At 43.5% G+C, this 116,874-nt stretch overlaps 3 protein-coding genes and 1 long non-coding RNA gene across 8 annotated transcripts; 2 read left to right on the top strand and 2 right to left on the bottom strand.

Annotated features, from left to right (window-relative positions):
* The first annotated feature begins 6,570 nt into the window (after positions 1-6,570).
* Positions 6,571-37,183, top strand: LOC134630285 (receptor-type tyrosine-protein phosphatase beta-like). 3 transcript variants are annotated; one of them, XM_063477448.1, is made up of 33 exons: positions 6,571-6,833; positions 10,609-12,113; positions 13,919-14,198; positions 16,843-17,151; positions 17,482-17,745; positions 19,152-19,415; positions 19,573-19,836; positions 19,944-20,213; positions 20,311-20,577; positions 22,384-22,647; positions 22,876-23,139; positions 23,777-24,040; positions 24,786-25,049; positions 25,146-25,415; positions 27,941-28,204; positions 28,329-28,595; positions 28,852-29,142; positions 29,216-29,494; positions 29,574-29,723; positions 30,048-30,324; positions 30,555-30,667; positions 30,775-30,880; positions 30,965-31,042; positions 31,993-32,007; positions 32,095-32,176; positions 32,394-32,484; positions 32,565-32,641; positions 33,104-33,238; positions 33,330-33,452; positions 33,591-33,754; positions 34,018-34,153; positions 34,689-34,782; positions 35,949-37,183. In XM_063477448.1, exons 1-32 carry the CDS (start codon positions 6,782-6,784, stop codon positions 34,776-34,778), a joined length of 7,539 nt encoding a protein of 2,512 aa, XP_063333518.1. In that variant the 5' UTR covers positions 6,571-6,781; the 3' UTR covers positions 34,779-34,782; positions 35,949-37,183. The 3 variants fall into 3 exon arrangements, with proteins under 3 accessions (XP_063333518.1, XP_063333517.1, XP_063333519.1); XM_063477447.2 differs by having other exon boundaries at positions 6,586-6,833; positions 31,990-32,007; XM_063477449.1 differs by lacking the exons at positions 6,571-6,833; positions 10,609-12,113 and adding an exon at positions 13,215-13,455 and having other exon boundaries at positions 31,990-32,007; positions 35,949-37,179.
* Positions 37,184-38,389: 1,206 nt separating this feature from the next.
* On the top strand, positions 38,390-48,121 carry LOC134630284 (fibroblast growth factor receptor substrate 2-like). Of its 3 annotated transcripts, none has more exons than XM_063477444.1 (7): positions 38,390-39,684; positions 43,040-43,108; positions 43,191-43,282; positions 44,229-44,415; positions 45,367-45,501; positions 45,811-45,974; positions 46,824-48,121. In XM_063477444.1, exons 3-7 carry the CDS (start codon positions 43,217-43,219, stop codon positions 47,847-47,849), a joined length of 1,578 nt encoding a protein of 525 aa, XP_063333514.1. In that variant the 5' UTR covers positions 38,390-39,684; positions 43,040-43,108; positions 43,191-43,216; the 3' UTR covers positions 47,850-48,121. The 3 variants fall into 3 exon arrangements, with proteins under 3 accessions (XP_063333514.1, XP_063333516.1, XP_063333515.1); XM_063477446.1 differs by having other exon boundaries at positions 38,390-39,688; XM_063477445.1 differs by having other exon boundaries at positions 43,040-43,282.
* Positions 48,122-49,437: 1,316 nt separating this feature from the next.
* nup160 (nucleoporin 160) lies at positions 49,438-62,077 on the bottom strand. The gene is made up of 34 exons (XM_063477442.1): positions 61,934-62,077; positions 61,363-61,471; positions 61,078-61,288; positions 60,209-60,431; positions 59,942-60,132; positions 59,617-59,853; positions 59,433-59,530; positions 59,245-59,329; positions 59,098-59,166; positions 58,927-59,010; positions 58,660-58,830; positions 58,472-58,571; positions 58,230-58,395; positions 57,841-57,974; positions 57,605-57,765; positions 56,966-57,102; positions 56,799-56,869; positions 56,538-56,688; positions 56,358-56,427; positions 55,591-55,689; positions 55,369-55,497; positions 55,166-55,261; positions 54,997-55,091; positions 54,788-54,884; positions 51,702-51,807; positions 51,463-51,623; positions 51,301-51,361; positions 51,036-51,146; positions 50,550-50,673; positions 50,364-50,462; positions 50,104-50,245; positions 49,900-50,025; positions 49,725-49,820; positions 49,438-49,632 (listed from the first exon to the last, which is right to left on the bottom strand). The coding sequence occupies exons 1-34, from the start codon at positions 62,022-62,024 to the stop codon at positions 49,534-49,536; spliced, it is 4,200 nt and encodes a 1,399-aa protein (XP_063333512.1). The 5' UTR covers positions 62,025-62,077; the 3' UTR covers positions 49,438-49,533.
* A 6,773-nt stretch (positions 62,078-68,850) lies between these two features.
* LOC134631872 (uncharacterized) lies at positions 68,851-70,744 on the bottom strand. The gene is made up of 5 exons (XR_010094419.1): positions 70,674-70,744; positions 70,275-70,363; positions 70,011-70,162; positions 69,377-69,898; positions 68,851-68,905 (listed from the first exon to the last, which is right to left on the bottom strand). It is a non-coding gene; the product is annotated as an uncharacterized LOC134631872 (long non-coding RNA).
* Between the last annotated feature and the right edge of the window lie 46,130 nt (positions 70,745-116,874).

The following is a 116,874-nucleotide window of genomic DNA, read 5'->3' as shown; positions in this document are numbered from 1 at the left end:
CGCGCGCACACATCCTCCAACCACACACACCCATATTTTGCTCCATTGCGGTTTATTTCACACCTCAAACATTTAGTAAAAAATTAAGCAAATACAAGTAAACTGCAATAAATTACAGGTAGTAATAAAATAAACTACTAACTCTTTCACGCTACGTCCGCACCTACAAGGGGATTTTTGAAAGCGCAGCTGTTTCGTCCACACGTAAACAGTGTTTCGAATCACCGAAAACTGAGACTTTTTAAAACTCCTTTTTTGCGTTTACGTGTGGACGAGGAATACAGAGTTCGTCACTCATCGTCAAAGGTATGTGCCTTTTTTCACGTCACGCTGTGCGCCACGTTATTGTTTACATGAGATGAATTGCAGAATGGCAGATAGAGAGAAAATACTGTTAATCTGACTGTCTGCAGGTTTTACACGCTTACATACACACACGCAGTTACTGTCCCTCCATTTAGAAAGGCAGAGGCGTCACGGTGTGATTATTTTACATGTAGTTGTTTTTTTCCTGTGTAATAATATTCAACATTGCTATCAATACATTTTTCAAAAAATGTCTCTCTGTGCAAAATGGGTTCAAAAACATAAACAGCTGTGGGATACTGTTTGTCTGTGATTTGGAGAGCCCAGCGCTGCTCCCGATGCAGGGAAAACCAATTCTGCAGGGGAGACCTACCTCAGCACTTGTGCAGGTGAAACCAAAGGGAAGATATGCTTCACCATATTTTCTAGTCTTTGGCTTAGAATGAAGTCGGTTTGGAAACATATTCAGCGATGCTTCATCTCCTGCTTTGCGTTTCTGTGGCCGCCCCGTGCTAGCAGTGTCCAAGCGTTTTGTTCCCCCCCCCCTCTTTCATGCCGCGCCCCCCCTAGGGGGCGGGCCCCACACTTTGGGAAGGTCTGCCTTAAAGGATGTGACCAAAGAACTCAAGAAAAACCTATTGATCTCAAATCAGTGTGCATCTTTGCTTGAGTCAATCAATGAAGTTCCAAAACACATCTTGCATAAAATCCAAGAGGGGAAAAAGTCAGCTAAATATTCTGAGGAACTGAAACAGTTTGCCACCACACTTCATTTTCACTCCCCAAAAGCATATGAGTACGTGCGGGAGAATTTTAATAAAGCGTTGCCACACAGTCACACCATTCGCACTTGGTACAGTAGTGTCTCAGCTGATCCTGGATTTACTGTAGCATCTTTCAGAGCTCTAACAAATCACGTGGAGGCAAACAGAGAACAGGGAAAGGAGACAGTGTGTGCTCTAATGATGGATGAAATGTACATCCACAAGATGACTGAGTTTGCAGGGGACCAGTTCCATGGCTATGTAGATATAGGCACTGGTGAAATTGACAACACACTTGCCACCCAGGCCTTGGTCCTCATGGTTGTGGCTGTCAATGAGTCATGGAAAATTCCCATTGCGTACTTCCTCATCGATGGTATGGATGGATCCGAGAAGGCCAATGTCATTCGGGAAAGCCTTAGCAGGCTTCATGAAGTTGGTGTTAAAGTTGTCTCCCTTACGTGTGATGCCCCTACGAGTAACCTCGCCATGATAAGGGAACTTGGCGCAGAGTTAAATATCGACAGCATGAAGCCCTACTTCATTCATCCAGAGAATCCCACACAAAAAGTGCATGTGATCCTGGATGCATGCCATATGCTAAAGCTTCTTCGTAATGCCTTTGCATCTTCAATGGAATTTGAGGCAGAAGATGAGAGGAAGATTAAGTGGAAGTACTTTGAAGGCCTTAATAAACTCCAAGATGAAGAGGGTCTGCGACTAGGTAACAGGCTAAAAATGGCTCATTTACAGTGGAGAAAACAAAAAATGAAAGTCCACGTAGCAGCACAGCTCTTCAGCAGAAGTGTAGCGGATGCAATGGAGTTCTGTGAACAAGGCTTGAAATTGGAGGAGTTTAAAGGTTGTTCTGCAACTGTGGAGTTTGTGCACACTGTAGATGCAGCTTTTGATGTGCTCAACAGCCGTAACCCTCTTGCAAAAGGTTACAAAGCTCCAATTAAGCCATCAACTAAACTCAGGGCTGAGTCAATCTTGAAGGATGCAGAAACCTTGCTTTGTGGGTTGAAGGTCAAGCACTATGACAAGATGGTGCCACTTCACACAACAAAAAAGAAGACTGCCATTTATGGCTTCATTGCTAATAGCATAAGTGCACTTAACATTTATAATGAACTTGTTGAGAGGACCGATGCCCCGTGCAGGTATCTTCTGACCTACAAACTGAGTCAGGACCACTTAGAGCTCTTCTTCGCTGCCATAAGAGCAAGAGGTGGGCACAATGACAATCCTAATGCCAGACAGTACAGGGGAGCCTGCAAACGTTTACTTGTTAGGCACCAAGTTAAAACGGGTACAGGCAATTGTTTACTCCAAGACAACACATACATTCTTGATTCAACATCTGCAGCTGTAAATTTTGCTCGCAGAATGGAAGTGCACTTTGTGCAAGTAAATGACCCTGAAGATCACTCGATTCCTGACCTCCCAGATGTATGCAACCTGTCTGAATACAAGGAAGCAGTGATCAGCTACATCGCAGGATTTGTAGTAAAGAAGATCAAAGAGAAAACCACCTGCTTGCCTTGTTCACAGGCCTTGACAAACGGATCCATTTTTATGGAGAGTAATGTGCGATACCTGATGCCTTTTAGGGCTGAATGATTTATTGACATTATTTCAGATTGTTCTAACATATATTGTATTTTAGATTAGAATTGATATATATATCTATATATATATATATAGATATATATATACATATATATATATCTCAAACTAAACATATGGTCAAAGAATATAACTAAATTTTTATTTAAATTACAATAAATCACTAGCTGTTCAGTCCTAGCTGTCGTTATCAGTTACTGCCAGTTATTCCTCTGCTGCCCATGGTTTACAGTCCGCATAAACAGAACTGAATCATCAGCAGAAGAAACAGAAAACATGTCTCTTGCCACTGTTTGCTACTTTTGTAATTGCTGATATGAATTTGTGACAGGTAGGAGGCACGACACGACCACGACTCGGCATTCTGTGGCATTTCCCTTTTATTCTCGTTTGCTGTACACACACTCACAGCACAGCTTTCCAGCCAAACACATACCAACAACAACAACAAACACACAACAGGCCCTAGTTCATTTATATGGAGGGGAGAAGTGATGCACTGATTGACCTCAGGTGCGCCAGCATCCCCCACAGCCACGGCACGGATTACGCCCCACAGGAGGATAGTTTTATTGCACTTTTCTGTAAATAAAATATAACTTTTTTTTCAACACCACTGTGTTTTCAATTTGAGATTTCACATTGTTCCTTAGAAGTGTTATTGTTTATTTCCTTATGGGAATTAAAATTGAGAGTACGTTTTGCTCTAATGAGTTTGCATTCAGTATTTAAAATTCAAACTGTTAACATAAAATGTTATTGTTTACTTTTTTTTTTCTTGTATTGCTGATGTGTATGAAGTATATCTGTATGTTGTCCTGTCTTAGTTTGTCTTGTCCCATGTTCCCACTCATGGCCCGCACCTTGTCGTGGTGAGTGGGCTTTCAACTAAGATGGGCTGTCCTTCTGTTGTCATATGTTGAAAAGAAAGCAAAATGCTACTTTTTACTACTCAGATTAAATGTATTCATGTTTAAATACTGTATAATAATAATCTAGGAGAAAGCACAGATATCATCACACCATAACACAATAAAACACAGACAAGCAACATGGGAGAATATTCTAGTGTGTACTAAATAATAAAATGAATTAGATAAATATGAAATTATTTGAAATCAGTTGAAATAAATAAATATTTTTTAAATCAAATGAGATCGTGGCTCAAGAGTTGGCAGTTCGTCTTGTAATCAGAAGGTTGCCGGGTCGAGCCCCGGCTCCGACAGTCTCGGTCGTTGTGTCCTTGGGCAAGACACTTCACCCGTTGCCTACTGGTGGTGGTCAGAGGGCCCGGTGGCGCCAGTGTCCGGCAGCCTCGCCTCTGTCAGTGCGCCCCAGGGTGGCTGTGGCTACAATGTAGCTTGCCATCACCAGTGTGTGAATGGGTGGATGACTGAACGTGTAAAGCACTTTGGGGTCCTTAGGGACTAAGTAAAGCGCTATACAAATGCAGGCCATTTACCATAAATATGAAATAATTTGAAATACAATGAGATAAATATAAACTAAAATGAAAAAAATTAGAAAAATATGAAATAAAATGAAATAGAATTATATAAATCTGAAATAATTAAAAATACAATGAGTTAAATACAAAATAAAATGAGATAAATATGAAATGATTTGAAATTAAATGAAATAAAAATGAAATGAAATGAAATTAGATAAATATAAAATCAAATTAGATAAATATGAAATAATTCGACCTCCACCCAGGTGACGCCCGGCGGCTGCCAGTCTTCACACCTGCAGGGGGGAGGACAGGCGCTCCAAGCCCAGCTGCCTCCAGGAGGTGAGTGTCAGGTGGAGCAGGAGCTTCATTCCCACTGAGGAGAAGGAGGAGGACAAGGAGCTGCTGAGGAAGCCCGAGCTGCTTAATGCAACTCACAGAAGGAGGGAGGGGGCTTCAGTGTGAGCCATACCCCCTGCTGGGTGCTAGTTGGAGGGGCGGAGCTGAGAGGAGCTTGGAGATCTTTGTGGGTCAGGTTCTCATGTCTGAAACACATGCTCCTCCTCATCATCATCATCTTCATCTCCTGCAGGAAGTCTCCGGGCGGAGCTGAGCTGGGTGGAGCTGACCCACACCTGAGCAGGTTGTCTGTGAAGGTTCTCAGTCATCCAGGTCATCGTAGTCTAAGGAGCTTGGAAAGAAAAGCGTTTGGACTTCTTTAAGTTGCTTGAAGATGCCGCAGACACTCTCAGCTTCCTCTCATGTTCCCGTTTCATCAGTCGAGCAGTGCCCCCTGCTGGCAGACGTTTCAGTTACACCTGTGATCACAAAGTCAGGGTGGGTGGTGCTTCTGACTGCAGGTCTGACCTTTAACCTGTTCAGGTCCTCGGATAGATTTGATTCAGCCCTGCAGGGATCTGCAGAGGAAACCGAAGAGGAAGATTACAGACTGTATATCAGACGATGGTAGGATGACGGAGCTCTCTGAGCCTCACCTGGTCTCACCTGGACCTCCTCGACGAGCGTGTCCTTCCTGTTTCTCCACCTTCACAGCTCGCTGTCATAAATCTTGCCCTCTCCGTCCTTCACCGTGGGGCAAGTCTCTGTTCAGGAAACGCCGTTTTCCTCTGCAATCAGACACTTCCTCAGCCAATCAGAGAGGACCTTGGCTGCGGGCCCAGACCCTGACCTTTGACCTCTGTGAGGACAGATGGATGAGGACCTGTTAGCACTGTGCCAGCCCTGCAGGTTTAGATGTGGTCACGCAGGCACTGGATCCTGTTTTCATCGACTCACGGACGTCAGCAGGAAGCACAAAAGATTTCACGCCAGCACCACGCTTCAGACTTCCACGCCGGCATGCTCAGCGCCACGCTTCAGAAAGGCCAACCCTAACTCTTCTTTATGTAATCAGAGGATGGATGGATGTGGTCAGCAGCAACACTCAGACACGTTGTGGCCCTCATTCTGATGCTCAGTGGGAACTTCAGCAGCTCGTCTTCATCACGCCTCCAAGACTAAAGGCACCGAGCTGCTGCCAAGCGATTAGCTGATCAAGCGGGTGTACCTAATGAAGTGGCTGGTGAGTGTTTTTGATCCTTAAGCCTGGACTTGCTTCAGGTTACCTGTCAGACCCCTGCCCTGATTCCTGATTGGCCCTTACAGCTGACCAGGTGTTGTCAGCTGAGGCTCACGGCCCTCTGCAGATCATTAGGTACAGACAGGGTCTCAGGAAGACGGCATGTGACTGGCAAAATAAAACAGGAAGTGACACTGCCTCTGTCCTCTGTCACAGATGACAGAATGAGATGGTAAAAATGTAATCAGATTACTGTGTGAAGCAGAAGGCTCATCATCTCACTGTGACAGCAGCAGGCAGGCTGTTCATAAGGTCTACCCTCCCATCCAGGACAGGATGTGTGTGTGTGTGTGTGTGAGAGAGAGAGAGAGTGTGTGTGTGCGTGGGGGGGGGGGGCTAAGGGAGTCTGAGGATAAGAGCAGGAAGTAGAGGGTCAGAATGTAATGAGCATGCTCAGTTTCCACAGTCCAACAGCAAAGAGCAGAAATATTCCTAAAAACAGGAACACTGGGCACAAAACCAGCCGAAACACCGCAGTGATCGCCGAATCCATCAGACTGAAGAATGGAGCGTGAACAGCGGCGGCCTCCGAGGATGATGGGAAAAGTCTCAGTAAGAGGGGGAAGGACCACCTGAGCTGAGGCTGCTGACCTCAGTGAGGACACCTGCGCAGCCAGCTTGATGTGACCGTTCCCACCTCAGCACCTTCTTACAGGTCATGTCTGAGATGAGAGTCTGTGGGAGGGGCTACAGCCTAAACCTGAGCAGCGATTGGCTGCCAGTGAAGCGAGCCTTGGCACCACCTGAATAAAGCCTGTGCCGTTTCCTGTGAGCCTCAGTGAAGATGGTGTGTTATTCTGTAAGTGTGATCCTCTCCTCTGGCTTCACCCTGAACATCTGGGATGTCCTGTGGTATTTCCGACAGCAGCAGCTCCTTCGCTCAAACGATTGAATAGAAGGAAGCGCTGCTGGCTGACTTTTTCCTCCCTCAGAGACGCACTTCCTCCAGCCCTTCAGTCGAGCTCGAGCGAGGCCGGAGGACGCAGGAGGAACATGGAGGTCCCGCTCCTACTTTTCTTTCTGCTCTGGAGATCCAGCTGTGCATGTGAGTACCGAGTATCGGGTCGGGCTGAAGCTTCGGTGTCGGGAAACGAACGTTTGATTGTGAATTTTACAGATTTTATAGCAGGAACAAGTAGAGAAGCTACGACTGACTTTCTGATCACACCAGTGTGTTCAGACTCACTTTAATCAGAAAAAACTTTCTCAGTTTGTCTGTTTATTAAAAACTCTGGCTCCTACATTTCCCAGCACGCACTGCAGTGAAGTTCAGAAGAAAAAATGAGATAAAGTTGAAGGTGGATCTTTGATCACCTCCGAGCTGTCAATAACATTTCAGTAATCGATTGCAGAACGTTGACGTGAGACCTGAAGGTTGTGGACATCTTTGTGCCTTCACGGCGGCTTTGAGTCTTTCGGGTCTGGTTCTGTTCAGATTCTTAAAGATGTGACGGCAGAATCACAGACTGTACGTGAAAGATGGACATAGCCTCTGTGACATCACCCGTCTGCTTTGTCTGCTATGGTTCTCAGGCCAGAATAGCTGAAGCGTTAGGAGCAGTGGGTCCGATCTAAACCTTTTACGGCAGTCAAAGCTCGGCTTCATCTCCAGGAACACAAACTGACGCATGCCACGTCGGCGGAGGAAGACTGTAGAAAGGAAATAGTTGGTACAGGAAGTGAGATCTTTACAGCCCTTTAGGGTTAAGCCTTTACACACTGGGCGTGTAAAATCTGTGTCAATATTTTGACTTGCCTTTTCTTAATGCAGCCATTCACACCGATGTGCATTTTCACTGCACGAATTTGTGGCATTTTTTTGGATGTTTCGGATCTGACCAATCAGGTCACTGCATCTGGTAGCAAGTGCGCTCATAGCTCAAATCATGCACGGTGCTGAATATAGTATCTGGAAATAAGGGAAAAATTACTGATTGACCTCAGACATGGGGCTAGACCCTGCCTCGACTCACTCGCCGCCTGGTTCCTCGGCCTCCTCAGTGTGCTCCCATCTCGGCTTCCTCAGTGTGCTCCCATCTCGGCCTCCTCAGTATGCTCCCATCTCTGCTAACAGGATATCCAAAATGTCTGAACGCCATGCGTCCACCCTTAGATCGAACCATAACATCCTCCCTGCTGCTGCTTTGTCGTGAGAATTGGATGAACCCAGAATCTGCGATTCTTCCGTCTGTGGTTTAGTAACTTCTGGACGAGCTCTTCATGTCTACTTCATTTTTTTCCACAGTGTGTTTTTTGACTTTCGGGTAGTAAAACTAAAGTTTTGATTCTGAAAACTGAAAAAAAGAAGAGTAAATCTGTAGGTTCTTTGTCAGCTTGGTGAACGTGCTGTAACAGCCTGATGAAGCGTTGCACGTCACACTGAGTCAGATGATTTAAAAACTGCAGGTTTTACTGTAACGCCTCCAACGACACTCCGAGCTCTCAGCTCTGTGCAGAGCACTTCACAACTGTCAAACCAAGAAAACAAAAAGTCCAAATGAGGATTTATTCTTCAGGCAGGAGCAGGCGGCTCTGGCTGCCCGAAAGAGAAACTCCTCGTCCCCCGGGGTCCAGCTCTGGGACCGCTGCTGTTCATTTCACCTACAACAACAGCAGCATGGAGCCGTCAGGCGTCAGTTCAGAGTTTGTTTATCTCGGTTATAATAACAAGCACGCATGCTGTCTGTGCTGGGTGATCATGGCGCCTCAATGCTCTCCTCCCCTGCCACACGCTCAGGTCGGCATCATTTCTGCGTGCTGATATTCATATTCTTATCAGAACCAGAATCGCGTTTGTATATACAGTTCAGCTGTTTAGGAGGGAGATGGCGAGGGGAAAGAAACTGTTTCTTTCCTGGTCTGCAGGCTTCTGTACCATCTGCCAGAAGGCAGCAGGTCAAAGAGTGTGTCCAGGGTGTGAGGTGTGTGATGATTTTCTCTGCCCGTTTCCTGGTTACTTAGAAGTCCAGGTCCTGGATGGAGGGCGATTATTGATGAGGCTTTTCCAGTTCTCTGCTGTGCTGACTCACACTCAGGTGTAGAGCAGGTGTCTGTCCCAAACGTTCCCGATGAACCTGGAAAAACACTGAGATCAGCCAAACTTCCGACTGCAGATGTTGACGGTGTTCTTGTTCTCCACTTAATCTCTAATAACTGAAATCATTTACAGCCGTCACACGTACAAAGACGGCCTCTTAGTTTTCCTCCTTCGTTTATTAGAGCACCAAAGAACCACAGAGACGTTGGTATTTTAGAAGGAAATGAGGTCAGAGGTCAGAGTCCACCTTTCATAACTCGAAGCTGAGCTGCTGTCTCTGTGGTTCATGCTCAGCCGCTGCAGTCCAATGAGAAAGCAGAAGCTCTGCAAGTAACCGTTCACGGTCGGTGGATCAGAGCAGGATAAATTTGGTGGCCGGTCTCCAGGGAGAATGGTGATTTGCATTTATCAGTGATTTACATTCAGCAGACGGATGGAGCACAGGGTGAAACCCGTCTGCCATCTGAGTGAAGATAACAATCTGAGTGTGTGAGTGCAGCATGTATACGACAGCTGGGAACAAGCCGGTGCCAACACGGAAGACAAACTGCATTCAGACTGGGTCATGCCGAGTATTCAGGGTGTTTCGTGGGAATAACAGCATTACTAACACCGTTACTTTTTCAGTAACTAGTAATCTAACTAATTACTATTTCTATCGTTACAACGCCGTTACTGTTACTATCAAGAAAACAGACGTGTTACTGTTTGTCAACACACAGACGGGTGAAGCTGTCCTCAGCTTACTGGGAGCTGGGGGGGGGGTACTCATGGTAAACCAATCACACGACCATTTAACATTAAATAGGAACAAGACGCTATGTCAACCCAAGACAAGTGGTTATAAAAAAAATACACCTGAGGCCTTGGCTACATTTTTTTATGTAAATAGTTCATCGTAACTTTGTTGTTTAAAATTTGTGCACAAGTTTTCAAACTTTACAATTTATATTTGCATTTCAAGTTAATAATTTTTTCTACTGAGATTTTATTTATTTAGTGTGATTTTAGATCAAATGTGTGAATACAGTGTGTCAAAATGAAAAAGTAACTCTAAATTGTAACATGTGAGTTTGTGCTGCAAAGAATGATACCAAACAAGGCGAGGCAAATAGTTTTTAAAGGTGAAATGTAGCGCTAAAATGTAAAAGTAGTTGAAAACAGCCAATAATACCCTATAACACAATAGTTACTTTACCAAGTAATTAGTTACTTTTACAATATTGTAGCTGAGTTACTAACTCAATTACTTTTTTGAAGAAATAAGTAGTAACTATAACTAATTACTTTTTCAAAGTAACTTTGAAGGGACAGAATTAAAAAGGTCTCGCACTATCAAAGTAAAACAGGAAGTAAGACCACCCAAAACTCCAGGAATCAAAGACGAACAGCAGCGGCAGAACACGTTGAACACAGATCGCAGCGTTCACGAGAAGCTGAGAGTTTCACCCCCACCCACGCGTGCAGAGTAGGACGCACCTCCACCTGCGGGATCTGAAAACACTCACAGCCACATGTTCGGGCTCAGCTGGCTCAGACCGCAGAGCTTCAGGCACAGACATTAGTTTTGGAGTTGGTTTGTAGGTTGGAGTAACTGGGCCATAAGCTCTAAAAGAAGCGCAGGTCAGTCTTAAGTGTGTCTGTCATCAGTGGGCGGAGTCCAGGTTGGGCTGAACTTTAACTTAAGGTGTTTGCGTTCAGGATTAACGCATCATTTCACTAATCTGTGAATGTGACAAGTCAGAGCCGCTCTTTATATTCTCACCTTTCTTCTCACTTTCAGACACATCTCCAGCCACCTCCACCTTTTCTTCATCCACACCGCTGGACCTGTCTAACTCCGCCCAAACCATCAGGAGTCCTGGGAACGCTGTCACGGACAATCTGTCACCTCCAGATGTTTCCCCTGCAGTCACCCACCTATCCCCTTTAAATGGCACAGCTGCTTTTACCACAGACCAGTCAGTCGCCTCGGAGACCTCGTCAGGTGGAGGTGACTCCCTAGTCAGGACGGAGGTGGTCATGTCATCGTACGAGTCATCGTCCTCTATCGCTAGAAACCAGTCCGAGTCGAGCGGAGATGGGGGCGTGACGCTGGGTTCCTCACATGTGAGCACAGGTGGAGCAACAGACGTCATAACTGAGCTACAACCCGAGGATGGATCCACATACCAAACATCTGCAGCACCCTCAGACAGCACCGCCTCAGCTGCACCCACCACCACCACTCCTCCACCGTCTGCATCCAGCACCAGCACACATAGACCACCCAGGACTCACAGCCAGACCCCGCCCACAGACACAGACTCCACCCTTCATCCAAACATCTCAGAGAGTCTGACTCCAGGAGTATTATCAACAGCACCAACAGGTGATGCGGTCCCTGCAAGTAGCACCTCAGCTCCATCAGTCCCACAAACGAGTACAACAAACACCAGCACCACTGCTGCTGTAACCACACCCTCTACGAGCAGCATAACAGCGCCTGCTCCAACCACAGCCATCAAAACCACACCTCCTACAGCCACCAGTAGCACCACCCCTGTCACAACTACAGAGACTACAGTCGCACCATCAGTAACAACACCAGCAACTACACACACAACCATACCTCTGCCAGCTACAACAGCCAGCTTGACACACACCATCCAACCCTCCACTCGTGCCTCCACTGCCGCTACAACTGCAGCAACCACACCCACAGCCACGAACCCGTCTCTAACCGAAACCACACCTGCCACTGCCAGTACCACCACCCCCACCACAACCACAGAGACTGCAGCCACACTATCCATAACAACACCAGCAACTACACCTACATCCATGGCACCATCTCATACCACAGTCACCAAAACCACACCACCCATCACTCCCGGTGATAGTTTCCCAGCTACAACTGCAGATACTAGAACCACCAAGAGCATCATAACAACCTCCGCTACAACCACTCCACCTACGACTGCAACAGCATCTCCCGCTACAACCACTCCACCTACGACTGCAACAGCATCTCCCGCTACAACCACTCCACCTACGACTGCAACAGCATCTCCCGCTACAACCACTCCACCTACGACTGCAACAGCATCTCCCGCTACAACCACTCCACCTACGACTGCAACGGCATCTCCCGCTACAACCACTCCACCTACGACTGCAACGGCATCTCCTGCTACAACCCCCAAAACCACGGCAACCACCACTACCAGCCCCACAGCAACAAGCACCACCGCTCCAGCAACAAGCACGCTTCAAACTACTACGTCCAGAGTCACCTCCACCACACCTGTGAGTACCCCACCTCTGTTCGATGCTGTTATTTTAGAGGACTTCAACATGTGAGCACGCCTGTCTTCATACCTGTTTAAAATGGTGTTTAGACGTGTTCAGGATGTTGTGTTGTGTTCGGCGGTAGTTCACGCCGGTTAACTCCAGATCAGTTTTATTCTCCTTGATTTTGATCTTTGACTGTTTGCTGCTTGTATGAAGAAGCTCAGTGTGAAACCTGCCAGATGTTGGCAGAGGTTCAGTTTCCTGTGACTGGTGTGGTTCTGGTGCTCCGTGGGAGCGTTGCTTCCAGCTGAAGCAGATGGTTGGGTCTGTGGAGCTGGTGGAGAGCAAAGTGAGAGCTCAAAGCCAGGACATACTGAGTGTATGAACAGACGATCACACTCCTGTGTTACTATGGAAACACAGTATTAATAGTATTATTTTATTCTACCATGTTGACTGCTAAAGCTCTCCAGACTCTGTTTTATTCTCTTCTCTTGGACACAGAAAATCAAAGTCAAATGTAGTCAGGAGGTCGAGACTTCCATGTTGAAATGAAGATCATGGCTGCCCAAAGGCCTGACGATGAGTCAGCTCAGTGGTTGTAGAGTGACGGGCGGAGTCACTCAGTGAGCGGTAAACAGGAAACACACTTTGAGGTTTCTCCGCAGAAACTGACCAAGCAGTTCAGACAAATTTTATCAGAGGCAATGAAGAAGCGTAGACTAATGAATGACTTAACCAGTGGTGGAAATAAAGAGGAGGTGCAGCCTGGAGTGGAGGCAAACACACTGAGTTTTCCTGTGTGTGTGGTTGGAGGTGACTCTGGTTTAAGGTCTGATTTTGCAGTGATGAAGATGAAGAAACGGTGTGCGTGCAACATAAAGCAGACTTTGATGCTGCTCATACATAAATAGAGCGAGCCTCTGGTGTGAGGCTGTTTCCTGATTGGATAACTCAGCCCCAACAATAGCCCACTTTGATGGTAGCGATGGAGCTCAGTTTGATGCTAAAGGTTGTGGAGAAAGTCCGAGGCGGGCAGGAAGGAAAGCAGGGCGGGGTGTGCAGAACGCGCCTCTGCTCGCTGAGGGAAAGTCTAAAGATCGATGGACCCAGAGAGAAAAGAGTCACACGGGACCGGGATGCAGGAGAAAGAAGTTCCAGATCATTTCAGCCTCTGGAGCTGATGGAGGAAACCTCCAGCTCCTCTCCGGACCAAAGTCCTTTAGCTGAAAGATGTCTGTAACTGTCAGTGTGTCAGAGGAGGCGTGTTTCTTACCGAGCGGTCAGATTGAAATCAGGGATGCTCAGATGTGCTGCTACATGTTTGATTCTTGGATTCTTTTGGGGCGCAAAGACGGTGAGTTACCGGATCATTTATCTACATCCGCTTTCTGTTGTAAGCCAAAGACCAATCAGTAATACAGAGGCAACCTGACAATGGTCAGTGGTGACAGTGGGAAGGAAGAACTCCTTTTAGGCAGAATCAGGCTCAGGGGAAATACACAACAGAGTGCTTTGGGCCCTCACTCATACTCTTTTCATTTCTTACAGAGTGTAAGCACTACAGAAGCAATAAAGTGCCTTATTTTCTGAGAGTGCGATGTTAATAGGGGAACTTTTTACCTCTGTGCAGGCATGTAAACACTCACGTCACGAGTATGAGCCCTTTGGTTTGATCCCAGGAGGAGACAAACTCCTCTGCATTTGCATCACGAAGGCCATTTGTGTAAAAAAGACATCAGACACCAGCAAATCATTTTCTTTGAGTTTCACAAACACCATTTGACCCTGACCCTTCTCTCTGTGACCTCCTGATGCAGGTCCAGACCTCAGAGGGTCCCCGATGCTCCGCAGACCTGAAGGAGATCAGCTCCAGCTCGGACTCCGTCGCGGTGCAGGTAACGTCGGCCGGTCTGTCCTGTAACTTCAGTCTGTTCTGCGTTCTGGACTCAGGGTCCAGTCCTGCCCACTGCGACTCTGATGGAGAGACCAGGAGCGCCACCATCTGTAATATAACGGGACTGCAACCCGGGACAGTGTGTCAGCTGACAGCGGTTTCCAGGAAGGATGGCGAGATTAGCCACGGGACAGTTCAGACAGGTAGGAGCGCACCTGGAGAGTGAAGCTGCAGTTCAGAAGTTAGCACCTGAGTGCTCTGTGTAGCTATTTTAACTTTACCGTCACATTACTTAGAACAAGCTCCGCCCCTTTCTCATGACACCCATGCACTTGTGCTCCCCATCATGGATAAACCTCCTGACATTATTGATTATTGATCATATTATGTTTTAGAGCGCACCAGGTTTTTAAACTTCAAACAATAAAATCAACATTTCTAAAAATAAGTCAAAAATATTCAAACTTGTAACTTCCAAGATTCAATATCTCTGGACCCGCTTTACTAACACGTGCATGGAAACAAAATAATCACCATCAGATTTAGGGACAAATGTTAGTAAATCAGACTGTGCTCACTGCCTGCGTACGGCCAGGTGAAGTTGAAGAGAGCTGCAATGATGTAAGAGAGAAACCTGCACTGCACGGTTTCTGCAGCCAGCCCAACGTCTGGCTGCAGAAACCTTTAAAACAGTTTCCTAACTCCAAGGAGGAATCCAGATCAGGGACCGCTTTCCATGGGAGTGACGACTGTTTCAAATAACAGAGAGATAAATAAATCAGGCTGAAATAACGGGCTGCTGAATATTGTTTCCCCTCAGACAGTGACTGTGGCTCCACAATGTTTGGAGTGAAACGAGAAGCAGACAAGAAGAAAACGTGGAGACAAGGAGGACGTGATCTGTGAGAAGAAGAAGCATTTCGGTGCTTATAATGTTTGGGAAAACTTTAATTAGAGTCTAAAAGGCAATAATAATTATTAGCAGTCGTTTCAAAGACGTGTGCTTTCTTACGATGGACAGGCATCTGTTCGTACGCGTGGTCAGAGACACTTCTAAATGTCTTCACGAAGTAAAAACAAAAGTCCTGATGAACCACAGATTTGTGCACTGTTGGTAAATGAGACCGATTAATGCTTTGCTTTAATGATTACGAGTGTTTTCTAAAAACATGCCTAAACTAACCCAAACCCTGACCTCCCCCCATCGCTGAACTGATCCAGGACCTGCTGCAAACAAACGAAGGAAGTGGCTGAGAGCAGAGGAGGGTGAGGAGGGGGTGTTTCTGGAAACAAACACTCGAGATGAGATGAAGACCATTGTTAGAGAATGTTTATCAGGAACTTTCTGGAACGAGCAGCTGCAGCTGCCTCCGAGCTTTCTCTGGTTTTGTCTCAACATTGAAAAGTTCTTCCTGCTCTGTTCATTTTCGTCCCAATGAATACGTTCATATCAGGACGGTGACTGTCAGACTGAAGGCTGGCCGTGAATCACGTGGACATGTTTCCTCTGCTGCAGTTTGAAGACCACCATTCAGGGTAAGGTGCTGTGCTTCGCTCCACTCGTCTTGTAAATGTCACAGAGTCGTTTGGGATCTTTACAAGTCTGTTGACGTTTCTGGAGCTTTGGAGCTTGTGCTGTGTGGGTCGGACATTTTGTCCTTGGGGTGTTGCCAGCCTTCCAACAGCAAGCAGGGAAGTCTGCTCAGACAGGAAGCCATCACGAAGAACAGGCCAGAGTTCAGGACTGGGGGGGCTGTCCTCATCATCCTGCCCCACCCAGCCAATTTTTTTCAGTTTCCTGTGTGGACTCATGCCTCCGTGAAAACGCTCTCATTCTTTTAGCTGCTCAAACGAGCGTATGGGCCTCTGCAGCAGCACAGTGTAACAATCGCTGCGCCCACGACCACCAACCATACGGGGAATTCACCAAAGCCAGTAGAACTTCACAATTCTAGATGCCTAAACATAAAAATAAACCCGGTCATTAAAAAGGCGTGGTAAACCACTAACATGGTGGCAGGTCATGTTACATGTAGGGCGGTCACCAACAGACTGCAGACTATGGAACAAAACTGATGTGTCCGCAGCGGTGCTGACGACTAAACTGAAACTCGGACCCACAAACCTGGATGCAGATGTTTTAGCTGCTTCTCTAAATTGGAAGTCTTTCCTCCTCTGGTTTACAGGATAATAGTGTTGGCTTTGGGAAATCATTTACCATCTCTTGGTCATCCCTCTGAAACGTCTTCCCTAGCCAACTCTACCAGAGCTGTTGTGACAGCTGCACTAATCGCCAATTCACGTGTTGTTTTTGATGTTCTTGTGCTCCTTCTTCTTTTTCCTTTGCTTCTTTTTTCTGCAACTAATCCAAACCACAACCCCACCCATGATCCTCGACCACAACCTCCCAGTCCAACTCAAACCCCAAATCTGTCCCCAAACCCACCATAAACCTGTCCCCTTCCATGGTCTTGAACCCGCAATCCAAACTTGTACTCCTTTGAACTCAACCCAAATCTCAGTGCCCACCGCAGTCTGTACCAAAAACCCAACCCCAATCCAAACACTACCTTCAACCCCAACCTTAATCTCAGCCTGTCCCTAAACTCAGCCTAAACCTGTCTCCAAGCAGGAACCACAGCCTGATCCAGTCTAAAGTGTTTCTGAATGAACAGAACCAAACCTCCTGAAAGCTGCTAACTGCTACAGTTCAGTGTCTTAGTTTTAAAAAACTTTAATTACCCAAATATTAATTAATGGAAAACAAAAGCGCTGTAAAATGTCATTTCAAAATAAAACTTCCTGTTTTCAGTGTGGGTATACACTGAGGGTCCTCTCCTGTTTCAGACCCAGTTGGCCCAGCTCATCTGGACCTCCAGCTGGGCCCAGCTCAACCTCATCACAAAAGCCTGTTTACGGTTCCAAGCGGCTCGGCTCTGACGGTGTCCTGGACTCGGCCTACCGGTCATGTGGACTGGTACGATGTGACTCTGGAGGACACGAGCTCCGGATCCCGGCGCAGGACCAGAATCAAGGGCTCTGCAGCCTCCCAAGCCATGTTCACCTCCCTGATTCCCGGGACTCTGTACAAAGTCAGTGTGGTAGCTTCAGCTGGGAACAAGAGCGCCTCACCTGTCCACGCAATGACAGCTACAGGTGAGCTACAACACCTCCAGAATCTTCTCACGTTCAAGTTTTATTACAGGTAACAACAGCACATCACTACCAGCAATGAAATTCTTACACTCAGAGGGATATGTTGCTCTGGAACATGATCAGAATGCACCTGATTGGCTGAGAGCTTATCACATGATCAATAATAATAAAAACAAAGAGCTTTAAAAAGGAATAAAACTAAAACTGTTCAAGAGCAACTCATTCAGCGCAAAAGTGGTTTAAAAAGAAAAACAGTGACCATCAAAGTGGTGTCAATACCCTCTGATCTCTCCACCACCCCTCCGTAATGCTCCTCTCTCCCTGCCTCAGCTCCCTCCTCAGTGGACGGCCTGCAGGTGGCGTCCTCTTCCTCACACAGCCTCGGGGTGACTTGGCGGGTCGGCTCAGGCCGCACGGAGAACCTCAGGGTTCTGCTGAGGGATCGGGCTGGCGTTCTGCTGAAGAACATCACTCTGAAGAACAGCAGCACCTCGGCGGAGCTGGATGGTCTGCACCCAGGGACCCCGTACAGCATCACCGTGGTAACAGAAGCAGTCGGCCTTCAGAGATCCGCCTCGACAGCATCTGTCACAGGTAGCGAAAGCACTGACCCGTGTTTGAATCTGAGGTAATCTGAGTACACGCGTGTTTCTAAAATACCAAAACACTCGATGGACGTGTGAACTGTGAATTTAGAGATTACGCCCTCATGTGCAGGTCTCTGAACCTCCACCCACTTTCTTCCTGCATCTTAAAAAACCGTTTGATGCTGTAGACGATGAAACAAAGATATGGAGTTAGCAGATTTCAGGTCAGGGACTCATCTGCAGAACAGGTTCTACTTCACCATGCCATCTAAAAATACCCATAAACTGGGAAATACAAATAACCTGCATTAAAAACACTGAGCTCAAAGCTCACCTACATCTGAGTGTGGTTATCCCCAGAACACCTCCACAAACTCCTCTGATCATCAGCAGGGAGCAAAAGGCATTCACCTGGAGAGACCCGACAAGCACAAAAACAACAGCCGAAGACAGATGTGAGCTACGATGTCTTCAGAGCTCCAATCAGCAGGAAGCTGCAGCAGGGATACAGGAAGTCACGGCTAAAATGAGCTTGAGGAGACAACCTTTCATCTGTTTCTCAACTTTTCAACCACACATAGGCGTAAAATGAGGTCTTTTCAGATTTCACGACTGACCAATCAGATTTAACCGTCTGAGGTCATCATTGCTGACCCTAACCCCACCCGCACTTTGGGAGAGCAGTATAGGGTTTGAGTCCCAAATATCTGTGGAGGTCTACAATGTGAACATCGCTGCGTTTTGTTTCTTATTCCGCAGAGTTAAACAGCGTCGTTAAACATCTTTGTTGTTTACACAACGTGACCTCGGTCATTTTGATGCCATTGTTCTGTTTTTCTGGTTCAGACTTTAATGCGTTGAAGTGGCAGTGAATCCACTCAGCGAGGCTGCGTCCTGCTGCTGTGTCATCTTAAATGAGTCGTGTGTTTGTTGGACAGCCGACCAGCTGTGAGATTTGCAACTGATGGACTTTACCTCAGCATTGTTAGCCTGTAAAATAGTTTCAAATATTTCTGTCAGCATGAAGTTTATGAAGTTGTCTTCATTCCTCTGAGCGTTCGAGCTTCAGCGTGAAGATAAAAACTGGATCTTCGTCATCGTGTTTTTCTTTCCAGCAGCAGCAGCAGCGGCGTTTCCGGGATATTTCAGACCTTTCTCCCTCACGCCCTTTCTCTGTCTACAGCTGCTCACCTCACCCAGCCTCTTCATCGCTTCAGTAAATCTGTTCACACGTGGCAGACTCTCCACCCACACCACATTACATAAACGCCCATTAATCATTGTATTGCTTCTGAAACACTGCTGCTGTTTCCAGGTGAACACATGAGACAGTTGGTAAAGTTCAGGTGAAACAGGAAGAAGAGGTACAAACATGAGTCTAACGTGGGTCCTCCTCCTCCTCCTTTTCTTCAGCCCCAGCACCAGTGTCACGTCTCGTCCTCGAAAACAACGGCAGCTCAGACCGCCTGCGGGCCTCCTGGCTCCCACCTAAAGGAGGGGTGGAATCCTACCTGGTGACCCTGAGGGCTCCAGGATCCGACCCTCAGCTACGTCACCTTCTCCCCAACATCACCCAAGTGGAGTTTGAGGGTCTGACCCCCGGGCGTAGCTACGAGGTGTCAGTCAGCTCCTCAGCAGGCGGTCAGAGCACCGAGAGCAGGAGCACAGCGAGGACAGGTGAGTTCAGCTCAGAGAGCAGGTACAGAGTTACAGGTACATGCCATCGCGTCAGGTGGAGGTGAGAACGCTGGACCACAGACTCAGACGCCCTCGGCTGGCGGTCTGTGTTGTTTTTATTGCTTTTAATTTCCCCGTCTGTCTCGGGCTGTTTCAGTACCTGACCAGGTGTCAGCGCTCTCCATGTCGGCTGATGCTCGAACACTGTGGCTCAGCTGGCTGCCCCCCAGAGGCGACTGGGAGAACTACAGCGTCATCCTGAAGAACGGCTCGGTGGTTCTGGCAAATGAGACCGTCAGTAAGGCAAGCAGGCAGCACGCCTTCTCCATCCTCGGCCTGGTCCCCGGACGACTCTACAGCGCAGAGGTCACAGTTCACAGCGGCGTTCTGGGCAACACGGCGCGCTGCAGCAGTCAGCTGGGTCAGTTCACACTCCTGCTTCTGTTCTTTTGACCAACATGCTTGAAGTCTGAACTTCCAAAATTAGTCGGCATCAGTGTTGTTGACCCCACCCCTTCCTCTCTGCAGCGCCGTGGCCCGTGCAGCAGCTGCTCGTACGCCAGGCTGACGAAACCTCGCTAAGCGTCCGGTGGAGTCGGCCGCTCGGACAATGGGACGGCTTCACCGTGCTCCTCAGGTGGGCAACCGCCGCTGCCACCATCGTTGATCAGAGGGTCCTCGGCTGGGAGGCCAAAGAGTGCACTTTCAACAGCATCACGCCTGGGGGCCAGTACATCATTACCGTGACAACCAACAGCGGTAACCTGAGCAGTTCCGCCTCTGTGACGGCACGGACCAGTACGTCACAGCGACGATGACGATGCCACGATTGTAGTATTAATGAAGCGTTATTGTTGTTCCTGTTGTAATGCGTTTCCTTTCTCCACCCCCTCAGCTCCGGCTCAGGTCAGTGGGCTGCAGCTCTCCAACCTCGGCAGCACCGACAGCCTGCAGGCGCGGTGGGCACCGGCCTCCGGATATCTGGACTCCTACCAAGTCCTGCTGGTTCACGACAGCAGCGTCATCAAGAATGAGAGCGTGATGGCCAACATCAGCAGCCTCAGCTTCCAGGCCCTGAGACCGGGTGCCCTGTATCGCGTGGTGGTGACCACGGTCCGAGGGGGCCACGTCTCCAGACAGACGGTGTCCGAGGGACGCACAGGTAAGAAACGCCAGCAGTCGTTTCAGGAACAACACGAAGGTGGAGTTGAGCTGCAGTTGGGTTGCAGCTCGCCGCGGCAGCTTAAACAAAGTGCTCACGCTGTGGGAGATTTACCAGCATGATGTGTAGAAGGCTGTACCAGTGAGTCACACCTGACAGCAATGAGAACAGCACAGGCTCATTTATGTCTGGGTAACCCTGAACTAACCTGAGGAATTAAAACATGCAGCTAAACAAACTGTGCCAGCTGGTCAGTATTATCATTAACACTGCTAACTGTTAATAGCATTTATCAATCGTTTAACTGGACAGAAGTTAATGCGCATCAAGTCTTTCAGAAATAAAAATAGGTGTATATGTGACGTAGTAATAGTATTATTGATCATAATAAAATCAATAATACCATTGATTATGTATTGACTCTGTGTATTTCAGACACATTCTTACTTTGTGTGCTTGTTGAACTGAGAGCAGGATATTAGTGAAAAGCAGGAATTTGTGAGGAATTTTCAGGAAGCGCTGACGACAACAACAACACAAAAGAAGCTGAAGGTCACTTAGAGAGAGACTTCCCGTCAGGGCGGAGCTTCATTGTTCTTCACCAGCGCTGGCAGCCGTTGTATAACCTTCAGAGGACTTTATGAAGATCACATAACATAAAGAGCGTGCAGAGTAGCCACGATTTCATCTTTGAAACTGATCAAAATAAACAGACTTTGGCAGAAGCAGCCGAAAATATGCTCATCCGCTTTGATCCAGGTGGCTCGGAGAATGAATGTGTGTGAGTGGTTGTTACAAAACAGAGTGCTGGTGTGAATGAGGCGCCTTGTAAAAAGTACTTTGAGTGCTCTGGGAGAAGAGAGGCGCCGTATAAGAACGAGTCGCTTACTTTGATGATCTCAGGAGCGAGAGGTTGTCTGCATTTTAATTTTACTCTGAGATTTTCATGTTTTTCTAAAGCTTCTGGGTTTGGAGCTCACAGTGTGCAGACAGAGCTCAGCATTGCTACATTACAGCATCACGATTCAGTGCTCCCCCCGTGTGATCTCTACATGTTCTCTGTGCTCCTGTCAGAGCTCTCCACAGGTACAGGTTTGGTTGAATAGAACAGAATATCTTAACTGTCGTTGTAACAAGTACAAAAAATATAAAGTGCAGTCCCTGCGGTGTCAAAAAGTTTAAATATAATTAGAAGAAGAATAAAAATGAGGTAGAACACATCATTCAACAGGGCTCTCTGTCACTCCTGCAGCTGGTGCAGAACGCTGCAGCACCGGTTTTAACTGGTAAAAGAACATTTGGGCATATTACTCTGGTTCTGGCCTCCCTACACTGGCTTAAAATTGTACTGAGGATCTATTTCAAAAATTTTTTTACTGGTTTTTAAATCCTTAACTACTCTGGCGCCTGTTTATTTGCCCTATGTCCCCCCTCGTTCACTCAGCTGAGCAGCTGTTGCTCTCAGGCCCTAACTCTGAAACTTAGAGGAGATCGAGTGTCCTCTACTGTGGCCCTGAAGCTTTGGGATGATCTTCCTCTTCACATCAGGCAGTCTGCCTCAGTGGTGGTCTTTAAATCCAGGTTAAAAACTCATTTTTATTCACTGGCCTTTAACTGACACTGTTATTAGTCTTTGTTCTGATGCTCCAGCAGTGGGAACAGCCATCCCCACCAGTTTGAAGATGTTTTTGAGACTCAAAATGTGCTTTTAGTGTCACAGTTAGGTTATGGTTAGGGTAAGCTAAGGTACGAAAACGAGTGTGCTTGTGTGTTTACTCTGACTCCGCCCTCTTCCTACCCCTTCAGTGCCGGCGGCAGTGAGCGATGTCAGGGTCAGCAACAACGGGCGCACGGACTTCCTCAGCGTGTCTTGGAGTCAGGCTGTAGGTGAGGTGGACAGATACCTGGTGACCCTGAGTGACGGGGAGAGGACCATTCACACCCTCACCGTGCCCAAGTCGACCCCAACATGCGTTTTCGACTCGCTGGTGTCTGGACGCCTCTACAACATCTCCATCACTACCTGCAGCGATCTCTACAAAAACCACACTTTCATCCAGGAGAGGACACGTATGTACACCACTCACAGCATCGACCAGTCAGAATTTTAAACCACGTTCCAGTAAAGTCGGCACTTTAGAGCAATTAATTCAGTTTGTAAGTGTTAAACAGCAAAAATGTTACCAACATGTGCTTGTCCAGGTCTATACACACCTGGCTCTGTACCTGCTGTAGCTTTTCTACACAAAACACCGTAAACTCCGGTATCATCAGTCTTTTCTGATCATCCTCCATCAGAGCCGTCGAAGGTCCAGAGCCCCACAGCGACCCACAATGCTTCGGACAGCTACCTGAAGGTGTATTGGCGTCACGCTGCTGGAGACTTCGACCTGTACCAGGTGTTCATCAAGCACAACAACGTCTTCCTGCAAAACAAGACGGTTCCAAAGACGGAGCACAACTGCGTGTTCACCGGCCTGGTGCCCGGCAGACTCTACACAGTGCTAGTGACCACGTGGAGCGGAAAGTACGAAGCCATTGCCTCCACCCATGGCAGCACCTGTGAGTGACCTTTGACCTCAGTCAGGCTCATTAGGAACATGAATGCTGCATCGTTCAGCGAGTAAACTAGATGATACATGTCAGGATGCAGTCGAGCTCAGCAGGCGATAGATCTATCGATCGGTGAGAAGGAAAGAAAAACTGTATTTGTTGCCAGATCTGCTGCTGCTCCTCCTCTTTGAAGGAAGCTAGCTGAGATGTTTCGGTCCATCTGGGAGGAGACCCCGGACATGCTATGTCCCTCAGCTGGACTTGAAACACCTCTGTGTCCCACGAGAATAGCAGGGGACCGGGCATTTTTGATGATAGGTGGATGGATGATGGGTGGATGGATGGATACATGAATACTTGTTTATATCACGTTCATATGTTTTGCTTGTTACAACAAAATAAGATGTGGGAATAAAGCACCAAAGTCTCAGATCTGAACCAGGATGAACAGAGAAACATGACTTATCAGCAGATGTTCTTGTCTCTCAGTGTCTCTGCAGGAGTTTTGATGATGTGCTTAAACAGCAGCAACATCCTTGTTCATTTCAAATTCAAAACAAGTTCACACAGAAATTTCTTACAAAGCAAATCTGCTCTCTGAGGCTCCTGGAGACTAACTGTGGGTCATGTCACGTCCATCCTTCAGTCCCAGCGGCGGTGCGTTCCCTGACTCTGGCTGGGCGGGGCACCGAGGACCTGCGGGTGACGTGGATGGCAGCTCCGGGTGACGTGGATCACTACGAAGTGCAGCTGCTGTTCAGCGACATGAAGGTGTTTCCTCCCATCACTCTGGGCAGCGGCGTGAGGGATTGCATCCTGTCATCACTCACACCTGGGCGGCTTTACAAGATCATAGTTTCCACATACAGCGGCACCAATCAGAAGGCCCGGTACATAGAGGGTCGCACAGGTCAGAGGTCACAGAGGTCTGCTGCCTCTAAACATCACACCACATAATGCAGCACTCCATGTTCAAAAAGGAAAATCTTGGTAATTTACAGTTTACAAAACATCCTGAAAATCAGTTACGGCTTATTTGTAGAGTCCTGCACTGCAATGTCTGTGAAGATGTTGGTGGAGTTTCTCAGTCAGCCAGGTCATTGCAGTCTAAGGAGCTTGGAAAGAAAAGCATCGGGAATTCTTTAAGATTAGTGAAGATGTTTCATCCGAGAAGCTTCTCCAGTTCTAAGAGAGTCCCAGATTTTTAAGCCCTATCGGGAGTGTCCCTAAGAGGGTCATGATGTGGGTGACTCACACCTTGGGTCATTTGATCACATGATAGGGTGGGGCAAGGTCTCACAATGGGTTCACCCCAAACCCACACCCGTTTTCACGTCTTGGCTCATGTGGTTAGGCAGAGGAGGGGGTCCATGACCCTCGCTTTTCTTTCCAAGCTCCTTAGACTCACGGACACAACATATCAGGGAAGTCAGATCATTTTATAATGCCTCCTGGTGGAGCTGCAGTTTCTCAGCAGTTGCTCTGGGAACGGTATCTCTACATCTAAATCATCAGTAGCAGGCAGCTACAATTAACCAGATTACCACTGAGACTTATTATCACCTCTGCTTTTGCTTTTGTGGACATGATCATCATTAAACCTTGAAGTAAAGAGCAAAAATGCTGTAGATCAAAAGCTCTTTGTCATCTTTCAGTTCCCAGTAAAGTGAAGAACATCCACGTTAGCAACAGTGGAGACAGCAGCAGTCTGATGGTGAGCTGGACTCCTGGTCCGGGCGATGTAGACGGATTCTCCGTGTTTCTCTACAGAGAAAGTCGAAAGTTAAGTGTCCGAAGCGTCCTCAAGCACCAGAACGAGGTGACGTTCGGCTCCCTGCAGCCCGGCCAGGTGTACACCATCATGGTTCAGTCTGTGAGTGGAGACCTGGTGAACAACAACACGGTCACAGGGCGTACAGGTTAGAGGACACACCTCTGTACAGTGAATATACACCATGCTGTCGTACAGATTAGCTGGTCCTTACTGCGCTCTGCATCATCCCTGTGTTCCTCAGTCCCCTCTGCAGTGACAGGGCTCCAGGTGGACTCCCACCACACCACCTGTAGTATCCAGGTGAGCTGGCAGGAGGCTCTGGGTGTGGCTGATGGATATGTCCTCCAAGTTCTGGATGACAGAGGCAGCATGGTGAGAAACGTCTCTCAGCCCTTTGGACACACCTGGCAGCAGTTTGACGGCCTCACACCAGGAAAGAAGTATCGAGTCCTGGTCCAGACCACCAGCGGCGGGGTCCACAGTGTTGGGGTCAGCACTGAGGCTCGGACAAGTAAGACTTCCTGTTTCTCACTTTGAATGTGATGGAGGAAAACCTGATGTTTTATACAGTGGGATGCAAAAGTTTGGGCAACCTTGTTAATAGTCATTATTTTCCTGTATAAATCGTTGGTTGTTACAATTAAAAATGTCAGTTAAATATATCATATAGGAGACACACACAGTAATATTTGAGAAGTGAAATGAAGTTTATTGGATTTACAGAAAGTTTGCAATAATTGTTTAAACAAAATCAGGCAGGTGCATAAATTTGGGCACCACAAAAAAAGAAATGGAATCAATATTTAGTAGATCCGCCTTTTGCAGAACTTATAGCCTCTAAACGCTTCCTGTAGGTTCCAATGAGAGTCTGGATTGTGGTTGAAGGTATTTTGGACCATTCCTCTTTACAAAACATCTCTAATTCATTCAGGTTTGATGGCTTCCGAGCATGGACGGCTCTCTTTAACTCACACCACAGATTTTCAATAATATTCAGGTCTGGGATTGAGACGGCCATTCCAGAACGTTGTACTTGTTCCTCTGCATGAATGCCTTAGTGGATTTTCAGCAGTGTTTTGGGTCGTTGTCTTGTTGAAAGATCCAGCCCTGGCGCAGCTTCAGCTTTGTCACTGATTCCTGGACATTGGTCTCCAGAATCTGCTGATACTGAGTGGAATCCATGTGTCCCTCAACTTTGACAAGATTCCCAGTCCCTGCACTGGCCACACAGCCCCACAGCATGATGGAACCAGCACCATATTTTACTGTAGGTAGCAGGTGTTTTTCTTGGAATGCTGTGTTCTGTTTCCTCCATGCATAACGCCCCTTGTTATGCCCAAATAACTCAATTTTCGTTTCATCAGTCCACAGCACCTTATTCCAGAATGAAGCTGACATGTCCAAATGTGCTTTAGCGGCTCTATTTGTGCTGTGGGCGGAGAAAAGGCTTCCTCTGCATCACTCTCACATACGGCATCTCCTTGTGTAAAGTGCACCGAATGGTTGAACGATGCACAGCGACTCCATCTGCTGCAAGATGATGTTGTAGGTCTTTGGTGCTGGTCTGTGGGTCGACTCTGACTGTTCTCACCATTCGTCGCTTCTGTCTATCCGAGATTTTTCTTGGTCTGCCACTTCGAACCTTAACTTGAACTGAGCCTGTGGTCTTCCATTGTCTCAATATGTTCCTAACTGTGGAAACAGACGGCTTAAATCTCTGACACAGCTTTCTGTGTCCTTCCCCTAAACCATGATGGTGAACAATCTTTGTCTTCAGGTCATCTGAGAGTTGTTTTGAGACCCCCATGTTGCTGCTCTTCAGAGAAAATTAAAAGAGGAGGGAAACTTACAATTGACCCCCTTAAATACTCTTTCTCATTATTGGATTCACCTGTGTATGTAGGTCAGGGGTCACTGAGCTTACCGAGCCAATCTGAGTTCCAATAATTAGTTCTAAAGGTTTTGGAATCAATAAAATGCCAACAGTGCCCAAATTTATGCACCTGCCTGATTTTGTTTAAATAATTATTGCACACTTTCTGTAAATCCAATAAACTTCATTTCACTTCTCAAATATCACTGTGTGTGTCTCCTATATGATATATTTAACTGACATTTTTTATTGTAACAACCAACAATTTATACAGGAAAATAATGACTATTAACAAGGTTGCCCAAACTTTTGCATCCCACTGTACATTTCATAGACAAGTCAGAATATTTTGAGAAAGTATTTAGTTGACAAAACTCCAAAACACAAACTTAACAACGTGGTGTATGCTGTACAGTGTAACAAGGAATGCACAGACCTCTACATCGGAGAGACCAAACAGCCACTTCACAAGCGCATGGCACAACATAGAAGAGCCACCTCCACAGAGGATGGCAATGTTCACATTTTGGACAGAGAGGACAGATGGTTTGAAAGAGGAGTGAAAGAAGCCATCTATGTCCACTGTGAGCGACCATCTTTGAACAGAGGCAGTGGTTTACGACACCAACTGTCTGCCATCTATAATCCAGTTCTGAGATCCTTCCCAGACGCTTTAACGCCCACTCACATCCTGGGCCATCTGACCTCAGGAAATCACATGATAGGGTGGGGCCAGGTTTAACAATGAGCTCACCTGAAACCCTGGCTGATTGTGACCCACACCCGTTTTCATGCCTTGGCTCAGGTGATTAGAGGATCATCAGGGGGTCCTTTGTCCCTCTTTGGGGGGATACTCCCACTGGGTTTAAATCTGGGACTCTCCACTATTTGACCCTAGAACTGAAGAAGCTTCTCAGATGAGAGGTGAAACGTCTTCAAGCAGCTTAAAGACGTCCAGATGCTTTTCTTTCCAGGCTCCTTAGACTATTTAGTTGGAACAATACTGAGAAAGAAAATGAATAACTCACCAGGTTCTGGTGGTTTGACCTAAAATCGATTTACAGTGATGTGTGAGAAACTCTTGATTTCTCTCCTCAAATAAACAGTTTGATTGATGAAATTGAAGTGAACGTTAAAAGCTTCCCTCGTCCCTTCTCCTGTAGACCCAGCGGTGGTCACCAATCTGGCCGTCGCTGCAAACACCACCACCAGCCTGTCCTTCCACTGGTCACCACCAGAGGGAGACTTTCAGCTGTATGAAGTTTTTCTGTATGATCGTAATGACCAGCTGCACGAGAAAAAGCGCGTCCAGTCCAACAGTCAGCAGTGCTCTTTTCAGGGCCTCAGACCTGGTGCTCCTTACAAGATGTTGATCCAGATCCACAGTGGAGACCAGACCAACCAGACCTCCATCGACGCCAGAACAGGTGAGACCAGCTGGTCCTCCCGAGTACACGGTCCTTGACTGGAAATAAAATGTAAAGGATATTATGCCTTCTGTATCCGAAGAGTGGACTTGCAGATTGTATCGGTGATCGTGTTTCTCTTCAGTCCCGTCAGCCGCAGCGTTCCTGAAAGCTAAGAGTGGAAACCAGTCTGACAGTCTTTGGGTAAACTGGGAGCGTGGTGACGGTGATCTAAGTGGATACCAGCTGTATCTCTACAACCCCAACGGTTCTCAGCAGGCCATGCATCAGCTGGGCTCAGAGGCCACAGGGTTCATCTTCTCAGGCCTTGTAGCGGGTCGCCTGTATCGAGCCGAGGTGCTGAGCCAGAGCGGCGGGCTCAGCAACAGGGCAAGCACCCTGGGCCGGACGGGTAAGATGCAGCTTCTGTTAGAGCTCAGATCACCTCAGTATTCCTTGATATTCAGTCAGCAGTTTCAGTGGTTTAGCAAAATGCATTTTTCCAGTTTTATCAGTGCAGCACGCAGTCGCAACATAAAGTAACAAGAGACATTTTAAAACATAAAGTCTAGAAACATGAGGAGCAGAACAAATGAAATCCTAATTTTAAGCAGAGACACACGAATTGGAATAGTTTCTGATCAGCAACAAATCCTGCCCCTCCTCAGCTCCCAGACCACCTGCCTCCATCTTGTTCAGGGGGGTGACCAACACCTCCCTGGAGATCACATGGAGTGGCCCTGTGGACTCCGACTATGATGACTTTGACCTGCAGTGGACTCCTCGGGACCGGCTGTCCATCATCAATCCGTACCACACCCGGACGTCCAGCAACCGCATCCTGAGGGGGATGTTCCCTGGACGGCTCTACAACTTCAGCCTCCGCACCATCAGTGGGACCACAGAGCCTGGGGCCACACCTACCTATAGCACACCTATCCGCAAAAGCATCCGCACCAGTAGGTGGCAGCACTTTATGTCAATTCTGATTTGAATTGTCATGTGGTTTCACTCCATTACTTTCGTCTACAGAGCCAGAGAGAGTCCACAGCCTCCACTGTCGCCCTCAGAGTTCCACCTCCATCTCCTGCTCCTGGGTAACCCCGGACACCGATTACGACTCCTACACCATCGAGTGTCTCCGCAAGGATTCCCACACACTGATGTACTCCAGACTCGCTGAGCGGGACTCCAACAGCTACATCATCACTGAGCTGGAGCCTCACAAACACTACACGGTCTCTGTGAAGGTCATGTCTGGTGGGAAGCCCAGCGACGAGGCTCAGGACAACATGGTCACCATGCTTGACCGTAAGAGCGAGTGGAAGTTAACATGTCCTCAGTGTGACGGAGGGTGTTTAACATGCTGTCCTCCTCTTGACTCTTGAAGGTCCTCCGGTGCCCCCCTCCGGTACCCGGGTCAGTGAGCAGTCTGCTGTGGTCACCAAGTCCTCCATCTCCTTCCAGTTTAACTGCAGCTGGTTCAGTGACGTCAATGGAGCTGTTAAGTACTTCACTGTAGTAGTGACTGAGTCTGAAGGTGAGCAGCATCCACATAAGGCCAGTTTACTGGAATTCTTCTGATTGGTTGGTCCTCCTGAAAAGAATCTGTAGTAACTCCTCTTGGATCTCCTTCCTGTAGTTCTGGTCACCTGACTTCAATTGGTGGTATCGGTCTTAAATTGTGTGTGCTGTCATTTTTTTCACCATTCCCTCATACCTCTTCTTTTGGGATAAATAATGGATGATGGGATGGATTATGGAATTAATAGATGGATAACGGAAATAATAATGGATGGACAGACAGAAGGATGATAATAGGATGCAATAATCTAATCCTGAATCTTCTGGTTTGTTTTTGAAGATGTTAGCCTAATGCAGCTGGAGCAGAAGCACCCACTGCCCTCCTACCTGGACTACAGCTCCAACAGCTCCGTCAGGTCCTACCAGACCAGCTATTTCCCCAGCCGATGCACCGAGAGCCCTGACAGCACCACCCAGAGCTTTAACATCAGCTTGGGGACTGGGATGGACTTGCTAGGGGGCACCTGTGATGCCAGAGGCTCAGACCAGGACCCAGAGTCTAGCGGAGATCTGAACCACTTCTGTGATGGACCCCTGAAGCCAAAGACTGCCTACAGGTACTGAAAAATCCTCTGCATGAATGTCAGGTACTTGACTCCGTGTCCACTTCCTCCAAACTGCAGCACTCCAGGGCGGTAGACTGACCAGAAACCTGGAGCCTTAATGGTTTGTTAGAACCAGCTCATCATCTCTGAACCTTTCAGCCCCGTAGACTTTTTGCTCCAGTGTTACCTCTAAGGTCAGGCGTTGCGTGAATAACCTTAGGGGCGTCTGTGTTTGTCTCCAGGATCAGCGTCCGAGCTTTCACTCAGCTGTTTGATGATGATGCAAAGGACTTGAGTGTCTTGTCTCCACTGTTCTCTGACACCTGCCTATCGCAACCCATCATCACTGAGGCTGGTGAGAACAAACCTTAGCTCGATTAAAATACACCTGAGGTCAAGCTGGGATGAGCAGGTGCAGGTAAAAAATTCAGAAAAGTATCACAGTTGTGTTTCCTCCTGCAGAGCCTCTGAGCGGTGTCATCGAAGGTGTGAGTGCTGGACTCTTCCTCGCTGCTGTGATTGTGGGAATCACCGTTCTGTTTGTCTGCAGGCACAGAACTCGCAAAGTGTGAGTATCAGAGGACGCACCTGTCTGTAAGGTACACCTGCTTAGCTTTGTTTAGGTTAAACGGTGCTGCTGTGTTTCCACCAGTGAGGAAGAGAGGCTGGAGGTCAGGATAAATATGAGGAGAGAGAGAGCAGCAGCAGGGAACCAGCTGGGTGTCAGAGGGTAAGTAATCAATAATCAATAATGTTCAGGGATGTTTGCACAGTGACTCACCTTTCATAACACTCTATACAACACATTTGAAATGAAACAGTAAGAGTGCAAACTCTCGCCACCGTTAATATGAAATAAAATCATTAGTTTTTTACCCAGAAAGTTGATCCTGTTCATCTGGACGTCTTCAGTGGGAGAAACGTTTCATTATCATCAGGTGACTTCTTTAGTCTCAGCTGACTGCAGGTATCAACCTTATAAGCACCTGCACAATGACTGACACTAGCGCCACTGGTGACCAATGGGCTGTGAGGTCAGTTTATGATCATTAATATGGAAAATGTCACGATCACTGATCTGTGATCATTGATCGATGGCCATGAGTCCCATTCACAGAGAGTTGGGGAATGGCTGCAATCACAGCATTGTAAGATGGTGACCCTTAGGCCCCCTCCTCGATTCAGAGATGGTCTCCACAGGTCTTTTGGAAGGACGATAGTTTCAGTCACTGTGCAAATGTCCTGTTTATAAGGTTGAAACCTGCAGTCAGCTGAGATTGAAGAAGTCACCTGGACGATGACGAAACGTTTCTCCCACTGAAGATGTCCGGATAAACAGAATCAGCTTTCTGGAATTCCCTTACCTGCATGATACACTGATGGACATGCATGTCCTCTAAAATCCACCAGGGGGTGCTGCGGCACCTTCAGCTCCCTTACCTGCTGAAGGCAGCATCAGAACTGAACTGATACTACAGTCAGAGTACTGTTATGCCTTTGTTTCTGCGGACATGTGATTGCATTGTGACAGATTATTTTCCTTCAGAGGAGGGTCTGATTAATGCATGTAGTACTGCATGTAGTACTGCATGTAGTACTGCGTGTGTGTACAGATGAAAATGCATCATTAGGTTTAAACTCTGAGGTCTCTCTCTCTCTCTGCCTTTTGCTCCTCAGCAGCCGTCGAATCTCCAGGTCTGTAATTCCGTTCACACTGCTTCAGGTTCATCTTTGACCTTTTGTGAATTTTTCTAGTTTTAAATGTTTTCTTTTCTCCTGCAGTCCCATTAAGATTGTGAACTTTGAGTCTCACTACAGCAAACTACAGGCTGACTCCAACTACCTGATGTCAGAGGAGTATGAGGTCAGCGATCAATAAAACTAATTTGTTCCTCATTGAAAGACCCCAGCTTCAGCATATCACATCCCTCAAGAATAAACAAACTTGTGGCAACATTGAGGATGGTGCAGGATGTTAGATCCAGGGTTTATCCTGTCTGTTTTCACTATTTTGACGTTTAAGAGTGTTCAGAGTGGGCCTTTGTTTGTGTTGTGAATCGCTTTTATTTTCTCCCTATCAGGATCTGAAGGACGTCGGTCGTAACCAGCCTCTGGACTCGGCTCTGCTGCCGGAGAACCGGGGAAAGAACCGATACAATAACATCCTGCCCTGTGAGTCAAGAACCCACAGACACAATAAGAGATCACCGGGTTGTAGAAGGTCTGGGTCTAACTGCCTTTCTCATATTCAGACGACTCGACGAGGGTCAAGCTGTCCTACGTTGATGACGACCCCTGCTCTGACTACATCAATGCCAGTTACATCCCAGTAAGTCAGTACAGACTTGAGATGCACCACACTGGAGATCCATTTAAAGTGCAGTAAAGAGTGAAAACATAAAAACATGCAGTGCATCTTAGTTTTTACTCAGATGAGTAGGGCCACCTAATAGCTTCTTCATTTCGCAGCTTGCCAGTCGGTGTTTTTGGGTGACTGTACAATGATTGCAACACAAACACACCTGGCTTAGTTAGGACAGGGTTTAATTTTGGTTGGATGTGAAGAAGTCCATTGCAAAGACCGATCTCGATAAAGACTCATTTAGTAGTTAAGAGCAGGATGGGTGAAGACGAGATGATGAAGCTGGTCTCTGAAACCAGAGACAAAGACGATAAAGTGTTTACTGAGGTTAGAGATCATGTGAACAGTAGCATCATTTTCTCATAGACTCCTATGAGTCAGTCACAGCGGTTGTCCGAGTTTCGGGGCGTTCACACTCTCTGTTTTCAGGGTAACAACTTCCGGCGGGAGTACATCGCCACACAGGGTCCTCTGCCTGGAACTAAAGACGACTTCTGGAAGATGGTTTGGGAGCAGAATGTCCACAATGTGGTGATGGTCACTCAGTGTGTGGAGAAAGGAAGGGTGGGTAGCACAGAGGCAATGATTACAGAGACCATCTTCACAAACTCATCAGCCTGAAACAGTGAGGTTTTCCTCCTCTTCCTCCATCCAGGTGAAATGTGATCACTACTGGCCGTTCGATCAGGATCCTCTGTACTACGGAGACCTGATCGTCCAGATGCTGTCAGAATCGGTTCTACCTGAGTGGACCATCAGAGAGTTTAACATCTACAGCGTACGTTTCACCGACAGCTGTCGTCTTTGTTACCGAACCGGTTTGAGTGTGAAAGGCGGCTCGAACGCTTGTTTCATTTTATTCTTGAGGATCTGAGAAGCTGATCCCAGCTCAGTTTAATGTGCCTGTGCGTTGCAGGAGGAGCAGCTCGGCTTCAGCCGCCTGGTTCGTCAGTTTCACTACACGGTGTGGCCGGACCACGGTGTCCCAGAGACCACTCAGTCCCTCATCCAGTTTGTCCGTACTGTCCGAGACTACGTCAACAGGACTTCGGGATCTGGACCCACTGTAGTCCACTGCAGGTACCTCATTGTGCCCTTAAAATATCAGCCTCTTCAGAGGGACGAACCACTGATTTCCTAGAATCTCAAACGTGTGAAGCATCACATGGTCAGATGTGACGTAATTATAGCTAAACCAACAGAAACCTCACAGTGTGAGAACACTTATGTTTTTCACCAGCTTAACACGCTAATTTGTGTTTGTCATGATGTGGACTATCCTGCTCATTAACTGTAGTCAGTATACGACGTGTTTTTTGACTGGACTTTGGTCTTTTTGTCAGCGCCGGTGTGGGCCGGACGGGGACTTTCATTGTCCTGGATCGAGTGCTGCAGCAGCTGGACGCCAAAGACACGGTGGATATCTACGGCGCCGTGTTTGACCTGCGACTCCATCGATCCCACATGGTGCAGACTGAGGTAGGACCAATGCTTCATGGGGGCAAACGTTTGTATGCCGTTACGTGGCGATCTCTGCACTTTTAGCCGACTCTTCCTTTTCTGTGTGTCAGCCATATTTGTAGTTTGAAAATTGTTTAATCTGGTATGATGACTGAAGTTTCACATTTGGGATTTCAGCATTGAAACTGCTGCTGAGAACCTGAATGAGTTCAGACTTATTATTTACATACTTCGATTTGTTGTCTGATGCTATGAGATGGTCCAGCGATGTCCTCTGCTAGAGTTCAGAGAGCTTTCCTGAGCTGAGCAGATGTAAATATTCAATATATCAAAGGAACCCAAGATCTGCTGTTTACAAGACAGGTTTGTTTTTAGTTTTCCCTTACTGGCTAATCTGTGTTTCTAAACCCTGGTCCTGACAAACACCTGAAGGCACTCAGTCACAGGTGACTAAAATAATCCCCCAGGCTGAAATGATAGACTGCTGTAATAATCCTGTAATCTGTGCTGTCAGACTGAGCTCAGGTGTGACTCACCTGCCACCTCTCCACAGGTGCAGTATGCATACCTGCATCAGTGTGTCAGAGACGTCCTCAGAGCCAGGAAGCTACGCAGCGAGCAGGAGGGAATGTACAGGATGTGAGGCGGTGAGTCATCGATAACCTTCATATTATTGATCCTACATATCAGATTACCGCCCTCAGATTATGAACACATTATTGACAGATTATTGGTCCTTTTAACAGACGTGGAGCCTCAGATTAACATCAGGTTATTGACAGGTTCTTGATGGGTTATTGACAGGTTATTGACGGGTTATTGACAGATTATTGACAGGATATTGATGGGTTATTGATGGGTTATTGACAGATTATTGACAGGATATTGATGGGTTACTGACAGGTTATTGACAGGTTATTTACAGGATATTGATGGGTTATTGACAGGTTATTGACAGGTTATTGATGGGTTATTGACAGGATATTGACAGGTTATTGACAGGTTATTGATGGGTTATTGACAGGTTATTGATGGGTTATTGACAGGTTATTGACAGGATATTGATGGGTTATTGACAGGTTATTTGCAGGTTATTGATGGGTTATTGACAGGATATTGACAGGTTATTGACAGGTTATTGATGGGTTATTGACAGGTTATTTACAGGTTATTGACGGGTTATTGACAGGTTATTTGCAGGTTATTGATGGGTTATTGACAGGATATTGACAGGTTATTGACAGGTTATTGATGGGTTATTGACAGGTTATTGATGGGTTATTGATGGGTTATTTACAGGACATTGATGGGTTATTGACAGGTTATTGACAGGTTATTTACAGGTTATTGACAGGTTATTTACAGGTTATTGATGGGTTATTGACAAGTTATTTATGGGTTATTGACGGGTTACTGACAGATTATTGATGGGTTATTGACAGGTTATTGACAGGTTATTGATGGGTTATTGACGGGTTATTGACGGTTTATTGAGAAGTTATTGACAGGTTCGTGACAGATTATTGGTGGGTTATTGACGGCTTATTGAGAAGTTATTGACAGGTTAGTGACAGATTATTGATGGGTTATTGACAGCTTATTTATAGGTTATTGACGGGTTGTTGCCGGTTTTATGACACTTATTGACAGGTTATTGATGGGTTATTGATGGCTTATTGACAGATTATTAACAGGTTACTGACAGATTACTGACAGGTTATTGACGGGTTACTGACAGGTTATTGACGGCTCATTGACAGGTTATTGACAGGTTATTGACGGCTTATTGATGGGTTATTGGTCCTTTCCACAGACGCTGACCCTGACCGTAACGATTGTACTGACTGCTGAGCCATTGCTGAGCTCTTCAGAGAGACATGTCCATATATTTTTCTACAGTGTTCGTATGTCACAGAGAAATGTTTATAACTTTAATTTGTTTTAATTTATGTTCAGCTGTGTGACATCTGTCTGTATAGATTATCTATAGATTATTGGTTGTATCATCTCCTATGTGTTTGATTTGCTGGAATATTGGCTCCAGTTTCTCGGTTGAGTTTCTGTTGTCCTGTTTATATCTCTGTCACAGGTGCTCATACCTGTAAGTTTACCTGTGCTTGTACCTGTAAGTGTACCTGTGCTCGTCTGTATGTGAGCAGCTTATTAAACACACAACACAAAATTATCAGCTCTCTAATTATTCATCCAGAAACTCTATGATAATCTGAGCAGGATTATTTCAGTACGACTGAACTCTGAGCACAAGAAGAAAAGAACATAAAGCTTCTAAAACGAAAGAAGTTTTTCACTATGAATTATGGGACGTAATCGTCTCCTCTCCTGCTTCAGTGCTTCCTAAAGGAGATCCTATCCGGTCTTTAAGTGATGATCTGATGAATCCTGCTTCCGGGTCCAAACTACTCTGCGTTTAATAAGGCTGTTGTGTTTTTAACATGCTTTGTATCTTGTTTTATTTAATCTGAACAAGCCCCTAAAAACAGTCAGTGATCACTGTCGGCCTCTCTCGGTTTTTATTGCCGCTGTTCATTTTAAAGCTCAGTGTTTAAACCCTTAGATGTAACTCCAGCCCAGCCCATGCAGCAGTATATTAATGACTAACCTCGTATTGTGGCTGGATTATCTCAGTTGTTCTCCCGACTGAGGTTTGGTCCGTTTACAGCATCCTGCCATGCGATTGCATTTGTCTCTAACCATCGGGAACCCTCACGTTAACTTTTATCGAGTGGAAAAAAGTTAGCGTTCATCCTCCAGCTTCATTGTGTTTATGCTATGCTAACATAGCTGTGTCGCTAGCGATCACGTAGCACATCATTATATAGCAGCTAGCCCAACTTCAGTAACCCTACAAACGTCACTGCTGTTTAGTTTTCTGTCTTCATTTATGTTGGAAGTGATAGCAGAGCTGTACGTTTTAATCTCTCAGTCAGAACATGCTATATCATGTTTAGGTGGAAACTAGCGAGCTAACTTACTGCTAACTTCTAACTCTGTTAAATGTAATAAATTCTGTTTTCATGGATGTCTGGATGTTAAACTTTGTTACACCTGGTAAAGCAGCAACGCTGATCATTTTATTAAAGATGAAAGAATTTAGACAGTTTGTAACTCTGATAGCTCTGCTATCATAATCAATCTCTCATTCAGAACATGCTATATCATGTTTAGGTGTAAACTAGCGAGCTAACTTCCTGCTAACTTCTAAATCTGTTAAACTTCATAAATCCTTTTCCTTTTTCCTTTTTAATAGATGTCTGGATGTTAAACTTAATTGCTACACCTGGTAAAGCAGCCACACTGATCATTTTATTACAGATAAAAGAATTTAGACAGTTTGTAAGTCTCAGTGGTGCCGCAGTGTTCGTTCGACTTTGGGACCTGAAGCGAAGTTTGGACCCGGAAACGACTAATGATGTCAGACTTAAATACTGGAAAGGAAGCACTGAAGCTCCTTTCCTTGAGAGGACGCAAACAGCATTCATGTCCTAACTCAGTCACAGCTTTTACCTTCTGTATCATCAGCTCGTCACGGCCAAGGAGGTTTTTGCCTCTTCTCCACTGACACTGCGCTAAAGACGCCAGCGTCCTGCAACCACAAGGATCTAGTTCTAGACCCAGCACTGGTGGAGAACAGGGATCTGACAGGAGGGGCTGAGTAAATCCAGATTCCTCTGGAAGGAGATAAGCCCAGATTAAAACTCAGCTGAAGCTTCCAAAATAAGACTAAAATTTAAAAGTCCCTCTCCGAAGTCGTGCGATTCAAACAGATATCAGCTGAGGATTATTTGATCACCGCTGTTTGATCAATATAGGAAGGTTGATTAGTTATAATAATGTGAAAAAATTGATTCTTCCTGTCCCAGCTTTTCACAATAAAAGCCCGAAATAACGGCGAAGAACCTTGTAAAAAAATAACAGAAGGATGTTATCTGCTGCAGAGTGTAGACTGAAATAAAAATCTTATTCTACTCATTATAAAATAGAAGATTTATATCCATGAATATAAAATACAATATATATTTTTATTCATTAATCTAAAGATATTATGCCCATAAGAATATGATGCTAGTGAGACAGAAGATTATAGTTTCCTTATTAAATTAACATTTTAAAATCAGATCAGTTTAATAAAGTAACAGCGTGAAGAATGAAACTGGTTTAATGATTTATCAATAATATTTGAATCATTTCTGATCAGTGGTCTGATTTAGTGACTTTTACAAAATAACTAAATTACATGTAAATTATTCATATAAAAGCTTTATAGTAACTGTTACTGTCAGTGAGATCAGAGCAAGCGTGTGATGTTTGTAAAGAGCATGTGACCTTAATTCAAACCTGGACCTCAGAATGATCAGCAGGATATTGATTACTCTGGTCTGAAGCTCAGGTATGAGGAAGAAGAAACCTCATCTGTGCGAGCACTCTTCCTGTCTGTGAGATGTTCCCCCTCAGCGTCAGTGGGACTCAAACCCACCATCTCCTGTTTACCACCTGCAGCTCACACCTGAAGCAGGAGAAGAGGAGTCGCCCCTTGCTGGGCATTGGACAGAACGCAGGTTTAAGGAGCTCTGTGTGTCTGAAGAACGGTTTCGTTCCTGCTCGGTCTTGTTAATTGATCCGTGGTTGTGTCTCGAAGCAGCCGGCTGAATTCACTGTTGTCTACCAGGGTTTCAGCTCAACCCCCCACCCCCATTAAGCCCACGCTGAACTGCACGCGCTTTTACCTTTGTCCTTATCCAAAGGTCAAAGGTCAGACACTTTCTGTTACAGAGTTATTTCAGGACTTTATGAGAAATTTGTAGGACTTTTGATCACTTACACTGTTATCCTGACATGTGTTTGTGTGTCTGTGTGTGTGTGCCATGTTTAGATTGTTGTGAGGACCAGAAATTGGAACACTACTATGCTTGTGGGGACCAAGAGGCCTTATGGGGACAAAGTGCCCGTCCCCACAAGTTTGAAGACATTTTTGAGACTCAAAATGTGGTTTTAGCGTCACAGTTAGATTGTGGTTAGGTGTGTGTGTTTTGGTAGCTGTGTGTCTGTGTATGTTTAGTTGCAGTGTGTCTCGGCGTCTGGCGGGGAGAGGCCCCGGCTGTCCCAAGCTCCAGGGGCCGCGCATGCGCCGTGTGGCGGGCTTTCCACATCGAGGCTGTGAAGTGTCGGAAGTTTGTCGGAGAGAGGCCGAACAGAGGACGCTGTGAGTGAACCAAAGAGTGTTTTAAAGGCGAAAAAAGTGTGTGAGGACGCGCGGGGGAAGTCTGCAGAGCACCCCGAAGGCCCGTCGATGGGTTTGAGCCGCTTCCCGCTGGTTAATCGGCGCAGACAGCAGCGTTAGCGGCGGCTGGAAGAAGTTGTAATTGTTTTTTGGCGCTCAGCGGCGAAGAGGAAAGATGGAGGATCTGCGGCTGTAGCCGCGGCTAACGCTAGCTGCCCCAGCGTCTTCTCGGCCCCAATCCGAGCTGCCGAGCGGTCCCGAGGGCGTCCCGCGGTTTGGATGCTCCCATCGGACACGGCGAAGTAGCCTCGTAAGTATGTTTCTTTGTCCCGGGCTGTTTGTTGGATGTTTGTGGGAACGAACGGGCGGAGTGCGTCGGTGTGTAGCCCCGAGCTAATTAGCTGAAATCACGGTTAGCTTATTGAGCTTAGCTCCGTGCTGCTAGCTGCCATTACACCCACACACCGAAGTTTGTCAGCCCAACAAAGTTCACCGAGAGCGGGACGAGAGTGGCGCGGCCTCGCGGGGAGAGGCTGTGACCCAGAGAGAAAGAAACACGGGCCATTATCTCACACACACTGTGGTAAAGTAATAAGTCAGTGTTTTCAGCCCCCCCCCCACCGCACACACGCGCACACGCATTCTGAGTGAGTGATTCAAAACAAGGAAGGACAGAAACATAAAGATCAGGCTGCTTTCATTCAGTCAGTGATCGATTAATCAATCGGTGCCAGTTTCATCTTATCATCTGTCAGTTATTTTATTGATTAATCAGTCAGCTGCTCCAGAGATCTTCCTTCAAAAATCAGTGTGCTCTATAAGGGAACCGTTTAAACTCTTCTGACAGGAAATTATCTTAGTTATTTATTGATAAACAGGCTAATAATTATCTGAACAATTTAGTCAAAGGATCTGTGGTGGTTTGGAATATTGATTAGCTGATTATTATTGGTTATTGAGATTTCTTATATTGATCGATCAACTCTGGGATGTCGACATTTACAATCCTCGTTCCTCAGTTTATTTTAGTTTATCTTCCTCATCTAGAGCTTAATTTAACATCAAACCCATCAGACTGACACTGTTGGGTGAAATCAGTCAGATCAATATCAGCCAGTCTTAGTATTTTCTAATCAGTAAAAAAAATAGAAAAAGTTTTTTTTCATTTAAATTCAGACTTGATCCATTTATTGATTACCAATCATTTGTTAATTACCTGATTGGAAGAGAAACAGCTGGCTGATTAATCAGATTATTAATTGATTAAAGGTTTTTAATGTTTAAATGTTGGGACATTTGGTTGTAAAAAGCTTTGAAGATTGATTGTAGAGTGACAGATTAAAGGAAAAACAGTGTGAGGTCAGGAGACTGTCATCGTGGTTTCCTGCTGTTCACCCCGACTCTTCACCAGACACCATTCAGGAAAACAGGACTTTTACCTGAGAGAGCAGGTGAGCTCCGGGTCTGCCCCTGTCCCTATTGCTGTGACGCAGGGTCGGTTTGGATCACAGGTAACTCAGTGAAACATGAAAAAGTGGCCGACTTAGCAGAAACAGGTATAATCTGTTTTTGTGAATGGACTCTGGTGAGACGTTTCATGTCACTTCTACATAAACATGGACGTTATATTTAATCTCACATTGAGGAAAATTAACTGCAGCACAGGAGATGGGAAGAAAAGGTGAATTACAAAAATAAAATAAGAATAGAAAAAAAGTAGATCAGTAAATTGGTGCACGGAAAACACGCCAACATGAAGACGGTGTGAACCTCCAACCTTCTGCTTACCCGATGGATCAGTGCTGTGAGATGTTTTGGGTTCACGTGTTCCCGTCGTCATGTTTGGATTTATTGATAATAACTTGCATTAATGTCTGGATATTGATCAGTCCCCAAATCTGAACCCTGCTTTGGATAAAACTTCAAAACGCCGAAACTCGTTAAAGCACGTTTAACCCACAGAAACTAAACCGAGTCACTCGGACCTTCAAAATAAAAGCATAAAAATCAGCTGTAAAAGTTTGTGATGCGCTCAGATTAGTGTAGATGTTTTTAATCTTCATGTGTCAGATTTTAGATGAAGGCGGTGCGGTCATCGAATTTTGCTAAATGGAACAAATGCCGACCCATCGCCCGGTGGGCCAAGCCGTCGCCCGCTGGGTTGACCCAGTGTGACTGCACTGAGGTGGAGCTGATGATTTCAGACACACTTGACTGTTCTGCAGCTGAAAACAATGAAACTAAACCTGGTTATTGATTATTGATGACTGAAGCAGCTGCTGATTTGCTGTCATGGGTAAAGTTTTTTTTTTCTTTTCTGAAGCTGGTCAGAGGCTGTTTTAAGATCATTTTCCATTTTCTTGGACAGTGACACGTATGTGTCAGCTGTTCGGTCGCTGCTTCCACCTGTAAATAAAAACGACGGCTTTATAATCGTTTCCTGTTTGAGTCCAGCTCAAGCGAAGGCGCCGGCTCACGGGGCGGGTGGGGCTGTTTGTCGGGCAAATGATTAAAGTGAGTGAGTAAAGCCTTGAACGCCCTCACACGCTGAAGCTGTAAAATAATACGTTTATTTGTTAAACTGAGCTTCACTCGCGTAATCTGGATCTGGCACTGGTTTCCTGCAGCTCCCAGTGAGTCTGCAGAAAGCACCGTCTCAGGTTTAGAAAACTAAACAGGTGAATTCTGATTGTTTTTAATTTGACAGTTTTTCTCCATCCAATAAAATCATGAAAACGAATTAAAGAATTCATTTGAATGAAAAGAAGATGGAAACTTTTAAATCTAATCTCATTAAGAACAACGACCAAAGAGAGTGACGGACCAATGAGAGGCAGCCGTCAGACGTAAACAGTTCAGCCTGGATCATCAGAGCTGCTTCATTACAGCAGCAGCAAAAATGATTTCAGGAGTAATGATCGAGATTTCTGTGACCGATGCTGTGTTTGAGAGTGTCACAGGATGTGTGATGCACCCTCTGCCAGCACATCAATGACTGTGTGATGGCTCCGAAAACAGGAGACGCGCTGCGATCGGTGATTGAGCCGATCGGGGACATTGATCCGAGCATTGAACTACTGTTTTAGCCTCTTTAAACAGTTTTTTGTGGAAGGATGATTTTAGAGCATTTTTGTCTTTAAGAGTAATCCGGCAGCGTCAGCTTGAAGTGCAGCGCTGCAAGCTGGAGACTGCGTAACAATCCCAAAAGCCAGTTAATGTTTTTTATATTAAAAAATATTAATCATTTGTTTAATTAACAGGAGCACTGTTATGACGAAAGAGAAAAACGGCAGCAGAAAAACAGAAGGGTCAGAGGTCACGGCACCTCATCGTCAGACTGGACAGAAGAAATGAGGAAGCGTTGAGCAATGGTCACAGGGTCAGGGTGTCAAAGCGATCTACATCTGACGTCCTCATGAATGCCTGTCGTATTATTATTAAGGTGACAGTAACACGAGTGAAGTGTGGCGCAAAATGCCAAACTCGGTTTTATGATCAACTTCTTTAACACCAAATGTCACCTGAAAATCATCAGAAAAAATAATGCAAAAAACAAACAAACTGAGAGCTGTTGATGATGCAGAGTGATGTCAGAGGCCGGTGTGATGTTTTATTGACGTCTTTTATTTTGGTGCACTGAGCCTCACCTGCTGTTTCTTGTGCAGAGCTGCTGTTCCTGTTTGACCCCTGACGGCTCTGAGGATGGAAGCAGGGCTACCGGAGGCAGGATCTAGGTGAGTCCACCAATCGGGGAGCAGCGTGCGTGCGTCGTCTGGGTGCTGCCATGTTTCCTCACGTGCCTTCTCCTTGCTGCAGACATCAGATGGTGCTCTGAAGAAGCCATGGGTAGCTGCCTAAGCTGTCCAGAGAAAGAGTCGATTCCAGATAATCATCAGAGTAAATTCAAGGTGAGTCCTGCCCCGGCCTGTCTCACCTGTACTCCCACACGTCCCGTCACTCGCTCATTACTCACAGCCCTGCTGCACACCTGCCGACGTGTCTCCACGTGAGGGTGGCCGATTGGTGAGCAGGTTGGGCCGTGGGCGGAGCCTCGGCTCCCACAGCTGTAACAGCGATGGGCTGTAAGTCTAAACGGGTGTATGCTGGGAAATGAGTCAGAGATCAGCTGGTCTCAGAAAAGGGAGGAGAATTTTCAGGTCACGTGGTTAAAGTTCTCGTCCTCTGATCGCTCAAATCATCAATAAATTATGACCAGCAGGCAGGAGGTGAATCCGCCTCATTGAGAGGGCGCAGGTTCTCCGGGTCACAGTGGTCTCATCCAAATTTTTGAGTGTACTGTCCCTTTAAAGGGGACATGAAACGCTGCACATATAAAGGCTGATTCACGCCACTGAGCGCTGCTCTTACAAACTGACATAGGTGTAACGTCGTGTGGTTGGCTGCAGCTAACAGACTGAAATGTGGTGTCACAGAGTGACACCAGCAGTAACTGGGTGATCATGACAGGCTGTGTTTGCTGTCTTACTGCATAGTAAACAAAGATACGCCACGCGGCGCTTAAATAAAACTGTGTGTCGGCTCCTCAGGCGAACTTCGGTCTGTGGAGATGTTTGTGATGTAGAAGGTCCTCGGGCTTAAATGAGCAGCTGCAGGGTGCGGAGGCACGACCTCCGTCAGTTTTTAGGTGGCGTTAGATGTTTGTTCGCTTCTGAACACAAGACCGTGAGAAGTTCACGTCTTGCATTCAGCAGGAAGACAGAGCACGCTCCGTTAAACTCATCCTCAGGATTAAGATTCACTGATTTCTGCAGATGCCTGCTGATACTGGGTGTGGTGCCGGTAAAGGCGTGAAATGTCAGAGGTCATGACGCTCTCTCTCTCTCTGCCCGTCAGGTGATCAATGTGGACGACGATGGGAACGAACTGGGCTCAGGAGTGATGGAGCTGACCGATGCCGAGCTCGTCCTCCATACCCATCGCCGCGATGACGTCAGGTGGCCTTACCTGTGCCTGCGCCGCTATGGCTACGACTCTAACCTGTTCTCGTTCGAGAGCGGCCGCCGCTGCCAGACGGGCCAAGGTAAGAATCCGTGTGTGCCAACAGGAAATGAGGTCACCACAGGATCGTGTGTGTGTGTTGATTAAAGGTGTTTCTTGTTTCTGGTCTCTGCCTTGCTATGATTCGCTGTCAGGAGGGGGGTGTAGGAGGGGCCGTTAGGTCAGGTGGCCTAGTAAGTCTCAGCAGAATGTCCTTCGTCCTGCCCCGACCCTGATCAGTATTGATCAGCTGTCGGTGAAAGAGCGTGTGGATCAAAACCTGCCTGCAGTGTGTGTGGTGCGTGATCCACCTGGTTTTGGTTCCTGTGAGGAGTCAGCAGAACCACCAAAATGATCCAGATCAATAGAAAACCAATTGATCTGGATTATTCTGATAGTTGATCAGCAGCTCCTCCCACCGCTCAGCGACCATTGTAGGAACGTCTCTGAGATGTAGGAGGAGCTAAATGTTCACTTCAGTGATTGTAGATCATGTGCATTTTTCTGCAAATGCTCAGTCGCAGCATCACTCATCCAGAGCATGACTCTGGGTCCGCCCACCACAATAGCGTGCTAGTGACATGAGAAAAACCGTCCTCAGCTGTGATTGGCTTGTTTGTTTCCTGCCTGCTGATTGCCTCCTTGGGCAGGAAGCTGTTTGTGTCTTCAGAGATTAGACCGATCCCGTCTGACTCATCTCTCTTCCTGTTTCCTGTGGGTGAGGCTGCAGCCAACAGAGTGCAGCATAGTAACCACAGTAACCAGATTACCTGTTACTGATCTCACCTGTAAGTGTTCTTAATGTTGTTGCTGTTGGTGAACCCTTCACTGTGACTTCACCTGTAGGCTCCACCTCCTCCTGGACTCACCTGAGCTCAGTTTGATTGTCCTGAAATCAAACTCAGTGTTCTGTAGTTTAAACCTGGCTGTTTCTACCTGACCAGGTGTGAGTGCTCATTTTAACCTGTGTGTGTGTGTGTGTGTTCGTGTTCAGGTATCTTTGCCTTCAAGTGTGCTCGTGCTGAGGAGATCTTCAACATGCTGCAGGAGGTGATGCACAGCCACAGCATCAGCGTGGTGGAGGAGGCTGTGCTGGAACCCAGCCCCCAGGCGGCGCTCACGCCTGCAGGTAAAAACACCTGACAACCACGGACTGAAGTGAGGTGTGGGGAGGGAAAGAGAGCACCCTGACCAAATCTCTACGTGTTGTGTTGCCCTCTGGTGGCTGTTAGATGAAGTGAAGGTTCATGTCAATTCCTGTTGGAGACCAGGTCAGGTGCTGTCAGAAGGAGGGTGATCAGTGATTGGAGGCTTGAATATCTTAAAGCCTTCAACATGAAATTCAGGTGTTAGTGTATTTTTACCATGTGACGTTTACAGGTGCAGGTCACATGCTTACTCACTAAACTCCTCCCATCTCTTTCCCCTCTGGCTGCAGCTCTCGGCTACTCGGTGCCGTCTGTGCCAAACGGTGTCACGCGGATCCCATCTGTGGGCGAGGCACCATCTCACCCCTCCAGTCGTCACCCGTCTGTGGCGAGCACCCGGCTGCCGTCGGTGGGGGAGGAGTCCACGCACCCTCTGCTGGTGGCCGATGACGCGGTAAGTCTCACCTGCGATCCTCGCCGTCGGGGGCGGGACATCCTGTGCTCTGTCTGTACTTTCAGCAGCACTGCCCAGTCACGTTTGAGCATGGTTAAAATACACCTGCACAGGAAGTGTTTTGTTCTATGCACAAGCAGAGAACGGCTTCTTCCTGCATCTGCTTTTCACAATAAAAGCCCCAGACTGCTGGTAAACTAACTCTTTCTTGAAATCTGCCTACGCTACCAGTAGGTAGGGTAACCCATTAAACCTGACACAAGTACACCTCAAGCCCCTGAAGGTTTTATTACATACTGTGATGTTATCATGTTGACTAGCTCCCACCTACCAATAGGCTGAAATGACCCCTCATTAGAAAAGCATTGTGTCAGTTAGTTTCAACACAGTAATGTACAGAAATCGATCAGAAACCTGTCGACCACATCAATCTGTACCTCAGACCTTAGGTAACAGTAGCTCCTGCATTTTAATCAAACACCTGAAGAAAACGTTTCCTTTAACCTGCAGTGCTGACCTATCAGTTTTTAGATCAGGTAGACACAGGTCTGATCTTCACTAGCAGAACATAAAGTCCAGCTGAAGGAATCTGCTACCTGAAAACTCTCCTGAGAGATCACCTGGGGACCACTCTGATGATTGTACAGGTGTCTCACACCTCTCACCTGTTAGCTTTACCTGGAGGACTTGGACTGCTCGTCATCTAAATAAATGAGAGATGTGACACACCTGGACAGTCCGAGGGTTTAGGTGCTCCTGATGTCCCTGAAGCTTTCTGTCACTTTAAAGTTTGTCAGCAGTTGGGTGACCTGCAGGTAACTGGGTCTCACCTATCCTATCTGTTCACAGGTACACACCTACGTCAACACCACGGGGCTCCTGGAGGAGCAGCCGAGCCCGCTAACTGTCACCACCCCGCTGGAGAGCCCTACCTCTCCACAGTCTCAGTGTCCGCCGACGCCTCCGCCCCCTCCGAGGGTCCGCGGGGAGCCGCCGCCTCCGACGCCCGCCCCAGCAGAGCCACAGGTGTTGCTGGAGCCACAAGGCGTGCGTTTTGTGCTGGGCCCCACGCCTGTTCAGAGGCAGCTGATGGAGCGGCGGCAGAAGGAGCTGAAGGATGCCGCCGAGCACCAAGAGACTAACGGCCACGGCGAGAAGCCCACCGAGCCTGAACCTGCCGCCACACACTCCAACGGCTCGTCGGCTCCTCGCCGCCACCGCCCGCCCCCCCTCACACCCGACCTGCAGAATGTCAATAACTCGGCCCAGCGGCGCACGGCCCTGCTGGACTATGAGAACCTGCCGGTGCTGCCGCCCGTGTGGGAGGCGAGGAAGCCGAGCTCCGAGGACGAGGAGAAGAGCTGCGGCGGCTCCAAAACGCCGTCGCTCAATGGCTACAACCACCATGCCCACCACCACCTGCACCACTCCTATTCCCACCCGTTGTCCGCTGCGCTCGAATCCTCGCACAACTACGTCAACACAGAGAACGTCACGGCGCCGCTCAGCGCCCACCGGCCTGACACGGCCCGCCGCCGCGTTGATGGGCCCACCATCTTCAACTTTGACTTTCGCCGGCCGCTGGTGTCGGGCCACGGCGAGCCGCCCAAGACGCTCAACTACATCGAGGTGGAGATGGACGGCGGGGCCGGGAACAAAGGCGCCTCGGACGGGAGCAATCCCCACACGCCGCGCACCCCCTCCTCGCCGTTGCCCCCCACCACCCCCACCCGCCGCACCGAACTCTACGCCCTCATCGACATCGAGCGCACCGCTGCCATGTCCAACTTACAGAAGGCACGGCCGCGGGACGACGGCACGTCACGCAAGACGAGACACAACAGCACGGAGCTGCCCACCAAAAGCACGGCGTGACCCCCCCGTTTTTACTCTGGGCTCCACGCCGAGCCGCACACGGACTCCATGAGCCGGACACTTCCTGCAGACAGACTGATGATGACATACCTCTGCTGGAGGCGGCGTGCTGATGATGTAATAGACTTCCTTATATGGTACAAATCAGTATTACTGAACAAAGCATTCCATTTAGCCTTTTATACGAGTCACTACGTGCTGCTGTAAGTCACTTATGTTCTACATGTACAGTAGATGTGCCACAATAAAAGTCTGGTTTTATTTCTACTGCAGAGCCTGTTTGGGGAAGAGTCTGTTTAGCACATTTAAATGTCTGAACTCGGGTTTCTGGTGCAGCAGAGTTTGGCGGTGACTGATGAAGGCACCACATGTGACTGAAGTGCAGACTTTCAGCTTTTACTCAGCAGCTTTAAATAAAGATTTACTTTTTGCTGTCTGTGGGATCTTCAGTGTTAAAAGCAACTCTTACATTTAGACACATTAGTCTGTCCACTTACTTTTGATCCTGTGAGAACGCTGTAGTACTTTAATGAAACCCTGCCCTTCAGTCCCATCCTGGTTCTTACAGAGGAAGGACTATGAAACCTGTCCCCGTCCAGAATCTGGCCTTCATCAGCATCACTGCACCTGAGCACACAGGTGTTTTCCTGTATGACCTCAGTGCAGCAGGTTTAGGAGAGACTGCTGAAAACGTGTGCTGACAATACCTGTTCAATAACATCCATTCACTGGCTGTGGGACAGGAAGCTGTACAGAATTTGTGGAATCCAGATGTTTGTTACTGATCTGTGTCATTCACCTGGTTTTATTTTCCTGTAACCTACAGGTGTGTGTTACTCATCCACCCCACACGTCTGACCCTACACCCTAAACATGACCCCAGTAGCAAATACTCGAGTACATCTCACTGCTCATGCTCTGCACTTCAGATCTACACCTTTAGCCCTCCACAGGACTGTTAGCAACAGGTGATCAATATAATGTATAATGATGAATATTAGGGCTGTGCGATATGACCATAATCTCATATCCTGATATAAAACATCTATCGTCCCGATAACGATAGAAATCACAAAAATTTAACATTTTCTGTAAATCTCAGGTTGCTGAAGTGTTTCCAGCTGGGCATCGTGTACCTGGAGTCGAAGGTTTATTTTTTAGCACCTGACGGCTCTTTTTTGCTTCTCATCTGTAAATGCTCTGCATACTTTTTCACGTGATTGTTTATTTTGAAAAGTCTCAACAGGATCTTGAGCTTTATTGTGAAAGGTTTATGTGGAAAATAAACAAGCGGACATGCGATGGTTTTACCGTCGTTGTTGCTAACGACAACGCATAAAAACAGGCGCTTGTCCGTCCATAGTGTGGTTATATTAAATATAAGACAAAGAGAGAACTTTAAGAAATTAATATAGCCACTGCAGTGACCATCAAAACCATGAAAATGTTGCCGTAAACACTTTATTTTGCGACATCACGAAACAAACGATAGCGTAAAATGAAACGATGTTTTTATATCGAACAGCCCTAATGAATATTGATCGACCCCATTGGTCTGAAGGTCACATGATTGATGCGTGAGACCGACTCAAACTTAGAAAACACTTTAATTCATCACATTTACATCTGAAAAACACGACAGTACAAAACTGATGACAGATTATAAACTATTTACACGGCCGCCTCACTCAGAGTGCCGGCCCTGCGTGGCGAGTCTCCGCCTGCTCATCAGCTCCACGGTGCGATGGTACTCGTCTAATTTGTCTCGGACTTTGTTATAAAGCTGGAAAAACAAAACAGTAAATGCAGAGCGTCAGGTCACGTGCGCGTCTCAATTCACTCAGGTGCACTGACAGGAAATGGGAAGTGACTCACGGCGCCTTGGGTCTGCGTCTTGTTCAGCGCCTGCAGGAGCTGGTCGATGGACGTGTACGGCAGCCATGCCGGGGGAGACGTGGCAGAGAGCGGCCGCTGAAAAGGGCGAGTAAAAAGGAAAGGCGTTAAAACAGCACCGACACGTCACAGATACGCATGTCGGCGTGACTTTTACCTCAATTCCAAAGTACTGGTGACCCCGCCCCAGGACGGCATCCACATACTCCAACACGAGCTCTGCCGCCTCCTCCAGGAGGTCAAAATTCAGGAGGAGGCGCAGCAGAGACGGCGCGTCCATGCGCTGAAACAGAGAGGGGCATGGTGGGGAAAAAACAAACACTGCCTGTAACCCCGCCCACTCCACCAGCCGAGCTCTCACCTTGTAGCCTTTGACCAGCCAGTCGGGTAGAGGGACACCATGTGACAGCAGCTTGTGGATGACGTAGCGGTGATGCTGCCCATTGGTGGAAGGATACCTGTCCAGGTAGGAGGCGAGGAGACGCCACGCCTCGTCTGCGGTGCTGCGAATAGAAGGAGGTTGTTGTTAGTTATATGGAGGTCCACGGGCGTCTGGTTACCTTACACCTGTTTCTCGCAGATAAAGGTGTGTCAATCAGTCACTGATTGTTGGAAGCACACCTGGACTCTTTGGTGTTGACAACCGACAGCTGATTAACAGCCAACCAGCTCCAGGCTTCGTTCTGAGACTCCTCCCCTCCAAGCTGCAGCTTGATGCACCTGAAAACAGTGCGAGGTAAACAAATAGGTGAAAAAGGCAAAGCTGTAAACGGAGAGCACCGCTGAGGCGTGGGGCGGCGGACCTACTTGAAGGCGAGGCCCTCAAAGACGGGTGTCAGGCTCAGGTTGAAGGTGCGACTTAGAGCCAGCGCCGAGTCAAAGAGTCCCGTCTGAACCAGCAAGACCAGCAGCTCTGCCGCCGAAGCTCCGCCTACACACAGTTACATGGTCACCTGTTTACTGTAAAACTCCGCCTGTGTGTGTGTGTACGGGTATTAACATCTTCATGGGGACCAAAAATTGGTAGTTTACTATACTTGTGGGGACAAACAGCCCTTGTGGGGACCAAAATCCCGGTCCTCACGAGTTTGAAGGCATTTTTGAGACTCAAAATGTGGTTTTAGTGTCAGGGTCACAATTAGACTATGGTTAGGTTAAGGGTCAGGGTTAGGCATTCATTTTGATGGTTAGGGTTAGGGTAAGCAGCTAGGGAAAGCATTATGTCAATGAGATGTCCCCACAAGGATATAAATACACGTGTGTGTGTGATCCCGTGTGTGCGCATTAGCGTACCTGCGATAGCAGCGGAGGGCGGGTGGTGCTGGGCGAGGGTGAGCCGGCTGCGAGACAGGATGTACTCCTTCTCCAGGTCTCTGACCTCCAGGATATCCACCTGTCGCTTGACTGAACAGGAAGCAGAGCAAGGGTTACAGCAGCTCGCCACCAGGGGGCGTCGCCTGCCTGAACAGAAGCCTTATCTACTCTGAAAATGGCGTGACTTCAAGTCACGGCAGCAGTCTAAAGGCCCTGCTGTGTGTGTGTTTGATTTAAGAGTCACCTGGCTCAGCAGGAAACTCTCCGTCAGAGTTTCTCTTCGGAGACGCACCTGGACGCTCGTACTGCAGGGGAAAAAAAAAAAAAAAAAAAAAAAAAAAAATATCACAACACGGTTGGACAGGTCACACAGATTCAGTCAGATGGTGTGTGGGTGTGCGTGTACCGTTGCCCCGGAGACCGGCTGGACGATCCAGGCGTACTCCGGCCTGATGAGGCGTAGACAGTTGAGAGCAGCCAGGTAACAGTTCACCTGCTTCTGAAGGCCGAGGCGGGTCCGAACTTCCCGACCGAGACGCATCCCAAACTCGAACATCACCGTCCCCGCTGAGCGCACACACACACACATTACACATGGATAAATGAGACAGACACCTGTGTGTGTGCGTGCGTGCGTGCGCTGACCTTTGCGGTAGTTGTGGCGAGCGATGTGAAAGGCGTACAGCAGCTCATAGTAGTTGTGGGTGAGCAGGTCGAGTCCCCGGGCCCGAGACTCAATGATGCTGACAACCTGAGAGCAGAGGTCAAAGGTCAGCACGGAGTTAATTAAGGCCGTGTCCAAATTCAGGGGCTGCATCCTTCGGCGGCTGCATTTGTAGGCCGATTACGTCACAGCGAGGCGATGAACGCTCCTCCAAATGGTCCTTTTTGCCCAGATTTGAAGGACGGCTCGGGTGTATCCTTTGTGACCCACCATATCCCAGGATTCATTGCGAATCAAAGGTTGAAGAAATTTTTTGGGGAAAAATGGCTGACTGCTGAAGGCCCAGAAATAAATTCTTAAAGTAAGTTCTGGGCTTTTAACTCACTTCAAATATACCGCAGAACAAATGTTAGCATAATGAAAAGCCTTAAAAAGTCACATTTAGCGAACCTTCGGCTAAGTTACGTGACGTTGGTGAGATCGCCGTTTAACGCGGCTCTTTGGTCGGTTTGTTAGTTCAGGTTTCTGCTGAAGCTGGGTCTGTTTGTCGGTGTGAAGCCAAACGTACTTAAACGTTTCAGGAAACACCGAGCAGACGGTTGACCAAATATCTGTCCCGCGAACTGCGGTGAGGACGCAGACTCACTCATGCTGTGCTGCAGTTTGTCCATAAAGAGTGTCTTTGATAAGAGAAAACTGTTTTCATCCTGCAAGTTCACAGATATTTGATAAACTTTTGCTGCTTTTGTTGCTAACTGCCGTGGTTGATTTCTTTCTGCAAGTGTCCAGAGTCAGAAGAGAGGAGATGGAGGCTCTCCACCCCTGATGAGACACCAGGACAGATCCAGGACAGTGTGTGAGGAAGAGGAGGAGGAAGAGGAGCCAGCAGCAGCTGAGAGATGCAGAGGAGAACAGGGGGAGCAGAGAGCTCTTTGTAGTTGAGGAACTGGTAAAAACACTTTCTCGATATTTGCAGAAGTATCTCCAACACAAACTGTAACAGCTGCATACAGGGAACCACTCACTGCTGTTTAAGAAAGAAGGCAAAATAACCACAGACAACTTTGATGATGCTTTGATCCAGAATATATTTACTTTTCATCCCAGTGGGATTGTGCTGGTTTCAGTGGGAAAAGTATGCAGCTCATTTAAATACCAAGTTGTTTGTTCATAATGCGTGTCAGTATTTTATAAGGATGTCATGTTTCTGTAGCATCTCTCTCCTGTTAGAGCCTCTTACCCAAACATCAGCCTGTTTAATGCTCTCATATCTTCACCATCTTAAATTATACTGCACAGTTTTCTCATCAATATAAGAATATTCACTGCATCTGTTTGTCTTCCATTGTATCTGAAACGTACAAGGATCAAATCTTTATTTTTGGGATATTTTCCTTAAATATAACTATAGCTTTCACACAGGGGGCATCGTATATTAATATTTGTCTGTCAGACAGTCACAAGTTAGAAATGATACGAAATACAAATAAATACCTAAATATTTGAGACAACTGAGTTAAATCCCACTGAGTGTATACGTAGTAAAATATGTAAATGCTGTGCCTACTGTGCCTTTATTGCTTGTATTTGTATCTGTTATTGCTCTTAACTGGTTCTGAGAAGCACTCTGGCATACTTCTGATTTTTAAATGTGCTATACAAACAAAATTGTACTTTATTGTTACATTTGTACTAGGGCTGGGCGATATGGCCTAGAATCCATATCCCGGTATAATTTGAAGCATGTGCAGTAACGATATATATCACGATATATTATTTTCTTCTGTATAACGTATTTTACACACTATAAGGCGCACTTAAAATCCTTTAATTTTCTCAAAAATCGACAGTTCGCCTTATGTATGAATTCTGGTTGTGCTTACTGACCTCGAACCGATTTTATGTGCTACACGGCGCTCAAAAATCTGTCAAAAATGTTTTAGTACAACTTTGGTAAGCTATGAAGCCACACCATTACGGCTGCTGTAGTCAGGAGCCTCGCGGAGTAATCTGGGTCCTAAACTCCGTCAGGTTCAGGTCCCAAAGTCAAACGAACACTGCGGCATCACTGAGAGTTAAAAACTGTCTAAATTATTTCATCTGTAATAAAATGATCAGCGTTGCTGCTTTACCAGGTTTAACTATTAAGTTTAACATCCAAACATCCATGAAAACAGAAATTATTAAATTCAACAGAGTTAGAAGTTAGCAGGAAGTTAGCTTGCTAGCTTCCACCTAAACATGATATAGCATGTTCTGACAGAGATTCAAACGTACAGCTCTGCTATGCTTATGTCGCAGTTGCTAGGCAACAGAAGCCACCCATCGTAGGCTAGACCGTCCAATTTAACAGCCTGGCACTTCCGGTCTTTGCGGCTACGCAGACCAGGTAGGCCGGGTGCTTCGAAGGATTCAGCCCTGAGGTGACGATGTCGCTACACAGCACCGCACATGCTCAGACGTCACAATCACAGATGGATGCGTTTTGTTTGCGAGGGCCACCAAAGCCTCACTCTGACCCGCCAGCACAGCTCGCTGCGCAGAGCAGCTGGTTTCAGGCCGGAGGAGGTAAAGCTGCAGACTGAGAAGAAGCAGAGTGGGTGGAGGCCCAGGTGAAGAGGCCGCTGAGGTGGGCAGCGGTGAACTTTTACAATAATTCATTCATTAAGACTGGATGTGTTGCAGCTCAGTTGCGTCCTTATTTGAAAGTAAAACCATCATCCTTTGATCCACATATTCCTTTAGTGGATCCATGCACGCTCACACCTCCCTCGCCCCAGCACGATCTCCTCTCGTCTTCTCACCCTGGAGGACGTCCTTCAGAGGAAGCTCGTTTTGGCGCCTCGTGGTCTCAGGCAAGGGTGAATACATAGCTTCACCTTACACCGACTCCCACCTCCACCCTCACTCTAAGAGACAACTCCTCCACTCAGGGCAGTGACTCGTCCCCGACCTAACCCAGCCGCTCCATCTGGTTTCTGTTTTAGCTTCACGCAAACAACTGTAAAACTAAAACTTCAGGGCATCAGATTACAGGACAGGGTCAAAAGGTCAGAGGTCACGTTACCTCGTCGTGCAGGTTGACGTAGGGGAAGTTGACCAAATCCTGCAGCTGCGAGCGCTCACACAGCACCACCACCAGCTGACGGAGGCAGTCCAACTGCCTGAGAGACACAGAGAGAGACACCTGCTCAGACACGTGACCTTTGACCTTTAGCATTGACTGCCAACACAGAGCGTTTACCTCCACCTGTGTGTGTGTGCGTGCGTGCGTACATGCTGCCGTCGGGGTTCTGTGTCAGAGCGTCGTACGCCTCGCTGTTGTGTCCGAGGTCCAGGTGATGTTTGAATATCCGCGTCCACAGCGCCGCCTGAACACAGACATCAGATCAGTTTACGCACCGACAGCGTGCCGACACGCTGCTGTCAGACCGCCACATCTCACCTGACTGCTGACATCGCCGACGGCCTCCGTTATGGCCAGAGTGGCGAGCTGGATGACGAGCTCGGGGAGACCGACATCCTCCAGCAGACGCAGCACCTGAGAGGAAAACGCACACTCGTTAAAACACGCCACGCTGCTGCTTCCTGTCCTCGCTGGCTCTGACCATCAGCGTCAGGTGGAACCTCAGAATCTCCGCCTTCTACCTTGTTGTAGTACTGCAGTCGGGGTGTAGCAGGGGCGACGGCGGCGTCTTCATCCTCGCTACCAGTTAACCTCATCAGAAACTCCTCCTTTTCCACCTCCGTTGCCGCCTCCTGGAAGCACCGCAGAGCCTGACAAAAGGAGAAAAACAAAAGAACACACAGGAAGTGAGGTTATGGTGAGCAACTCTGCCTGTAGGACGTGAGGTTGCCATGGTGACCCACCTTCTGGCCTTCACCGTTGGCGAGGTAACACTGAGCCAGCATGAAACGACAAGAGCCGATGTTGACCTGGCACCACGGACCAATCAGACGCACGTACTCCTGCAGGGGGACAACACGTGGACTTGTTCATCGATTACAGCTGTGCACATCTGGACTGTTGTTAAAGCCACTCTGCCACATCATTAGGCACACCTGTTCAACTGCTCCTTGTATAATATCGAATGAGCCAATCACACGGCAGCAGGTTATTGGATTTAGCAGGGTTCACATGCCTTTCCAGGGTCAAATTCAAGGACTTACAAGGTCAAGCTTTTCCAGCACATTGCCAAAAAAAGAAGAACGCATGTTTGACCTCACCTCAGTGACCATGTGACAAGCAAATCATCCTCAGCTGATTTAGACACCTTTGTTCCCCTTTTGTTAAAAAATAAACACAAAATACTGCAAAAAGAAACGGTTGCCTTATATGCACATAGTGTATGAAAAACACATCTCACTTAAAATTTCAGATGTGCAAATGTGAACAAATCGGCTTGTTAGAGAAACTCACACAATGCCGGGAAAAAAACAACCCAACAAAACTGGAATTATAGTGATAAGAACTCTTTTCACTCTAATTGTTATTTGTGTGAATGAAACAGTTTTAAGTACCAAACCCAAAATTCAAGCATTTTCAAGGATTTCAAGCACCCGTACGAACCCTGTTACAAACACCTTTCCAAGAGGAGCTTCTGAACCTGAGGAGGAGGAGCAGGAGGAAGCCTCACCTGCAGCTGAGTGTACTGACAGTTGGCAAGCAGACACTCTGGGAACTGGAAGCCAGGGTTACTGGGCCAACTGGGAGAGAGACCAGTTAGGGAACAACAGGAAGTTAAACACCACAGACCATTGGCGAGTTTCACTTAACGTGAAGAGGCGGAGCCCAATCAGGGCACGATGAAGGATACAGCAGCTGAGCGAGCAGCTGCACCACACTGGAGATCACGTCAGTCCAGACGAGCAGAGCTCCGCCCTGCTGGTTCGAGAACAGCTGAGACACGATGAGTCGGCGAGCCGCCGTCTGATAGAAGAGCTCCACAACGGTCTGAGGGTTCAGAGCTGCGGGGGCGGGACAGGAAACGCACACGCTTTTAAAAACCACGCGGACAAGGACCGTCGTCCCTGACGTCACATCAGAAATCAAAGCTAAACACGCAAACAGAGCAGACCTGATCGTCCAGAGGTCATGGTGGGCGTGTCCGACAGCTCCAACACGGTGAGGTGCTGCAGGTTGGCGTCTCTGAAACATCAGAACAGGAAGTGCTCAGTGCGGTTGCTACGGACCTGAGAGTAGTGCACTCTCAGCTGTGTGTGTGCTGCGTGTATTAGTACTCACATGGTGCTGATGGGCACGGAGGAGGCGAGGCTCTGACTGACATGTTTGAGGAGATGATAGGAGGACAGGAGCTGGGAGGTCCGAGGAATCAGGTCCTGCTGTAGCTGGAGCAGCTGAGCCCCCCCACCCAGAAACACCTGGACACAAACACACCTGTTGAGCTGCACACGTGTGGCTCATAAACACACTGAGGAGAAAGATGATCAGGTGATGGTGAGAAGCTCTCGGATGTCTCCGCACAGCTTTCCTGAAGGTTTTCCCGGCTGTTGCTTGGATACAAGAAGCTTCTAGCAGCGCGCTGTCACATGAAAGTGGTCCTCGGCCCCCAGGTAATCTCTCAAAGCTTACCACTTCACCACATGCCAATCAGAACCTGGCCCTTCAAATCCTAACACCTTAATCTGTTACCGGAGGTTTCCTCGGCAACTGTGAACCCAACTGCTCGGAAGGTCCTCCAGTAGAGCCCTGAGGTCCTCCTCACTGCACCGTGGTCGCCCCTGCTGACGTTCTTGTACCCGTTTCAGGCTTGACCGTCTCATACAGACAAAGCAAGCCGAGGCCTCTTCCTGTCAAAAGGGAGTTCTCCCTTCCCATCATCACCAAGCAGGTGACGGTGTGTGTGTGTGTGTATACACGTACGTTGTCTCCAAAGCGCAGGTAGAGCTTCTGCAGGATGAGCAGGTCTCTGCAGAACAGCGCTCTGGTCATGGCCATGTGACACACGGCCTGGCAGACGACAGAGACCGCTGTGCTGCCGCTGTACAGCTGAGACAGGCCGATCCTTAAATTCAGGCTCTGACCTGCAAGACAAGGCGCAGGGCACACTGAAGCCACTGACAGCAGGGTCGCACTTTCATTCACCGAGAGCGTCTTACCGGGCGCCACGAGTCCGTCCCCGCCGACCTCGGAGTCCGTCTCCAGGTCCATCTCTCTCAGCAGGACCATCATAGCGGCCATCGGGTTTCTGACATCCTGAAGTTTGTTCTGGACATCCACGATCACGTTATCACTGTGGAGGACAGACGCCGCGTGTTTAAATCACCAGCAGTAACCCCGACAAATTCAGCCTGCGACCCTCTGAAAGTCTGACGCGTGAAAACAAAAAGACACACTGCTGCCTGTGGTCGTGACTTCAAAGGAAACGAGGAGCCGGCGTCCACCTGCTGCGCTTAGCTCCTCCCCCCTGCTCATCTACCATCAGGATGCTCTTCTTTAATGTACAACTTAAATTTAAAACAAGTACGTCGGGGGTCACGTGACCCACCTGTCGTTGCACAGCAGGTTCTCCAGGACGAGCTCGGCCGCTCTCTCGGGCGCCTGCAGGTACTCCAGAGCTTTCTCCATCTCGTACGCCATCTCTGCAGAAACGGTGTCGCTGATGAGCCGCAGGCACTGAACCAGCTGCAGGACATCCCGCCCCGCCTCCGGGTCTGACAGCACAGGTGAGCACAGGTGAGATCAGGGCGTACAGAAATCGTCAAACCAACACACTGGCTGTCTCTTTACCTTCTGCGACTGGTGTCTCCTCCTCTGAGAGCAGGTACTGGTCGTGGGAAAGGTACAGGTGATCCACGGCGAAGCACGGCAGCAGGAACGACAGGAAGCCCTGAAACACAGCGGGACAAAAACGGGCGTCACCTCTTCATTGTGAACACCCACAGGCACGCAGCAACCCCTGCAGGCGGTCCACTCACCTTCCGGAGCAGACAGACCATCCCGGTGTGCTGGCTCACGATCAGACCCAGAGGAGATGCCTGGACCTCCTGGTACTGCAGGCAGCAGGAGTAGAACCGGGACCAGAACTCCACCTGCAGCTGTCGGTACTCCTCCTGAGAAAACTCGAACTCTGTGATGCTGCTCTGCAGCTGCAGGAGGAGGAGGGAAAGAGACGAAGCTTGTTAAAAAAAAAACAAAAAAACATCTGAAAAGTTCCTGTTCTGGTTCAGATCGTTCTGCATTACCTCGCTCTCGACAGCCAGCGTCACCTCCTTCCTCAGAGCCTCCCAGGACAGGTCCCAGATCCTCTCTGAGCCTCGCCGAAAGATCTGAGCAACCCACACAAACACCATCCAATCAGTTATCAATCAGTGAACCAATCACAGAGCCAATCAGACACACAGCTAGGTTCTCACCTGCAGGGCTTTCACGATGGCCGAGGCTGTGAAGCGAAGGGGAGAGAAGAGAACCTCGAGATACGTCTCCTGTCAGGGGGTCAGAGGTCACATGGTCAGCACTACCCGTTCATTAAAACACTGGTTACTGGTCTGAACTGGTCTCACCCGGGGGTCCAGGTCCACTCCGATGTGGATTTCTTCTTCGGGTGGAGGCTGAACAAACACCTGGTTCCACTGAGCCGCCGTGTTGCTGTGAAACATGCCGACAGGTGAGGAACATGTGCGGAGACAGATGATGGAAACACGTGGAGAACATGGAAACATCAGTGGAGGACACTGGCATTCCGACTCACTGCTCGAAGCTGATGTATTTGACCACGGTGGCGTTGGATTCATCCAACCACAGAGCCCAGATGTCCGAGGAGGTCAGCGTGAAGTCCACAAGCGTTTCCTGTTCACAGAGAGCGGTTCAGAATGCAGGAAGTGACCACAAACACAAAAACGAGGCCCGCCCCCTGGCTCCGCCCGTGTGTTCACCTGTGTGCTGAACAGCGTGGAGATGTGCTCGAGGCTGTAGCGGTTGTTGTCTGTGGCGACCAGCTGCAGCACGGTGAACTGCCCCCGCTGAGGGACGGCGAGGTAGACGCAGACGCACAAGCCTGTGGTGGAGGAGAACGCCAGGCGCAGGCGGTGACCGTGGCCCGGCAGGCGCTTCACACCCTTACACGCCGGCATGTACTCCAACATGTCCGCCTCCAGCAGGCAGCCATGCTCCTGAGGGGGCGGAAGTCACGTCAGCACGCGGCGACTCAAACGTTAAACATCAACAATGTGTTTGTGTGCGTGTGTGTGATGTCATCACCCTGAGCGACCACATGCGCAGCCGGTGGTCCTGACACAGCGCAAAGATGAAGGAGTCTTCCTCCAGCTCCCGCACGGCGAGGCTGAGCACGAGGTCGGCCGTGCTGTGCTCACCGCGGATCGCCGTGGGCATCCACCCAGACAGCCGCTGCATCACAGAGCTCCTCTTCAACTCCAGCACCGACATGTTGCCTGGAAACGGTGAGCACACGTCTTAAAAACCGCCCGACGGGCCACGCCCACATTAAACGTAGAAACTCCTCCTCACCCTGAGAATCGGGCGACGGCAGGGTGACCACTGTGATGCCTCCTGCAGGAGAAGCCAGAGCGAAGTGTGCATCTCCGTGGTAACTGAGCCAGGCGCACGAAGCGCCGGGACTTGCCGTGGTTCCCACTGAGCTGGGGATGAGGGCGCTGTGGGCGGGGTCCTGCAGGCTCAGCTTCCCCACATCAGTGAAGATGGACTGCATGTGCAACTCTGTGACCAGCTCCTACACATGCACAGAGGAGTGTTCGAGGTCAGTTATCTCGTTAACAGTTACCGTAGTAACTGTGCTAACAGCTGTATGATTGTATCATTTACACACACACGTACTTTCTGTGTGCATTTGATTTGATTAGTACGACTTTTTGTCCTGCTCATAGCTGCCCTCTGGTGGGCACCTCGGGTCAGTCAGGTCCCACACCTCCAGAGTCTAACAGCGTCTTCCCCTGGACCATTCGGACACTTACCCCCGCCCACCCACCTCACCATGGTCTGAGTATCCTCCATCACTCACACACAGACTCTGTTCAGTCCCTTTGCTCTCCATCGTGCGCTTTCCTCTGGTTTTTTAAAAACATTTCTTCTGTTTGTTATTTTTTTGCTGATGTCTACATTGATTGTAATATGATTACATTTCACGTTCACCTAAATCTGTTTCTATGGTAACCATGGTAATCTCACACGGCTGTTGGTAGTTTGGTATCAGACCTTAAAGTCTCACTCATCCGTCGTGTCCATAGTGACACTTTCATTAATCAACTGATAACCGTAATCAGTAATCAACAACCGCACGCTGTCCTGCAGCTGGTGGTGCGGCTTCTCCACCCACCACAGGACAGCATGCAGGCTGAGGGTCACCGTCAGCTACTCACGCTGCGGTACATGCGCGTGGGGTGGGGCAGCAGCAGCCTGTGGACGCTGTGATTGGTGGAGATGAGGATGACGACGTTGCTGAGCGTCTCCTGGATGGTGACTCCTCCGGGCAGGATGGCACAGTGGGTGAAGCGGAGCCTGACAGCGTTGTTCAGCAAGTTGGTGTCCAGAGACTGCTCCACCAGCACCACCGAGTCCCCGGACGTGGACCTGCATGAGTGAGAGTGTTAGCAGAGGACGGCTGACAGCACCTGCAGAGCACCTGGAGAGCAGCTGGTACCCACCAGTGGATGAACCTGTTGCTGGTGACCGACAGCAGCTTCCCGCTCTCCTCATAGTGAAACGCTCCCGCGCTGTCAGGAAACTTCAGGCTGCCAGGTGGCACGCTCACACCTGCAGACCGGAAAGACAGGTGAGGGAGAACAGGTGAGTCCGGTTTGAACAGGTTCTTGACCTGCAGGTGTCTGAGGCTCTGATCAGCAGGTGAAAGTGTTTATCAGATCAATAATCAGCTGCTTCCGGAGGCGCAGACACCAAAGACTGCATGTCAAGGTCACGTGATCAGCGCGGGTTCACGCGTGACAGCTGCGTGACCAGGTGCGCAACAGGTGAGCAGCTAACGGAGCTAGCTGACACTAAACGGAGACGGAGGAAGATTTACGCGCTCGCTTGCTCAGCAGTGCGCGCTCACCTGGTCAGGTGAGAGTTCGGAAGAAAAAACAACAACAGAAACACCTCAAGGCCGCGCGCGGCTAGCAGGAAGCTAACACGCTAACGCCGGCAGGTACGGGCCGTTAGTCTGTTAGCTCCTTGCTAGCCGCCGTCAGGGGCGCGCAGGTGAAGTGCGTGTGTTACCCAGATTCGCGGTGAGCTCGCGCGGTCTCCGCTCGGCCTCTCTCTCAAACCCGCAGATCTCGATGTAGCTACGCTCCAACGCCGCCGCCATCTTGTACTCGTGCCGCTGCGGCCGCGCGCTGCGCTTTCAAACCCGCTTCCGCCTCCAGCTTCTTCTTCTACGATTCATTTAAGGTAGGTGAACCACTGCGAGGCGCGCCACCTATCGGATCGGATGACTGACGTCATCATCAAATCCGACAGTCCGGTTTTTTTGTATGTCTGCTTTGACCAATCAGAGCCCAGAAGGAAATTAACATTATTAGATGTTCTTTTTAGATTTTATATGTGTGTGTGTGTCGGATTTTGATTGGTACCTTACACCCAATAAAATACAAATAAAATATACTTTAACCTTTTCCTCAGACAGGTGGATCAGACGGCATCGCGGTGGGGACATCACAGACATCAGCCAGCTCATATTGGGAATGGCAAAGGCACCGATCGGTTTTCTATCGCCCATTTAAGGGCGCCCTCCGTTTGCGAGGTGCGCCTGTTGCTTGCGGCACAGGGAGGAGAGGGCGGGGCGGCGGGGGATTCACTGGTGGCTGGAGCAGCATCTAATAACCAACTCTCAAAATAAAACAAAATAAAAACAAACCAACAAACACGAAAACACCAGACATCATGATACAGACTTATAATTTGCGCCGATGTTTTTTCGAAATTCTATAAAGTGAGCGCGAGAGCCCTCGGTGCGCCTGCTCGCTGCAGAAGTCAAAGTAAACTTTATTGTCATCTCCGCTACATACAGTCCAGTATATAGAGAGACGAGACGACGAGGCTCCAGTTACAGCAGTGCAAGTAAACAAACAATAAATATAAGAAGAGTAAGAAAATAAATATACACTTTAGGACCAGGGGTAAAGGGATCAATAACAATTTAAAATTTATAATTTACAGTTTACACCTTAGTTCACAGATTCGCTTTGTCTAAGGTTTATTTCTGGGATTTCACACAACCCAGGATTCAGATCATGAATACATAATGGGCTTGGATTTACAACATTATGAATGAAATGCGCTCTATTTGGAAGCAGCCGCCCCCCCTCCCCTTTCGACGGGTTGTGTGTGAGACTTTAAATCCTCAAACTGTAAATTATAAATTTTAAATTGTTATTGATCCCTTTACCCCTGGTCCTAAAGTGTATATTTATTTTCTTACTCTTCTTATATTTATTGTTTGTTTACTTGCACTGCTGTAACTGGAGCCTCGTCGTCTCGTCTCTCTATATACTGGACTGTATGTAGCGGAGATGACAATAAACTTTACTTTGACTTCTGCAGCGAGCAGGCGCACCGAGGGCTCTCGCGCTCACTTTTCACGTATAGAAAACACATCGGTGCAAATTATAAGTCTGTATCATGATGTCTGGTGTTTTCGTGTTTGTTGTTTTGTTTTTATTTTGCGAGCTGGTTATTAGACGCTGCTCCAGCCAGCCGGAGAATCCCCCGCCGCCCGCCCTCTCCTCCCTGTGCCGCAAGCAGCAGGCGCACCTCGCAAACAGAGGGCGCCCTTACTCCCAGCAAATGGGCGATAGAAAACCGATCGGTGCCTGTGCCATTCCCGATAGGCGCTGGCTGATGTCGGGGCAGCATGAGTATGAGCAATTTTTTTTTTTTTTGCCGATGCCCGTGATGCCGCCCCTCACCACGATGCCGCCCCGGGCAATCGCCCGTGTCGCCCGTATCAAAAACCGCTACTGGACACAGCTGCAACTGGATTCAGTCTGATCAGATTTTAGCTAAACAATTTGTGTTTTCAAAACATCACACGACCTCTTCGAATTGTTAGAGTAGCTCTGTGCATACTGATTCCTTACAAACAAACCATAACATAAAGTAATGTTTTCATGTTTTCATGTTGTTTTTGTGATGGCATATTTACCAAATATAATCTGAGATTCAAATCTGTTTAGCAGTATTTTGTGTATTTCAAAAGAAATCAGTGGCTGTATGTCCCTTTCTTCTTTTCTAAGTTGTGTTTAAACAATTATAATAATATTGTCAACAGTTCTGGTGCTAACTAGAAAAAAGACTCAGCACTATCATGAATGATGTTTACCAGTCCTTGCAGTTCATTGTATTGTAATAATGCAATATTTAAAGAATATTCCCCCCCTCACAGCAGCCATTTAAAACAATCATCTTAGGCGCATGGTTTTGTTTTTGGTGGGGGGTTTCAGTTTTCCTTTAGGTGATGCAGCAAGACTGAACCAGTGGCTGGCTAACATGAGAAGGAAGGACTGGACACCTGGGCCATCATCTTGTCTTTGCAAGGCTCATTTTGAAGAAAATGACATCATCACGGACTCAAAGGTTAATAAAATCTATATAATCTACATAACTATACAATATGTAATATTATAAAAAATAACATTAAATATAAAGTTCCTCATTCTTTTTTTTGTGCTGCTTTAGGGAATCTGTCGCCTCAGCAGCACAGCAGTTCCAACCATTTTCAGTTTTCCATGTGTTCAGGTGAGCAGTAGGGGAGAGCGGGGTAAGTTGTCACACTGTTCATAACTCCAACACTAGAGGCTCTATCTCAAAAATGAAATAGCCACTTTGTGTGACTTCTTCTTCTATAGTCAACCTCCTGTTCACATGTGGTCAAGACTGCTCTAATCTGAGGTGAGCACATCTTTTTTATTTTTTTGACCTAAAAGGAAAAATAAATCACTTTAAATTTTCTTCAGTACAACTTTGTTAGGTATAGATGTTACAAATTATTATTTTACACAAAATAGAGGAGACATTAACGTGTCTTTTGATACTTCAGCTGATGTGCTATGTTGAGCTAACCCTGACATTTAGCCAAAATTAGCATAAATGTCAGTTTGGGGCAAGTTGTCTCATTAACTTTGGGGCAAGTCGTCACATGTGACAACTTGCCCCAGTACAAATAAATGCTCCAAAAAATTGTGATATTGTAATTCATTTGTATTTGTAATAAGGTTTTTGAAGAAAGGAAGGAGAGGCAGGAATTAAGGAAGGAAGGAAGAAAGTAAGATGGTTTGAAATTATCAACGAAAGACAGAGCGTGGCAGAACACCACCTGACATTATGTTAAAGGCAGTCAGGCAGGTAAAGATGCAGAACAAATCAATCAGAAGTACAGCAAAGGATTTTGACATAAATTACCGTACTCTAACTCGGTATTGTCAAAAGATTACCAGAGAAGAACTTGAAAGTCAGACAGCCATGCCAACAACAATGGTTGGTTATACAACGCCAAGGAAGATTTTTTCCCCTGATTTGGAAAAGCAGCTTGTTGAGTATATTACTAGGTCAGCTGACATTTATTTTGGTTTGTCACCAAGTGAGGTCAGAAAGCTTGCCTACCAGTTTGCTGTGGCACACGAACTGAAGTTTGTGCCTTTGTGGGCAGAAAAAGAAAAGGCCAGCAAAGAGTGGTTTACAGGCTTTTTAAAGCGGCATACAACATTGTCACTGAGAAAGCCAGAAGCAACTAGCCTTGCCAGGGCAAGTAGCTTCAACAGAGAGAATGTCAATGCTTTCTTTGACAACTTAGAGAAAGTGTTATGCAAATATGAGTTTGGACCAGGAGACATTTGGAATGTTGATGAAACTGGGGTCACCACTGTACATAAACCAGACAAAGTGTTGGCCAGACGTGGATTCAAACAAGTAGGGTCATTGACCTCTGCTGAAAGGGGAACCCTTGTCACACTGGCCTGTGCTGTCTCAGCCATAGGGAATAGTTTACCTCCATACTTTATTTTCCCACGTGTCCACTTCCGTGACCATTTCCTGATCAACGGGCCACCCGGCAGCAAAGGAGGGGCAAATTCCTCTGGATGGATGAAAGACACACACTTTGTTGACTTCCTGCAACATTTCAATGAACATACAAAGTGTTCAAAGGAGAAGCCCTGTTTACTCCTTTTGGACAACCACGAGTCTCATCTGTCCATTGATGGACTCAATTATGCCAAAGAAAATGGCATAATCATGCTGTCATTCCCACCCCACTGCTCACATCGGCTCCAACCATTAGACAGGTCTGTCTACGGGCCACTAAAGAGGCACATCAACAGCACGTGTGATGCCTGGATGAGGAACAACCCTGGGAAGACAATGTCTGTTTATGACATTCCTGGGATTGTGGCAATTGCATATCCTCTGGCTGCAACCCCATTGAACATTCAGGCTGGTTTTAGGGTGGCTGGGATTCAACCTTACAACAGAAATGTATTTCTGGAAGCCGAGTTTGCACCATCCTACGTAGGGCGATCTGTGACGATCGCCCTATTCCGGACCCTGCCCTGCCAGGCCCCAGCACCAACTCTGACCTGCCAGGCCCCAGCACTACCTCTGCACTGCCAGGCCCCAGCACTACCTCTGCACTGCCAGACCCCAGCACCAACTCTGCACTGCTAGGCCCCAGCACCAACTCTGCACTGCCAGGCCCCAGCACCAACTCTGCACTGCCAGGCCCCAGCACTACCTCTGCACTGCCAGGCCCCAGCACTACCTCTGCACTGCCAGGCCCCAGCACCAACTCTGACCTGCCAGGCCCCAGCACTACCTCTGCACTGCCAGGCCCCAGCACTACCTCTGCACTGCCAGACCCCAGCACCAACTCTGCACTGCTAGGCCCCAGCACCAACTCTGCACTGCCAGGCCCCAGCACCAACTCTGCACTGCCAGGCCCCAGCACTACCTCTGCACTGCCAGGCCCCAGCACTACCTCTGCACTGCCAGGCCCCAGCACCAACTCTGACCTGCCAGGCCCCAGCACTACCTCTGCACTGCCAGGCCCCAGCACTACCTCTGCACTGCCAGGCCCCAGCACCAACTCTGCACTGCTAGGCCCCAGCACCAACTCTGAACTGCCAAGCTCCAGCACCATCTCTATCACGAGCTCACCCTTACCCAGCACTGCAATTACTGACAGCGGACTACCAACTCCAGAGGACATCCGGCCATATCCAAAAGCTGGCCGCCGAAAACCATCCAGCAAAGGAAGAAAACGACGCAAATCAGCAATTCTAACCGACACGCCAGTGAAGCAGCAACTAGAAAAAGAAAAGAATAAGGCTGAATCTAGCAAAAAGCTGTTTCAAAAGAGAGGGACGCGAGGGGGGAAAACATCTGGACCTATGAAGAACAACGCAGCTAAAAGAAGAAAAATAATTCAAGAGTCATCATCAGATGATGAAGAGTGCTTCTGCCTTGTCTGTGTGGAGCCATTTTCAAACAGTCGTCCAAAAGAGACCTGGGTAAAATGCGTAAAATGCAACAAATGGGCCCATGATGCTTGCACCTCAGGCCAGGCAATTTATGTGTGCCAGAATTGTGACTCTGAAGTTGAGTCTGATTAATCAGAAATAGGGCATCTGTTTTGTTCAGAGGATAAACATGTTAAGTAAAGCAAGTTATTTGCAGCATTCCATTCAGTTATGATGGATTTATGTGCAAGCCAGAGAACATTTGAGTTTAAAGTTCAAACTAAAGTTTTCTTTCTACTTAATGTTTTGATTAAAATGTGTATTGGATTGAAATAATTGTTTTTTTTCCAAATTCTCTTGGCATAATTGTTCAAATTTCCAGTTTTGGTTTGAATTTAACAATTAAAATCAATAATCACAATTAAGTATTTGTGTTCTTATTTTAAGATAATCTAGTGTGACAACTTACCTGCCGATGGGGCAAATTGTCACAAGTGCACATTCTCCATTCAACAGTCTACAACTCCGTAATGAGATAAGATATGAAAATGTAATGAATACATCATATGTGCCCGAGACTTCCTTCTTTCATTTGGTGAAACATTTATTACGTTGTGATGTATGGTGCTCAGTAAAAGTTAGTCAGTGTGAAAAGTGTGACAACTTACCCCGCTCTCCCCTACTGGCACAGAGGTAAGTGGCTCTCCAGGTTTATCAAGCAAGGTGTCAGGGAACAGTAATGTTGGTCAAACACATGCAAAATTCGACCACAACATGACATCAGGAGACCATAGTTACGCGTTATTAACAACCACATTAGCAGAACCAGGCTGTATGCAAGAGGATCACTGCTACAACCAAAGTCGTTAAAGCATAAAAATCAGGCTTCAGAAGAGATGCTAACAAAATACAGGAAAAAGCTGAGATTGCAATGCCAAGTCTAGGCATTTAAAGACAAAAGTTTGTACCTTAAAGCAGTGGTTCCCAAACTTTTTTTGCTGGGCCCCCCTTTGTTTACAAGAAAAATGTTCGCCCCCCCCCCCGCACGCGCGCACACATCCTCCAACCACACACACCCATATTTTGCTCCATTGCGGTTTATTTCACACCTCAAACATTTAGTAAAAAATTAAGCAAATACAAGTAATCTGCAATAAATTACAGGTAGTAATAAAATAAACTACAAACTCTTTCACGCTACATCCCCAGATAGCAAGGAAACATTGAAACAATGTTGAGTCAATATCAGGCGATGTCATTGAACCAACGTTGAGATCTGACGTTGACCCAACGTCACTCTTGCACCCATTTTTAATGTTGAAACAACGTCAGGTTTTGATGTTGAATCAATGTTGAAACCTGACATGGATTCGATGTTATATTTTCTAACACTGTTGACATTGAAACAATGTCAGATTCTGATATTGAAACACTGTTGAGCTATGGTGTTGATTTTCCACCTCTTTCGCACAGTTGCTTTTTATTGAAAAAAAACAAAAAAACAAAAAAGGTCAATAGACATGTATCATTTGCAAAATACTTTATTAAAAGACAAAGTTTCCTATTTACATTTCTATGTTTCACGTCACTTTTTATTATTTACTCCGGGATGGGGATGGATGATGTGCGTCCTGCGTGCCACACATACGATCTGGAGCATATCTGAGCAATTTCTGGACTGCTTGAGCAAAGACCAACTCAGACATAGAGTTCGCCCCTACCTGCTGCGCCAGGCCATCTAGGACAAAAATAGACACACACACAAAAAAACAAAGACAAAAAAAGGGAATTAGAGCACATGAATAAGCTCTTGTTAATTGTCTTCAGCAGGGAGAAAGTATGTAAACTCCTAGGCTAATAAACATGAAAGTCACCAGGCGGAAATCAGCAAACTGCCGCATTTGATTCCCAAAGAGCTATAAGCTGAAAATGTGATATGTCTTAGCATGGTGTGCCGTGTATCCTTTAAAAAAAAAAAGAAAACATGGGGTCCTCGGGCTGTACAAAGTGTACAACCCAAGGACAAAACAAGCCGAAGACCAAAGACTCCATCTCCAGATTAACCGGACATGAAAGTCTTGTTATTAAGAAAGACAAAGTAATATAGCAAAAAACAGACATAGGAAATGTGAAATGCACCCAGCACATCAATTGATCCCTTTATTGTTCACTTTAGGCTCATAAAACTACAATAAATGTTAAAACTTACCAAATATGCATCTGCACAGCGCTGTCTCTTTAAATGCCCTTTTTTGCTTTGTCTGGTCCTTGGTATTTTTTCCCCTGCCCAGTTGAGTACAGAGGCCAGCTCCTTTGTAATGGCATAAACCATTACACGGCGGACTCGCACCTCCAGTGTGGTCCAGCAGCACCAATCAACGCAAAGCGTCTCACCTATAGACACATTTTAAGAGATGGAATTAGTGTGTCTCATGTCTTAAATGTGTATGCAAGTGCTTGTGTGTTTACTTCATGTAATTGATGATAGAAACATGTCATTTGGTTTTCCCTAAAGCCTGATTTTCAAGTCATACAAAGAATAAACCAAAGTATTGGCAGTACAATGTATTTCTATTCCCTTTTGTTGGATATTCATTTGTTAGTTCTTGTAACTGCTAAAAGTGTTTACTAGTTTTTGCCTGTCACATATATTTGTTATACCATGTAAACTGTGAAATTCCAAGATTTTCAAACTTGCGTTGTAATAGTGGCCTCACAGAGTCTCTGGAATCTACAGAAAAAAAAATCACAACAAGATGACATTCAGGAGTATAAACTGGTGTTTTGAAGATAAGAGTACAATAACATTGTGATGCAGCTTTAAACCTTTTTTAAAAGCATACCATCTATAGGGAAGACATCAGACTCTGCATGCTGGCGAGATCGCAAAGCTGTGTCGGTTTGTGCCGGAGTGGCGAAAGGTGCCGGAAGCTGGGTGGGGCATTATGATGGTTGCTATCAGTGGGCTGGGGGGCAGACTGCGGAGTGATGAGGGCTGTTTAGAAAAAGATAATTTTTTAAGTATTTAGAATACAGACAACTTGTCAAAAAAGTTTCCTTGTGTCAGACACAGATATGTACACAGACACTAGACAGTATTTTATTACCTGGTATTTTCACTCGAGGGGCCTGGGGAAACCGTTTTTTTGTAGGCTGCTCATCCTCTGAGTCCGTATATGTGTACAGGGGATTTGGTCTAAAGAAAATAAATTAAAAACGGTCTTAAGTAATTGTAAATATGCTTTTGGCATATTGTTTCCTAAAGTTAGTTTGATTTCTAACAACACACACAGGAAACAGAGACGTGCAAGAAGGTACAGTATACAATGAATTTTTGAAGTGCACAAGTGTACACGGCTTTGCATTTTTAAAAAGTTTACAAACTTCCACTTTTGGACTATATTATGTGGCGATATTGCAGTATGCAAGCACCACAGATATGTATAAAATACAAGATCATAAATTCTTAACAATCAAAGATATGTTTGTGAATAAAAAGGTTTTACTTGTGCTTTCTTTTAAGACTGGTCTGGGTTTCTTCTTCGGACTGAAGGTCAGACGTATCACAGCGTTCACGTGGATATCTCTGAAGACTGCGTTCTGCTTCGTGAAATGTGCCTGGAAATACAAACACAATGTACGGCCAGACATACATTACGTGTGGACAAAAGGTGCAAACGCATAGAAAAATCAGCGGTTTCAAAAATACGCTGGTACGTGTGGACGTAGCCTTATTCATTATTCATGGCACAAACGGAAAGTCATGTACGCGTGCAACTTAAAGTTAGGTGAGCGTGCAACGTACAGTCACGCATGCTGCGTGAGCTTTCAAACTGAGTCTAAAGTTTTCGTGTGCGAATTGAAGCGAGTGCTCTCCAATCATCAAAAGTAACAAAGTCATTGAACACGTTTATACAGTTAACTTTACGTTTATCAATCATATATCACAGATTTAGAATTTTTTGTAGTACCAAGCAACTACAGAGCGAAAGTCTGGGTCAAGCGCCGAGGCGACGGCAAGAACAAAGGAAACCTCGAAGCGTTAAAGCTAGCTTTGTAAGGGAATATAACGAAGAAATTATGAAACGAAAATGTTTTCTTTGTTGATATACTTTGTTCGCAGTGCAATTTATTTGTTGCCGGATTGTAAGAAGTATAGACACAATTTTGGGCTCCCACATTTTGTGGGAGCAACGTAAATAACTGTAAAAAACTTGTTAATGTACAACATTAACGAGTTTTTTACTGTTATTCAAATGCAAACATGGAAATAACGAGTAGGAAAAAAAAATCATTCATTCTTACCTTATACTAATCGTGGTGCAGGCCAGTGCAGTGCATGAACTGATGCCTTCTCCGGTCAATTCCGCTGAGAGTAAATCAAATGTCCCGCTCTGCTGTAGAAGACAATACCTGGGGGGATGTACCAATGTGAGAGGGGTGCTGTGGAATAGTCCAAGTGATCGCTGCTTTAATTTCCCGGTCAACTATACATAAATTGCACGTAGACACGATTTTTTAAAGCTGGTGAACTAGACCAAGTCATTGATAACAAATGAACAATAAATCTACTTTCTCTGGTACTTTATACCCGATCAGTTGCAATGCAATTTAATGCTCAACTACAAATCGATGGTTTTTGATGGTGACCAGAGCCGAATGATCGTCAACTATAAATAGACGTTTTCTCGACGTTGTTGTTGTCACCTGGTCGACTATAAATAGATCAAATATCAATGACAAAAAAACAACGGTGAATCAACATCGTTACAACGTCTCTATAGTAAGACCGTCGGTTTACCACAGTATTTCAATGTTGTTACAACACTGGCATTTCAAAAATCAACATAGATTCAATGTCGTCTTGCTATCTGGGTCCACACCTACAAGGGGATTTTTGAAAACGCAGCTGTTTCGTCCACACGTAAACGGCGTTTCGAATCACCGAAAACTGAGACTTTTTAAAACTCCTTTTTTGCGTTTATGCGTGGACGAGGAATACAGAGTTCATCACGCAATGTCAAAGGTATGTGCCTTTTTTCACGTCACGCTGTGCGCCACGTTATTGTTTACATGAGATGAATTGCAGAATGGCAGATAGAGAGAAAATACTGTTAATCTGAATGTCTGCAGGTTTTACAGGCTTACATACACACACGCAGTTACTGTCCCTCCATTTAGAAAGGCAGAGGCGTCACGCTGTGATTATTTTACGTGTAGTTGTTTTTTTTCCTGTGTAATAATATTCAACATTGCTATCAATACATTTTTCAAAAAATGTCTCTCTGTGCAAAATGGGTTCAAAAACATAAACAGCTGTGGGACACTGTTTGTCAGTGATTTGGAGAGCCCAGCGCTGCTGCCGACACAGGGAAAACCAATTCTGCAGGGGAGACCTACCTCAGCACTTGTGCAGGTGAAGCCAAAGGTACGGTGGCCCCTAGAGACAAAGCACGCACAAACTCCAAAACACTTGCAAACTCCAAAGCACTTGCAAAATCCAAAACACTTGCAAACTTCAAAACACTTGCAAACTTCAAAACACTTGCAAACTCCAAAGCACTTGCAAACTCCAAAACACTTGCAAACTCCAAAGCACTTGCAAACTCCAAAACACTTGCAAACTCCAAAGCACTTGCAAAATCCAAAACACTTGCAAACTCCAAAGCACTTGCAAACTCCAAAACACTTGCAAACCCCAAAACACAACGGAAGTGCTCCAGGACGCTAGGGGCAGTGTTGAGCTTTTATTACCTAGTAACTACACAAGCCATGAAGTACCAATGACCGACGCGCTTCCCAGGTTGCCTAGCAACCATGATACTAACCGCTGGAAACGTGTCATACAACTTTGTTTGACAGAAATGAAAGAGAACATATTTTGTTCATTTGTTTGTTTGTTTCTACAAGAGCTTTGTGTGATTTGATAAGTATCTGAGGCTGAGACCACAGGACAGTAAAACATGATTTTTGGGCTTCATTTCTGTACTGAACAGTCATTTAAGATTAGTTAGTAAATAACAATTTGCTAATGTTGTTCATGAGACTAAAGTCATATCACTTTGGTAATGTAAATATTATATGGCCAGTATTATTATTATTATATTAATCATTATTAGTTATTACGGCAGTTAACATGAACTCTGTGTTAAATACTGAGCTTACAGATTCAAGTTGCAGTTATTTATATGTCTTATCACCTTAAATCTTCACTCAAAGACAAGTATCTTTGACAGTGCATATATATATATATCTATATATATATATATATATATATATATATATATAGATAGATAGGTGTATCATATATAAGAGACAAATGTTGTTCCTTCAGTATGTTGGCATTACTAAATTTGGCTCATTGCTTACATATATTTATAAAAATAAAATGTACGAGCTGTGATAACTGTTTCTGATAAAATGAAGAGTAGACTGATATATGAAATATTCCTTTATTGGGTGAGAAAATCAGACCATGTCATAACTGCTTTAAGTCATACAGAATAGATATCAGAGCCTTAAACAGGCTGACTTCTGCTAAATGGGTCAAACTGGGCAGAAAGTACACAAACACATAACATCCTTATAGAATATGATGTAACACTATAGATCAACTTACCTCAGAATATATAAAGCATATAAACAATTACAGCAATATGATGCAACAAACACAGCAGTGCTACTAATCCAAAATACTCAAAGCTTCATAGAACTGAAACAAACATTTATTTTTAGCTCCATTCTGCTGCTGATACATACTTTAGGTTTCTGAACATTAAACTTGTTGCTGCCTTTCATAGTGTGTAACCTGAAGGCCCTGAGTACTTTCTCCCACACTGAAAACACTGGAATGATAACATTATTTGAAGGTTACCTAATAAGATTGATTCAGGACAGACATTAGTTATGTTAAACTTTTCTACCAGTCCTTCACAAACAGGGAACAGTCTGTCTATTCTCTCCATCTGTCAGCTGCTGCTGGCTCTTCCTCCTCCTCTTCCTCACACACTGCTGAGTTTGTCCTGGTGGATCATCAGGGGTGCAAAGCCTCACAGATGATGTGCAGCAGTGGGTCCCTCAGTCTGTCCTCACTCTGGACACTTGCAGTTGTCACACAAGGAAATCAAATGTGTGATAAGCTGCAGGATTCAAACACAAGTGTAACTTATAAATACATGTTCATACTTTTATTCTACAATCAGAGAGAAAGAAACAGAGAGAGAGTGCAGGACAGACAGACAGGTGACAGTCTCAGGTGTATACACTGCTACAGAACAGCACAAGAGAAGGAGGGTTTAGCGTTTGTGTTATTACGAGTGCTAAACAAGAGGAGTTCCCAGATGGTACAGTGGACACATGTGTGACTCCTGTGATTAAAGCATCTTTCTTTCAGCTTAACGTTCACTCGTTAGCTCGTTCAAACACACGTTAAAGTCCATTTGGCTCGACACCACCAAACAGAGGCAACAATAAAACATAGCTGACATTAACAGTGCAGTGAATCCTGCTTGTGCCGTCATATTCAGGACTGCAAACCGAGCAGCATCACTGACTTTCAGCTTGTTGTGTTTGTGGATATATGACTGACTTTAATTATCCATGAAATCATCACATCTCTGTAAGACTAAGGTCGACCATTGAACGGCGAATATTTTTAAGTAAAGGCTTTAAAACCAAGCTAATGTCACATAACTTTCCCGACATGTGTCCAACAGTAATGTTTTAATGTTCTTCATTAGAAAAACATTTGCGCATAAATAAGTGACATAATATTCAGTACTTACTTCTGAAAGTTTACTCTTCGGCCGCTCCGCTTCCGCCGTTTTTTCGGCAAAATTATCCACACCACCGCCGCGCTATGAAATCTGGGGTATGTTGGGCCATGAAGGCTACACCGACCCATCCTTAAAATTCAGGGAAATTAAGGACACATTTGAGGGCCGCATTTGGAGCAGCCTTTGAATTGGGACAGCCTTCGTCGTGTCGCTGTGACGTAATCGGCCTTAAAATGCGGCCTACAGCCCAAATCCGGTCATTGGTACTTCGTGGCTTGTGTAGTTACTATGTAACAAAAGCTCAACACTGCCCCTAGCGTCCTGGAGCACTTCCGTTGTGTTTTGGAGTTTGCAAGTGCTTTGGAGTTTGCAAGTGTTTTGAAGTTTGCAAGTGCTTTGGAGTTTGCAAGTGCTTTGGAGTTTGCAAGTGCTTTGAAGTTTGCAAGTGCTTTGGAGTTTGCAAGTGTTTTGGAGTTTGCAAGTGCTTTGGAGTTTGCAAGTGCTTTGGAGTTTGCAAGTGTTTTGGAGTTTGCAAGTGTTTTGGAGTTTGCAAGTGTTTTGGAGTTTGCAAGTGCTTTGGAGTTTGCAAGTGTTTTGGAGTTTGTACGTGCTTTGTCTCTAGGGGCCACCGTACAAAGGGAAGATATGCTTCACCATATTTTCTAGTCTTTGGCTTAGAATGAAGTCGGTTTGGAAACATATTCAGCGATGCTTCATCTCCTGCTTTGCGTTTCTGTGGCCGCCCCGTGCTAGCAGTGTCCAAGCGTTTTGTTTCCCCCCCTCTTTCATGCTGCGCCCCCCCCCTAGGGGGCGGGCCCCACACTTTGGGAAGGTCTGGGTTATGTTGTGGTGATCCTCGGGTTGGGGGATGGGTGTTCATACTGGAGTGCAAAATTAAAACCAAGATGGGCAAGAAAAGTTCAAAGTCATCAGGTGCTCAGTTTAGAAAAAATAGAAAAGAAGAGAAACGAGCAAAAGATACAGGTAAGCAGATGTGTCATTGGATAATAGCAGGTCATCCTGAAACAATCAGAATCAGAATACTTTATTAATCCCTAAGGAAATAATGTGGGTCACAGTTGCTCCAAGAAGAAATTGTAAAAATAGTAACAGTAACAGACTAAACTCCAAACAATACATTATGTTACAGATTTTACACATTTAAGAAATAGCACTAATATATACAGATCACTCAGTTATAAATATCAAGGATTAACAGAGGTGATTATAAAGTGTTAGCCACCTGGCTGTGATAGTAAACAGTAGACATGATGTAGCTTACTGAATCTTTTGGACTGTGTTCAGCACAATAGGGTGTGTGTGTGTGTGTGTGTGTGTGGTGGTGGTGGTGGTGGTGGGGGGGGGGGCAGAGGGCAGCCAGTGATGTTGTGGGTGGTGCTAATGACCCTCTGTGCAGCCTTCCTGTTCTCAGTCGTGGCCCCTGTGTACCAAACACCAGGCTGGAGGTAGAGTTGGATGTCTCGAGACCGGTCTTGGTCTCGAGACCACTTTTACATGGTCTTGGTCTTGTCTTGGTCTCGAAGGACTTTGGTCTTGGTCTCGGGTCCCTCGGTCTTGTCTTGGTCTCGCTGTCTCGGTCTTGCTTTCTTAGATCGACATAGTGGTTGGGAGATTTGGAGTCAACCATCGGTGGAGCAGGGGGGTGGCTTACTAGGCTTAAGCCCGGGTCATTTTATCAGAAGCCCGGGGTCTTTTGGAGTGCAATTTGTTTCATAGTTAGAAGCCTGACTGACAACTGTCGTCAGGGTGTCTGGGTAAGAGAGACTTCCTGTTCTGTCTATGACCACTGATTACGACTGCAGATCAATTTAAACATCATAAGCTGTGGTCAGATGACAGCAGGTAGTTCTCAGACTGAATTTCAATGAACGTGTTTCTTCTTTTCCCGCCACGCAGGCTGTTTACCTGCATGCAATAAGCATGCTCACACCTGATTGGTTGGAAGCAGAGGTGGAAGTAACAAAGTACAAATACCTTGTTACTGTAATTAAGTAGAATTTTCAGGTATCTGTACTTTACTTGAGTAGTTTTTTTCTGAATACTTTTTACTTTTACTCCCTACATTTTAAACAAATATCTGAACTTTCAGACAGGCCCGTTACTTTCAGCCAGCGGCGTTTTTGTAAATGAATCAAAGCACCCCAAAGATTTCTTACTTTTTTGACAATATTTGCTGTTTGTGTGACACACTACTAAAAATATAAAAACCATACAGTACTTGGTTGAGACGTAATATTTTAACAACAAAAGTATAGATATCCCCCCCCCCCCAAAATGGTTTGTTCCAGCTGGCCTCTCCCCTGCTCTGGCTCTAGCGCCCTTTCTGCCAGAGCTGAGACGCAGCGGAGCGGAGGTGTGAGTGCCTGGCTTAAAACAGGACATGTTAGCTGCATTTAACCTTCAGTTACTCCTTATATAGTTAGGTAGGAGTCAGACCATGTTTCTTTTTAGCTGAAAAACATTACACCAGGTAACCTGCAGTGTTGAAAACATGTTTTCCAACGATGTTTGCTACCCTACAATCCATCCTGCTCTGTAGTAAAATCAGCGACATTTGACCTTCCTGTTGCTCCCATTGAAATGTATACAGCCTATTTAAAATCTAAAACTTAAAATTGTCCGTAGCCTGCTGTTGTTACCACTGTCCTGTTTGAAATGGAATGAGAGAAGCTGCTTATTTTGTTATGTGCATGTACCCAAGGTACTGACTAGCTAGCTAACTGGATGCCCATTAACCTTATAACTCCTGGTGTGTGTGTGTGTTTGTATACAGAGAGACAGTCAGGTTCATAATGGATATAAGGAAGTTTTTTCAAAAAAAGGAGCCACATTCAGGTAAAAGTGTAAAATCAAATGATCTGTCAATCAAGAATAATGTTGGATCAGTGTTTCAATATTTATATCTTTTATTAGGTGTACATGTGGTTTGGTTATTTGCCTTTTGGTTGAAAGTACACCGAGAGAGGATTTTTTTATTAGTGATCTAAATAATATTTTCTTTTCATATTAATGTAATTTTTTCACCTAATTGAATACAATCTATTTGTGTATGATTGTCAGTCCAAAGAGGGAGAGAGGAAAGAGGGAACGTGAGGAGAAAGTACAAGGTCAGGAAGAACCAGGTAAGAAAACAGACAGGGAACAGTGACAGGCAAAACAGAAACTGTTAAACTGACAAAGAGAAAAAAATAATTTTACTCATACGGTCTGGAAGTTGTGCTCTCCCTATATTAAAGCTGCTATACAGAATCTGCAAAACAAATTGGGTTGAAACATTTTTGACCCTCTTTAACAACATTCCAACATTCCAACATAACATTATCATTGATTGGGGAGATTAAAATTAATGATATATTTTTGTTGTTCAGCCACAGCTCTACTAAAACCTCAGCCAACAATAGGTAGGCCAGCTTTTGGATCATCTAGTTGTCTGTATGACTGCCGCAGTACGTGCACCACATTTGCGCCCTGGTGGAGTGAGGAGCTGTAAAGAGAAGCAAAGCGCTCTGTTCATGTTCTAAAAATGTTTTAAGCTAGCTTGTTTCAAAGATTCTGTACAGCAGCTTTAAATGTTTTCCAAAAGCACACATACACTTATCAGTGTTTCTCAAACTTTTTACAGTGTGTACCACCTGAGAAAATGTCTAGCTCTCCCAAGTACCAAGCATGAAACTCATAAATCTTACAACAGAAAAATTGTATTATTAAATTAGTAAAATTAGTATCTGCAGTAAAGTTTTTTTTCATACATTGTATACATTGTACCGTAGGCAAAGTTGCCTCCATTTTTATAATTTTTTAATTAATATTTTGTACATTTGTACTTTTCAAGGACCTTTCTGTTTTTGGAGTGTATTTTTTATTTTTTTTATTATTTATCTGTATTATATTATACACACACATTAAAAGTGAATCTCTTTCCAAAAAATGCACTCAGTTTACTTTTTACTCACTATGAGCATCATTCATTATTCTCCCCCAGTAATTAATGTTGGGATATTTATTTTTTTAAAAATTCCAATCCATTCTTCTTTTGCAGTATTTAAATAACCTTTATCAGATTTGATGGTTTTGTTACAGACTTTTCAAAAAACTGTTTTGCTTTTCTTTCACAAATGTGGGATTAAATTGTGTTAAAATGTACAAAATAGTGATGTCATATTTTGTGAGACTTGATGAATTTAAGAATCTTATGATTTAATAAAGAAATTTGCAGACTTGCACAGAGATAGTAAAATTATGATGACTGATAACAGAGACGAAGACAACAGACGATGAGGACAGGGAGGAACAGGGGTTTAAATGCACCAAGGAGACAGTCAGAGGGAACTCGGGACAACTGGAGACATTTAAGGATGCAGGGACTGACAGAGACGGGGAAGAAGTCTCATCGTGACGAGTAAAGTTTATCTTGCCTGGCTGGGCAGCTCTCTGGGTGCTCAGCACCCCCAAAGCTCTGATCCTAGAATCGCCCCTGCTTTCAACAGCATAACTGAACGGGTTAAAGTGGGTGGAGTGCAGGTGTAGGTGTACTTTATAGCTTCTAGCTAGCTCTACAGAAGAGGAGCATAACGGGAGTAACGTTTTTTAACTGTCAGAAATGCTGCATTTCAAATTACCTGTGAGTTCAACAAACATCAGCAAACACACAAACTGTCTGTGTGCAGTTTGTGCCACAGTGTGTTGCAGCTAGAGGTCCAGCTGGTGTATTTCACAGGGAAAGAAAAGACAGAGAGCTAAGTTCACTCAGAGATAATAATAATAATAATGGATTGCATTTATATAGCGCTTTTCTAGGCACCCAAAGCGCTTTACAATTCCACTATTCATTCACTCTCACATTCACACAGATGGAGAAAGATAAGAAAGAAGGAGAGGAGAGGAAGGAAAGAGCTTAGAGTTAAAGGAAGGATCCTCATTTAACCTCCTAAGACCCAAACTCTTCCACGGCATGCATTTTTAATTTCTCTTTGATATTTGGTCACATTGGGACCTGATGAATGTAAAAACAAAGAATTACCAGATTTTATTTTTTTTTACCTAATTTTTGTTTCTAAGGAAAAATGAGAGCAACATATGAGGATATTCGTTTAAAATTTCGATAGAACCGTTGCAGTATAATGTCCTTGTAAGTAGATATCAGGCGCTTGTAGAGCAAAATTAAGTATTTTGGTCTAAATAACCCAAAATGTGATGTCCACATATGTGGACGCCAGGTCCTAGGAGGTTAAAGCTCACATGGAAGTCCTCATGTCTCTAAATCTGTACGTGTCACATGATGTTTGTTCATAAAGCTGCTGCTAAACAAACTGAGGCAGACTAACTGTGTTATTTAAAGGCTGCAGGTTAGTGCAGGAGATAAACAGGTGAGTTTGCTGCACTGTGATGGTTTAAAGTAAAGAACAGTGTGACTGCTGCACAGTGGCTGTGGGTTCATGGTCACAGTTAGCTTCCATCAAGTGTAGCAGAGACTCAATGACTGAATTCATACCAACTCTATAGTGTCTAATACAAAGACAGCATAAACAGTGTACTGTCAGGGTAGAGGATGGACTCAGCCAGGAGAGCTCAGGAAACATCTGCTCACATCTGGTTGAATTCAGCTGTGTAAGAAAATCGACTGAAGCTCTCAGTAGGAATGGTTGTGATTGTTTTCCCCACACTGAGACATTACAGCTGATTTTAGGTTCCCCACCTGCTGAATCCACTCTGACCTCTTCCCTGCTTATTTCCTGTTTAAAGTCCCCCTCTACAATGGAGGCAACAGGAAACAGAGCTATTTTTATTTTACTTCTTTTTCTCTGCTCATGTTCTACTTTTCTGAGCTGAACACATTTATTAGAATTAGAATGATTAGAATAAAAATTTAGACTAAAATAATGTTGTATTCTGATTTACCAATATTATTTTATTATAATATTAATAACAATAGGTGGCAGAAATGTTCTTCAAGGACTTTTGACTTATACTTTCTTACTCTGAGTACATTTCAGAGCCAGTACTTTTTTACTTTTACTTAAGTAGAGAAGTTGATTCAGTACTTCAGCTTTAATAGAGCATTTTTTAACACTAGTATCTGTACTTCAATTCAATTTTATTTATAATTTTATTTTGTTCTATTTAATCTCAACAAGCCCCTAAAAACAGTCAGTGATCACCAGTGATGGGAATAACGGCGTTACAAGTAACGGCGTTACTAACGGCGTTACTTTTTTCAGTGACGAGTAATCTAACTAATTACTATTCCTATCGTTACAACGCCGTTACAGTTACTAACAAGGAAACGCGGTCCGTTACTATTTTTCAACAAACAGACGGTTGAAGCTGTGTTCAGCTTACCGCATCTTATATCAGCTGCAGGAAGTAGCTGTAAGTAATCTGGGTGCTACAGCTTTAAGCAACTGCGCGCGCTCCCGCGGACAGCAATCACGATCACTGTCTAGCACAACACCTGGAGCTAAGGGGCAAAACAATCGCAGGAGTGCTGCTGTTTGACTGAGGAAGAATAAAGTAGTCGTGGTAAGTCAATCACATGACCACTTAAAGACAAAACAACAAGGTGATATATACCAGTTTATAAATTGTGTTGATAGGCCACGTAAACCCAGAGTCGTGATAAACAAGATATACGCGGCGTTTTTACCTCAATAGTTTTGCCACGTTAGCGCTAGCAAGCACTCTCTGCTTATGAGCAAAAAACCAAAACAAAACAGGGGAAGTTTTAGGAGTGACGGCGAGAGAGAGAGAGAGAGAGAGAGAGCAGAAAAAGAGAGAGAGCGAGTTTTGAGATGTGAGATTTGTGACGTTTAGCGTGTTTGGAGTGTGTAGTGTGTTGTCTTGTGTAGTTAGTGTGTAGTGTTGTGTTTTGTGTTGTGTGTCAGAACAATGAGGCGACTGCTGTCTCCAGGTAGAAACAGGAGTGATACACCTGCTGCTGTCAGACCTGCAGGTATCAGGCTGTGATGTTCTCCTTTATAGTGGACAGACATTATGTTTTTGGAGTGGCACAAATAATTTGTGGCATCTTATTGAAGAACAGCTGATTGTTCTGTAAATAGTTTGAAATGGTTATTTAAAAAATCAAGGTAAATGGATGCAAATAAATTTGTTGTTTGCAAAACTTGTGCATAGGATTTTAAAATTGACAATTAATATTTGCATTTGAAGTTATGAAATATCATTCATTAAACATGTTTATGGTTGTTACAGTAAAAATATAACTTTTTCTACTCTGATTTTATGGTTTTTGTCTGATTTGAGATCAATTCTGGTTATACAGTTTGTCAAAATGAAAACATGACTGTAAATTCAAACACGTGATGTTGTGCTAAAAAGGATGATACCAAACAAGGCAAAGCAAATAGTTTTTAAAGGTAAAATGTGGAGGGAAAATCAAGAGTAGTAAAAAAATGGCCAATTATACCCTGGACCCCAGAGGGTTAAACGTTCTTTGTTTTTTTTTAAGTAACGCAATAGTTACTTTTCCAAGTAATTAATTACTTTTAGAATATTGCAACTCAGTTACTAACTCAGTTACTTTTTTGAAGAAGTAACTAGTAACTATAATTGAATTACTTTTTCAAAGTAACTTGCCCAACACTGGTGATCACTGTCAGTCTCTCTCCATTTTCATCATCACTGTTCATTTTAAAGCTCAGTGTTTAAACCCTTAGAAGTAACTACAGCCCAGCCCATGCAGCAGTATATTAATGACTAACCTCGTATTGTGGATGGATTATCTCAGCTGTTCTCTTGACTGAAGTTTGGTCCGTTTACAGCATCCTGCCATGCGATTGCATTTGTCCCTAACCATCGGGAGCCCTCACGTTAACTTTTATCGAGTGGAAAAAAGTTAGCGTTCATCCTCCAGCGTCACTGTGTTTATGCTATGCTAACATAGCTGTGTCGCTAGCGATCACGTAGCACATCATTATATAGCAGCTAGCCCAACTTCAGTAACCCTACAAACGTCACTGCTGTTTAGTTTCTGTCTTCATTTATGTTGGAAGTGATAGCAGAGCTGTACGTTTGAATTTTTTCAGAAATCTCTCAGTCAGAACATGCTATATCATGTTTAGGTGGAAGCTAGCGAGCTAACTTCCTGCTAACTTCTAACTGTTAAATTTTTATAATTTCTGTTTTCATGGATGCCTGGATGTTAAACTTGATTGTTACACCTGGTAAAGCAGCAACGCTGATCATTTTATTAAAGATGAAAGAATTTAGACAGTTTGTAACTCTCAGTGATGCTGCAGTGTTCGTTTGACTTTGGGACCTGAGGTGGAGTTTGGGCCCAGACACTGCTAATGATGTCAGACTTAAAGACCGGATGAGCAAGCACTTTAGCGACAGTGGGAAGGAAACACTCAATTTTAACAGGAAGAAACCTCTGGCAGAACTAGGCTCAGGGAGGGGCGGGGCCATCTGCTGTGAGGAAGACATGCTGTGGAAGAGAGATTAATTACAAGTGTGATTCAGATACTTCTACTTAGGTTTAGAATGTCTGTACTTTTATCACCTCCTTGGAAGAATTATAAATGGCGCACACAAAGAAATCACATGATTTAGATTTGCTCACCCAGCTCACAGCTGTCCTTCTGCCTTGTGTCTGGAAGCTGCTGTTGCCCTGACAGGATAACGGTCCTTCAGATGACTGTTGTGAGCTGGATTGATATAAATACAGCTGAAATGAACTGAGCGAGTCTGTGTCTTTGTTGAACATGATCTGTGGCAGGGGCGTGGTGTCTGCAACCTTGGGTCTGACCGCAGACGTGGATGGTACTTTCTGGCTGGTTTCTGAAGATATGCTTGACCTGCTGGCCTTGTTGCTTCTAACTAAATGTGACTCCTCTTTTCTAGAGATGACGAAGTCGGCCAACTTTCGCTGGACTTCAGCCGCCCTCCACCAGATTACAGATGAACAGCAGTTCACCCACAGGTACAGTGGGTGTTGATGCCAATCCCTCAGCAGAAGCAGAGTTGGACTGCACGATCCTGGCTGAGGATCGTGCAGTCCAATGCACCAACGAGCTAAACCAGAGAATCTGGTCAGATCGTCACAGAGTCCAAAGCAACCGTCCCTTCTGTTGAGACGTCCATCCACGCTCTCCCTCGCAGCCCTCACCTGGCTGTGCATTTAAAAAAAAATACATTTGGGAGTTTTTGTTTTGTGATAGTCTTAGCTTATTTATTACCATTGGGATCAAACTGTTACTTTTACTAATTCTGACATTGCCCTTGAGTCTTGGTGGTTGTTATTAGTTTTAACTTTGATAAATTTAAATGACATTTTTCCTCAGATTCAGGCAGTAACAGGCACACGGGGTCTGGAGAGTCTGAAGTTCAGTCAGTCTCCATCAGGTAGTCAGAGTGACGGTTTAAAGAGCTTCAACAGAAACAGGGATGTGAACATCTGATGAGAAGTGTGCACCAGAAGGCAAACAACAGCCCAGGAATGGAGAGCAAGTGATGCTGATGTTTTCAAGTGAAAGCGGCGTGTTCCTGCGTTGTGTCTGACAACGAAAGGTCAAAAGAGAGACCTCCAAGTAAATAAATTGCTCCAGCTCCTATAACCAAATATAAACAGTTGTGAGGAGAGTTAGCTCAACCCACTACAAGCTAGCAAGACTTATCTGTTCATGCTAGCATTAACAGTGCCAACACACATGCAGCACACACGTGAAATGCATTCACAGCAGCTAGTAAAGACGGGCGCAATCACAACAATAATGAACTAAAACACAGAATCAGAAACATCAGGCTGAATAAAGATCTTATTAGTGTTGGAAAAGAAATGACGCCGAGCTCTCCCACAGGGGAATTGTAGAAAAGGGGAAAAGAGGCCAAAGGGATACCCCAAATTTATAGGGTTGCACCAAAGAAGAAGAAAAGGATGAGAAGGGGCGTGAGTGATAATGAAGATAACAACCGGCTCAGAGGCCCTAAAAGCCAGGATTAGCAGGAACAGTTTGGGGTCTAGAACACATTATGTAAAAGCTTTCACTGCAGCTCTGCACAGACGGGCCACATCACCGAGCCGCTGTCAGTAAAGACGGTTTGCTGCTTATGATCCTCCTGAAGTTTGTGTGGATCGTTTGGTGATCACTGGGCACTATTTGTCTATTATGAGCCACCGTACATCTGGGGCAATGTAATCAGGACCCCCGACGGTACGTTCGTTTCACGGTCCTGTATCGTTCAGTTATGCACACGTGCTGGGTCAGATTAAATCTACAGTAACAGTGTCCAGAGGGTTTATTGACTCATGCTGCATTATGAAGCTTCTTCTGCAGTTTGCATGACCAGCGGTCCTTAAACGAGCGGGTCGATAAAGTGCTTGAAGTGTCTAGAATAATGCAGTGCTTTCAGCGGTCTGTAAAACTAATTCTAGTGTCCTTCCATTAATCCATTAGCATGTTATTCATGATTCAATACAACTAAGAAAACAGGAAACGAGACGATGAAAACGTCTGATGGAGAAGTTTAAAGCCTGCTGCAGTCCCTCTGTCCTGCTGGGATGAGTGTGGATCTGCCATTCAGCAGTTTAGGATGATGTTGTTTCGTGATGTAGGCCTAGCTGTTCAAGTCAATTCAACTTTATTTATACAGTGCCAAAACAAAACAACAGTCGCCCCAAGGTGCCCTGTATTGTGAGGTAGAGCCTACAATAATACAAAGTTATCAAAATCATATCCCAGGTTTCCTGAGACGGTTCTTCATTCTGTTTTGTGAGAGTCTTACAGAGAACAACAGCTGCAAGGACACTCGCTCATCACAGCGAAGGCAAGCGAAAGACGATTTCTCTAAAAAAATACTCGAATCAAGCCGTCAATCAGAATCAGAACACTTTAAAAAAAGGAAAAAAAAGAAGCTCCCACCGTCCAAAGACATGCAGTTAGTGGGGATAGGTTAATTGGTTAATCCAAATTGCCCATAGGTGTGAATGCGGGAGTGAATGGTTGTCTGTCCCTGTGTGTTAGCCCTGCGACAGACTGGCAACCTGTCCAGGGTGTACCCCGCCTCTCGCCCTATGACAGCTGGGATAGGCTCCAGCACCCCCCGCGACCCTGAAAAGGATAAGCGGAAGCGAATGGATGGATGGAAGAAAGCTATTAAAGCAAACAAACACTGTAAAACACCAAGTAAAGGACAAAGAAAAAAGTAAGAAAAGTTAAAGTAAAGAGAAACAAGCAGGATTGAGATGGGAGACAAGAACATCCGTTTAAATAAAGGGCAAAAAGTGGGGACAAATGGCCTGAGTACAATCCCCAAATAGAGCTGATTTAGAGCCTATTTACAAAAGTAAAGCACAGGTGTACTCAGTTCACTACCATATGTCCAATATGCTATGAGTCATGCAATTTAGAGCAAGGTCACAAAATAAGGGATTATATTGAGGTGCAGGTAATTTAGTAAGAGGACAGGCACAGCTTTTTTATTATAATCAGAAACAAAAAGAAAGGAAAAGGAAAAATGGGCTGCTGTTAAGACTTCCCATGCCGGATGTCCATCCAAAGCCTGATGGGGACTGTGTAGAAAGGGTGGCAAACTTTCGCTTCCTGGGAGTCGACATAGAGGAGAACCTTTCCTGGAGTGCAAACACCTCTGAGCTGCTGAAAAAGGCCCAATGGAGACTGTACTTCTTGAGAATTCTCAGGAGGAGTAACATCACACAGAGACTGCTGGTGTCCTTCTACAGAGCCACCATCAAGAGTGTACTAACCTATTGCATATGCATCTGGTACAGAGGAAAGCACTCCGAGGGATCATTAACACCGCCAAATCTCCAAAAGTTGATTCTGTTCATCTGGACGTAGCGTTTTGTGGGAGAAACGTTTCGTCACTCATCCAAGTGACTTCTTCAGTCTCAGCTGACTGCAGGTTTCCCCAAACCTTATAAACAGTACATTTACATAATGACTCGGTGGACCGACACATCAAATTCACCAGGGAGGATATGAAAAGTGGCAGGTTAGCCTTCTTAGACTGTGAGATTTCCATCAGTAATGGGGGACATCTAAAAGCTGACATGTACCGTAAACCTACACATACGGATCAGTATCTAAGGTTTGACTCTCATCATCCATCGTCAATGAGCCTGGTTCTGCCGGAGGTTTCTTCCTGTTAAAAGGGAGTTTTTCCTTCCCACTGTCGCCAAAGTGCTTGCTCATAGGGGGTCATATGATTGTTGGGTTTTTCTCTGTACCTATGAAGCGCCTTGATGTGATGTATTGGGCTGTGAGTTGTAAAGCTACAGCCGGCTGTGTGGTACACCAACCATGTGTGAAAAGTGGTCCATAACGTAATGCTTCAAAGCGTGTTCATGCAAACATTGTCGGGTCTGCCGTGGTACAACGGCACTTCTGCTCATGAACCTGTGTGCACAGCGTCTGCAAATCGGGGCTGTACAAAGTCACTTCATCTTTACCCAAAACTGTAAGCTGTCATCTGTGAGGCGTGAGCGGTGTTTGTTTTTACCATAGTTCATGGTGGAGAATGGCTGCTCTTCTGAGTTTTGCTCTCTGTAGCTGTATGAATGGCAAACTACACTGATTAGCAGCGGCATAGGCACACTTAAAATTTCTTCTGAAATTTTCGCTTTCTAGTTGTGTGGATGCCCTAAAAGGGCTTCCACACTATTGAGTTCCTGTTTCTCTTTATTCTTTATACTTTATTCTTCAAGTTGCTCCGTTCTTCGCCGCTTAACTACTTCCTCAGTTTTTGTGCTATTTTCTCAGTTCAAATTTCACAATATTCAGCTATTTGTGCTCATTCGTGCTATATCTTTTTGTACTTTTAACTATTATACTTTTTAAAATATTAAGCTTTTTATGCAATTTTTTGTCCCATTGGAATGAATGGGAAAGTTTTAAAATTCTTCAGAAATTCTGCTAAAACTTGCTTGTTTTTGAAACTTAGCTACTTCCTCATACTTTCACCTAGAAACTCCATTCAAACTTTAAAATGTTCTCAGATTATTGGGCTATTCCTGTATGATTCAGCTTTTTCAGATCTTCTACCGTTTTAATCTTATACCTCTTTATGTTTTCAGTTGCAAAATTGTGATTTTTCAGAAAATACATGCGTTGTTATGGTTGCTATGCAATTAACTCAGAGTGTGCACTTGTCCTTTCTGAATTTTCTCTTCATGTCTGAACAACTTCTTGCTACTCGCTCAATTTCCACTCAACCCCCACAAATTATACATCAAAACGTAGGTATCTTTTCTGGCTTTCAGAAAATGTCACTATCATTCTTGTGGGATTTACAGATTTTTTGCAAATCTCCTCAGAGCAACACAAAGTCTTAAAACTCTGTATAGAAAGTCAATGGAGAGTTTGTTCAAAATCAGCGCTGGATTTCTCTAATGAGAGGCATTTTCAAATCGTCATATCTCCTTAACGAAACAAAGTTGAGACATGAGGCTTGTGCCAATATATCTTCAGACATCCCTGATGCTCACAATTCAAGAATTTTTTCCTCACCTATTACCGTTTGGCCATGAATTACACTTGTTTGAGGATAGGAAATTTGTCCCTCGCTCAGATCTCTTCAGATTTCAAACTCTGGAAATGAGGCACTTTTTTCTCTCGTCATATCTTTTTGATGGATTTCAACAGAGACCTGAAAATTTCCATGAGTTCACCAAAGCCTGCTGTTTCTTACGGTGAAAGAATGATTTTGATGCTCCATATAGATTTAGAGTTACAAAACGTTGTTTGAGGGCAAGTCAAGGCAGTTTTGCTTTGCCTCTACTCAGTTACAGTGTTTTACACGTCATATATCTTTAATAATTTATATTTTATCTCTGAATTATGAAGGCTTGAAGTTTCCCCCATCTCTTCTGAACAAAACGGTGTCAGAATGACCGTTCTAGCTCCTACGGTTAGGAAATTATGGCCATTTGTTCGAGGGGAATCCTGAATGTGAGAAATACACTGCAGAAAACCCATAGCTCTCTCTGTGTCTCTGTGTGTGTAAGTGCTGATTACAGCAGGTGCAGCCAATTTAGTTGACCTAGATATACCAAGCCCAGACTCTTAACAGCCACTGTACACTTTGCTCTCTGTGTATGTGTGTGTCTGTGTATCAATATTTCTCCCATGTTAAAGTATTACTCATCCATAATAGTATTTGTGCTAAATCAAAGTACTTCTACTACATCTTAGTACTTCTGCTCAATCATAGTATTTCTGATAAATCATAGTATTTTTGAAAAATCATGGTGTTTGTGCCAAATCATGGTATTGGGGCAAAACCATAATATTTATTTTATGTTGTAGTATTACTACTAAGTGGAGGAATGTCTGTTATGTTATAGTATATCTGCCAAGTCATAGTATTTATCCCAAATCATAGTATTTATGCCAAATTACAGTATTTCTGCTAAAAAGTAGAAATAGTACCTTTTAGCAGAAATTTCTGTCAAAAGATATTATTTATGTTAAAACATAGTAATTCTGCTAAATCATAGTATTTGTGCCAAATCATAGTATTTGTACTAAGTCATAGTACTTCTGCCAAATCATAGTATTTGTACCCAATCATAGTATTTCTGCCATATCATGGTATTTGTGCCAAATCATGGTATTTTTTTTGCCAAATCATGGTATTTTTTTGCCAAATCATGGTATTTGTGCCAAATCATGTTATTTGTGCCCAATTAAAATTTCTGTTATGTTATAGTATTACTACTAAGTCGTAGAATTTCTGTTATGTTATAGTATATCTGCTGATTATACTATATGTGCCAAATCATAGTATTTATAGCAAATCATAGTATTTGAGCCTAAACATAGTATTTCTGCCAAATTGTAGTATTTGTCCAAAAACATAGAATGTCTGCAAAATCATAGTATATCTGTTATGTTATAGTATTACTGCTAAGGCATAGCATTTCTGCCAAATCATAGTATTCCTTCAAAATCATAGTATTACTGCAATTTCATAGTATTTGAGCGAAATCATAGTATTTGTGCAAAAACATACTATGTCTGCAACATCACAGTATATCTGTTATGTTATAGTATTACTACTGAGTCACAGTATTTCTGCCAATTCGTATTATTTGTACTAAATCATACTACTCGTGCCAAATCATAGTATTCAAATCAAAATATAGTATTTGTACCAAAGCATTGTATTTGTACGAAGTATAGTATATCTGCCATAGAATTACTGCAATTTCATAGTATTTTGAGGAATCCCTTTTGTTATAGTATTACTTCTAAGTCATAGTATTTCTGCAAAATCATAGTATTTGTACTGAAACATAGTATTTCTCTCATCTTAAAGTACTCAATTATAGTATTTGTGCCAAAGTTTAGTATTTCTGCCAAATCATATTATCTCTGCTAAATCATAGTGTCTGCCAAATCATAGTATTTGTGCCAAATTATGGGATTTTGCCAAAACATGGTACTTGTGCCAAATTATAGTATTTGTGCCCAATTAATATTTCTGTTATGTTATAGTATTACTACTAAGTCGTAGAATTTCTGTTATGTTCTGCCAAATCATAGTATTACGGCTATTTCAAAGTATTTGAGTGAAATTACAGTGTTTCTGCAAAAACATTGTATTTCTGCTAAATCATAGTATTTCTGTTATCTTAAAGTACTTGCACTCAATTATAGTATTTGTGCCAAAGTTTAGTATTTCTGCCAAATCATATTATCTCTGCTAAATCATAGTGTCTGCCAAATCATAATATTTGTGCCTAAGCACAGCATTTGTACCAAAACATAGTATTGCTGCTATATCATAGTATTTGAGCCAAATCATAGTATATGTCCTAAAACATAGTATTACTGCCAAATCATAGTATTTGTCCTAAAGCATAGTATTTCAACAAAATCACAGTATTTCTGCTATGTTATAGTATTTGTGCTTGTAGAAAAACCTGTGTTATTGTGAGCTACATTACCCAGCAGCCTCTGAGCAGTGAGGGAATTCATGGGACTTCTGAGCTAGATGGTCTTCCTTCGTTCCTGGGCTAACGATTGAGGAGAGAGCTGCTGGGAAGGGGAGCAAATAGCCCATCCTGTATTTGTTGGGGATGGTGTGTGTCACATAAACGTGAGTTAATGTTCCATGCTTAAGATGTTTACCCTGCTACTTGTGTGCATTGGTTTCAGTTACCTTTAGCGTATGTGCTAGTGAGCGATAGCTATGGCAGCCCAGTTATTTTATTGTTTTGGGCTTGTTCCTGCTTTGTTTGTTCCCCCTGCAAATTTATGTGAATTTGTACACTGTAATATCGCTGTATTACGTAGTGGCTAAGTAGGAGGCTGACTGTTACTAAGTGCATCAGTGTACATAGGTCATCTCTTGTGTTGGAGTGCACTCTTGTGGCGCCTTTTGGGTAGTGCTTTAGTAAACGTGAACACTGCAAAAATGTGGTATCAGACTGGTTTGTAGTGGAGGAATTTGTTGCCAGTTTCTTTCATCTTTAATCCGTATTCATGTTGTAATGTAGTAACCTTTGTGGCACAAATACCAAAATATGGCAGAAATACTGTGTTTTGGCACAAATACTTTGATTTGGTATACTTTAGCTTCTTCACCCCTTTTCAGCAAAATTTTCATTTTTTTCACCCCTTTTCAGCACAAATTCCAGCTTTTTTTGGCTGTTTTCAGAAAAAAAACTCTTTTCAGCAGAAACTCTGCTGATTCACCTCTTTTCAGCGCAACGTTCTGCTTCTTTGCCTCTTTTCTGCAGAAATTCTGCTGATTCACCTCTTTTCTGCAAAATTTTCATCCTTTTCGCCTCTTATCAGCACAATTCTCAGCAGCTTCTGCTAATTTCAGCAGAATTGTCAGTCTATCCACTTCTTCTTTGAGAGAATGAGTTTGGCTCGGTGAGATGAGTAGCTGCCTTGAGACCAGGAGTGCCAGGTTCAAATCCTGCTTGTGGCAAAATTTCTTTTCACCACTTTTCAGCAAATATTTCTCCGTCTTTACCCCTTTTCAGTAGAATATTTGGCTTTTCACCACTTTTCAGCAAAAATTTGTGCTTCTTCACCTGTTTTCAGCAGAATTTTCAGTTCTTCACCGCCATACAATTTGTTGCAACTTTTCATCTTTTTCAGCTATTTTCAGCAGACAGCTTCGGCGTTAAGGCATCCACACAGCATTTTCGCAGGAAATGCAAATTGTGTGGATGCCCTCAAAGGCATCCACACAATTGAGTTCCTGTTTCTCTTTATTGTGTGGATGCCCTAAAAGGGCTTCCACACTATTGAGTTCCTGTTTCTCTTTATTTATTGTGTGGATGCTGGAGGCATCCACACTATTGAGATCCTGTTTTTCTTTATACTTTATTGTGTGGATGCCCTAAAGGGCTTCCACACTATTGAGTTCCTGTTTCTCTTTATTATGTGTGCCTATGCCAAGAGGCACACATATTACTATTCGTCGGATTTATTATTATTATTATTATTATTATTGTGTGGATGCCTTCAAAGGCATCCACACTATTGAGTTCCTGTTTCTCTTTATTCTTTAATTGTGTGGATGCCCTAAAGGGCTTCCACACTATTGAGTTCCTGTTTCTCTTTATTGTGTGGATGCCCTCAAGGGCTTCCACACTATTGAGTTCCTGTTTCTCTTTAAACTTTATTCTTTTTCAAGTTGCTGCAAGTTTTCAAGTTTTTTGGCACTTAACTACTCCCTCAGTTTTCAGCCGATTTTCTCAGTTCAAACTCTAAACTGTTCTGCTCTTTCTGCTAATTCCAGCTATGACTTTTGGTGTTTATTACTATTATACTTTTTAAAATATTACACTTTTTTCCTTTAATTTGTCCCATTGAAATGAATGGAAAACTTCCACAATTCTGCTAAAACTTGCTTGGTTTTGAAACTTAACTGCTTCCTCATACTTTCACCTAGAAACTCCATTCAAACTTTAAAATGTTCTCAGATTATTGGGCTATTCCTGTGTGATTCAGCTTTTTCAGATCTTCTACCGTTTTAATTTTATACCTCTTTAAGTTTTCAGTTCCAAAACTGTGATTTTTCAGAAAATACATGCGTTGCTATGGTTGCTATGCAATTAACTCAGAGTGAGTGCTGGTCTGTTCTGAATTTTCTCTTCATGTCCGAACAACTTCTTGCTACTCGCTCAATTTACACTCAACCCCCACAAATTATACATCAAAACGTAGGTATTTTTGCTGGCTTTCAGACAATGTTACTATCTTTATTGTGAGATTTACCGTTTTTTCGCAATTCACCTCGAAGTGACACATGGTCTGCATAGTCCCCATTCGAAGTCTATGTGGAGGTTTTGAAATTCAGAGCTGAAATTCTGTAACAGGAGGCATTTTCGAATCGTCATATCTACTTAACGAAGCGAAGTTAAGACATAAGGCTTGTCCGAGTATATCTTCAGACACTGCTGACACTCACAGTGGAAGCAGTTTTTACAATTATCTTACCGTTGTGCAATGAATTACGTTTGTTTGAGGAGTGGAAAACTTTCCTTCTCTCAGTCTTCAAACTCTGGAAATGAAGCCGTTTCTTCTCTCGTCATATCTCCGCGACGGAGGTACAAAGAGCTATGAAAATCGCAGTCATGATACACCAAAGTCCGCTGATTCACCCAGTACAAGAATTATTCTGCTAGCCCTCCTAGTTTTTGAGTTAGACGACGTTTTGTAACTCCAAAAAACGGCGCTTTTCGCCGCTCACCGCGATCTATTTTCTGACTGCCCAAATGTCTGTCTTTCAGCTGCCCGCCCCCTTGCCAGGTGGCGCAATCAGTAATGACACGGCTCTGCAGCTCAAAGGTCGTGGGTTCAATCCCACCTTGCTTCAACAATTTTTTTTATTACAAATTTAAACACTATCACAGACCTGTCATTTATATTGATCATTTATTACAATTCTGCAAAGTTTTATAATTTTAGCAGCTTTTCTAATATGGACCGAAATACATACAAGTACCCAGCCTAATGAAGCAGACAGAGGCAGTACCTCTGATTGGTGAATTTGAGCAGAATCAGGTTGTTCTTTCATTTCATTTCTTTATTTCACACATGGTTCATCGTGTTTCTTTTTCTACATACAGAACCTTCTGCCTCTTTTCAGCAGAAATTCTGCCTCTTTTCAGCAGAAATTCTGCTCATTCACCTCTTTTCAGCGCAACGTTCTGCTTCTTTGCCTCTTTTCTGCAGAAATTCTGCTGATTCATCTCTTTTCTGCAAAATTTTCAGCCTTTTCACCTTTTTCAATGCTTTCATCTTTTTCAAATCATAGAGTTCAAATCAAAATATAGTATTTTTACCAAAGCATTGTATTTGTACAAAGTACAGTATTTCTGCCAAATCATAGAATTACTGCAATTTCATAGTATTTTGAGGAATCCCTTTTGTTATAGTATTACTTCTAAGTCATAGTATTTCTGCTTTGTCATAGTATTTGTACTGAAACATAGTATTTCTGCCAAATCATAGTATTACTGCTATTTCATAGTATTTGAGTGAAATTACAATGTTTCTGCAAAAACATTGCATTTCTGCTACTGTATTTCCGCTGTATTACGTAGTGGCAAAGTAGGAGGCTGACTGTTACTAAGTGCATCAGTGTACATAGGTCATCTCTTGTGTTGGAGTGCCCTCTTGTGGCGCCTTCTGGGTAGTGCCTTAGGAAACGTCAACAATGCAAAGAAGTGGTATCAGACTGGTTTGTAGTGGAGGAATTTGTTGCCAGTTTCTTTCATCTTTAATCCGTATTCATGTTGTAATGTAGTAACTTTTGTAGCACAAATACCACAATATGGCAGAAATACTGTTTTGGCACAAATACTTTGATTTGGTATACTTTAGCTTCTTCACCCTTTTTCAGCAAAGTTTACATTTTTTTCACCCCTTTTCAGCACAAATTCCAGGTTTCTTGGCTGTTTTCAGAAAAAAAAAACTCTTTTCAGCAGAAACTCTGCTGATTCACCTCTTTTTAGCGCAAGTTTCTGCTTCTTTGCCTCTTTTCTGCAGAAATTCTGCTGATTCACCTCTTTTCTGCAAAATTTTCAGCCTTTTCACCTCTTATCAGCACAATTCTCAGCAGCTTCTGCTCATTTCAGCAGAATTGTCAGTCTGTCCACCTCTTTTTTGTGTAAATGAGTTTTGGTCAGTGAGATGAGTAGCTGTTCTGAGTCTGGCGGGGCCAGTTTCGAATCCTACTCAGGGTAACATTTTTTTTTTCACCACCATACAACTTTTTGCAACTTTTCAGCTTTTTCAGCTTTTCAGCAGACAGCTTCAGCATTAAGGCATCCACACAGCATTTTCGCAGGAAATGCAAATTTTCTAGTTCTTTATTATTCCTCTAGTTGCTTCCGTACACTTTTTGGCACTTAACTACTCCCTCAGTTTTCAGCCGATTTTCTCAGTTCAAACTCCAAACTGTTCTGCTCTTTCTGCTAATGATGGCTATGACTTTAGGTGTTTATTACTATTATACTTTTTAAAATATTACACTTTTTTCCTTTAATTTGTCCCATTGAAATGAATGGAAAACTTCCGCAACTCTGCTAAAACTTGCTTGGTTTTGAAACTTAACTGCTTACTCATACTTTCACCTAGAAACTCCATTCAAACTTTAAAATGTTCTCAGATTATTGGACTATTCCTGTGTGATTCAGCTTTTTCAGATCTTCTACGGTTTTCATTTTATACCTCTTTAAGTTTTCAGTTGCAAAATTGTGATTTTTCAGAAAATACATGTGTTGCTATGGTTGCTATGCAATTAACTCACAGTGTGTGCTGGTCTGTTCTGAATTTTCTCTTCACGTCTGAACAACTTCTTGCTACTCGCTCAATTTCCACTCAACCTCCACAAATTATACATCAAAACGTAGGTATTTTTGCTGGCTTTCAGACAATGTTACTATCTTTATTGTGAGATTTACCGTTTTTTCGCAATTTGCCTCGAAGTGACACATAGTCTGGTTACTTCCCATTCACAGTCTATAGGGAGGTTTTGAAATTCAGAGCTGAAATTCTGTAACGGGAGGCATTTTCAAATCGCCATATTTCCTTAACAAAGCAAAGTTAGGACATGAGGCTTGTGCCAATATATCTTCAGACACTGCTGACACTCACAGTGGAAGCAGTTTTTACATTCATCTTACCGTTGAGCCATAAATTACGTTTGTTTGAGGGGTGGAAATCTGTCCTCCTCTCAGTTCTCACACTCTGAAAATTAAGCCGTTACTTCTCTCGTCATATCTCCGCGACGGAGGTACAAAGAGCTATGAAAATCGCAGTCAAAATACACCAAAGTCCGCTGATTCACCCAGTACAAGAATTATTCTGCTAGCCCTCCTAGTTTTTGAGTTACATGACGTTTTGTAACTCCAAAAAACGGCGCTTTTCGCCTCTCACCGCGATCTATTTCTGATTGCTGATCTATTTGTTTTTCAGCCGCACGCACCCTTGCCAGGTGGAGCTATCAGTAATGACACGGCTCTGCAACTCAAAGGTCGTGGGTTCAATCCCACCTTACTTCAACATTCTTTTTCATTACAAATTTAAACACTATCACAGACCTGTCATTTATATTGATCATTTATCACAATTCTGCAAAGTTTCATAATTTTAGCAGCTTTTCTAATATAGACCGAAATACATACAAGTACACAGCCTAATGAAGCAGACAGACGCAGTAGCTCTGATTGGTGAATTTGAGCAGAATCAGGTTGTTCTTTCATTTCATTTCTTTATTTATTTCACACATGGTTCATCGTGTTTCTTTTTCTACATACAGAACCTTCTGCCTCTTTTCAGCAGAAATTCTGCCTCTTTTCAGCAGAAATTCTGCTCATTCACCTCTTTTCAGCGCAACGTTCTGCTTCTTTGCCACTTTTCAGCAGAAATTCAGCTCATTCACCTCTTTTCAGCGCAACATTCTGCTTCTTTGCCTCTTTTCTGCAGAAATTCTGCTGATTCATCTCTTTTCTGCTCATTTTAGCCTTTTCACCTTTTTCAATGCTTTCATCTTTTTCAAATCATAGAGTTAAAATCAAAATATAGTATTTTTACCAAAGCATTGTATTTGTACGAAGTACAGTATTTCTGCCAAATCATAGTATTACTGCAATTACATAGTATTTTGAGGAATCCCTTTTGTTATAGTATTACTTCTAAGTCATAGTATTTCTGCTTTGTCATAGTATTTGTACTGAAACATAGTATTTCTGCCAAATCATAGTATTACTGCTATTTCATAGTATTTGAGTGAAATTACAGTGTTTCTGCAAAAACATTGTATTTCTGCTACTGTATTTCCGCTGTATTACGTAGTGGCAAAGTAGGAGGCTGACTGTTACTAAGTGCATCAGTGTACATAGGTCATCTCTTGTGTTGGAGTGCCCTCTTGTGGCGCCTTTTGGGTAGTGCCTTACTAAACGTGAACACTGCAAAGTAGTGGTATCAGACTGGTTTGTAGTGGAGGAATTTGTTGCCAGTTTCTTTCATCTTTAATCCGTATTCATGTTGTAATGTAGTAGTACCACAATATGGAAGTTTTGGCACAAATACTTTGATTTGGTAAACTTTAGCTTCCTCACCCCTTTTCAGCAAAATTTTCATTTTTTTCAACCCTTTTCAGCACAAATTCCAGCTTTTTTGGCTGTTTTCATAAAAAAAATCTTTTCAGCAGAAACTCTGCTGATTCATCTCTTTTCAGTGCAAGTATCTGCTTCTTTGCCTCTTTTCTGCAGAAATTCTGCTGATTCACCTCTTTTCTGCAAAATTTTCAGCCTTTTCACCTCTTATCAGCACAATTGTTAACGCTCCATGGCAGAAACAAGTACACAGCCTGATGAAGCAGACAGAGGCAGTACCTCTGATTGGTGAGATTGAGCAGAACCAGGTTGTTCTTTCATTTCATTTCTTTATTTATTTCACACATGGTTGAACAGTGTTTCTTTTTCTACATACAGAACCTTCTGCCTCTTTTCAGCAGAAATTCTGCTCATTCACCTCTTTTCAGCGCAATATTCTGCTTCTTTCCGTCTTTTCTGCGGAAATTCTGCTGAGTCACCTCTTTTCTGCAAAATTTTCAGCCTGTTCACCTCTTATCAGCACAATTCCCAGCAGCTTCTGCTAATTTCAGCAGATTTGTCAGTCTGTCCACCTCTTCTCTGTGAGAATGAGTTTGGGTCAGTGAGATGAGTTGCTGCCTTCAGCCCAAAAGGGCCAGGTTCAAATCCTGCTCATGGCAGACATTTTTTTTTTTCACCACCATACAACTTTTTGCAACTTTTCATCTTTTTCAGCTTTTCAGCAGACAGCTTCAGCGATAAGGCATCCACACAGCATTTTCGCAGGAAATGCAATTTTTTCTAGTATTCTTAAAGTTGCTTCCGTACGTTTTTCGGCACTTAACTACTCCCTCAGTTTTCAGCCGATTTTCTCAGTTCAAACTCTAAACTGTTCTGCTCTTTCTGCTAACGACTGCTATGACTTTTGGTGTTTATTACTATTATACTTTTTAAAATATTACACTTTTTTCCTTTAATTTGTCCCATTGAAATGAATGGAAAACCTCCACAATTCTGCTAAAACTTGCTTGGTTTTGAAACTTAACTGCTTCCTCATACTTTCACCTAGAAACTCCATTCAAATTTTAAAATGTTCTCAGATTATTGGGCTATTCCTGTGTGATTCAGCTTTTTCAGATCTTCTACGGTTTTCATTTTATACCTCTTTAAGTTTTCAGTTGCAAAATTGTGATTTTTCAGAAAATACATGCGTTGCTATGGTTGCTATGCAATTAACTCAGAGTGTGTGCTGGTCTGTTCTGAATTTTCTCTTCATGTCTGAACAACTTCTTGCTACTCGCTCAATTTCCACTCAACCTCCACAAATTATACATCAAAACGTAGGTATTTTTGCTGGCTTTCAGACAATGTTACTATCTTTATTGTGAGATTTACCGTTTTTTCGTAATTTGCCTCGAAGTGACACATGGTCTGGTTACTTCCCATTCAAAGTCTATGGGGAGGTTTTGAAATTCAGAGCTGAAATTCTGTAACGGGAGGCATTTTCAAATCGTCATATCTCTTTAACAAAGCAAAGTTAGGACATGAGGCTTGTGCCAATATACCTTCAGACACTGCTGACACTCACAGTGGAAGCAGTTTTTACAATTATCTTACCGTTGAGCAATGAATTACGTTTGATTAAGGGATGGAAATCTGTCTTCCTCTTAGTTTTCAAACTCCGAAAATGAAGCCGTTTCTTCTCTCGTCATATCTCCGCGACGGAGGTACAAAGAGCTATGAAAATCGCAGTCAAAATACACCAAAGTCCGCTGATTCACCCAGTACAAGAATTATGCTGCTAGCCCTCCTAGTTTTTGAGTTACACGACGTTCTGTAACTCCAAAAAACGGCGCTTTTCGCCTCTCACCGCGATCTAATTATGACTGCTCAAGTCTCTGTCTTTCAGACCGCCGCCCCCTTTCCAGGTGGCGCAATCAGTAATGACACGGCTCAAAGGTCGTGGGTTCAATCCCACCTTGGTCCACATGTTTTTTTTCACTACAAATTGGCACACTATCACAGACCTGTAATTTATATTGCTAATTTGCTACAAAGTTTTATGATTTTAGCAGCTTTTCTAATATGGACCTCAGATTCTTGTTAATGCTCCATGGCAAAGATACATACAAGTACACAGCCTGATGAAGCAGACAGAGGCAGTACCTCTGATTGGTGAATTTGAGCAGAACCAGGTTGTTCTGCCTCTTTTCTACAGAAATTCTGCTGATTCACCTCTTCTCAGCGCAACGTTCTGCTTCTTTGCCTCTTTTCTGCAGAAATTCTGCTGATTCACCTCAACCAGGTTGTTCTGCCTCTTTTCAGCAGAAATTCTGCTGATTCATCTTTTCAGCAAAATCTCCAGTTTCTTCACTACTTTTCAGCACAAATCCCAGCTTATTCAGCTATTTTGAGCAAAAACATCTTTTCAGCAGAAATCTGACAAGAGTTCTGCAGAACTTTTTTTAGCAGAAATTCTGCTGATTGAACTCTTCAGCAGAATTTTCAGAATTTTCACCTCTTTTTAGCCCAAATTCTGCTTATTCACCTCTTCTGCAAAATTTTCAGCCTTTTCACCTCTTATTAGCACAAATCTCAGCTGTTTTCAGAAAAAACTCTTTTGAGCAGAAATTCTGCTGATTCACCTCTTTTCTGCAAAATTTTTAGCCTTTTTACCTCTTATCAGCATAATTCTCAGCAGCTTCTGCTGATTTCAGCAGAATTGTCAGTCTGTCCACCTCTCCTTTGTGAGAATCAGTTGGGGTCAGTGAGATGAATCGCTGCCTTGAGCACAGGAGGGCCAAGTTCGAATCCTTTTCAGCAGACAGCTTCAGCGTTAAGGCATCCACACAGCATTTTCGCAGGAAATGCAAATTTTTCTAGTTGTGTGGATGCCCTAAAAGGGCTTCCACACTATTGTGTTCCTGTTTCTCTTTATTCTTTATTATTGTGTGGATGCCCTCAAAGGGCTTCCACACTATTGAGTTCCTGTTTCTCTTTATTGTGTGGATGCTGGAAGCATCCACACTATTGAGATCCTGTTTCTCTTTAAACTTTATTCTTCAAGTTGCTCCCCCGTTTTTTGCCGTGTAACTACTCCCTCAGTTTTCAGCCGATTTTCTCCGTTCAAACTCTAAACTGTTCTGCTATTTCTGCTAATTCCGGCTATATCTTTTGGTGTTTATTACTATTATACTTTTTAAAATATTACACTTTTTGTGTCCCTTTGAAATGAATGGAAAACTTCCACAATTCTGCTAAAACTTGCTTGGTTTTGAAACTTAACTGCTTCCTCATACTTTCACCTAGAAACTCCATTCAAACTTTAAAATGTTCTCAGATTATTGGGCTATTCCTGTGTGATTCAGCTTTTTCAGATCTTCTACCGTTTTAATTTTATACCTCTTTAAGTTTTCAGTTGCAAAATTGTGATTTTTCAGAAAATACATGCGTTGCTATGGTTGCTATGCAATTAACTCAGAGTGAGTGCTGGTCTGTTCTGAATTTTCTCTTCATGTCCGAACAACTTCTTGCTACTCGCTCAATTTCCACTCAACCCCCACAAATTATACATCAAAACGTAGGTATTTTTGCTGGCTTTCAGACAATGTTACTGTCTTTATTGTGAGATTTACCGTTTTTTCGCAATTCACCTCGAAGTGACACATGGTCAGGTTACTTCCCATTCAAAGGCTATAGGGAGGTTTTGAAATTCAGAGCTGAAATTCTGTAACAGGAGGCATTTTAAAATCGCCATATCTCTTGAACAAAGCAAAGTTAGGACATGAGGCTTGTGCCAATATATCTTCAGACACTGCTGACACTCACAGTGGAATCAGTTTTTACAATTATCTTACCGTTGAGCAATGAATTACGTTTGTTTGAGGGGTGGAAATCTGTCCTTCTCTCAGTCTTCAAACTCTGGAAATGAAGCCGTTTCTTCTCTCGTCATATCTCCGCGACGGAGTTACAAAGAGCAATGAAAATCGCAGTCAAAGTACACCAAAGTCCGCTGATTCACCCAGTACAAGAATTATCCTGCTAGCCCTCCTAGTTTTTGAGTTACACGACGTTTTGTAACTCCAAAAACCGGCGTTTTTCGCCTCTCACCGCGATCTAATTCTGACTGCTGAAGTCTCTGTGTCTTAGACACCCGCCCCCTTTGTGACCAGACCTCATTTGGCTCAGAGGGTTGAGCCGCTGCTGTGGGACCCGGTGGTAGAGGTTCGAGTCCTACCTGTGACAGTTGTTACACATCTTCCCTGCTTGCATGCACTCTTCTTTCTTGACACTCTTCAGTGTACCCTTACACATAAAGCCATCTCCATCAAGCGCGTCTACACCTCTTTTTTAGCAGAAATCTGTCCTTCTCTCAGTTTTCAAACTCTGGAAATGAAGCCGTTTCTTCTCTCGTCATATCTCCGCGACGGAGGTACAAAGAGCTATGAAAATCGCAGTCAAAATACACCAAAGTCCGCTGATTCACCCAGTACAAGAATTATGCTGCTAGCCCTCCTAGTTTTTGAGTTACACGACGTTTTGTAACTCAAAAAAACTGCGCTTTTTGCCGCTCACCGCGATCTATTTTATGACTGCCCAAATGTCTGTCTTTCAGCCGCCCGCCCCCTTGCCAGGTGGCGCAATCAGTAATGACACGGCTCTGCACCTCAAAGGTCGTGGGTTCAATCCCACCTTGCTTCAACATTTTTTTTTTCATTACAAATTTAAACACTATCACAGACCTGTAATTTATATTGATCATTTATTACAATTCTGCAAAGTTTTATAATTTTAGCAGCTTTTCTAATATAGACCGAAATACATACAAGTACCCAGCCTAATGAAGCAGACAGAGGCAGTAGCTCTGATTGGTGAATTTGAGCAGAATCAGGTTGTTCTTTCATTTCTTTATTTATTTCACACATGGTTCATCGTGTTTCTTTTTCTACATACAGAACCTTCTGCCTCTTTTCAGCATAAATTCTGCCTCTTTTCAGCAGAAATTCTGCTCATTCACCTCTTTTCAGCGCAACATTCTGCTTCTTTGCCTCTTTTCTGCAGAAATTCAGCTGATTCATCTCTTTTCTGCAAAATTTTCAGCCTTTTCACCTTTTTCAATGCTTTCATCTTTTTCAAATCATAGAGTTCAAATCAAAATATAGTATTTTTACCAAAGCATTGTATTTGTACGAAGTACAGTATTTCTGCCAAATCATAGAATTACTGCTATTTCATAGTATCTGAGTGAAATTACAGTGTTTCTGCAAAAACATTGTATTTCTGCTACTGTATTTCCGCTGTATTACGTAGTGGCAAAGTAGGAGGCTGACTGTTACTAAGTGCATCAGTGTACATAGGTCATCTCTTGTGTTGGAGTGCCCTCTTGTGGCACCTTTTGGGTAGTGCCTTAGTAAACATTAACACTACAAAGAAGTGGAATCAGACTGGTTTGTAGTGGAGGAATTTGTTGCCAGTTTCTTTCATCATTAATCCGTATTCATGTTCTAATGTAGTAGTACCACAATATGGCAGAAACACTATGTTTTGGCACAAATACTTTGATTTGGTATACTTTAGCTTCTTCACCCCCTTTCAGCAGAAATTCCAGCTTTTTTGGCTGTTTTCAGAAAAAAAACTCTTTTCAGCAGAAACTCTGCTGATTCATCTCTTTTCAGTGCAAGTTTCTGCTTCTTTGCCTCTTTTCTGCAGAAATTCTGCTGATTCACCTCTTTTCTGCAAAATTTTCAGCCTTTTCACCTCTCATCAGCACAATTCTCAGCAGCTTCTGCTAATTTCAGCAGAATTGTCAGTCTCTCTGCCTCTTCTTCGTAAGAATGACTTTGGCTCAGGGAAATGAGTAGCTGCCCTTAGACTAGGAGGGCCAGGTTCAAATCCTGCTCACAGTGACCCTTTTTTTTTTCCACCACCATACAACTTTTTGCAACTTTTCATCGTTTTCAGCTTTTCAGCAGACAGCTTCAGCGTTCCAGCATCCACACAGCATTTTCGCAGGAAATGCAAATTTTTCTAGTTCTTTATCCTTTCTTTATTCTTCAAGTTGCTTCCGTATGTTTTTTGCACCTTAACTACTTCCTCAGTTTTCAGCCGATTTTCTCCGTTCAAACTCTAAACTGTTCTGCTCTTTCTGCTAATGCCGGCTATATCTTTTGGTGTTTATTACTATTATACTTTTTAAAATATTACACTTTTTTCCTTTGAAATGAATGTACACCATTGAAATGAATGGAAATCTTCAGAAATTCTGCTAAAACTTGCTTGTTTTTGAAACTTAACTACTTCCTCATACTTTCACCTAGAAACTCCATTCAAACTTTAAAATGTTCTCAGATTATTGGGCTATTCCTGTATGATTCAGCTTTTTCAGATCTTCTACCGTTTTAATCTTATACCTCTTTAAGTTTTCAGTTGCAAAATTGTGATTTTTCAGAAAATACATGCGTTGTTATGGTTGCTATGCAATTAACTCAGAGTGTGCACTTGTCCTTTCTGAATTTTCTCTTCATGTCTGAACAACTTCTTGCTACTCGCTCAATTTCCACTCAACCCCCACAAATTATACATCAAAACGTAGGAATTTTTGCTGGCTTTCAGAAAATGTCACTATCATTCTTGTGGGACTTAGAGATTTTTTGCAAATCTCCTCAGAGCAACACAAAGTCTCAAAACTCTCCATAGAAACTCTATGGAGAGTTTGTTCAAAATCAGCGCTGGATTTCTCTAATGACAGGCATTTTCAAATCGTCATATCTCCTTAACGAAACAAAGTTGAGACACGAGGCTTGTGCCAATATATCTTCAGACATCCCTGATGCTCACAATTTAAGAATTTTTTCCTCACCTATTACCGTTTGGCCATGAATTACACTTGTTTGAGGGTAGGAAATTTGTCCCTCGCTCAGATTTCGTCAGATTTCAAACTCTGGAAATGAGGCACTTTTTTCTCTCGTCATATCTTTTTGATGGATTTCAACAGAGACCTGAAAATTTCCATGACTGTTCACCAAAGCCTGCTGTTTCTTACGGTGAAAGAATCATTTTGATGCTCCATATAGATTTAGAGTTACAAAACGTTGTTTGAGGGCAAGTCAATGCAGTTTTGCTTCGCCTCTACTAAGTTACAGTGTATTACAAGTCATATATCTTTAATAATTTATATTTCATCTCTGAATTATGAAGGCTTGAAGTTTCCCCCATCTCTTTTGAACAAAATGGTGTCAGAATGACCGTTCTAGCTCCTACGGTTAGGAAATTATGGCCATTTGTTCGAGGGGAGTCCTGAATGTGAGAAATACACTGAAGAAAACCCATAGCTCTCTCTCTGTGTCTGTGTGTGTAAGGGCTGATTACAGCAGGTGCAGCTAATTTAGCTGACCTAGATATACCAAGCCCAGACTCTTAACAGCCACTGTTCCCTTTAGGCTCTGTGTATGTGTATGTTTTTGTGTCTGTATCAATATTTCTCCCATGTTAAAGTATTACTCCTCCATAATAGTATTTGTGCTAAATCAAAGTACTTCTACTACATCTTAGTACTTCTGCTCAATCATAGTATTTCTGCTAAATCATAGTATTTTTGAAAAATCATGGTGTTTGTGCCAAATCATGGTTTTGGGGCAAAACCATAATATTTATTTTATGTTATAGTATTACTACTAAGTGGAGGAATGTCTGTTATGTTATAGTATATTTGCTGAATACAGTGTATCTGCCAAATCATAGTATTTAACCCAAATCATAGTATTTATGCGAAATTACAGTATTTCTGCTAAAAAGCAGAAATAGTACCTTTTAGCAGAAATTTCTGTCAAAAGATATTATTTATGTTAAAACTTATTATTTCTGCTAAATCATAGTATTTGTGCCAAATCATAGTATTTGTACTAAGTCATAGTACTTGTGCCAAATCATAATATTTGTACCCAATCATAGTATTTCTGCCATATCATGGTATTTGTGCCAAATCATGTTATTTGTGCCCAATTAAAATTTCTGTTATGTTATAGTATATCTGCTGATTATAGTATATGTGCCAAATCATAGTATTTAAAGCAAATCATAATATTTGTGCCCAAACATAGTATTTCTGCCAAATTGTAGTATTTGTGCAAAAACATAGAATGTCTGCAAAATCATAGTATATTTGTTATGTTATAGTATTACTACTAAGGCATAGTATTTCTACGTAATCATAATATTCCTTCAAAATCATAGTATCACTGCAATTTCATAGTATTTGAGCGACATCGTAGTATTTGTGCAAAAATATACTATGTCTGCCAAATCACAGTATATCTGTTATGTTATAGTATTACTACTAAGGCATAGTATTTCTACGTAATCATAGTATTCCTTCAAAATCATAGTATCACTGCAATTTCATAGTATTTGAGCGACATCGTAGTATTTGTGCAAAAACATACTATGTCTGCAAAATCACAGTCTGTCTGTTATGTTATAGTATTACTACTAAGGCATAGTATTTCTACCTAATCATAGTATTCCTTCAAAATCATAGTATTACTGCAATTTCGTAGTATTTGAGCAAAATCGTAGTATTTGTGCAAAAACATACTATGTCTGCAAAATCACAGTATATCTGTTATGTTATAGTATTACTACTAAGGCATAGTATTTCGACCTAATCATAGTATTCCTTCAAAATCATAGTATTTGAGCAAAATCGTAGTATATGTCAAAAACATACTATGTCTGCAAAATCACAGTATATCTGTTATGTTATAGTATTACTACTAAGGCATAGTATTTCGACCTAATCATAGTATTCCTTCAAAATCATAGTATTTGAGCAAAATCGTAGTATATGTCAAAAACATACTATGTCTGCAAAATCACAGTATATCTGTTATGTTATAGTATTACTACTAAGGCATAGTATTTCTACTTAATCATAGTATTCCTTCAAAATCATAGTATTACTGCAATTTCATAGTATTTGAGCGACATTGTAGTATATGTGCAAAAACATACTATGTCTGCAAAATCACAGTATATCTGTTATGTTAAAGTATTACTACTAAGTCACAGTATTTCTGCCAATTCGTAGTATTTGTACTAAATCACGGTACTTGTGCCAAATCATAGTATTTTTTGAAAATCATAGTATTCGAACCAAAACATAGTATTTGTACGAAGTCATAGTATTTCTTCTAAATCATAGTATTTCAATCAAATCTCAGTAGTTGTGCTGAAACACAGCATTATTGCCAAATCATAGTATTTGTACTGAAACATAGTACTTGTGCCAAGAGAGTATTTCTACTAAATCATAGTACTTGTGCCAAATCATAGTATTTCTGCCACATTGTGCTAGTTGTGCAAAAACATAGACTGTCTGCAAAATCATAGTATATCTATTATGTTATAGTATTACTACTAAGTCGTAGACTCTCTATTTTGTTATAGTATATCTGCTGAATACAGTATATGTGCCAAATCATAGTATTTATAGCAAATCATAGTATTTGTGCTAAAACATAGTATTTCTGCCACATTATAGTATTTTTGTAAAACCAGAATGTCTGCAAAATCATCATATATCTGTTATGTTATAGTATTACTACTAAGGCATAGTATTTCTGGAAAATCATAGTATTTCAACTAAATAATAGTATTTCTGCCAAATCATATTATTTGTTTCAAATCTTAGCATCTGAACCAAATCATATTATTTGTGCCAAAACATTGTATTTGTACAAAGTCATAATATCTTTTGTAAATCATAGTATTTCAATCAAATCTCAGTAGTTGTGCTAAAACGCAGTATTATTGCCAAATCATACTATTTCTGCCAAATCATAGTATTTGTACTAAATCATAGTACTTGTGCCAAATTATAGTATTTGTACCCAATTATAGTATTTGTGCCATATCATCGCATTTGTCAGTTCAACTTATTTAACTCTTCTCAACAGCCCAACACCTCTTCTTCACCCCGTTTCAGCAGAATTGTGAGTTTTTTCACCCCTTTTCAGCACAAATCCCAGATTTTTCAGGTGTTTTCAACAGAAATCACTTTTTTAGCAGACATTCTGCTGATTCACCTGTTTTCAGTGCAACTACTTCTTTACCTCTTTTCAGTAGAAATTCTGCTGATTCACCTATTTTAAGCAGAATTTTCAGCCTTTCAGCTCGTATCAGTACAAATCTCAGTATCTTCTGCTCATTTCAGAAGAAACCTTTTCACCTTTCCTCTTTTCAGTAGAAATTTGAACTTCTTTACCCCTTTTAAGCAGAATCTTTGCCATTCCACCTCTTTTCAGCAAAGGTTTCTGTTTTTTCACCTGTTTTCAGCAGAATTTTTCAATTTCTTTACTGCCATACAATTTTTGCAGCTTTTCATCTTTTTCAGTCATTTTCAGCAGACAGCTTCAGCGTTCCGGCATCCACACAGCATTTTCGCAGGAAATGCAAATTTTTCTAGTTCTAGTTGCGTTCCGTACACTTTTTGGCACTTAACTACTTCCACAATTTTTGTGCTATTTTCACCGTTCAAATTTTAAACTATTCTGCTATTTCTGCTAATGTGCGCTATATCTTTTGGTATTTTTTGCTATTATACTTTTTAAAATATTAAGCTTTTTATGCTTTTTTTTGTCCCATTGAAATGAATGGGAAACTTACGCAATTCTGCTAAAATTTGCTTGTTTTTGAATCTTAACTACTTCCTCATATTTACACGTAGAACAACCATTCAAACTTTAAAATGTTCTCAAATTATTGGGCTATTCAGGTATAAGTCAGCTTTTTCAAATCTGTTACCATTTTACTTTTATGCCTCTTAAAGTTTTGAGTTTCATTTTTGTGATTTTTCACAAAATACATGCGTTGTTATGGTTGCTATGCAGTTGGTTCTGAGTGAGCCACTGAAGGTTTTGCAGTCTTCTCTTCATGTCCGAACAACTTCTTGCTACTTCCTCAATTTTCACTCAATCCCCACAAATTATACATCAAAACGTAGGTATTTTTGCTGGCTTTCAGAAAATGTCACTATCATTGTTGTGGGATTTATAGAATTTTGGCAAATCTCCTCAGACCAACACAAGGTCGGAAAAGTCTCCATACAAAGTCAATGGAGAGTTTGTTCAAAATCACCGCTTGATTTCTGTCATGAGAGGCATTTTCGAATCGTCATATCTCCTTAACGAAACAAAGTTAAAACATGAGGCTTGTCCCAGTATATCTTCAGACACTCCTGACGCTCACAATTCAAGAATTTTTTTCTCACCTATTACCGTTCTGAGATGAGTTACACTTGTTTGAGGGTAGGAAATTCGTCCTTCGCTCAGATTTCTTCAGATTTCAAACTCTGGAAATGAGGCAATTTTTTCTCTCGTCATATCTTTTTTTTGGATTCCCACAGAGTCCTGAAAATTTCCATGACTGTTCACCAAAGCCTGCTGTCTCTTACGGTGAAAGAATGATATCGATACTCCAAATAGATTTAGAGTTACAAAGCTTTGTTCGAGGGCAAGTCAGAGGCAGTTTTCTCTTCGCCTCTACTCATTTATGGTGCATTAGAAGTCAAATATCTTCAAAAATTCATGATTGATGAATTAATGATAAATTGTCAACACTTGTAGATTCCCCCATCTCTTCTGAACAAAACTGTGTAAGAATGACTGTTCTAGCCCCTACGGTTAGGAAATTATGGCCATTTGTTTGAGGGGAATCCTGACTATGAGAAATAGACTGCAGAAATCCTGTCTCTGTGCTGCGTGTGTGTAAAAAAAGGTTCACCTGTTTTGGCGGGAAAAAGCACAGAGCCTCTCTGATTGGTGGATTCAAATTTAGCAGCTCCCAGGCTGCTTGACTGACCTAGAAACCTTGTTTTCTCTCCCTGTGTGTGTGTGTGTGTGTGACACAGAGAGAGAGAGAGCCTTTTTATGGGAGTATCTTATTGTATGATTTTAATTCAATATATTTAGACTGGTTGACTGAATTTGATCCTGTGTGTGTCTCTCTGTGCTTGCGATTGTATGACTGTTATACTTGTTTTTTACAGATTGTTTTTCATTTAACAATTACATTTGAGGGACCCTTAGCATGTTCAGCATTTGTTCAGCTGTCCATTTTGCTTTTCTAATTTTTCTATTTAAGTTATTACTATTGTGCTAATTCATAGCATTGCTGCTACTTTTCAGCATTTGTGCTAAATACAACATTTCTGTTAAATCATACTATTTCTGCTATTTTATGAGATTTGTGCTGAATAGAGCATTTCTGCTAAATCATACTTTTTCTGCTTTTTTATGAGATTTGTGATAAATACAGCATTTCTGCTAAATCATACTTTTTCTTCTATTTTATGAGATTTGTGCTAAATACAGCATTTCTGCTAAATCATACTTTTTCTGCTATTTTATGAGATTTGTGCTAAATACAGCATTTCTGGTAAATCATACTTTTTCTTCTATTTTATGAGATTTGTGCTAAATACAGCATTTCTGCTAAATCATACTTTTTCTGCTATTTTATGAGATTTGTGCTAAATAGAGCATTTCTGCTAAATCATACTTTTTCTGCTATTTTATGAGATTTGTGCTAAATACAGCATTTCTGCTAAATCATACTTTTTCTGGTTTTTTATGAGATTTGTGCTAAATACAGCATTTCTGCTAAATCATACTTTTTCTGCTATTTTATGAGATTTGTGCTAAATACTGCATTTCTGCTAAATCATACTTCTGCTTTTTTATGAGATTTGTGCTAAATACACCATTTCTGCTAAATCATACTTTTTCTGCTTTTTTATGAGATTTGTGCTAAATACAGCATTTCTGCTAAATCATACTTTTTCTGCTATTTTATGAGATTTGTGCTAAATACAGCATTTCTGGTAAATCATACTTTTTCTGCTTTTTTATGAGATTTGTGCTAAATACAGCATTTCTGGTAAATCATACTTTTTCTTCTATTTTATGAGATTTGTGCTAAATACAGCATTTCTGCTAAATCATACTTTTTCTGCTTTTTTATGAGATCTGTGCTAAATACAGCATTTCTGCTAAATCATACTATTTTCTGCTTTTTTATGAGATTTGTGATAAATAGAGCATTTCTGCTAAATCATAATTTTTCTTCTATTTTATGAGATTTGTGCTAAATACTGCATTTCTGCTAAATCATACTTTTTCTGCTTTTTTATGAGATTTGAGCTAAATACAGCATTTCTGCTAAATCATAGGGCACCTGTAACCGGAAGGTCGCCGGTTCGATCCCCGGCCTCTCTGTCCTGGTCGTTGTGTCATTGGGCAAGACACTTCACCTACCGCCTACTGGTGTTGGCCAGAGGGGCCGATGGCCTGATATGGCAGCCTCGCTTCTGTCAGTCTGCCCCAGGGCAGCTGTGGCTACAACCGTAGATTGCCTCCACCAGTGTGTGAATGTGAGAGTGAATGAATAATGTCATTGTAAAGCGCTTTGGGTGCCTTGAAAAGCGCTATATAAATCCAATGCATTATTATTATTATTATTATTATTATTATTATTAATTATTCATATTTAAAAAAAAAAAAAAACGAAAACACTTGACGATTCCCCCATCTCTTCTGAACAAAAAAATGTTAGACCTGAGACCTGAAAATTTCCTGACTGTTCACCAAAGCCTGCTGTGTCTTACGGTGAAAGAATGATATAGAGACTCCAAATAGAATTAGAGTTAGAAAGCGTTGTTTGAGGGCAAGTCAAGGCAGTTTTCGCTTTGCCTCTACTCAGTTATGGTGCATTACAAGTCAAATATCTTCAATAATTCATATTTTAATGATAAATTGTCAGCACTTGAAGATTCCCTGATCTCTTCTGAACAAAACAGTGTAAGAATGACCGTTCTAGCCCCTACGGTTAGGAAATTATAGCCATTTGTTTGAGGGGTGTCTTCACTATGAGAAATAGACTGCAGAAATCCTGTCTCTCTCTGTGCTGCATGTGTAAAAGCCTGCACTTGGTGCACCGGTTTTGGCGGGAAAAAGCACACAGCCTCTCTGATTGGTGGATTCAAATTGAGAAGGTCACAGCTGTTTGACTGACCTAGAAACATGCTGTTAACAGCCCCTCTCCACTTGCTGCTGCTGTCTGTGTGTGTGTGTGTGTGTGTGTGTGTGTGTGACAGACAGAGAGAGAAAGAGAGGGCGAGAGAGAGTTTCTATGGGAGCATCTTATTGAATGATTTAAATTCAATATATTTAGACTGGTTGACTGAGTTTGATCCTGTGTGTGTCTCTCTGTGCATGTGTGTTTCCATATGTGTACATATTTGTGATTGTGTGACTGTTATACTTTTTTTGCTGATTATTTTTCGTTTCACAATTACATTTGAGGGACCCTAAGCATGTTCAGGATTTTTTCAGCTGTCCATTTTGCTTTTCCAATTTTACATGTAAGTTATTACTATTGTGCTAAGCCATAGCATTTCTGCTGCTTTTCAGTATTTATTTTTATTTCAGTAATCATACTATTTCTGCCATTTTATAGGATTTGTACTTAATATAGTATTTCTGCTTAATTATACTATTTCTACCATTGTATAAGATTTGTGCTAAATATAGTGTTTCTGCTAAAAAATAGTATTTCTGCCAAATGTAGTATTTTTGATTAATTATAGTCTTTCTACCAAATCATAGTACACTTTTACTGCTTTTTATATGGCTTCTAAGACAACCAATCATACCTGAGGGCTTGCACATTCAAATTTGCATATTGTTGCTTTCATGGCTTCCCAGCCAGCCAATCATATCTGAGGCCTAGTACATTCAAATTTGCATATTGTGACCTTCATGGCTTCTAAGCCAACCAGTCATCTATGTCATATATCTTTAATATTTCATATTTGTATTTTAAATGGTCAGCATTTCAAGATTCCCCCATGTCTTCTGAACAAAACGGTCTAAGAATGACTGTTTTAGCCCCTACGGTTAGGAATTTATGGCTGTTTGTTTGAGGGGAGCCCTGACTATGAGAAATAGACTGCAAAAATCCTGTCTCTCTCTGTGCTTCATGTGTAAAAGCCTGCACTTGGTGCACCAGTTTTGGCAGGAAAAAGCACACAGCCTCTCTGATTGGTGGATTCAAATTGAGAAGGTCACAGCTGTTTTACTAACCTAGAAACATGCTGTTAACAGCCCCTGTTCACTTGCTGCTGCTGTGTGTGTGTGTGTGTGTGAGAGAGAGAGAGAGAGAGAGAGAGAGAGAGAGGGTGAGAGAGCGAGAGAGAGAGAGAGACAAAGACCTTTTTTAGGGCAGCATCTCATTGGTGGATAAAAATATAATATATTCAGACTGGTTGACTGGCATAGACCCTGTGTGTTTGTCTCTCTCTGTACATTTGTGTATCCATATTTGATTTTCTGTGTATTTTGTGATTTGTGTATCCATATTTGATTTTGTGTATCTGTTGGCTGTTCTTATTTTTTTTTCTAAATGTATTTTTATTTTATTTTTTCACAGGTGAACAAAAATTATTTTTGAGCAAACTTAACCATGTTCCTTTTTATTCAGCTTATCATTTTACCTTTCCAATATTTTCACTTAAGTTATTACTATTCTGCTCAATCATATTATCTGTTCTAAATCATTGTTATTAAGCTATATTGTAGGATTTCTGCTAAATCATAGTATTTCTACTATACTATATTTTTCTTTCTAAATATAGCATTTCTGCTATAGAATAGTGTTTCTGCTATATTATAATATTTGTGCTAAACTGGAGTATTTTTGCTAAAACATAGTATTTATATAAAATTACAATATTCATAGTATATTACAGTTACAGTGTCTCTGGTAAATCACTGCATTTCTGCTATGTTGTACTGTTTTTCTAAATCATAGTATTTCTGTAATGTTTAAGAATGTTTGGCTAAATATATTCTTTCTGTTATCTTATACTATTTCTCCTAAATTCTTGTATTTTTGAGAAGTTATCATGTTTCTGGTAAGTTACAATATTTCTGCTAATTTCTGCTATGCTATTGTATTTCTGCCAAGTATTATGTTTCCTCTAAGATATTACAGTTCTGCTAATTTATTACATTTTAGCAAAGTTCCTTTGCTTCTGCAAAGTTTTTACAATTTCTGCAACTTTTCAGCTTTTTCAGCTAATTTCAGCAGACAGCTTCAGCTGTAAAGCATCCACACTGCATTTTCGCAGGAAATGCAAGTTTTTCTAGTTGTGTGGATGCCTTAAAAGGGCTTCCACACTATTGAGATCCTGTTTCTCTTTCTTCTTTATTATTGTGTGGATGCCCTAAAAGGGCTTCCACACTATTGAGTTCCTGTTTCTCTTTATTCTTTATTGTGTGGATGCTTTAAGCATCCACACTATTGTTTTCCTGTTTCTCTTTATTCTTTATTATTGTGTGGATGCCCTATAAGGGCTTCCACACTATTGAGTTCCTGTTTCTCTTTAATCTTTATTATTGTGTGGATGCCCTAAAAGGGCTTCCACACTATTGAGTTCCTGTTTCTCTTTATTCTTTATACTTTATTCTGGTTGCTTCCGTACGTTTTCTGCCGTTTAAGTACTTCCTCAGTTTTCAGCCGATTTTCTCAGTTCAAACTCTAAACTGTTCTGCTATTTCTGCTAATGTGTGCTATGACTTTTGGTGTTTATTACTATTATACTTTTTAAAATATTAAGCTTTTTTCCTTCTTTTTGTCCTATTGAAATGAATGGAAATCTTCTGAAATTCTGCTAAAACTTGCTTGTTTTTGAAACTTAACTACTTCCTCATACTTTCACCTAGAAACTCCATTCAAACTTTAAAATGTTCTCAGATTATTGGGCTATTCCTGTATGATTCAGCTTTTTCAGATCTTCTACCGATTTAATCTTATACCTATTTAAGTTTTCAGTTGCAAAATTGTGATTTATTAGAAAATACATGCGTTGTTATGGTTGCTATGCAATTAACTCAGAGTGTGCACTTGTCCTTTCTAAATTTTCTCTTCATGTCTGAACAACTTCTTGCTTTTCGCTCAATTTCCACTCAATCCCCACAAATTATACATCAAAACGTAGGAATTTTTGCTGGCTTTCAGAAAATGTCACTATCATTGTTGTGGGATTTATAGAATTTTTGCAAATCTCCTCAGAGCAACACAAGGTCTTAAAACGCTCCATCGAAAGTCAATGGAGAGTTTGTTCAAAATCACCGCTGGATTTCTCTAATGACAGGCATTTTCAAATCGTCATATCTCCTTAACGAAACAAAGTTGAGACATGACGCTTGTGCCAATATATCTTCAGACATCCCTGATGCTCAGAATTCAAGAATTATTTCCTCACCTATTACCGTTTGGCCATGAATTACACTTGTTTGAGGGTAGGAAATTTGTGCCTTGCTCAGATTTCTTCAGATTTCAAACTCTGGAAATGAGGCACTTTTTTCTCTCGTCATATCTTTTTGATAGATATCAACAGAGACCTGAAAATTTCCATGATTGTTCACCAAAGCCTGCTGTTTCTTACGGTGAAAGAATGATTTTGATGCTCCATATAGATTTAGAGTTACAAAACGTTGTTTGATGGCAAGTCAAGGCAGTTTTGCTTTGCCTCTACTCAGTTACAGTGTATTACAAGTCATATATCTTCAATAATTTATATTTTATCTCTGAATTATGAAGACCTGCAGATTCCCCCATCTCTTCTGAACAAAACGGTGTCAGAATGACCGTTCTAGCTCCTACGGTTAGGAAATTATGGCCATTTGTTCGAGGGGAATCCTGAATGTGAGAAATACACTGAAGAAAACCCATAGCTCTCTCTGTGTCTGTGTGTGTAAGTGCTGATTACAGCAGGTGCAGCCAATTTAGCTGACCTAGATATACCAAGCCCAGACTCTTAACAGCCCCTGTACACTTTGCTCTCTGTGTATGTGTGTGTCTGTGTGTATCAATATTTCTCCCATGTTAAAGTATTACTCCTCCATAATAGTATTTGTGCTAAATCAAAGTACTTCTACTACATCTTAGTACTTCTGCTCCATCATAGTATTTCTGCTAAATCATAGTATTTTTGAAAAATCATGGTATTTGTGCCAAATCATGGTTTGGGGGCAAAACCATAATATTTATTTTATGTTATAGTATTACTACTAAGTGGAGGAATGTCTGTTATGTTATAGTATATTTGCTAAATATAGTATATCTGCCAAATCATAGTATTTATCCCAAATCTTAGTATTTATGCAAAATTACAGTATTTCTGCTAAAAAGCAGAAATAGTACCTTTTAGCAGAAATTTGTGTCAAAAGATATTATTTATGTTAAAACATAGTATTTCTGCTAAATCATAGTATTTGTGCCAAATCATAGTATTTGTACTAAGTCATAGTACTTGTGCCAAATCATAGTATTTGTACCAATCATGGTATTTCTGCCATATCATCGTATTTGTGCCAAATCATGGTATTTTTTTACCCAAATCATGGTATTTGTGCCAAATCATATTATTTGTGCCCAATTAAAAATTTTTTATGTTATACTATTACTACTGAGTCGTAGAATTTTTGTTATGTTACACTATATCTGCTGATTATAGTATATGTGCCAAACATGGTATTTATAGCAAAGCATAGTATTTGTGCCCAAACATAGTATTTCTGCCAAATTGTAGTACTTGTGGAAAAACATAGAATGTCTGCAGAATCATAGTATATCTGTTGTGTTATAGTATTACTACTAAGGCATAGTATTCCTACCAAATCATAGTATTCCTTCAAAATCATAGTATTACTGCAATTTCATAGTATTTGAGCGAAATCGTAGTATTAGTGCAAAAACATACTATGTCTGCAAAATCACAGCATATCTGTTATGTTACAGTATTACTACTAAGGCATAGTATTTCTACCAATAGTATTCCTTCAAAATCATAGTATTACTGCAATTGCATAGTATTTGAGCAAAATCGTAGTATTTGTGTAAAAACATACTATGTCTGCTAAATCACAGTACATTTGTTATGTTATAGTATTACTACTAAGGTATAGTATTTCTACCAAATCATGGTATTCCTTCAAAATGATAGTATTACTGCAATTTCGTAGTATTTGAGCAAAATCGTAGTATATGTGCAAAACATACTATGTCTGCAAAATCACAGTATATCTGTTATGTTATAGTATTACTACTAAGGAATGGTATTTCTACCAAATCATAGTATTCCTTCAATATTATAGTATTACTGCATTTTCATAGTATTTGAGAGAAATTGTATTATTCGTGCAAAAACATATTGTCTGTTAAATCACAGTATATGTGTTATGTTAAAGTATTACTACTAAATCATAGTACTTCTGCCAATTCGTTGTATTTGTACTAAATCATGGTACT

The sequence above is a fragment of the Pelmatolapia mariae genome, linkage group LG7, assembly GCF_036321145.2.
Source record: "Pelmatolapia mariae isolate MD_Pm_ZW linkage group LG7, Pm_UMD_F_2, whole genome shotgun sequence".
NCBI classification, from domain to species: domain Eukaryota; kingdom Metazoa; phylum Chordata; class Actinopteri; order Cichliformes; family Cichlidae; genus Pelmatolapia; species Pelmatolapia mariae.
The sequence above is the reverse complement of the archived record's forward strand: the minus strand, read 5'-3'. Positions and strand labels throughout refer to the sequence as shown.

Excerpts from the sequence above, each read along its gene's own strand:
- LOC134630285 (XM_063477447.2), top strand. The coding sequence starts at position 6,782 with ATGGAGGTCCCGCTCCTACTTTTCTTTCTGCTCTGGAGATCCAGCTGT. Across the intron at positions 23,140-23,776 it reads CTCCACCCATGGCAGCACCT|TCCCAGCGGCGGTGCGTTCC; the intron begins GTGAGTGACCTT and ends TCCATCCTTCAG. Across the intron at positions 29,143-29,215 it reads CCGCAAAAGCATCCGCACCA|AGCCAGAGAGAGTCCACAGC; the intron begins GTAGGTGGCAGC and ends TTTCGTCTACAG.
- LOC134630284 (XM_063477444.1), top strand. The coding sequence starts at position 43,217 with ATGGGTAGCTGCCTAAGCTGTCCAGAGAAAGAGTCGATTCCAGATAAT. Across the intron at positions 44,416-45,366 it reads CCGCTGCCAGACGGGCCAAG|GTATCTTTGCCTTCAAGTGT; the intron begins GTAAGAATCCGT and ends GTTCGTGTTCAG. Across the intron at positions 45,975-46,823 it reads TGCTGGTGGCCGATGACGCG|GTACACACCTACGTCAACAC; the intron begins GTAAGTCTCACC and ends ATCTGTTCACAG.
- nup160 (XM_063477442.1), bottom strand. The coding sequence starts at position 62,024 with ATGGCGGCGGCGTTGGAGCGTAGCTACATCGAGATCTGCGGGTTTGAG. Across the intron at positions 56,689-56,798 it reads CATGACCTCTGGACGATCAG|CTCTGAACCCTCAGACCGTT; the intron begins GTCTGCTCTGTT and ends CCGCCCCCGCAG. Across the intron at positions 49,633-49,724 it reads AGACGCAGACCCAAGGCGCC|CTTTATAACAAAGTCCGAGA; the intron begins GTGAGTCACTTC and ends TTGTTTTTCCAG.